The sequence below is a fragment of the Nomascus leucogenys genome, chromosome X, assembly GCF_006542625.1.
Source record: "Nomascus leucogenys isolate Asia chromosome X, Asia_NLE_v1, whole genome shotgun sequence".
In the NCBI taxonomy this organism is placed as follows: Eukaryota; Metazoa; Chordata; class Mammalia; order Primates; family Hylobatidae; genus Nomascus; species Nomascus leucogenys.
Window position 1 is genome coordinate 41,016,150 of NC_044406.1, and position 144,179 is coordinate 41,160,328.

Consider the following 144,179-nt stretch of genomic DNA (forward strand, 5'->3'; position numbering starts at 1 on the left):
ATTACTGGGTATATACCCAAAGGATTATAAATCATTCTACTGTAAAGACACATGTACACATATGTTTATTGTAGCACTATTGACAATAGCAAAGACTTGGAACGAACCCAAATGCCCATCAATGATAGACTGGATAAAGAAAATGTGGCACATATACACCATGGAATACTATGCAGCCATAAAAACGGATGAGTTCATGTCCTTTACAGGGACATGGATGAAGCTGGAAACCATCATTCTAGGTAAACTAACACAGGAACAGAAAACCAAACACCACATGTTCTCACTCATAAGTGAGAGTTGAACAATGAGAACACATGGACACAGGGAGGGGAATATCACACACTGGGGCCTGTCAGGGGGTAGGGGGCTAGGGGAGGGATAGCATTAGGAGAAATACCTAATGTAGATGATGGGTTGATGGGTGCATCAAACCACCATGACACGTGTATACCAATGTAACAAACCTGCACGTTCTGCACATGTGTTCCAGAACGTAAAGTATAAAAACAAAACCAAAATTCATATTGCTGGGCCCCACCCCCAGAGTTTCTGATTCAAAAGGTCGAGGATGGGTCCCCAGAATTTTCTTTCCTACAAGTTCTCAGGTGATGCTGATTCTGGTCTATAGAACAACTTTGAGAACCACTATTTGGGGGTTGGGGGGACACAGAAATTTGGAAGCAAAAAACTTGTGTTCAAGCCTTATGTGATTTATTTCACCTTCCTAAGCCTGAGTTTCTTCTTTTCTGAGGTGGAGTTAGTAAGGTTATGAGAATGAAATGGAATGGTGTATATGAAAGTTCTTTATGAACCGTAAATGTTGCATAAAAATATTAGTAGTTAGATGGCTTTACAAATGGTACTTGCTGCCACACCTCCACCACCACCACTAAATTTTCTTGTACTTTTGTTCCCTCTCTAGCCAAATTTGTCCCACCAAGTCTATCACGCAACTGGAAAAGAACTAAAGCCAGGAAGGCCCTGAGTAGTGTTTTTTTTTTTTTTTTTTTCCAACACACTGGGCATGGCCTTGATACTGACCTTGACTTGACTTCTGTTTTCCTTTGCCTGGCCTCCTCTCAAACTTGCTCCTGGTTCTTCCAGCCCTGGTCTACTCTCACAGCAAAGAATAGCTCCCAGTGCTAATATTAAGGGTAAAAAACTGTCAGATGGAATTTTTAAAAAATAGTAAGACAAAAGAATCCACTGCCAAGCAGCAAAATTATGTGGAAAAAAAGCATTTTGCTAGGTTGGTGGGCTCTAGGCTGATTTCCCTGAGGGAAAAATCTAGATCTTTGAAATAGTTAAGTGGAATCACAAGTATAATTGCAGATTCCTAATTTAAGAATATGTCAGACAGTTATATCAGACAGTTGCCTGGGTAAATGATATGTCCACGTAGAATGGTGACATTTTTCTTTAGAAACCTCTTTTTATGGCCGGTTGCGCTGGCTCACGCCTATAATCCCAGCACTTCGGGAGATCAAGGTGGGCGGATCACGAGGTCAGGAGATGGAGACCATCCTGGCCAACATGGTGAAACCCCATCTCTACTAAAATACAAAAAAAAAAAAAAAAATTAGCCAGGCGTGGTGGCGCGTGCCTGCAGTCCCAGCTACTCGGGAGGCTGAGGCGGGGGAATCTCTTGAACCCGGGAGGTGGAGGTTGCAGTGAGCCAAGATCGCACCACTGCACTCCAGTCTGGCAACAGAGCAAGTCTCCATCTCAAAAAGAGAAACCTCTTTGTATTTAAAAGGTAATACATTTGTAGTGTATAAAATCTAGAAATGATTTAAAAGTATGAAAAATAAAAATAACCCTTAATTCCACCACACAAAGATAAATACCCACTGGTACAATATTAGTACATTTACATCCAGCCTTTCAATATGTGCATGTCTGTATAAGAATATGTATATATATGCATATATAGTTCTTGAATTGGACTTGTAATATGTTCAGGTTTATATACAATTTTTAAATTTACCATTATATTGTGAGCCTTTTTCAGGATCATTAAGTAGTCTTCAAAAACATGGTTTGAAATGACAAACTATTATTCCTCCATGTAAATGCACAATATATTCTAACTCTTCCTAAATGTTGGACAGCTAGGATATTCCAAATTTTACCATTATGAATAACCCTGCAGTGGAAGACACTTCAAGTACATAAATAAATGTGTACATCTTTAATGGCTTTCTTAGGACAAAATCCTAGGAGTGGAAAAACTGGATCAAAGGATATGAAATTTCTTAAATATAATTCACATACCATAAAATTCACTATTTCAAGTGTGTAATTCAGTGGATTTTAGTGCATTCACAAGGTTGTGAAACCATTACCACTAATTGCAGTAAAAATACAGAGCATTTCACAAATTTGCGCATTATCCTTGTGCAGGAACCATGCTAATCTCTGTAGCATTGCAATTTTAGTATATGTCAGCCAACGCAAGCACAGTAGGAACATTTTAAATCTTCTGATAACATATGCCAAAATTCCCTTAAGCAAGTGTGTACCCATTTCCATTCCCACCCAACAATGTATATCTATTTCCCCACAACTTTGTCAGCACTTGTCTTTAAAAAGTATTGCCAATATCACTGAAAATGGCATTTCATTGTTTTGTCTCTATTACCAGCTCTTCTTCCTCTTCATTGAACTATAGCTCTGCAGAGATCTATCATCCCCCGTTTCCTTTGCATACATTCACCATGGGCAGTCACATCCACGGCAACAGCCTCGGCTGCCTCCTCTGGATAGTGACCGCATGTCCATACCGTGCCCCAACCTCTTTCTAGCACTGCAGTCCACACATCAAGCTGCTCGCTGGGCGCACCTACCTACAGAATTTGCTAGCATAACAAACTAATATCTGAAATCAAACTCATGTTTCCTGAAGCTGGTTCTTGCCTATGACTTTGCTATTTAGATTAGTGATATCAGCCTTCTAGGTGCTTCACAGTCATCTGTTCTCTCTGCTTATGTAATTAGTGGTCCAACGCTATTGATTCTGTCACATTCTTCCTTTCTGCTCCATCCCCACTGCCATTGCTCTGATTTTACCTTTTATTGTGTCTATTCCATTAGCTTACTCACTTTTCTGTGCTTCCAGTATCTATCCACAAAATTTATCCTACACATGGTTACCATAATAACTTTCCTATAATACTGCTCGTACCATATTGCTCTCCTACTCTGGAACTTCCAAGGGCTCTCTCTTGCTTATTGGATTATGTGAAGTAAAGGCTTTAACTTGACTCTTAAGGCCCACCATGCTCTTGCATCATTCTAATTTCACTTCCTCTGTGCCTTATAAAAACTGTGTTTTCTTTCTTCACGGTATTCCTGTGCTTCCCACTTCTGTTCATGCATATCTGGCATGGCCTCTCTCCCAGTCGTCTTCAGTGGTGATTGTATTGACTCTTCCAAAATCAGCTCAGAGGCTCTGTGATGCCATTCTTGATTCAAGCAGCAGTGCTCTCTCCTTCTTTGGACTCTCATTTTGTTAGCATTCCCTTTCTGATACTTCTGACATTCCATCCTTTTTAATGGTTTTCTAGGTATTTTTCATCCACCCTCTACCACACTAAATTCCTTGAGCACAGGGATTATTTCTTCTTCATTTTGGCATGTTGCCTAGTACCTCTCCAAACACCTTAAATGTAGATAGAGGAGCTCTGTAAATGCTTGGACAAAACAATAGTGAAGACTGCCAATTTTCTTTTTAGAGCCCCTAATGACTCAGTTTCGGGAATGAATACTGTGCTAAGAAGGTACAGATGCCAGGTGACTCAAGTGTCATAGCCCATTCTTTTTTCCTCATTCTCCATATTCAGTCCATCAACAAATACTGTCAGCCCTACCTCTTCAAAATACCTCTAATCAAATCTCTTGTTCTTGTCCCAACTGCTACTTTCCTAGAACAAACCACCATTATCTCTTACCTCTAATAGCCCCTTTAAATGGTTCTCTGGCTTCTACTGTTGACCCCTGCCCCCCACAAATCCATCAGCCAAGTCAAACCTTTATAAAACTTATATCATGTTAGTCCCCTGCTTAACAACCTCTAACAGCTTCCCATTTCACTGAGAATAAAATTCAAACTGTTTCAGCCTTTGGAAACTCCATGATCTGGCCTATGCACCTCCCCAGTATCATCTCCCACTGCAGTCCACCTTGCTCACTGTGCTCCAGCTCTGCTGGGTGTTGGCTCCTCCTGATTGTCAAGTTGTATCAAAGCAGAGTGACTGGGTGTTCTTGTTTCTATTGGGGTACTAACTGTTGTTGGCTATTGTCCTAGGGTTCCGTGTCTTTAGTAGTAGAGATGACTTGGGGAGTGGCCAGAAGTAGTTCTGAGGACTTTGAGACTTGACTCTGGGGAAAACCTTTATGGATTCTGTCAGACCTCTGAAAAGTGGTAGGTCGAACAGTGAGTTTGAACTGAAAGAGATAATGGGCTTCAAGGAGGAAGAAACGAAAACTGGTATTATTCCTACAGCCTCTTTCCCAAGGGATGCTATAAATGTTACTGATAGAAACCAGAGCTGGAGGACAAACATCCTCCACCTTCTTTATCGCTTTGGGTGTTGGTTTAGGAAACTGGGCATCATGGCAAAAACTTTAAGGCTATCTGTTGAGTCAGATGGTGCACTGTGAACTTGATGCCATTTTCCCTATGTGCTCCTCTGAAGTCTCCCTTAGCCCTCTGGTGTTGCACCCTTAACTTTTGTACATAGAAGGGAGAGGGGAAAAAACCTCTTTCATTATTCAGATTCTGGACTTGCTCCCCTTGCTCCTAGAAGCTTCGAAATATTCACTATCCACCTCTTTGCCTTTAGGATCATTGACAAGATCAGCCAGCTTTTTCCCTCTTCGTCAGTTAAACAAGTCTATGATTGGTATGTTTTATCACACTATATATAGAAAAACTAGAAATTTCTCTCCAGCCCATTCTGAAAGAGAATCCCGAGTACTACATTTCTAAAGTACTAAGCATTTTCCTACCCGCTGCTATGTGCAGAGCTTTCCCGAGTCATCTTTATGGTTACTTCCTGCCAACCTTCTTTGGAAAAAGAGGTGTCCCCCTGTGTCTTAAAGATTTCAGTGTGAAAATGGAGAAATGGAAGCAGAGGGTCAAATGTAATGCCCTAGCCAGATGATGTTATCACTCCCTATGCAGAAAGACAAAGAGCACCCCTGACACACACCACAGAATTTGGAGGGAGTCTTTATTTCCACTCGAACATTCCCTTCTTTTCTTATTCCCTACCCTGGGTTTCTTTTTAGCCAGGGATGGATTCTGAGGTGGAGGGTGGAGAGGGGGACCCAGCAGATTTACATGGAAGAACTTGAACTGGCTATTCAGAGGAGGTGGAGAGAGGAGGGGAGGCGGGGAGGCAGAGCTGGGTACCAAAAGCCCCTTCTCCAGAGAGTATTCATCTCTCAGATGACCCAGATTATAGCTTTCCCAGACTGATGAGAAAGCCATTGTCCTGAAAGTTCTCTTTCAAATTACACACACACACACACACACACACACACACACACACACACACAACTTCCCCCCTTGGTTAGGTCTATAATAAGGAAGGGTTTCCTGATTACCAGGCTGCAAGGACCCCAGCCAACAGTGGGTGGGGGTGGGCCTTCAGAGCTCTGTGTCCCTCCATGGTGACCAGGCAGCTTTTCCCCTCTTCTGTCAGATAAACAAGCCATGCATTGTTCTGTCCCCCGGCTTGTCTGTGGGCTTCCCTTCCTGCTGAGCCTGCCAGAATGAGCTTGGGCTTCTTCGTGTGGGGCAGGTGGAATGTGCTGTTTGGAGGGAGGCTGAAAGAGCCACAGAAAATAAACAGAGCTAATCAAGGATGTTATTTTGTGCTTCTATTTACACAAATACTTTAAAAAGAGGAAAGTACCCACACTCTGTTATGGTCCAGGCCTCAGGTTGAGCACAACCACAAGCAACAGGGGTCACATTTTCCTTTTTCCCCTAAGTTAGAGCAGAGCCATGGTTCTCTTTCTGCTCATCTTCTCCCAAGTATCTCTTCAGGGGTCTGCTGGGAGCCAGGCTCAAAGACAGATGGTGCTATCGGAAGATACTGGGGTGACAGCTGACTAGGGCAGCCGGAGACTGACTCCTTTCAGAATTGGTCCACCTCCACCCCTCACCTCTCACAAGAACCTTTATAAGCCCTCTCCTGGGAGCCAGCTTCTGGCTTTTCTGCTGCATGTGCCCACCCTTCTGTGCCCCCATGCCAAGTTCACGTCTCCTGAGTACTTGGAAAAGAAGCAGTCATCTTTACCGTCCCCTGAGCACAGGAGGTCATACTTGATCATGTTATCTGGAACTCAGCTCTGCTAAATGGGAGCATATGCCCTTTTCCCTCCACCACCTCTCCCAACCTCTTCCCCAAATCCCAAACTGGCTAAACCGCTCAAGTTTCTCTCCCATCTTCCCTCAATGAAGGATTTCTTGGGTATACACTGTCTGTGCCCACCTGCCTACTCCTCATCTGATGACATCCCAACTCTCATCTTTGCACCCTTTCTCCCTACCTCAGCCAGCCCCATGAACATGCTTGCACCTCTAGTCACAATTTCTTCAGCCTCACCTGGCCACTGGCAGGGTCACACTGATAACAAACCAGTTGCTCTTTATTTTGTTAGGAAGTGGGGATTGGCAAGCTTCTTCAGGCAAGGGTTTGCATGGGCTGGGCCACTGAGCAAAAGGAGAAAGACATTTGTCGACCAGAAGAGCAAGGGCGGCTGGACACCCAGGCCTGAGGAATGAAATGAAAAGAGATTTTAACCTGATGCATTTTTTGGACCGGATTATGTCCTGGTATATTGCCACTCAAAATGTGGTTATCACACCAGGAGCATCAGTATCACTCTGGAGCTTATTAAAAGTCAGAACCTGGGCCTCGCTGAATCAAAATCTGCATTTTAACAAGATCCCCAGGTAATTAGTATGCCCACTACAATTTGAGAGTGCTGTTCCAGAGTGTACTGGGTTTGGCGTTTGAGCCTTCTCTTATCTAGTCCTTTCTCTTTTATCTTCATTTGGATTGAAGACATCAGTTTTCTTATTGCTAATGGTACCTCGCTCATTATTATTTTGCATACGGGTAATATTAAAAACAGATAGCATTTATTGAGTGCCTGTCACATGCCAGGCATGTTTTATAGATGAGGAAACCAAGGTTCTGTGACATGCCCAAGGCCAAACAACTAGTAAATGGTAGAGCTGAGACTGTAAGCCAGATCCATATGCTCCTCAAAGCTCCCAAACTTTCCCTTATACAGTTGATAAAAGTCAACCCAGACTCTCCTGTGAGATACAGAGGGAAGAAAGGGGAAGGGGCCTCCAGGCATGATTTCCCCAGAGAGGAAAGGCCCTAGCATACTTCATGTCCTAAGGGAGTTTGCATAAGCCCTCTCAGGAGCCAGAAATTACTGGAATTGAGGCCAGAGGCCAAGGGAAACTGGAATAGGGAATTAGGAGTGTTAATGAAGGAAAACCCTGACTCTAATTCCCCAAGATAAATTAAATCCTGGTGCCTGAGCCTAGGCTTAGGGGGTACAACAAATCCACATAGGGCTGCTCTGGATTCTGGCTACTGTGCTAATCACTTAGGGCATCATTTGGAACTTCAGCCTAGGGCCTAGGACTACTACGTCATAGCATGCTGGAGCGGGAAGGGTCATTTGTGATGATTGAATTCAATGTTTTATTTTACAGGGAGGAAACAGAAGCCCAGAGAGTGGGAGTAAGTTGCCAGAGGTCAGAGTGAATTCATGGCAGATCCAGGGACACTGACCCCAAACACCACATTTCCAGCATTGCTAATGGGCACCTTTTCTGGAGTTGAAGTCTCTGGTGTAAAATTGGGTTTTCTTTGGATCTGCTCAAGTCCCCACAGGAAGTGCAGACCCCTGTAAATACATCTGAAAATGTTTGTGAGCCTTCGTATCTCACCAGGACCTTCACCTTGGAAAATCTCTCAGTCACTTGCCCCCAGCTGCATAAAATCAGCTGGAGTGCTACTCCTCTGGACCTGGAGGCTGCTGGTCCTGGCTTATCTGTACTTTTCTGGGGCCCAGAGGACCTGCAGAGATGGCTGGGTGGGGTCAACTCAGTCCAGGAAGCACAGGAATTCTTTTAAGTGTATGTGTCTGGGGTATTTTTCTCTCTCACTTACGTGTATTTTTAAAAATTCTTTTTAGACACCCGCTTTATCTTTCCCAAACATCATTTCCTTGCTCCTTTCCTGAGTTCTAGCAGTGGCTGGGGGCCCAGCTTCCTTATTGGCCTCTGAGCTGCCGAGGGGGTGGGCCGGGGCTCAGAGGAGGTTGGAGTAGGGAGCGGGGGGCTGTTTATGCTGCTGGAAGTGCCTTTCATCCTTCCCTTTGCCACCAGGGTGCTGGTTGGTTCCTGGAGCAGCGTCTTCACTCCTATCCAGCTCTTGACACTGGCTTTCGTTCCCTAAGGCTGTGGCCATATCTAGGTCCATCCAGGCTGATGGTCATACCTTGCCTTCAGTGCTACTCCTTCCTGTTCTTAGAACTGGAAATTGACTGTGCCTGAGCCCCTTGGATCACACTCAACATCTTGGGCTGATGGTCCCTCGCCCCAGAAGGTCTTAACTGGAGGGCAGATGGGTCCCAGCTAAGGGAGGACGCTGGCTGGAGGGTTTGTCAACGAGAGTCTGAGCTAGCCGGATACCCCGCTGTCTCCCAAGCCATCTCTCCACCCTGGGCAACTTCCATGGTAGGTACAGCCAGTAGCCATGGCTGCTGCCACTCTTCCCCCTCTTGCTTGCTTTCTTCAATATCTCTTTCTTTTTGCTTCCTAAGAAAAGCATTTTGGAGCAATGAAGGCTGGGATGTGGTGTGTGCTTATTGATAGTGCCTGAGCCAGCCTTAGGAGAAAGGCAAGCACTGGGGTCACTGCCTTCACATCTTGGCCTAGAGCTGCATGGTTGGTCGTAGGCATTTTCTTACTTTTCTGTTTGTTTCTCCTCCTCTCTCTCCCCACTGCCTATGGAGGGAATGGTTTCAGCTCTAGGACTAATGAGACCTCCCTTTGCTGACTGCTTCTTGAGGGAATTGCTATGGGAAACCTCAGGAATACAGGCTTTTTCAGACAGACTCTTCCTTGGAGAGGAGGGGCCGTGTGGTATCCTAGGAAAAAACTGGAGGATCTGAGTTTCATTCCCAATTCTGCTGGTTATTAGCTATGTGCTCTTGGCAAATCACTTAAGCTTTATGTATCTCTGGTTCTCCATTTGTAAAGTGGGGATAATAACTTTTACCAGCTAGACATAGTGGCTCATGCCTGTAATCCCAGCACTTTGGGAGGCTCAGGCAGGAAGATTGCTTGAGGCCAGGAGTTCAAGACCAGCCTGGCCAACATGGTGAAACCTCATCTCTACAGAAAATACAAAAAAATTAGCCGGGCATGGTAGCATGCACCTGTAGCCTGTAGTCCTAGCTACTCAGGAGGCTGAGATAGAAGGATAGCTTATGCCCAGGAGTTTGAGGTTGCAGTGAGCTATGAGTGTGCCATTGCACTCCAACCTGGGCAACAGAGCCAGAGAGGCCTTTTCTTAATAATAATAACAATAATAAAACTGTTTCACATAAGGTGAGAGCGATGATTAAATCAGTTAATGCATGTGAAATGCTTAGTGCCTGGCACATCTTAAATGTTCAAGAAGTGGTCCTTGCTGTGTGTTTTCTTTAAGTTTATACAGTATGTCAGGCACTATGCTGATTGATTTCACACATGGGACTGCATTTAATCCAAAACATAACTCATGAAAAACAGATGGTCATCTTCCCCATTTTGCAGATAAAAAATCTGCAACTCGCAGAAGTGACTTGCCCGTGGCCACACAACTACAATTTGAATGCAAGTGTGCACTGACTTCAAGTCTAGGGCTATTCCAAACTAATAATAGGCCAAATAGCAGACCATATAGGTAGTTTATTCTCCTGTCCCAAACTAGGGTTAGAAGGCTCTAGCTCTGGCTCCAGCTTCCTCTGTTTGGATTTTTATTCTTCCAGCCTTTAGTTTTCTCTGTGTCCTAAAAGCCCCCACTTCCCTCTTCTGTCTACTTTGGGATTGTTTCCTACTCCTGGAGAGACCCTAGAAAGAGTAAGGGGCCAGCCAGGTGTGGTGGCTCACGCCTGTAATCCCAGCACTTTGGGAGGCCGAAGCGGGTGGATCACCTGAGGTCAGGAGTTCGAGATGAACCTGGCCAACCTGGTGAAACCCCATCTCTACTAAAAATACAAAATTAGCCAGGCATGGTGGCACATGCCTGTAATCCTAGCTACTCAGGAGGCTGAGGCAGGAATTGCTTGAACCAGGGAGGCGGAGATTGCAGTCAGCCGAGATCGTGCCATTGCACTCCAGGCTTGGCGACAAGAATGAGACTCAGTCTCAAAAAAAAAAAAATAGTAAGAGTCTTTGTAAGGTATGTTTCACAGTGTGGCAAGGTAGTGGTATAGTAGAACCTCAACAGTGGACAGTACCCTAGGTGTGGGTACTCCTGAGCCATCAAAAGGTACAAGTCTGAGCTAATAACCATTATTATAGTACCTGCTACTTACTGACCACTTGCTGTGCATCAGGCTGTGTCCCAGATGCTTTGAGAATACTATCTCTAATCCCTACAGTCACCTAGCCAGATAGGAATTATTGTTTCCTTTCTCAGATAAGAAAACTAAAGTTCAGATGGGTTAAGCAACTTACAGATACACACATCTAAAGTGGCAGAGGGGATTTGAACCTACATCTGTCTCACTCATTTTTCACCCATTGCCTACTGGCTTGGTATAGTTGGTGAGATGAGACTGACACACATGAAATGATGATGGGCAATATCAAATATCATATTATTATGGACCCATTTGTGAGGGCTAGATTACCCTGAACAAGCTTCCTGGAGGAGATGGTACTTGAGCAGTACCTTGAAGAACAGGTAGGATTTAGGTTAACAAAAGGAGAGGGGGCATTCCAGGCAGAGGGAACAGTCATAGTCATAACTATGATTGGTCGAGGCCTTGCCAGGCCTGATTCAAAGCACTTGCATTGTCTCATTTGATCTTTCAACAATCCCATTTGGTACTATTATCCACGTTTTACCGCCATGAAAACTAGGGCTCTGAGAAGTGAAGTCACCTGTCTAAAGCAACAGAGCTAATGAGTGGTAGAGCTGGGATTCAAACAAAGGTGGTCTGACCCCAGAGCCTGTGTTAGATCGACAGGAATATCAACAGCAAAGGCACAGAATCAGGAAGGGACAGAGCTGGTTGCAGGGTGTGATTGGAGCAGAGACATGAGAGATTGAGCTGATGGGTAAAGATAGCTTATTGAAGACTTTGAAACTCTGATCTAGTTTACGTTTGATGTGGGACAGAGTAAGAAATAGGGAGCCAGTGAAGATTCTTGAATAGGAGAGTACCCCAATTCAGGTGGCGTTTAACATGATATGACCTAAAAGCGGCGACTGGAGGTAGAACAAGGGAGACAGGCTGACAGACTTCTGCAGTATTTGGGGCATAAAGTTTCAAGGCCTGGACTAGAACAGGAGCTGCTGGTGGTGGGTTCTGGGAGAAGAGCTGTGGTTCTGTCTAATGGCCATAGTGAAAATGGAGGGGGGGTAGGGAGAGAGAGAGAGAGAGAGAGCGAGCGAGCAAACCAGGGCCAGAGAAACATCATAAAAAAAAGAGTCAGTAGAACTCAGTGTGGGATTGGATGGTTAGGGAGAAGGTGACACCAAGGCTGACTGCCCTCACTTTAAACCCAGAACTCCAGAATCCTAAATATGGAAAAAGGCTTGAAATAGGAAGGATACCCTGTTCTCCACTATATCCTCAGTGCCTAAAAGCGCAGGACATAGTAGATACCCAAGGTACATAGTACTACTACTGGTAGATCCTTGACAAATAGTTGTTGACCGGATAACTACCTGGTAGCAGCAGCTGGAGAGATTTCCCGGCAGTGTGGCTTTGTGTGTAGGACTCCAGAGCACGCATAGCCCCCAAGGTCTCCTTGTGCCTTCAGCCCCCACTCTGGGCACTCTGAAATCAATAATAGCACAATGTGATTACAAAGCTAGGGGCTTCACCTGGCTTTCCTCCGCTTAAATCTTAGCCACTGTTGCTGACCTGTGGCTCTACTTCCTGGCCTTTGACAAACAGCTTCTCCTGCCCTTCCTCTTATACCTCCTGGTCTGTGTCTGGCCTATTACCACTCAATCCTTGTTTTCCCCAGTATCTTTTTAGGCCTTAGCCCTCTAGAGCCTTGTACTACTGAGCTCTTCTATGCTTCTGCTGGGGTGAGGGGCATTTCCAGCTAGGATGGAATCCTCCAGCTTGAGTGTGACCATGAATGCTCCTGGGAGGTAGAGAGCTGCTTTATCTCATGATATAGCCAGCTTGTTGAAGGCAGGGGCCCTTATCCTATTCAACCCTGTACTACCAGTGCCTAGTCTGGACCCTGGCACAGTAAATATGAATAAATTGATGAAAAGAATTTATCTATTTACTTCTGTGTCATCTACTTATTTATCGTGTTTCTTTTACTCTGCCATTCATCTCTTTCTCTATCATCCATTTCTCTCTACTATATATTTCTCTACAATCTTTCTCAGAGTTTTCTCTTTTTCTGTCATTTATTTTCCTTCTATCACCTCTCCTTCTTATCTCTATCATTTGCCTGGCACTTCCAGCATCTCTGTCTCTCCATTCTCTCTCTACTCTCCCTCCTTCTGTCATTCTCCCTCCCATCAATCACCTTTTTATCTCCTGGCATTATCCATGCCCCACATGTACTCTTCACCACACTACTCTTCCCCACTTGCAAGGGTGGCAACCGCTCATGCAAAGTATGCCAGGAGACAGGGATGGGTCCTGTATGTGGCAGTCAGTGCAAAAGTTGTGGCTGCATTCAGGGCCGTGGCCTCAGGCCTATTTCCCTTTATATACCCCTGACCTGCTGAGCAGCCAGTCTTCTCTGTCAGCCTAACATGGTGCATTCACCACTTTGTTCTATCTTCCCTCACAGGAGTTGGGGCTTCCTGCCACCACTTTGCCTACCAACTCAGGTGTCTCACCTCTGTAACCATCTTATCTTTCACTCTGTCAATACCTATCCCATGCTTTGTTTGAACCAGCTCTGTCTCTCCTATTAGTCTGTAAGCTCTCGAAAGCAAAGACTGTATTGGATTCATCTCTGTAATCCCAGAGTTACACGTAGAGGACACACAGTAAACATACAACAAATGCTTATTCAATGAATGGCTAAAAATTGGAGAATTGACAGCCCAGTGTTGACCTGTTCAAACTTTTCAATCACTTGCCCATTCCTTTCTCAGAGAAAAATGGGAAGATTGACCAGATCGATTTTCTTTCTCAAAGAGAAGTGAGGATGTGCTCACTGTTCATTGGGCAGCAGCACTCATTTATTCCACAAATATTTATTGAACATCTACTATGTGTCCGGCACTGTGATATGTGCTCAGGATACTCTTGTGAACAAAGCAGCCCTATGAAGCTGACATTCCATATCTCCAGAATGAAGGAGACTTGAGAACGAGGAGCTCAGGAGGGCCACTAAGATTCCCACACCAGTTCCTTGCAAGATGTTCTACTTTACTGAAGGAAAAGAGGGGGTGGGGCGGAAGCTGCCTGGGAAGTGATTTCAGCTCTGGTTCCTTAAGCCCACTTCCTGTCCCTTTCTTGCTGTAGGAGGAACGCCCCTGTCAGTAGGCCGCACTCATGGCATGTGGCCAAGCTGCTGGAGGGATGCCCTGAAGCAGCCACCACCATGCATTTCCCTTCTGAAGCCTTCAGCTTGTCCTGGCATTCCGGCTGCAATACAAGGTGAGTCTAGAGCCCTCCCCTCAAGACAGGCTGGAGGGTAGACAACTTGGACACTCCTCCTCCTCTGCTCTAGTCCCTGTTGGATGTTAGAGCCTCAAGTACTATAAGGTAAAGGAAAGTGGGAGTCCAGAGTACCTGAGTTCAAGTCCTAGTCTCTTGCTAACTCTCTGTGATTTTGGGCTAGTCCCTTTCCTTCTGGACAATGTTTCCTTGAAATACTTCATTGGGCTTACAAGACACCACACTGTCCTGCTTTTCATCCTATTTCACTAGCTGTTCATTCTCCGTATCTCTTTTCCTAATTCCTTTCATTCTCCTGTCTCTTAATGTAGGAGGACCCCAGGGCTCAGTTCTGGCCTGCCTTTCTATCAATGGCAACTCACTGGTGCCCTTATCCGGTCTTTATTACCTCTGTCACATAGCCAAAGCCTTCAAAATAGGGACCTTCCTGAATAACCATTGTTGAAACAATTGCCCAAGAGGCAGACAACGTTTTGTTCAGGCTGAGAGCCAGCAAAGGTGCTGCCCTTCACTGCCTTTTCCCTTCCACAAGAGCTTCCCTCCAAGAAGGGATTTCTGTTGCAGGTTCAGAGAAACTAAGGGTTGAGTTTACCCCAATTCGGTGACTTTATTTGGAAACCAAGGGCTCAGGGCAGAGGCAGTTTTGTTCTGGAAGAATATGCAGAAACATACTTTGACATTCTTGAGCTTGGCTCCTGTTTGAGTGAGGATTTGTTTTTGTTTTTGTTCTTTTCAGCAGGAATAGTGGTGGAGTGGGTAGCAGGTTCCCTTGCCAACAAGAAATTGATGGATTCTTTGCCCAGAGAACAAGTGAGCTGACTGACTAAGGGGCAAGGCAGGGAGCAAGAATGAGCAGAAGCTGACCTGAGGGCCTCATGGGCTGCTGCCACAGTTCAACTCTGGCTTTCTAGACTATGGCCTTTCTGAGAGCAGCCTGCAACCTCTGGGGTTCTAGTCAAAGGGAGTTACTGGCATGACTTGGCTCAGTTTGGCTTTGTGTGTGGGAAATGGTACTTAAAACTGAAGATTGCATCTGATCCTAGCCCTTCCCTTGGTCTTCCAGGTTTAGCTTTGCTGTGGGAGTTGGGGGAGGCGTGTGTGGGCAGAGACCCCTATACTATCAATACTAGTATTAGAGAGGATCCTGATGACAAAAACTAATAATCAAGATAGTAGCAGCTGCCATGTATTGAACCCTTGCTAGGTACCTGGGCTGTGGTAAGGACTTTACATTTACTATCTGCTTTCATCTACACATCAACCCTCTGATGTAGCTATTACTATTATTCCTATTTAAAAGACCATATGGCAGTAGCGCTAAGACACTGGACTCAGGCCTGATTCAAATTCCAGCTGTGCTTCTTTAGCAGCTTAGTGAGTTTGTCAGTTTACTTTACCTCTCTAAGCTTAAGATTCTTCCATTGTAAAGTGTAGATAATAATCTGTCCCATAAAGATGGGAACAATAGACACTGGGGAATACAAAAGCGGGGAGAAAGGAGGTGGGACAAGGGTTGAAAAACTACCTGTTGGGTACTCTGCTCACTTCCCAGGTGATGAGTTCAATTGTACTCCACACCTCAGCATCATGTGTTACACCTTTGTAACAAACCTGTACGTGTACCTCCGGAATCTAAAATAAAGGTTGGAAAAGAAAAAAAAAAAAGATCTGTCCTTTTCAGCTTGAAATGAAACCTTGTAAAGTGACCGGCACATTGTACGTCCTCAGTAAATAGTCAGGATTGCTATTATCAAGAAAAGAATAGGGGAACGCCTGAATTACAGCCCTGTCTGTGCCAGTAGTTAGAGCTGGGTGTTCTTGAGTAAATCGCCACCTCAAAATCACTTCCCTTTGCTGGGCTTGCTTTACACCAGCGGTTCTCAAAAGTGTGATTGCTAGATGAGCAAGCAGTCCCAGCAGCACCAGCAGCACTTGGGAAGTTGTTGGAAGTATAAATTCTCAGGATTCACCGAGACCTAAAACTCTAGGATGAGGACGAGTGACCCATGTTTTAACAAGCCCTCCATGTGATTCTGATGCACATGCTCAAGTTTGAGAATCACTGACTTATTTACGAAATGGTCTGGCTACAATTGAATCAGCCCTTTAGGGCCCTTCTCTAATGCTGATATTCTGTGATTGTCTCTTTTGGCAGGGAGCCACATGCTGACTTCCTAGGGACAGGGACAGCCTAGAAGCAATTTCAGACTTGCTAATGTCAGGGAAATAGAGGATAACCCCCATAGAGTTCTCCCACTTTTAGTCTTTGGGGTGTTTCCCCATCTTTTTTCCATATATCATCTTGTGTCCCATTTTACTCAGCCCCTGAGGCACCCCAGTGTCCATCTTCTTCCCTGTTTCCCTTTCTTTCCTTTTTTTTTTTTTTTTTTGCCTACCCTCCTCTCATTTGTGGCATGGGTACCTCTGGGCTGGCCTGCCCTCTCCTATAGTAGGGCTGGCCATGACTTCGCTAACTAACCAGTATGCCCTGTGTCTTACAGTGACGTGTGTGTGCAGTGGTGTCCACTCTCCCGGCATTGCAGCACCGAGAAAAGCAGCTCCATTGGCAGCATGGAGAGCCTGGAGCAACCAGGCCAAGCCACCTATGAGAGCCATCTGTTGCCTATTGACCAGAACATGTACCCTAACCAGCGTGACTCAGCCTACAGCTCCTTCTCGGCCAGCTCAAATGCTTCTGACTGTGCCCTTTCCCTCAGGCCAGAGGAGCCAGCCTCTACAGACTGCATCATGCAAGGCCCAGGGCCAACTAAGGCCCCCAGTGGCCGGCCTAATGTGGCTGAGACCTCAGGAGGTAGTCGGCGCACCAGTGGGGGCCACCTGACCCCCAGCTCTCAGATGTCTTCCCGTCCACAGGAGGGATACCAGTCAGGGCCTGCCAAAGCAGTCAGGGGCCCACCACAACCTCCAGTGAGGCGGGACAGCCTTCAGGCCTCCAGAGCCCAACTCCTCAATGGAGAGCAGCGCAGGGCATCTGAGCCTGTGGTCGCCTTGCCACAGAAGGAGAAACTGAGCTTAGAAACTGTGCTACCCACAAGAAACCCTAATAGGTTCTGTTGCCTCAGTGGGCATGACCAAGTGACAAGTGAGGGCCATCAGAACTGTGAGTTCAGTCAGCCTCCTGAATCCAGCCAACAGGGCTCTGAGCATCTACTGATGCAGACCCCAACCAAAGCTGTTGGATCCCCAAAAGCCTGTGACAAAGCTTCCAGCATGAATTCCAACCCACTCAATGAGGCTTCTGCAGAGCTAGTGAAGGCTTCTTTTGGCAGACCTCCATATCTCATAGGACCCACAGGGCATCGCCATAGTGCCCCTGAACAGCTGCTGGCATCCCACCTGCAGCATATGCACCTTGATACCAGGGGCAGCAAAGGGATGGAGCTCCCACCCGGACAGGATGGGCACCAGTGGACTCTGTCCCCTTTGCACAGCAGCCACAAAGGGAAGAAAAGTCCATGCCCCCCTACAGGAGGAACCCATGACCAGTCCAGCAAAGAAAGAAAGACCAGACAAGTGGATGACAGGTCTTTAGTTTTGGGACACCAGAGCCAAAGCAGTCCCCCACATGGAGAGGCTGATGGACACCCCTCAGAAAAAGATTTCCTGGACCTAAACAGAACAAGCAGAGCAGGTAGTGAATTGGCCAACCAGCAACCCTCTGCCTCTGGCTCCCTTGTTCAACAAGCCAGGGACTGTTCTTCAACCACTAAAGTAGCTGGTGGCACAGAGGCAGGTGAAGAAGGGGACAGTGAGCCCAAGGAGTGCAGCCGGATGGCTGGAAGGCGAAGTGGAGGGACCCGGGGCCGCTCGATCCAAAACCGGCGGAAGAGTGAGCGTTTTGCTACCAATCTGCGTAACGAAATTCAGAGGAGGAAGGCCCAGCTCCAGAAAAGCAAGGGTCCCTTGTCACAGCTGTGTGACACTAAGGAGCCAGTGGAAGAGACCCAGGAGCCCCCAGAAAGTCCTCCACTCACTGCCTCTAACACATGTCTTCTATCTTCATGTAAAAAACCTCCCAGCACCAGAGACAAGCTCTTCAACAAAAGCATGATGCTCAGAGCTAGGTCTTCCGAGTGCCTCAGCCAAGCCCCTGAGAGCCATGAATCTAGGACAGGCTTAGAGGGACGAATAAGCCCTGGCCAGAGGCCTGGCCAGTCCTCTTTGGGGCTGAACACCTGGTGGAAAGCACCTGACCCATCCTCCTCAGACCCTGAGAAAGCACATGCTCACTGTGGAGTCCATGGAGGTCATTGGAGATGGTCTCCAGAGCATAATTCACAGCCACTTGTGGCAGTAGGCATGGAAGGCCCTTCCAACCCAGGTGACAACAAGGAATTGAAGGCTTCTACTGCTCAAGCTGGGGAGGATGCCATCCTCTTGCCTTTTGCAGACAGAAGAAAGTTCTTTGAAGAGAGTAGCAAATCCTTGTCTACATCTCATTTGCCAGGTTTAACCACTCATAGCAACAAGACTTTTACCCAGAGACCAAAACCTATAGACCAAAACTTCCAGCCAATGAGCTCCAGCTATAGGGAATTGAGGCGCCATCCCATGGACCAATCATATCATTCCGCAGACCAACCATATCATGCCACAGACCAATCATATCATTCCATGTCACCCCTTCAGTCAGAAACTCCCACTTACTCAGAATGTTTTGCAAGCAAAGGTCTAGAAAATTCCGTGTGTTGTAAGCCACTACACTGTGGTGATTTTGATTACCACAGGACCTGCTCTTACTCCTGCAGTGTTCAAGGAGCTCTAGTCCATGATCCTCGCGTTTATTGTTCTGGGGAAATCTGCCCTGCCTTGCTAAAGAGAAATATGATGCCAAATTGCTACAACTGCCGGTGCCACCACCACCAATGCATTCGGTGTTCAGTTTGCTATCATAATCCTCAGCACAGTACCCTCGAGGACAGCAGCTTGGCACCTGGCAACACTTGGAAACCCAGGAAGCTGACAGTGCAGGTAAGGACTTGGTTCTTGGGTGGGTAACCTTCATTATTGTCTTTGAGAGGAGATAGCTAGGTAAATCATTTAAAAATATAACAATTATAATTCCTTGAAACTCTACAGCACTGGCTCCAGTAGTTGTTAGCTTAGTAACCTTGAACAAGATACTCAGCCACCAAAATTGCAGTTGTCTCACCTTTAGAGTTAGATAAAAGTAACTTTTGCTTCATAAAATGGACACAACTGAGATTTATATCCTGACTATAAAATTGATATCTGAGTGACCCAAAGCAAGTCATTCAACCACACAAATTTGAAGTATGTAATTCTAAAGGGAAAAAATAATTTTTCCATCATAAAATAGCCAGTATTAAGAAGAGTCTCACTACCTCATCTCTAAAATGGAGGAATATCATGGCTGCCTCATGGATCACTTGTGAGAATCAAATGAGATTGTGTCTATGGAGTTCTAGGCCCAGGGCATTTTACAAAATATCACTTATTGCCTCCCATTTTCTACTTCAGAAGTATTTAGAGATGCAAAATTTGCAAATATCCCCAGGCTTTGCTTTCAGAGATCTGACTTGTTGGGTTTTTAAAAAGACAAATCCTTTCCCCTTTCTCCATCCTGTCTCTGTTGGAGACCCAGGTCTAAACTGGCTGCTCTTATATCCCGGTTATGACCTATTACCATAACACAAGCCACCACCATCCCCCAGGCTACTTCTGGGAGGACTCCCTAGGTCCTTGCCTACTCACTGCCAAATTACTTCCCCATGGCATCCCTGATGCCATCTTTTGGCCGGTGCATTCAAACCAGAAGTTAATTCCTGTGTTCAGCTGTTGCATACACAGACACTTTTGAAATGACTTAGTATCTGAATTTGCTCAATATATATCCTTGGTAAAAAGGAACTTCAAGAGTGAAAGAAGCCTTACACAAAATACTATGAACTCTACAGTTCCTTTTATATGAAATTCTAAAACAGCTATTCTATGGGAAAAAAAATTCGGAACACTGCTTGCCAATGGGAGGTGGCCCAGAGATTGACTGGAAAAGGGCACGAGGGAACTTGTGAGGTGGTGACAATGTTCTATATCTTGGTAAGAGTTGGAGTTAAACATATGTACCTGTCAGAACTCAACAAATGTATAGCAAGGCTCCTAGACAGCCAATGCACTTAGTATTTGTGCATTTCAGTGGAAGTAAATTTTGCCTAAAAATGTTGTAAACAAATATTAAACTTTATTTAATATGTATGCTGAAGTGTTTTTGAAGTATACTGCTGTATTCAACTTATGTTTTCAGCATACAAATCTTGTACATATTTTGTTATATTTGTCCCTGAGATTTTATGAAAGTGCCAAATCCTAGCCACTCAACCACCAGGGATATTTATCCCTAAGATTTTATGTTTTTAGATGCTATTATAAAGAGTATTATTTTCTTAATGTCAAGTTGAAATTCTTGATTACTAGTCTATAGAAATATAATTGAATTTTGTGTATTGACACTGTATCCTGCAACGTTGCCAAACTCACTTATTAGTTCTAATAGCTTTTTGGTGGATTATAAAACATTTTCTACATACACAGTCATGCCATCTGCAAATAGAATTTTGTATCTTCCTTTCTCCTGTATATGCCCTTTTCTGGGAGAGAGAAGAGCCTTATTGCACTGTCTCACCTTCAATACAATGCTTGGAGGAAATGGTAAGAGTGGACATTGTAGCTTTTTTCTTAATCTTTCACTATAAAGTTTGATGTTAGCTGTAGGATTTTTTTTGTAGGTGCCCTTTAATTGAGGAAAATCTCTTTTATTCTTAGTTTACTGAGAGTTTTCATCAGAAGTGGATGTTGTATTTTTTTTCACATGCTTTTTCTTTATCTATTAAGATGATCATATAGTTTTTCTCTTTTAATATACTGATATGGTGAATGACATTGATTGATTTTTAAAATAAATAGAAGCCTAGCATTGCCAGGATAAATCCCACTTGGTCATGATGTATTATCCTTTTATATGTTACTAGATTTGCTAATATTTTGTTAAGGATTTTGCCCTTATGTTTATCAGGGATTTTAGTCTATAGTTTTATTATAACATCTTTTTCTGTTTTTTATTTGTTTGTTTGTTTGTATCAAGGTAATGCTAGCCTTCAAAAATGAGTTGGGATGTATTCCCTTCTCTTTTATTTTCAGGAAGAGTTTGTATAAAATGTCTTCCTTAAATGTTTGCTTGAATTCATCATGGAAGCCATCTGGGCCTGGAGGTTTTTTGGTAGAAATCTTTTTAACTACAAATTCAATTTCTTTAATAGATTTGGGGACATTTAGGTCATCTATTTCTTCTTGAGTAAGCTTTAGTAGTTTGTGTCTTTCAAGAAATTTGTCCATTTCATTTACATTTTAAAATTTGTGGGGATATAGTTGTTTTCAACTTACTTTAAAATGCACCAAGAATTTAAGATGGATTGGTAGATGGATAGAGGAGTAAATAGAGACATGATAAGGCAAATATATCAAAATGTTATTTGTAGAATCTAGGTGCTGGGTATATGGGTGATCACTGTGAACTTCTTTCAACATTTTTGTATGTTTGAATATATTCATAATGTTGAAAAAAAGAGGAGAGGAAATACAAAATAATGGTTTTAAGGGCACCGAAGCTGGAACCAGACTGCCTGGTTTTGAATTTCTTCCCCCGAACTTACAATGCCTAACCTTTCCCATCTGAAAACATGGGGGTAGTAACAACACCTACTTCATAAGTTGGTTGTGGGGATTAAGTGATGTAACACATTTAAGACTCAGAGCAGTGACTGCCAGATTGTAATCATCTTATAAGTGAGTTATCATCTCTTAAAGGGATATTTTGGCTTAGCTTGAGAGACTTTTGCTGGAAGAAGGACTCACAGATAGACAGTAGACAAAGGGGGCTGAGATTGGGGGTGAGTGGGGCGGGGGAAGTGAGGAGATGACGGCTGCAGTGGTGTCAGCCCAGGACCAGCAACTCTATAAGAGAAGGAGGTACGATTTGCAGGTTGCAGCAATTGGCAGCAGTAATGCATGCGGCTGAGGCTGTGCCTATACCATGCCTCTATTTTTTGTACTCTGAGGGAGGGATACCTTGGGTTCCTAATGCTTGTTAGACCAGCCAAGCAGGTCTGCTTAGATACTAGGCATTCAGACACATGGATGGCTGCCTAGGAGACACCACATGCCCATTTCTGCCCGTCATCTGAACCTTCCACTCCTACTCCACCCCCCTCAAGAAATGGGAAAAACTTGCAGCATGGGTTAAGATGCCATAGCTCTGATGACTAAGGTACTTGTGGTGGTAGCTATCTGAGGAAGGGCTGACATCCTGCTCCTAATGCCCCTGGATGAGGTTGGTGAGCTAATTGGCTCCTGTTCAGTGCTGTGAAGACTGAAATCAGCATGCACTCACATCCTTCATACCAGCTTGTTTTGCATTCATTGTCAAATTATTTCACATACCAATTGTATGGGATAAGTTATAATAGGATCTCCCATTTTACAGCTGAGGAAGCTGAGAAAGCCAAGGCTCAGAGAGGTCACACATCTAGCAAGTGGCAGAGCCAGAATTTGAATAACATGACAGTAACGAGCATCTCAGTGTCTACTGGGCACCAGGTACTATTCTAGGTGCTTTACATGTATCAAGTCATTGAGTTCTCAAGTAATATTATTATCGTGATTATACTATTATATAGTTGGGGAAACTGAGATAAAGAGAAGTTGAATGGCTTGCCTGAGGCCGCAAGTGAAAGGCAGGTGTGCGATTTGAATCCATGCTATCAAGCTCCGGAGGCCAAGCTCCTGACTGTGCTACACTGCCTCTCCATAAGCTGATTGCAAAGCCCAGGCCCTCTCTAGTGTGGCTGGATGCCCTCTAGCAGTATCACTTCCACTGGGGCAGCAAGTTGCCATCACAATCTCCATTTGCAGCAAGCCGTGAGGATAACTGCCTCTTTGGTTCAAAGGGTGCAAGCAATGTACCAGGAACCTATGTGGCTTAGCGAAAAAAAGTAGAGTGACACTGTGGACCTGGGAAGGTGGTTGGGAGTTGGTATAGGACTTTGGTTTGGCCACTGCTATTTACTGAGCACGTCCACAGGGCTAGACAGGGCATGGACAGGAAATCCTGGCCCCCACTGTGGTTGAACAAGTAATGATGTCTTTGCAGGCAGGAACATCTCACAAGGGCATTGAGGCAGAGTCTAAAGTACAAGTGATTAGAGCTGTTCTGACATGCCAGATATAGGCAGGGACTGCTCTGGTCCTTTAAAAGCTGAAGCCAAGAAATAAACCTCAACTTTTCCATTGCTGCTAACATCCAGAGCCTCTTATGTGCCAAGCAATGTGCTAGGAGTTCTCTCTGCATATCTTATTTATCATCACTACTGGTCGCCCAGATAGGAAACTGAGGTGAGGTTCAAGGAGGTAATATGAATAACCTCAAATAACACCACTATTAAGTGTCTTAGCCAGTGTGACTGCACCAAGGATCTATGTTTATTCTGCTTCACCAGGCGTCTTACTTCCAGTAGGGAGACCTACTGGGGCAAAGGTAATAAAACTTTGAATGGGACTAATAATAGTAGCATTGGAGAAAGAGGGAATTTGGAAGATCAGTGAAATTTAGGAAAAACTCTGCATTCCCATTGAACTAAACTCTGAGTCTCTAGGTACGGAGTATTTGATACAAAGAGAGAATCTGAAAGGCTAATTTGCATTCAGTTTGGAGCTAAAATAGGAAGGCAGGGACAGTTTTACAAATGGCACATATGGCTTAGCCTAGAAAAAAAAAAAAGAGTTGCTTGGACATGGCCCTTAAGGAAAAAATGCCCAGGGCAGAGAGTCTGCTCCTGTAATGTAGGGACTGTGGCAACCTGCACTCATATTCCCCAGAGATGGGCCCACCTCAGCCCCTGCCAGCAGTTGTGGGCAGAGAAGGAGGAGCCACTGCAGTTGGAGGCGTGCTGGGCATACCTGCTGTCCCTCTGCCTCACCTGGGGAGAGGGTTGCTGCAGCCGGAGCTTCTGCCCTCAAAGCCCCTCTCAAGGATGAGGGCTTCCAAGAAGATGCCTTCTCTGTTGGAAGAGGCAGGAGGAATGAGCAGGTTCACCCAGCAGAACAAACAAAAAGACCTCCATGTCTCCTTGCAGGCAAGAGCCAGGGCAAACAGCAAACATACTAAACTGGTTTTTAATGTGGTTTGGGAAGGGAGTGGAGAAAGAGGGAAACAGCATTTCTAGACCATGGTGTCCAGGTCCCTAAGTGCTCCCTTAGTCTCTGCATGCCTGCAGCAGTTTAGCAAGCCTCCCGACAGAAAGGCAGCCCTCCAGGTACACATTTCTCAGCCTGCGTAGCAGAGTAGAAGGAACAAGCTGGGGGGCTGGGCCAGACACCGGCTCCTGACCTCTTCACATTTTTGAGGCCATCTAGATACCTGGCTGCTCAAAGCTTTCTAACTTATCAGGACTTTTCTTTACAGGAATTTCCTGGGGACAAATGGAATCCAATAACAGGAAACAGGAAGACCAGCCAGTCAGGGAGGTAAGTGAGCGCTCAGGGAGTTGGGGTGGGTTGGTGCCTCTGGAGCTTCTATAGAAATTGCTAAGGTCTTTGGTTTGCTTAGTTTCCTTTGAGGAAACTGGCCTGGTATCTAGACTAAGGGCTTGATGCCATAGATATAATTCAGCCTGTCCCCCTGCCCCGCACACTCCTAGATAGCTGGGTACAGACCAAATTGATTGCTAGGACATTTTGGAATACGCAAGTTTCCTCTCTTAGACTGAGACCCTTGAGAGAGGACACCATACCTTGGTCATAGCTTTATTCTCTGTACCTAGCACAGTGCCCGACACAGAGAAGTTGCTCAGGAGGTATTTGTCATTTGCTTGCCAAATGAAGAAATGGAACCTCCTCCACCATTAATGGGTGAAATGACACAAAAGTAATAATGCTAGCTAACATTTCTTGAACACAGTGCTCTATTCTAGACCCCATTCAAATCATTTTACAAGTATGTATTTATCACTATGACCTTATGGGGTTGGTAATATTAGTCTCTCCATTTGACAGAGAGAAGAAATTGAGACACACAGAGATACATTCATTTGCCTAAAGTCCCACAGCTAATCAGTTGACTAGACCCAGGCGGTCTAGCTTCAGGGACACTATACTACGTTACAGTGTTTCTCTGAAATGGTTCTTTTACTGATTAGTCAGTGAAATAAGAGGACTTTATTGAAAACCTAGTATAGGTCCTGCCTTTTTCTGGGCAAGGTGAGAAATACGAGCAAAAGAACAGCAGGAAGCACAGTGCCTGCCCACAGCTTGAGCAGGGAAGACTAACCCACACAAAGCTAAATGGCAATAATAATAAATTACCACTTGCCAAACCACCTATGTGCTGCAAGCCAAATTACACATATTATCTTATGCTTTATCTTCCCAACAACTCTGTCAGGTAGGTATGATTATAACCGGGGCGGTGGGTCTCAGAACTTGAGTGCACAATTGAAACACAGATAAATAGTTGGACCCGACCCTGCATCCTGAGAGTGATTCAGTAAGTGGGGAGTGGAGCTCAAAACCTGCAGTTCTAACAGGCTCAAACAGCATCTGGGTGATGCTGATGCAGCTGGTCCTGGGATCCAGTTTGAGAATTGCTAACTCAGATAAAGGATCACAGTCAGAGAGCCTAAGGAATCTACTCAAGGTCTCATAGCTAGTAAAGGGATACGCTAGGAATTAAGCCCAGCTTTTACTTTCTCACACAAGTTGACAGAAGATGAAACCCTGTCAAATACAGGGCTTAAGAAGCACCTGGCACCTGGTAAGGGGGCAGCACATGGTAACTATTACTGTACACTATTTAAGTTCATGGAAGGATAAAAACAACTGAGGGTTGGTAGCTGTAAGAGGAAAGGCCCATAGAGGAGACTAAGCAGGGTGTGTTGGAGGAATAATCCCCACTGGTTAAGTTCTGGCCTTGGAGTCGGTTCTGCCTGGGTTCAAAGCCAGATTCTTCTACTCACTAGCCATGTGGCCTTGGCAAGTGCCTACCTGCCTGCCTCTCTCCCTCTCTCTCTTTCCCTTCCCCCCTTATTTATAAAATGGGATAAGAGTATCTATCTCAAATGTTTGTTGTTGTGAGGACTAAATGAATTAATAAATGTAAAGCATTTAGAGCAAAACCTAACACCATAAACTCTCAGGAAATGTTATCTGTAATGAGGAGGAAGAAGAACAGCAGCAGCAGAGAAGAAAGGTGAGTAGTGAAGCACTGGACCAACCTAGGCAGGCCTTGACCAGCCTAGGTAGACCAGCCTAGGTAAACCTAGATAGGATCATGAGAGCAATGAAAGGTTACCATCAGGTAAGTGATATGATAAATGTGGCCCTTTAGGCAACTTTGCAGTGTTTGCAGCCTAAGTGGGTTGAAGAGGGACCAATTAGGAGAAGTGATCTGGCCATGACAGAATGTGGCCCTGGATTGGGGAGGCAGAGGTGCGATAGAAATGGAGCAGAAGGAATAGATAAATAGGTGTGATATTTGGGGGAGGGGAGTTTGTTTATTGTGAAAACAATATTACAGGAAATTAAAAACAGAAGAAAAAATAACCTTATTGTCACCATCTTAACACCTGGGTTGTTTTCATTTCCCTGTCAGCTTTATCTATAGGTATAGAGATTTTTCTAAGCATGATTATAATAACCATGTAGATGTAATTTTGTGTGCCCTGCTTCTTTTTCCTCTCTAAGCATTACTTGGTAAACAACTTTTCATGTTGCTATGCAGGCTTCCTCAAGTCATAATTTTTAGTGGCCGTATAATATTTCACCAGCTTAATGTGCTCTAATTTGCTTAATCATTCCCAAAGTGTTGGGTAAATAGGTTGTTTCCAATTTCTTGCTACTATAAAGTAATGCAGCAGAAATAGTTTGAGTCGCTATAGCTTTTTTTCTTATTTTGAATTATCTCATTAAAAACAATTATGTGGAGTTGGGTTTACTAGTGCAAAGAATATGAACATTCTTATGGTTCTTCATAGATCTTACCAAACTGTTTTCCCCACGAGATGTTTTACATGCCATTAGCAATATACGAGAATACCAGTTTTCCAAAATTATGTCACCATTGAAAATTTTCTTTTTCTAATGCCATACAGTTTAATGGGACCTATTACAGTTTTAATTTGCTTACTTTGATCATTCTAGTTTGAATATTTTGTGTGTCTAATTAATATATTAATATCTGTATTGCTTCTCATGTGAATTATCTCTTCAGATTATTTGCTCACAAATATGTGACACCTTTTGAGGGCAAAGTAGAGAAAACTTGGTGACTAGAACTTGAAGAGAAAACAGGAAATATATCTTAGCCAAGCATGAGATAGTACACACATGTAGTCCTAACGGCTCAGGAGGCTGAGGTGGGAGGATCACTTGAGCCCAGGTGTTCGAGGTGGCAGTGAGCTGTGATCACATGACTGCATTCCATCCTGGGTGACAGAGCGAGACCTGTCTCAAAACAAACAACAAACAAAAAAAGATAAAAAGATAAAACACAACTCTGAGCCCCAGTGACTTGGAGAACGTTATTGGCATAGATGGGGCAGTTGAGAAGGGGAGCTGGAGCTGGTTTGGTGAAGATGCTGCTAAGTTTGAATTGGGATATGTTGTATTTGAAGTTAGTGGAAGATACAAGTTTTGTTTAACTTTTTGAGGAACTGCCCGTTTTCTAAAGCAACTGCGCAGTTTTACATTCCCACCAGCAAAAGAGAGTTCCAGTTTCTTTTGGCTAATTTTACTACAATGATTAATTGTTACCGTGTGGTTTTTAAAATGTTTAAAAAGGGGCCCGGCGCGGTGGCTCACACCTGTAATCTCAACACTTTGGGAGGCCGAAGCTGGCAGATCCCTTGAGGTCAGGAGTTCGAGACCAGCTTGGCCAACATGGTGAAATCCTGTCTCTGCTAAAAATATAAAAATTAGCCAGGCATGGTGGCAGGCGCCTGTAATCCCAGCTCCTCAGGAGGCTGAGGCAGGAGAATCGCTTGAATCTGGGAGGCGGATGTTGCAGTGAGCCAAGATTGTGCTACTGCACTCCAGCCTGGGCGACAGAATGAAACTCTGTCTCAAAAGAAAAAAAAAATGTTTAAAAAGGAAGATGTTTAAAAATAATAAATTAGCTGGGAAAAGGAAAGAGAGAAATAGCATGATAGAGGGAGCAATTGGGTTTAATTTAGTAGTTCTCAAAATGTGGCCCCAGGCCCAGCAACCTCAGTATCACTCTGAGAACTTGTTAGAAATGCACATTCTCAGACCATACTCAGACCTACTGATTCAGAAAGTGAGGATGTGGCCCAGCGATCTCTGTTTTAACAAGCCCTCCAGGCAATTCTGACGCAAGCTAAGTTTCAGAACCACCAGTTCAAATGAAACTTCAGTCAGGATCTAGAAAACTGAATTAAGTTTAAAACAGAAAGGAAAGCTCAATAGAAAAGGAAGTATTGACACTGAAGATGGAAGAGGCAGGTCCCAATTAAAGGTCTCAGGAAACATGAGAAGGACTAGGAAATGTCCAGGGCATAGATGACATCTGTGAGGAGAAATCCTGATAGAGTTTCCCCTCACACCTTCCCCCACCACCACACACACAAATTTTAACATTTACTATGTTATTTCTGTCACAACTGGAATCATGAGTGTAGGTGGAAAAATCAAATGTATATTCTTAAGCCACTCTCTTTGCCTGGAAGCCTGCAATGAATTGATAATTTCAGGTAGTTATACTCTTAGTTGTCTTCCTCCACTGTTATTTGGTTTTCCATGAAGAGAATGTAAAAATTTTAATATTAGCAGGAGGGATAAAAATGGTGAGTAGATCTACTGGGAGAAAAAGCTACATTACTGTGATATATTTAAAAGCCAAAATAAGTTATTTTCTGGATTATCTCTCTTGGTTTTCTGTACCTATGATTGCCTGCTGTGACCCTTTCCATTTTTTTCACTTTGCACAGAACTTTAGAATGTGTAGGGTGTTTTTATATGCATGACCACAGTTAATCCTCACAACAACACTGAGGTTAAACCTTATTTTTCCCATTTTACTGATGAGGAAGCCAAGACTCAGAAAAGGTATTATACCATTAACAGCAGCAACAACAGGTATAATAGCTAACATTTATTGAGTGTTTATTCTGTGTCAGACACTGTTGTAAGCATTTCACATGAAGTATTTTATTATTTATAATAACCCCATGAGAGCATTACTTGTTTATTGACCCAGTTTTGCAGATGAGGAAATCGACTCACAAAGAGATTAAAGTCACTTGCCCAAGGTCAAACAGGCATCTGACTTCAGAGCCCATTACTACTGGGATTATACAGCAAGTAAGTGACCAAACTAGAGCTCTACTTAGGATTTTCCATTCTCAGCCTAGGGTTCTCTTCCTTCCCTTTGTTACACCACATCATGAGCAGAGTGTGAAATACCCAGTACAGAGTTCCTATTTACTGATTGAGTGAAAGAATATGGGTAATTCAGAGTTGAATCTGATTTCATTAGGAAGAGTACACTTTTCAGGAAGCCTTTACTACCTAAGAAGAATGCAGCCTTCAGAGGCTCGGAAGGATTTGTCACAGGTGTAACTAAGTGAATTTAAATACTTAGGTATTAATTTAATGCCAGGCACACAAAACTTATTCAAGGAAAATTATAAAACTCTAATGGGAGAAATAATATGAATAAATGCATAGTATATACTTTAATTTAGGAAGACTAAATATAGTAACGATTACAATTCTCCCTAAATTTAATGTGTAGACATAATGTACTCCAATTAGAGTCACCATGGGATACTTTATAGAACTTGTCAAATTTATACTAAAATTTATCTGGAAGAATAAGTAAGTGGGCAGAAATACCAAAGAGTGCATTTATTTTAAAAGTTAATGATGGTAGACTTACCCTATCAGATTTTAAAGCCTATCATAAAGCAACAATTATCAAAACCATATGATAGTGGGTTAAAAAAAGTCAAACAGTGATATTAAAAAAGAGCTTCTAGAAACAGACTCAAGCTATTTTAAGAATATAGAACACATTGGAAGCAACCCTGAACTGGGGAAAGCAATTACTATTTCTTTAAAAAATGTTGGGAATTTTAGATATCAATATGGAGAATAATTAACTTAGATTCATATCACATACTGTACAGAAAGTGGACCAGTAGAATCGCATATTTATTCCAGCTGTGGATGGAAGATAAATTTATGTCTGTTAAATGGAGGATATCATCAGAGACAAGATCGATGGATTCAAATATATAAAAGTTTGTGTGGGGGAAGCCTTTGTACAACAAAATGTAATAAAAAGCTAAGCAACAGAATGAGGAAAATGTCTGGGATCAGCATCACTGACAACAGTTGCCTGTCCAAAAAATATATATAAAAAATGGGTAGAAGGTCAGCTTTCAGATTTAGCTTCATAAGTGGGCAAGGAAAATGAACAGGCAATTTACACATGAGGCAATAAAGGGAGTAAAATCATTGCATGGAAAAGTACCACCTCTCTAGCAATTAAAGAAGTACAAATAGAAGCAACTTCAAGGCATCATAATCTGCTTATTAAACTATCAACAATTTAAAAAGTCAATAAATAGCAATTGTAAGATGCTACCTTGGCAAGGCTGTGAGGAAACGTGCTTCTGGAAACAATATAAATTGGTTTAGTCTTCCTAGAGGGCAATCTAGAAAAATGTGACAAGAGTATGTGTTTCTGGGTTTAGTCTTCCTAGAGGACAATCTAGAAATATGTGTTCATATTATTTGGCCTAGAATACCCCCAAGGAAATAACCTAAAAGGGAAAAAAATTATTTAAAGATGTTCATAGTAGTGCTTATTATAATCATGGAAAGAGTTTACCAATCTAATATATCATTATCTTGGAACAAAATAGAATAGCCACTAACAGTGACAGGTATACAAATGTTGGGTCTTTCCCAGAAATGAGTGGTTGTAATATTAACAAAAAAATAATAAATATGAAACCACATGTTGAATCTAATCTGATAGTAGCCATGCACAAAGAAAATTCAGAAAGGAATCTGGCAAAATGTAAATAGTTGGATATGAATGTACATGGTGTTCTTTAGGTACATGTCAAGTTGTTGGAATTTATAATTAAAAAGAAAATCTGAAGAAGAGGTGGCCCATGTTGGTTTGATATAGACCTGAGAAGTTAAAGATCAAGGGCTTTGTAAAAAATCCCTGTACCAATGACAGACAATGTTACTTACCAGACATGCTTACTCTCACTGCTAGCTAGAATTGGGTTTGCTAGAATTCTGCATCCACTAGCACTTTTGCTTACTTAAATCCACAAGAACTTTGACATCACCAGACCTCTACGAATCTCCAAATTTGTCACCACCACTACAACATAGTACCCCCTCGCACACACCCCCACCAATAAAAATTTTATTATCTGCCTCAGAACCATCCCTCTCTTAAGGCTTTTCCATTTCCCTTCATTTCTATCACTAGCACTAGTTTGCATTTCAGTGCTATTATTCACAAACAAGCACATTTTCTCTCTACCACAGTGACTGCATATGTATGTATTACTTGACAACAAATATAGATTGGGGTCATTGGAAAGAAGGAGCTAAGCTTCACCCAGGACAGCCCCAATAAAACAAGGACTTCTCTGATTTCTTCACAGGACACTTTGCATCAGCCTCCTGAGGACTAGAGAAGGTTCAGGGCAAGCACTGCCACTTGCATTTGTTGTTGCCAAGCTAATTGTTCATTACTTGAATTTCTGTGGACCCAGGGGGCAAGCAGGGGTGGCAGCAACAAGCTCTCTGGGTCCTTCTCCCCTCCCTGTGTATCCTCCTTGCATCTCACTTCCTGGATCTTGCAAATATTTCCTTCGGCAATAACCTGGGAGTGTCTGTTTCTCTTGGAGCAGTCTTACTTGGCTGCTGCGGGAAGGGAAAGGCGAGAGGGGTTGGGCCTGTGTGCTGTTGCTACTGAGATTCTGGAATGCCAAGCTATTGTGGTGAGCTTAAAAATAAAGTTTCCAAACAAGAAACTTCAAAAGGGCCGAGGAAGAGGTAGGAGGAGATTTTTCAGTCTCTGCAAATATTGGTTTTCATTTTCAATTCCTATTAGGCCAAAAAAAAAATATTTTAACAAAAAGAGAAAATCTGTTCTTCAGAAGAAAAGGCAACCCATGGAAGAGGAAAAGAGATGAACAACCCTGGTCTTGGCAGGCAATTTGCTTTTGTTTTTGAGATGTAGTCTCCTTGCTGATGTCAACAAAGCCCTTTCTCATAGTTTGCTTTCATGCTTCCTCCCCTTTCCTCGGTGAGGCGCTAAAGCCTTCATGGACGCCCGAGGATGAATGTAGCACAAGTACCTTTTGCTCTACCCCAGGAGTCCTTGCTTCCCTGAGATTATCTCTCAGAGACAGACGAGGCAGGTCTGGACACTGTGCTTTTTACTCGCTGGGAAAATGATTTATCCTTTTTAAGCCTCAGGAGTCTCATCTGCACACTGACAATAATGGTTGTTGTGAAGATTAATGGAAATACACACGTGAAAGTGCCTAACACGGGGCCCGACATTTGGCAACCAGAGTAGTCGATTGGGTGTGGTGGCTCACGCCTGTAATCCCAGCACTTTGGGAGGCCAAGGTGGATAGATCACTTGAGGTCAGGAGTTCGAGACCAACCTGGCCAACATGGCAAAAACCAGTTTCTACTAAAAATACAAAAATTAGCTAGGCATGGTGGCACATGGGGAGGCTGAGGCATGAGAATCACTTGAACCTGGGAGGCAGAGGTTGCAGTCAGCCAAGATTGCGCCACTGCACTCTAGACTGGGCAAGACAATGTCTCAAAAAAAAAAAAGAAAGAAAGAAAGAAGGAAAACAAGAGTAGTCCCTTTTCTTTAATGAAGCTCCTTGCCCTCCACCCCAAGGAAAGAATCCTTACTTGGTCTCAAAGCAGAGTTGCAAATTTCTGTACATTTAGGAGGCCTGATTCCCTTGAAAATAGGACTTCTAGAGGCCAACCAATATCCTTGGCTTGAGGCTGACACCCTTCAATGGAAGCCTCCCTTTCACCATCACCATTTTGCTTCAATTGTTAAAGCCAGGAAGACAGGAGAAATATTGGTTTTGCTCCCCTTTGATCTGGTCATCTTGCACAGTGTAATATTCAGCAAGGATTTGTTGAAGGAATGACTAGTACACACGTTGGCCCAGATGATCCCATTAAGGGTAACCCTTCCCCTTCTGGAGTTGGTCTCCTTCTGCCTGGTTGATATAAGTGACTCTGCAAGTCTCAGGCTACCCCAACACAGGGCAGGTGAGTGGGAGGGCAGTGGTTTTAAAATGAGGGCTGACGCAGAGAATAGCAATTCCCAAGTTGCCTTGTGCCCAGTACCTCCAGATAGGGTCACAGTTCCATGACTTGGGGCACCAGATGTCCCTAGAAGGGCATGTTCTTTTCTTCCAACTGTTTCTGGAGTTTATTACCAGGGTGGGGCGGGGGGGGGGTATTTTTTTAAGGCTAACACACGTAGTTAGTACTTAAACAAGACACATTTGAATATCCAGTCCTTTTGATTGTCACACTGCTCTTAACCCTAAACTTGCCTTTTATTATATCTCCCTTTTTAGTAGATAAGAAAAGTGAGTGAATGAGTCCAGGCTTAAACTCCTTAGTAAACTAGGGCCTCCTGGCTAGTCAGCTATGTGGTTGGGCTGGGACTTGAGGTCTCCTGGTTTCTTGGCTATTGAGCAGGGTTGAACATTAATCAGGGAGTGCAGTCCAATTCTCTTGATGGGAACAAGGAGCAAGGCTGAAGCATACAATTGTGAAGGCAATTTTCCATGTTCCTAGCATCCTTTCTAGGTCCTTTTTACGTAGCTCATCCTTATGACTGCTTATTTGTAAGATAGGTATTTTGTTGAAAGTGAGGTAAGTGAAATACCTTGCTCAAGGTCACACAGCTTTTGAGTTATAGAGCCAGATTTTTAAATTTTATTGGAATTCAGACCCAAGTCTTTCTAACACTGTGTTCTTTCTGCTTTGCTCTGTTGCCTGTCCTGTGCCCTGGTTAGGGAAGAAGAAAATGTGGTAAATTTGATTGTTATCCTGGAGCAGGGTTGTTTTCATCACAGCTGCAATACAGTGGCCCAATTGTTGCCTTTGAGGATATTGCTGCATTTCATAAAATCTAGATTGAAGATGAAGTTCGGGAGAGAGGCAGGGACAGGAGATAGAAATGGGCAACCAAGTGTGTGTAGTGAGGGGTGGGGGACAGAATGTATAGTTTGGAAACCAACCTAATTGGAACAAATAACTGCCCCCAAACCATAGCACTCCCAACCCTTTTACTCTGAACCTTTGTTTCCATGATATGGTCCCTGAACCACCTGTGTTAGAATCCTTTAGGTGAATTGCTTAAAATGCTGATTCCTGGATCCCACCACAGAGGTATGAAATCCCAATTTCTAGTGTTGGGGCCTATGAATTTTCATTTTAAACAACTTCCTGGGTAATTCTAATGAGGAGCCACTTTGATTATGAGCTGTTTTCCCAGACTAGTGGTTTCCAATGAAAGTTGGATCATGTACCCTTCTCAGAAAGAATTTTTTAAGCATGTACCCTCAACATATGTTGGCAATATATTTATTAATTTCTTATATGTGCTAATGTCCTCATATTTGTGCTTTGAAGTGCAAGAAATAGAAAAAAATAAATATAAATGAAGTTCTGTGAAGACAACTACCCTAGACTAAAAAATAAATGACCAGTCAAAAAAAAAGGGTAGGTGGTTGAAATCCAGTTTCAGGGAGAAAGAAAAAAGAATGGTAAAAGCCCAGTAGAGTGGAAAGTTGACCTTATTTTTCTACAAACCCAGAACTCCTCCAGAATGAAGAAAAAGAGAACTGACCATAAAGGTTTCAAGGTAAATATCAGTAACCCGTTAATCGTTATCTTTGGATACCAAAAGCTGAAGAAATGATTGGACAAGGCTGGAGGGCATTGTCCAGGCACCCAGTTGAAGTGGGAAGCAGCATTTTATGAAAGCACCTACATGAGACAAGCACCTCATCTTTTGAGATGTGTAGCTAAAGACAGCATTGACAAGGCACCAGCTTTGACCAAAGCAGCAAAGCTCCATGCAGCTCATGAAGTCTGGTGCTCTTTGAGCACTGTAGGGTAAATCAGCCCAGTAATAGAATTAGGAAGCTTGATAAGGTTGAGCAAAACAAATAATTTCCATTAGCTTGCGCTACCCCAAAGAAATACGCAATTTAGGTAAAAACAACAGACTTGCTATGCAAACACAGCCTCGAGATAAATCCCAGCCCCCTCCTCCTCCCCCCACCACACACAAACCCCAGTCAGATTCTGGAGCAATTGGACAGCTGCTGACTGCTTTACCTGCTACTCATTGTTCCCATTGCCTGGCAACCTGGGCTGCGAGGTTACAGTAAAAGAGATCTAACTTTTCTTCTTTTCCATAGTCACACAAACCTGCATTTATTTCACACTGAAGAAATAACGTACTGAGCACCCACTGTGTGTCGGGCACTGTGCTGGATACTGGTGATATAGTGGTGAACTTGACATGGGCCTTCACCCTCAATATGGTTATGTGGAAGGGGCAGACAACTAAGCAGTAGTGTGCTAGGAAAATTAATGGGTGCTGTTAGAGGACAGTCTGGGCACCTATCCCATGCTTTGGGGGAATCAGGGAAGGCTTCCTCAAGGAAATGATATCGCAGTGGAAATCTGAAAGTAAGTCAGATAAAGAGGGGGAAAGAGAAGATAAAGAGCAAAAAGAGCATGTAAAGGCAAAAAGAAGTGTGGGAGGTGTAGGAAAGGCAGAATTTTAAGGAACCTAACAAATCCTAGTAAGGGTCTGTATTTTATGAATAATGTAGGCTTCAAGCAGAAAAATGTATAACAAAATCAGATTTATGCTTTTTCTGTTTACTAATTTTTAATTGAAAAATAATAAATGCATTTAGTGTATACACACACACACACACACACACAATAAGAGAATCTCACCCCAAACCATCAGTACAACTCTTCACAAGAGACATTACTGGCAATTTGTTGTGTATCCTTCCAGAAAAATAATGTGTGCATGTATATACATTCTTTTTTACAAAAATGGGAACATATTGCATATCTTTTCTGTTCTACATCCTGCTTTTTTATTTTAGTGATTATTCTATGTTACACATAGATCTATTGCATCACCTTTAACAGCTACATAGTGTTCCATATATAGATATTCCCTGTTTTATTTAGTCCCTATTGAAGGACATTTAGATGGTTTCCAGTCTTTGGTGATTACATACAAATCTACAGTGAATATCCTTATGGATATCTCTTTGTGTTCATATTGGAATGTGTCTGTAGGATAAATCCCTAGAAGCTGAACTACTGAGTCAAAGGATATGCACATTTTACCTTCTTTGCCTTCCAAATTGCCCTCCCTAGGAGTTATGCTAATTTCAACTCCCACCAACAGTGTATAAGATCACCTGTTTCCTCATACCCTCATTAATTCTTTAACTTTTTTTATTTAAAAAGTTCCATTATTGTTTGGATTTGCATTTTTTAAATCTTAAGTGAGGTTGAGCACCTTTTGGTAAATTGATAAGTCATTTGTGTTTTTCTGTGAACTATACCTTTTTCTCCCTATGGAGTTGTTGGTCCCTTTTATTGATTGGTAAGCATACTTCACATATTAAGGATATTTACTCTTAGTTGTATATGTTACAAATATTTTTCCCAGTATATCTTCACCTTTAGACTTTATGGTGTTTTTGCTGGACATAATTTTTTAAGTTTTAGGAAGTCAAATTTATAAACTTTCCCTTATTACTTTTATGTTTTGTGTCTTACTTAAAAAGAACTTATCTTGCCAAGATTATTTTATATTTTTTTAAATGTTTTCTTCTAGTACCTTTATGGTATTTTTTTTGACAATTGAGTCTTGATAGATCTAAACTTTATTTCGTTGTAAAAAGTGATATGATGATTCAGCTTTATTTTTGTTTCAATGGCTATCCAGTTGTTCTAAAACTATATATTGAATAATTCATCCTTCCCCCACTATTTGAAATGCTTCATCACAAACTAACTTCCCCTATGCATTTGAGTTGACTTCAGTGTTCTAGTGTTCTCTGTTTTATTCCATGGATCTGCCTTTGTATTTGTGAGACTGCCTTATTTACTGCTAACTTTAGAAATTATTTCAATAATTGGTAGGGCTGGTCTTCCCTCTTTCATCTCTCTACTTTTTCCATACTGTTCATAATAATTCTTACGATTTTAATTTTCCCATATGAAATTTACAATAATGTTCCAAAATGCAATCTGTTGACAATTTTATTGAGTTTCTATTAAGTTTATAGATTCACTTAGAGTTGACATCTTAACAATGTTGAGTCATCATTGCTAGGAAATTGTGAGTCCTTTCATTTATGTGCATCTAGTTTTATGTTTCTCAATAGAGCTTTAAAGTTTTTGCATATAGATCCTGCATATATCTTGTTAGGTTTATTTCTAGGCATCTTATCTTTATAATTGCTGCAGTAAATGTGATCTTTCCCTCCATTATATATTCTTTTTTTTTTTTTTTTTTTTTTTTTGAGACGGAGTCTCGCTCTTTCGCCCAGGCTGGAGTGCAGTGGCGCAGTCTCGGCTCACTGCAAGCTCCGCCTCCTGGGTTCGCGACATTCTCCTGCCTCAGCCTCCGGAGTAGCTGGGACTACAGGCGCCCGCCACCGCGCCCGGCTAATTTTTTGTATTTTTAGTAGAGACAGGGTTTCACTGTGGTCTCGATCTCCTGACCTCAGGATCCACCCGCCTCGGCCTCCCAAAGTGCTGGGATTACAGGCGTGAGCCACCACACCTGGCCCTATATATTCTAACTAATTGTTGCATCTATATAGAAAAGATGATTTCTATATATGAATTTTATACCCTGACACCTTACTGAATTTTCCTGTTGTTGGTATTACTTTTAAGTTGTTTATGATGAGGCTGCACACAGTGGCACCTGCCTGTAATCTTAGCACTTTGCGAGGCTGAAGTGGGTAGATTGCTCAAGGCCAGGAGTTTGAGACCAGCCTGGGCAACATGGCAAAACCCTGTCTCTACTAAAAACACAAAAATTAGCCGGGTATGGTGGTGCATGCCTATAGTCCTAGCTACTTGGGAGGCTGAGACACGAGTATCGCTTGAACCTGGGAGGCAGAGGTTGCAGTGAGCGGAGATCATGCACTCCAGCCTAGGTGACGGAGCTGGACTCTGTCTCAAAAAAAAAGTTTCTGATGAATTTTCCAGATAAATAATTGTATCATCTATACATAATGAGAAGATATCCCCTTCTTCCAATGTTTACATCTTTATTTTGTTAAATTGCACTATTGCTTTCAGAACGATATTAAATATTAGTGGGGAAAGTGGGCACCTTTGCCTTGTTCTTGTTTTTAATGGGTGTACCTCTAGTGTTTTGCCATTAAGCACAATATTGGCTTTTGACTTTAAAACAAAAGTCTGATGATAATGATGGTGTTATGGAAATAGACATCTTTTTCTGTTAGGTTTTTTTTAAATCTGGAAGTGATGTTGAATTGTTATCAAATACATTTTAGCATTAGGGAAATTGTTATGTGCCTTTTATCCTTTGATTTATTAATGTTGTCAATTATATCAGTAGATTTTCTATTACTGAACCAGTCTTACATTTCTAGGATGAACCCCACTTGATCATGGTGTATAATATTTCTTAACATCCTCTTAGATTCTGTTTCTTAATATTTTATTTAAGATCTTTGCATCTGTATTCTCAGATGAGATTGGTCTCTAGTTTGCTTTTTCTGTTCTGTTTGCTGGGTTTTAGTATCAACGTAATGCAGGAATCTTTTCTTCTCTCTCTATTCTCTAGATTTCCAGATTCTAGAAAATGTAAATAACATTGGTTTGATTTTTTTCCTTGAAGGTTGGTAGAATTAACACAAGACTATGTGATTGTGCTATTTTTGGTCAAATTTATACTTTTTTTTCCTATGGTAACTGGTGGGTTTATATATTCTCGTTCTTCTACAATCAGTTTTGGTTAATATTTGTTTTCATAGAAAAATACTTTAAGTTTTCAAATTTGTTTTATGGGGTAGAGCAAAGTATTCTCTTATCCTTTTCATTTACTCTGTAACTGTGGTTATTTCTCAATTTCTAATTTTGTGCATTTGGGTGTTTTTTAATTAGGTTAGCAAGTGGTTAATCTGTTTCATTGTTTTTTATTTTCTTTTCAGGAATTGGTTTTGGCTTTAATTATTTTATCACTTATTCCCTAGTATATTAATTTCTGCCATTAGTTTTATTATCTTTCTGCTTTGTTTTAGGTTTATTTTTATGATTCTTCTTTTGTTGAATGCTTAATTCATTTATTTTAATTCATTCTTACATACTAATATAAGTATTTAAGGCTACAAGTTTTTCTTTTTCTTTTTCTTGAGACAGAGTCTCACCCTGTCAACCTGGCTGGAGCGCTGGAGTGCATTGGCGTGCTCTCAGTTCACTGCAGCCTCCGCCTCCTAGGTTCAAGCAATTCCCCTGCCTCAGCCTCCCGAGTAGCTGGGATTACAAGCGCACGCCACTACATCTGGCTAATTTTTCTATTCTTAGTGGAGACAGGGTTTTACCATGTTGGACAGCCTCGTCTGGAACTCCTGGCCTCAAGTGATCCACCCGCCTTGGCCTCCCAAAGTGCTGGGATTACAGGAGTGAGCTGCCACGCCCAGCTTTAGTCAACCATATCCTCTAGCTTCTGATATTTCCATTGTCGTCATTTTCTAGGTATTCAACAATTTCAAATTAGATTTTCTCTTTGACTAAAGTGGAAGAATTTTTTTCCTGTTTATTTTCTACATGCTAAAGATTTTTATTTTCATTTTGTTATTAATTTCTAGTGTTACCGTATTGTCATTAGAAAATATGGTCTGGGGAGGCCGAGGTGGGCAGATCATGAGGTCAGGAGATCGAGACCATCCTGGCTAACACGGTGAAACCCCGTCTCTACTAAAAATACAAAAAAAATTAGCCGGGCGCGGTAGCGGGCGCCTGTAGTCCCAGCTACTCCGGAGGCTGAGGCAGGAGAATGGTGTGAACCTGGGAGGCGGAGCTTGCAGTGAGCCAAGATAGCACCACTGCACTTCAGCCTGGGCGACAGAGTGAGACTCCGTCTCAAAAAAAAAAAAGAAAATATGGTCTGTACTACTAGTGTTACCGTATTGTCATTAGAAAATATGGTCTGTACTACTTCCATTTTCTGGCTCAGTATATAGCCAATTAAAAATATACTCAATGGGCCCTTGATTAAAAAAATGTAGTCTGTTTCAGTATATGAAGAAATTTAGATTTTCTCATTATCTTAGTTTTTGACTGTCATGATCTGTCATCAGCCGAAACAGTCTTGTATTTTGTTTCTACTTTTTTTCTACCTTTGCTTTTGCTATAGATTTTGCTTTAAGAATTTTTATGCTATGTTTTTTGGTGCATAAAAGATCAGAGGAGGTAGATCATCATGTGTTCTGGTTGTTAACATTATAGTGCCCTTCTTTGTCTTATTTATTGCATTTTGCCTTTGATTCAACTTATGTATGAAATGAGTATCATAATTTATTTTTTCTTTAATTTTGACCTTAATTCCTTTGTTAAACATACTTATTGAACACCTACTGTGTGCCAGGCACTAGAAACCTATGAATGAGACAGACAGGATCCTGCCCTCATGGAGCTTACATTTTAGTTAGAGATTGGAACAGAAAATAATCAAGTAAAAATAGATATGTGATATGATATCAGGTGGGGATGAAGATGAATACTCAAAGAATGAAGTAGAGTAAGGATAATTAAATATAAGTTGTCTATTTTTGATAAAGTAGTCAGGAAAGGCTTCTCTGCCTGATACACGTTTGTCATTTTTTTACTTTCCACTTGTCCATCACCTTGTGTGTGTGTGTGTGTGTGTGAGAGAGAGAGAGAGAGAGAGAGAATATGCCAGGTGGAACAGTTTGCACAAAAGGGATTGTTATAATCTTAATGATCTATAAGTGTGCAAAGGCCCAAATGAGAAGATAGTGGGTATGTCTGGATATGAATTTCTGATCCACATGAGTGGTGAGCTGACCAGAAGGGGGGCGGGATAAGAGGAGAATTAAGGACATTTTGTCTTCCATTCTGTATGAGTTTGGCTATTTTTATGTGTATTATTATTTTTTAAAGAATTATTTCCAATCTTCATCATGGTTATTGAATGGATATTCTGTATGATGATTTAATTGAACCCCTGGAATTTCCTGTCACTGGGCAGGACTTAGCATGATGCTGATTGCTCACAGGCTACAGCAGGAAACCAGATCTTGTGGTTTAGAGGGCTTAACTCTTTATACTCTGAGGCTAAAGAGATGTCTTTTAACTTTAGTAAGTCTTTATTATACAGAAGTTTGAATTTTTATGTATATTCAAATAAACCTGGAGTTATTTGGAGATTTTCTTCTATTGCTTATGAGAATCTTATTTCACCTCACAATGATAGTCTTTTTAATTTTCTGATAGGTTTTTCTTATGTAATATATGTGCATAATATATACACATATATATACACATATATATAATATATTAAAATTATACACACACACACACACATATCCATGACTCTTGATCTGGAATTTATTTTGGTATATAATACATGATGTAGCTCCAAAAAGCACTGCTTTGCAGTTATCTCAAAAAGATTTATTAAATAATATTTCTTTATCTCCTTTTGGGGGGAAGATTATGTATATGACATTTTTATAGGTAGTCTGCTTTGTTTCTGAACTTTCTATTCTGTTTTGTTGATCAATAACACAGTTTTAATTATAATTATTTTATAATATACTTTATCCCTTACCTACCCCCTTCCCCATTTCTTCTGTAGCAGAATACTCTTTAATATTATATCCTGCTTTTATTACAAGTTAATTTTCTAAAAATTCTGTAGTTAAATGTAGTTTAAAAATTCCTATTGAGAATTCTGACTGGAATTGCATTAGGGTATATTTATTTTTTTTGAGACAACGTCTTACTCTGTCACACCAGCTGGAGTACAGTGGTACAGTGATGGCTGATGGCTCTCTGTAGCCTCGACCTCCCAGTCTCAAGCTGTCTTCCCATCTCAGCCTCCCATGTAGCCGGGACTAAAGGCACACACCATTAAAAGGCACAGCTAATTAAAAAAAAAATTTAGAGACAGGGTCTTGCCATGTTGCCCAGGCTAGTCTTGAACTCCTGGACACAAGTGATCCACCCACCTCAGCCTCTCAAAGTACTGGGATTACAGGCATAAGCCACCGTGTCTGGCCAGAAGGAGATATTTTACATCCAAAATAGCAGATAACTATGAATGACCTGTGTGGTGTTTTTTGTTACAAATATACAAACATAGAAAGTATATATATCTAATTCATAATACAGGTTGCATCTAGAGAGGCAATAGGGGAATGGAAGTGGAGAGTTATGTGAAGGGTATTATTTCTTAAGAAAAAGTAATAAAACATAAATGGCAAAGTACTCAAACTTACTAAGTCTGGGTAATAGGTAGGAACATGGGTATTATGGCAATCAATCTCTGTACATTTCTAAATATTTGAAATTTTTATAATGAAAAACAAACAAAAACAACAGGTGAGGCAGGATAACCAGGCTTGTAAGCCCCAGAAAACAGCACATGCAATCTGGCTCCTATAAACAGACTGGGGTAGTACGTGTATATCCAGACTTTGGAGCTAAACTCTTCAAGTTCCAATCCTAGCTCTACCACGTACTAGCTTTATGACCCCAGGCAAGTTACTTAAATGCTCTATGCCTCAGTTTCCCCAACTGTAAAATCAGTGCAATAGTAATAGCTACCTCCTGGGGTTATTGTGAGGATTAGATAAGTGAAGACATGGAAACCACTTAAACAGTGCCTAGTATTTAGTATATGCTCAGTAAGTGTTAGCTATCATTATTATTATATTAGTATTACTATTATTACATTTACTACACATACTACATTGTTTTGTGGACATTTTAAATTTTATATAAATGTTGTCATCCAAAATATGGGCCTATCTGCAACTTGCTTGTTTTTCTCAGTATTCATCTGATGTTTTGCAGGGAAATGGCTCATTCCAAGACTAGCTTTTCATGGGCAACCCCTTTCCATCCTTGCCTTGAGAACCCAGCACTGGACTTGTCAAGCTACCGAGCAATTTCTTCTCTTGACCTCCTTGGAGACTTCAAACATGCTTTGAAAAAATCAGAGGAAACTTCAGTTTATGAGGAGGGGAGCTCCCTTGCCTCCATGCCCCACCCACTGCGCAGCCGTGCCTTCTCAGAGAGTCACATCAGCTTGGAGCCCCAAAGCACCCGGGCCTGGGGGCAACATAGGAGGGAGCTCTTTAGCAAAGGTGATGAGACCCAGTCAGATCTTCTCGGAGCCAGGAAGAAGGCCTTTCCTCCTCCTCGCCCTCCTCCTCCCAACTGGGAGAAGTACAGGCTCTTTCGCGCAGCCCAGCAGCAGAAGCAGCAACAGCAGCAGCAGAAGCAACAGGAGGAGGAGGAGGAAGAAGAAGAAGAGGAAGAGGAGGAGGAGGAGGGAGAGGAGGAGGAAGAGGAGCTGCCACCCCAGTATTTCAGTTCAGAAACCTCTGGTTCCTGTGCTCTCAATCCTGAGGAGGTCCTGGAGCAGCCACAACCCCTCAGCCTTGGCCACCTGGAGGGCTCAAGACAGGGTTCACAAAGTGTCCCAGCAGAGCAAGAATCCTTTGCACTCCATTCCAGTGATTTCTTGCCTCCAATAAGGGGTCACTTGGGATCTCAACCTGAGCAGGCTCAGCCCCCTTGCTACTATGGCATTGGTGGGCTTTGGAGGACATCAGAACAGGAAGCCACTGAATCCGCCAAGTAAGTACATATGGAAGATACTAGGTCTCTGAAGAGGCAGGCAGCACAAGTTTGAATTTTACCTCCACCATTTACTAACTGGATGACCTCAGGCTGGCCAATTAAACTGCTCCCAGCCTCAGTTTTCTTACCTGGAAAATGGGTAAAATGATACTTGCTTCACATGATTGTTATGAATATTAAGATAATCTACATAAAGGATATAGCTCCATGCTTAGCACATAGTAGATGCTCAGTAAATATCATGTTCTTATCCCTAAATATCTTTATTAAAGTATTGTACTTTTCCTTAGTGTGTCTTCACGGTGTCCATCAACTTCTGGCCCCTGATCCCAAAGACATTGAACACTTGTTGCCTATACTAGGTCTTTCCCAGAAACCTGGCTCAGGCACTTTTCCTGCCTTCTCTTCTGCTTGCCCTCCAGAATTAGAGGCCAGCTCACAACCTGGCCTGCCTCTGCTCTAGGACAAGTAGCCTGGGCTTCTAAACTCGTCCCCCCACAACCACCAGCATCAAAGGTATTCCTGGGGCTGGGTGCTTCATGCCTTGATAATTCCTTACAATAGTTAAGGACATTCTTTTTCTCTTCCACTTTCTCCCCCTCCTTGTTTACCTGCCTCTTTGCATTCACGTGGGTGTGTAATAGGTGGTAGTTGACAGGGTGAGCTGCCTGGGCAGGGAGGCCAAAGCAAGAGTGTGTTCTGGCAGCAGGACTGCCAGTGTTTGTTCACTCCACTGAGCCAGTTGTCATCTGCATGCCCTATAGTGCATGGTTGGGTTTTTTTTTTATTTCTTTTGCTCCAAAGCAAAAGCCCCGGGACCATCATTGCTATTATTGCTCAGTGCTCTGGCTGTCAGCGGCTCCGCCTGCTCTCCTATGGAGAGCTCAGCCCACTCTCTGCTGGGGCTGAGGTTCGGGAGGCAGGTGGCTTATAAGTGCTTTCTTTAACTCTCTTTATAGCAGGAATTTGCCTGAGACTTGTTGCGGTTAGAAGTATCCTGTTATCAAGTCTTTTATTGACAGAAAAATGTGTGACTTGTCTATCTGGAGCTAGTTGATCAGTTTTCCAGCCCAAGATGCCATAAGCACAGCATTTACAGGGCCTGGCTCCCAGGCACTGTTAAGAATCCTTCATTAGATCCCATGTGGCTGCTTCTCAAGCTGTTCTACCTGGGGAGCATTCTCATTGTAATTAGAAAACATTTTGTGAAAAATACCTGTGATTGTTATCTATCATAGCAGGGAAAAGGGAAAATGACCTCCCAATAGTAGGCACTTAACAAATATTTAAGAAGAAAGGACAAATAAATGAATGGATGAACATTTGTTAAGTATTTCTTATATACCAGACATTGCCAGACATTATGTATCTATTTCATTTAATCCTCCCAATAGCCCTATTAGCCATTATTATCCCCATTTGACAGATGAGGAAACTAACTAATTCCAAGTTACACAGCAAAGATTCAAAGCCAGAGCTGTCTGACTCCAAAGCCCATGCTTATTTTGCCTTCCTAGGCAGCCCCTCCCAGAGAGATCTTGTTGTTTCCATAGGCCAGGAGTCACAGGTCCTCTTCTCTCCTGTAGGGCAAGGTGTACCAGAGGCAGCAGTTACAGGCCCTGGTTCTTCCTTCTTTATGTAGCTCCCTTTGCCTTGGCACCTTGGCCAGACAGAAAGAAATCACTATTGCTAGAGATCTTGTAACTTGCTCCAGAGATTTATTTTTAATGACTATGGGATGTAAGGGAAAACATTTGTTTGCACACAGCTCTGCTTGTGGCTACAAAATCAATTAGATGCTCCTTTGAGTGATGGAGATTTAAGGAACAGCATCATTCCCAAAATAGCTAATTTTTTTGATTGCTTACTATGTGCCCTGCATTGTTCTAAGCACTTTGGGTAACGATTGATTTAATCATCAAAATAAACTTATGAAATAGTTACCATTCATCTTCTTCATTTCTTAGATGAAAAAAGCGAGGCCCAGGGAGATAAAGTAACTTTATCACAAGATCTCAGGTAGCTCACTATGCTTGCTATATCATCCCATGATCTCTGGGCTCTTGAAGAAGATTCTATTCCCAAACCTAGGAGAGGACAGTGTCCTAGCCAGAAGGAAGCAGCTTTAAGATTTTGTAAGGGACATATAGATGCATAATATTTTGAATCTAAAATGCAAACAAAGATATCCTAATTTCAGCCAAGTTAAACTCTAGTACCTTTATAACCTACATACTGTTCTGTTAAAAAATGCTGGGATACACACAGAAGCCAATTAGTGGAATAATTAAGTATTATTTAAGTCTAATAACTCTGATTCAGGTATAGGTATAGCTTGCTTTATGGACTCTATGCATTTCCTCTCAGTGCTCTGTGAAAGGAATCTGATTTTTGCTTTGATGTTTACTACATAGATCACCTATAATCGCTTCCCTATTAATGGAGGTGATAAGGAAAGGATCCCTAGAACATAGTGCCTAATATGATGTACTATAATATGATGCAGGGATGTGTATGCTGGGGAACTGAGTCTCCAATTAGCACATCCTTTTTTTCCTTTATAACACCTTCTGACACAGAACTTTCACACATACCCTAAATATTTTTCTTGTAGATAGGAATTCCCTAAGTTCAGACCTTCATATTCCCTCCAGAATATTCTCCATTATCTGCTAACATAGATATACTCCAGCCAGAAAATTCCTTACATGTAGGCTTTTATATGATCTCAAGTTGTCCCTTTGGCAGTATAGCATAGCGGCTTGAAGCACAGATTCTAGAGTCAGGTTGTCCAGGTGCAAATCGCAGGTCTGTCATTTAATGTCTGGTGACCTTGGGGAAGTCACTGTACCTCTTGTTGCCTCATGTTCCTTATCTGTATAATGGTTTTCATGAGCATTCAATTACATATTTATATACCTATGTGTGTGGGTATCTATCTTAGGATGGTTTCTGGGGCATGGTAAGTATGGTGTGCATGTTAGCTAGTATTGCTCTTTTACCAGTGTTACAAGCTTGAAACTTACATATAAATGAATTTCCCTAGGATAGAGAATATTGGCATGCCCAACTTTCTTTTGTGTGATGAATTAGGAGACAGCATAGCATGAATCAGTAAATAGCTGTGGAGCCTTTTAACCATTATTTTTGACCTTTATCTAAGAACTGCAAATAGCTGCAAAAATGACTAATGAGTTTCTCCTATTTTCCCTTTCAAACAGCTAGAGGTTAGCAAAGGGGTAGTGACACAGACAGGTGGAGGATGGGAGTGGCTAGCAGGCAATGAGAATATAGTGAGGGTGGGCTACCCCCTAGCATAAACCACGGGCAAAATTATTTGCCCCTCCATCGCTGAGACCTGACATTGTAGCATTTCTCTCTACTTCCTTCCTCACACCAGACCGGAAGCTTTGATGGCAGAAGAGGCCAAACCCAAGCCAGCATGGAACCAGAACTACTTTTTTTCCTGAGGAGAAGTTCTATTTCATGGGCTGGGGCTCTGAGAAGCAATGCCTCAGCCCCACAGGCTTTGGTGAACCCAAGACAACAGGGTCTGTTGCTATACTTGTCAAGCCCCTGGGTGCCACTGGTTCCATTTTTTTCCCCATTTCATTCTACAACCATGGAGGAGGCAGGAGCCATTGGGAATATGCCAGAAGTGGAGAGATGCTATCCCTTTTCAGGCTGAAGTCCTGCCCTACAGCAGGCAATGTCTGAAGAGTTCATGAGAGATGTGGTGGGCGGTGACAAGTCCCTGGCAAGGTGCTAACCACAGCCTCTAACATGGCGACCACTGTTGAGGTCGTGGGTGACCTCTTTGCTGTGGGAGATCTGCAGCAGAGGGTCCATTTCAAGTAGGAGTGGCATTGGAAAAGAAAAAAATGATGAGAGTGTCCAGGAAAGCCACAGGGTGCCTTTGTAAGCAAGAAGACTAGATAGAGCCAGGATGGGTGGAGATCCAGGGGTAGGTCTCAGGGAGGCCAACAGGCTTGGAGAACCAATAGCTAAGGTCTCAGATACTTCTCTACCACCTAGCCCCTACTTTGGGATCTACATACTGGGGTCATGCACCAAAGGGATGATGATCAGAAGGCCTGCCAGGTTTTCTGGATTTTAATTGAGTGTTAATGACCAAACCAAATTATCTCGAAAGAAGTCTCCCTAGCCAATGAAGTCAGGGGCATGGGAATAGCCTTCTAAGTTCTTAAAACTTGCCTTTACTTAACTCGTTTGCCTTCATGTGGCCTGTTTACATTTGAACAGTGCCTTCTCCATTTTTTTCACTCCTTGGTGAAGCAGGGTTCCATTTTTCAGATGGAGAAATTAAGAAACAGAAATGTCAGCAGCCTCTCAACAGAGGTGCTCAAATGGTCATTCTTTGTTTCCACAGACAAGAGTTTCAGCACTTTTCGCCTCCTCCAGGGGCCCCAGGAATCCCTACCTCTTACTCAGCTTATTACAATATTTCTGTGGCCAAGGCAGAGCTGCTGAACAAACTGAAAGACCAACCTGAGATGGCAGAGATTGGCCTAGGAGAGGAGGAAGTTGACCATGAACTGGCTCAAAAAAAGGTAAAGTTTTTTGATGTGCCCTAGAGATTTTCAGAATTTAGCTTGAATGTGTCTGGAGGATGACCAGCCTTCTACACTCTCTAGAACATCTCGCATTCCCATATTTTCAGTATGGAAATCATACAGCCTCTCTGGGTTTCTCACAGATCCAAGTCCTGTCTATTTTTGATCCAGTCAGTAATAATAATAACAATCATAATCATCATTATTGTCTCTGTGATCCTTACAACAACCCAACAAGGGCTGGGCACGGTGGCTCACGCCTGTAATCCCAGCACTTTGGGAGGCCAAGGCGGGTGGATCACCTGAGGTCAGGAGTTCGAGAACAGCCTGGCCAACATGGTGAAACCCCGTCTCTACTAAAAATACAAAAATTAGCCAGGCGTGGTGGCAGGCATCTGTAATCCCAGCTGCTCGGGAGACTGAGACAGGAGAATCGCTTGAACCCGGGAGGCAGAGGTTGCAGTGAGCCGAGATCGCACCACTGCACTCCAGCCTGGGCAACAAAGAGTGAAACTCCGTCTCAAAAAACAAAAGAACTGCCCAACAAGGCAGATATTACTATCCCTTTTTTACTAGTTGAAGGGACTAATTTGCCCAGGGGTTACAGACTAAATGGTAGATCCAGCACTTGAAGTCAAGACTGTCTGAATTTCTACTGTACAGTACATGCTGTCTCTCTGAATTAAGCCAGCCTTGTAAGTAACTCACTACCCAGGGCACATCAGAGTTTCTGCCAGTGGGCTCTTCTAACCAATGGCAGTGCCATTGATTTTTATTCTTTGTGCAACTTTGTGGGAGACAGAAGAGACTAAGTAAAATAAGGACAAATTATAGGCTGGCAAACTTTAGTATTTATTTGCAAGGATAGTCAATTATGTCTTAAAAGTACAAAATAGTTAAGTGGAGATGATGATGTTGTTGCTGTTCCAAAGCTTTCCTTTCTTTGTCTAAGTACCACTAGTCTGGTTTTCTAATCGAATTCTTGGAATCACTTTCCCCTCCCTGCACTTACCTATTGTATTTCATAAGCAAATAGGGTTGTCATGGCAACCTCAAAGGCTCAATTTACCTCTTTGTGGACATCTGAACTCAATGTAAATTGTTCTGCCCATATTTCTTTCAGGACATGACCCGTAGGAAGGTACAGGGCCATTTGCAAAAGTCCTTCCTCCAATTTCCTATCTGAAGCAAAATGTCAGGGAAAGAATTGGAAGCATGGTGGTGTTGAAGTTTTATTGATGCAGATGTCTGCTTCCTTGGATTCCATGTTCCCTGAGCAGGGGTACTCCTAGCTTACTCAGGGCCTGGCCTCTGCAGGGGCAAACCTAGAAGTCTGACCAGGAAAAGAGAGAGATGATCAGAAATGGCAGAGCACAGAACAACAGAAAGTGAACTAAAGTGATTGTGGGTGGGCTATGACAGTTTTTGTCTCTGAGGAAGAAAGGTGAGGAATGTCACCAATTTGCGATGTCCCAGATAAAACAACTCAGCTCTGGCTGGATCTGTGATGACTCCACAACTCTATCCATCACACTTCCCCAGGACTGAGGTTCAGGTTGCAGAGCACAAGTTCCAAGAAGTAAAGGGCTCTCTCCACTTTTATCCTTCCATCTATCCCTGGAGCTTGGGAACTGGGGTGGGAAGGTGATTTTCCAAGTGGGTCATTTTCCAGATGGCCCCCAGCCATCCTTTGTCCCCAGCATTGACTTTTATTTGGGAGAGCAGATGGTGGGAATATAACTGGCAGCCTCTTCATCTAATTGTGTTGCCTTATTCATGTCACTGATCCCCAGTTCCCAGTGGGTTTTGGAATTTTCCCCAAATGCAAACCTATTATACTTCAGACTGAGATCATGGTGATCTCCTGACTTTTGAAGAGTTCTAAAATATGACAACAGGTCTTGGTACCTGGAGGAGGCTTTCTTAGTCTTGGTCACTTTGGACATCTCTAATTAAACTACTAGAGGGGAATACATTCCAGAAAACTAGAAGCCTATGGTCCTAGTGCTTGGGCTAGAATAAGATTAAAACATACATTGAAGCATACTCCTATGTACAAGATACTATTCTAAACATGTAACGTGTGATAACTTATTTAATTCTCATAACAACTCTATGAGGTAGGTCCTATTGTTATCCTATTTTTTAGATGTGGAAATTGACGTGCAGAGAGGTTGAGTAATTTGCTCAAGGTCGTATATAATCCCACTACTTTTCCAGCAGAGCAGGAGTTCAAACTCTGGTAGTCTGGCACTGGAGCCTCTGTGCTCTTAACCACAAAGCAATACTGGCTACAGAGGCTATGGGCAGCCTGGGGCAGGGCCATTCTTGTCGTAACCTTGCAGCTAGACAAGTATTTATTAGTTTGTAGAACTAATTTAATAATAATAATAACATTAGTAAGCATGCATCGAGCATTTAAGTGCCAGTCATAATACTAAGTCTTTTACTTATGTGGTTTCATGTACCCATCAGAAAATCTCTGGAGTTGGGGAGGTGTCCACTTTACAGATGAGGAAACAGAAGTGGGATTAGGTATCTATCCTAAGGCCATAGAGTTTGGAGGTGGAATTGGAATCCAGATGTCTCTGACTCTAAAACTCCACTGTACTTCCCTGTGACTGTACTCACCTATAGGGAAGACAAATCAGAAGACAGACAGCACTTCCCTTAAGAAACTTACAATCAATAGCAGGTGAGAGATCAGACACACACAAGGAATGGAAAGTGAGGAACTTCAAGTTACACTATAGGGTTCTAATTCTAAAATACTTAAAAGCTCGGACAAAAAAGATCACTGAGAGAAGACTTACAGAGGAGGGCTTCCTGTGGGGGAGGGGAGGGGCAGAGCCGTCCCCTGAAGAAGTTTAGGAATAACCAAAATGAAGAAAGAGATAAAGAGTAGATGGAACTGCATAAGCTACTCAGGAACACAAGAATGAGTGTTGTGAACACAGAGGAGAGTGAGCTAATTCTGAAAGGCTCTGAGGAGGGACATTAGAATGGCAAGGTGGGGCCAGACTGAGTAACAAATAATAGCAGCCTAGCTTTTGTGCAGCACTTACTATGGGCCAAACACTTTGCATGCGTAATCTCATTGACTCCTTATTATGACTCAGTGCAGTGGGTAAAGCAATTATCCCCATTCTACAGATAAAGAAAGTGAAGCTCAATAATGTCAAGTCACCCAAGGTCCCACAGCTACGAAGTGGCAAAGCTATAAGTCAAACCCAGTCGTTATGACTCCAGAACTCACAGTCTTATCCAAAAGGCCTCAAAAGCCAAGCTAAGGAAGCAAAGATCTAGCATAGTGCCATGAACTTGAGAGGTACTTAAATGGATTGAAGGAGAATGAATGAAGTGATAGGCAAATACCTTAGTGCAAATGCTTTTCCAACCTAGGCTCTCAAAAGGACTGTAGCTCCTATTTATTAAATAGTCCCAGGAAGGGAGTGGGTGCAGAGGCTCACACCTGTGATCCCAGCATTTTGGGAGGCTGAGGGGGGCTGATCACTTGAGGTCAGCCTGGCCAACATCATGAAACCCCATCTCTACTAAAAGTACACACACACACACACACACACAAAATTAGCCTGGCATCCGTGACATGCACCTGTAACCTCAGCTACTTAGGAGGCCGAGTCCCAAGAATCACTTGAACCTGGGAGGCAGAGGTTGCAGTGAGCTGAGATCGTGCCACTGCACTCCAGCCTGGGCAACAGAGTGAGACTCCATCTCAAAAAAAAAAAAAAAAGTGCCAGCAAGTATTTATTAAGTTGCATCTGGTAAATGAAGCTTAGTGCATGGATACCACTTACCCAATGCCAAAAAGTTTGGTGATGACATGGATATCCCTACCAGATGGATAGAAGGTGCTTGCCCAAAAGACTGGAGTTGCTCATGACTTGCCCAAGTTTCCTTTGTTTCCAGTGACTAGGATAGAGCCCACCATCTGTTCCCTGGATTCCAAAACAGAGGTTACAGGCACAAATCAGTTTCTGTTGATCCCCATTCTCATCCTTTGTCTTCTCCTGTTTAATTCCCCTAGATACAGCTTATCGAAAGCATCAGCAGAAAACTTTCTGTCTTGCGGGAGGCCCAGCGAGGGCTGCTAGAGGACATCGATGCCAATTCTGCCCTTGGGGAGAAGGTGGAGGCCAACTTAAAAGCCGTCTGCAAATCCAATGAATTTGAAAAGTACCACTTGTTTGTTGGGGACCTGGACAAAGTGGTCAATCTGTTGCTGTCACTCTCTGGACGACTGGCCCGGGTGGAGAATGCTCTCAACAGCATCGATTCAGAGGCCAACCAGGAGAAGGTAGAGTTGGGGTCTCTGGGGTGCGGGTAGAGGGAAATGCCATTTGTTTCTTCTCAGGGCTCCCTCTTTCAAGTTGGGCTACCATGGGAAACAGTAGAGCATGGGGTTAAAAGCATGTGAGCACTGAGGATGGGCACGGTGGCTCATGTCTGTAATCCCAGTACTTTGGGAGGCCAAAGCGGGCAGATTGCTTCAGTCCAGGAGTTTGAGACCAACCTGGGCAACTTAGTGAATCCCCATCCCTACTAAAAATACAAAAATCAGCCTGGCATGTTGGCGCATGCTTATAATCCCAGCTACTCCAGAGGCTGAGGTGGAAGGTTTGCTTGAGCCTGGGAGGCAGAGACTGCCGTGAGCAAAGATTGTGCCACTGCACTCCAGCCTGGGTGACAGAGCAAGACCCTGTCTCAAAAAAATAATAATAATAAAATTAAAAAATAAGAGTGTGAACACTGGCTTTTAAGTGCCCTGAAATTCTTGCCCTACCATTTATTAGCTGTGTGACTGTGGACAACTCACATAACGTCACTCTGCCTCAATCTCTTCATCTGTAAAATGAGGTGAGCATACTACCTGCCTTATGGGATTATTGTGAGAATTAAATTAGTTTATGTTAATTACATAAAACAGGGCCTGGGACAGGGTAAACACTGAATCAATGCTAGCTCCAGTAGTAGTAGTAGCAGCAGCAGTTTTGCCTCACTCTAGAGTTGGAGGGGGAGGTCTCATCAAGTAGTTGAGATTGGAAAGCTGTCAGTTTCACAGGTTGGGTCACTATGCATATACTCCTGAACCAAAATTGCATCACCTTTCCCTATACAGGTGGCTTTGGATATACTTTTGAATCCACAACAAGAGGCACATATCTACATACATATACATACATACACGGACACATAGACTCACACATACCCACTCACACAGACACACACATCATACAGAAAGCACCTCCACAGTGACAGTTGTTCACCAGATGAAAGGGACACAGGCTGGCTTTGTCAGAGCCTTCCTCCACCCCAAGCCCAGTGGTGGTCCCTACACTGAAGACAGCATTAAACAGATGGAAAGAGGTGATTTCACATCCCCTATCCAGAATTGTTCTCATGTTTACCCTCCCGCTGCAGGAAACAAAGGCTTTTGCATGGAGGTGGACTTCAGGGCAGAAAATCTAGGACTGACTAATTAGCAGAATGTATAGCTGCTTTGTGGCAGCATCTCTGGTGGAGTACTGCTAGGCAGCACTGTTGGACAGATGCCTGGTAATTGGGAGAGCCCTTACTTGGTCCTCTGCTTCCCCAGTTGGTGCTGATAGAGAAGAAGCAGCAGCTGACGGGGCAGTTGGCAGATGCCAAGGAGCTGAAGGAGCACGTGGACCGCCGGGAGAAGTTGGTGTTTGGCATGGTCTCCCGCTATCTGCTTCAGGACCAGCTCCAAGATTACCAGCACTTTGTCAAGATGAAATCTGCTCTCATCATTGAACAGCGAGAGCTGGAGGAGAAGATCAAGCTCGGGGAAGAGCAGCTCAAATGTCTCAGGGAGAGTCTACTCCTGGGGCCCAGCAATTTCTAATTCTACCAGCACTCTGCCACAGCATCCCTGCGCAGCCATGTGGGAAGTGCTTTCAGTCTTCTTTGTTAGCAGTTTCTCAGCAAGTAGATAGCAATTAGCAGTTTGTTCCAGCCCTCTACCCTGGATGTCTCTCACTACCCCTTCCCTAGCAGTGGTCCTAACCAGCTAGGAGACCCTGGGGAAGCCACAAGCTTCTACCCAAGGGAGCTGCAGCAAGGTATGATCTTAGAACCACAGTCTCCTTCCCACAGTTGCCAAGGGCAAGTACTTGCTGCACAGAGAACCAAGGAAGTGCCTTCATTCTGCTTTGTACTAGGACACCAAAGACATCAAGTACTCATCACCCACCCATATCATCAACAGCCTCTAAAGGCTCAGAGGGAAGCTGCCCTGCAGCTCTACTCTGCCCCAGGGCTTGTGGCCCAGCCATTTCTCACAGTGAGCTGGCTGCCTTGAGGGCATTCACCTGGCACCAGTTTCAGGGCCTCACCCAAGCTTTGCAGGGGAAAGCACAGAGGGAGGAATTACACTGAAAAAATGCAAGCAAAAGTTGAGTACCCCCAGGTGCCCCTTAGGAAGGAACCAGGTTTAAATAGGCTCTACCCTTACCTTTCCCAGCAGCAAGTTCAGGGGAAGAGGCCTACTCTTAGCCCTGGCTAGTGTGACCCTCTTCCTGTCCTAAGACTTTGGTCCTACCACCTCTTGTTTCATCTTTCCTTTATATTGCTGGGGGTTACTGCAGGTGCCTACCCCAGGGCTTCACCATATGGGCCATTAATAGCTCTACTAAAACTGACTTCTAGATGTAGGTTTCATTATTGGGGGAGGGGGTTCTTATTGTTATATTTTAAATAGCCTTTTGATTTTATTTATTTTTATGTTTTGATTATTTTTTTCTTTTTTAACTAATAAGGCGAGAAGAGGGAAGTTGGAGAGGGAAAAGTTAGCCCAGAAGGAAAGCATTTTCTGCAGATCAGCCTGAATCCACCGTGGCTAGGTAAGCAAGTGCCAAGGCGTTGAATTGTTCCCACTGTAGCTACCGACGTCTAGGAAGGAGTTTTCCCCTTGAACTCAGAGCCTCCCTACTGTGGCCTGGCCTTGTACTTCCCTTAAAGTCTAAGTGAGTTGAGTTTAGCATTCCCCAGCAGGGTTCAAGTTTTTCTTACTGATTTCTTTTTGAAACCAAAGAAATCTCCTGAAACGGAGAAAGGTTCAGCCATTTCTCTACCATCTCCAAGCTATGGGATCAGTAGAGGTGAGCTCAGAAGGAACTCGTCTAACCATTGCCTTCTCAGCCTGTGGCCTGGCTCAAGGGAACCAAAACTCAAGGTAGCTGGGAGCTCCAGCCAGAGCCAGCTCCCCAGAGCAATTGATGACCCAGCCAGGATCTTAGGCATACAAACAACTAAAACTGCTGCTGTTGCCAAGGCCCTGACACCAGTAGCAAGTATCTATGCTGGAAAAGCAGCCCTCAGGTGGACGATAGCAAGAAGGGGGTTATGGCCAAATGCTGCCCTGTTATCCAGCTTAGCTCCCTGTTCCTCACTAACTGGGGCCAGTCCTTGGTATCACACAGCCCAGCAAGGCCTGGCATCTCTTCTAGTTACTGCTGAGTTCCTCAGGGTCCTTGAAGGTCAACTGTAGCAGCAGGGATGTCTCATTCAACCAAAGAATTTGCCAGGGAACTTTTGCTGCTGTTACAAATACTTGTCACTAGCTTCCATTTCCTCTTCATTGTATTTGAAAACAATGGGAGAATCTTGGCCAGCAGGGTGTCCTGTGGTGGGGGGTGGGGTAAGCCTTTCTGTGGAGCCCTGGGTTTGCTCTTAGTACTGCTGCCAGAAACACTGTTAGAATGGCAACCCTGCCATTCCCCCCTCCAGTGGAAGATTCTGCTTTATTCAGGAAGGCTGGTGGCTTGCAGGGGCTAGGCTTACACAAGCCAGCCAAGATTGAGAAGGTAGGGGAGTGCTTTCAATGGAGGCCATAGTTGTCATCTTTTCTTCTGAGCAGGCTCTAGCACAAACAATGAGCAAATTGAGATGTCCTGTATTGGGAGGATGAGGCTGATATGTTTCATCATTCTCAGATTTGTGGGCTAGAACACCTTTTTGGGAATATGGGCCTAGGGAAAAGAATGGTCACTTACCTGGACACTATGGCCACAGTCTGAGTTTTTCTAGTCAGTATGTGATTGGTTGTACCTTAAGTTTATGACACCAAAAATACTATTAACTCTGTTATTTTTGTTCTTAATCCCATCTCAAATTAGTTTCTAGAGTTGGAATCAGAATACAAGGATGCTCATTTTCACATGGAGGGAAATTTGCCAAAGCACTTAAAAAATAACCCCAAAAGTATACCTAGCAGTGAAGCTTGGTAGATAAAAGTGAACTGCTAAACAGACACTGGCATGCCACACTCCTGCCAGGGCAGCCTCATTGTGTGTGATAGTGCTGCAAAGCTGCCAGTATTACTTGAGATGCAGTCTCTCTCCCCTGTTCTCAGTTCCTGGGCTCAGCCCTCCTCCAAGGCCTGCCAGTGAGTAGCAGTTTGGAAGGCAGGCCAAGGGAGATCCCCAAAGACAGTGATCAGTCTTGACTTCTGCTCTCTCCCTTCAAATACTTATACAGGCCCCCATGGGTAATAGGCAAGCATGATGGCTGATGGATAGAGAAGTCAGTGCATGAGTTACTATCACATGTCCCCCCAACCCCTCCTGCCACCTCCCGGGGCTCTGGATAATTGAATCTCCCTGAGTCCCACAGCTGGAGACTCAACCAGGATATAGCTGTAAATGCCCAAGTAGAATCTGACAGAATAAGACAGAGACGCTGAAAATAAAGCCGTAGAAAGGAAGAAATTGGAAGCAAAGAAAAGGAAAGGTGAAAAGATAAAAAGCCTCTTTCAAGGTTAGGTTCAGGTTCTGTTTTCCATTTAACCTCATGTGTCAAAAAGCTGCCCAGGCACACCAGAGCCACATCCTGAACCCAACCCTCCCTGACAGTGCTGCTCTGCCAGTAGCAAGCCCCAGATGGAGGAAGCTGGGCCCATTTCTGGCCACTTCCACCCATTTGGAGCTTGGTGACTCCCACTGTCTTTGCCAGAGGAGTCGTCTATGCCAATAATATTTCTGCAACAGCATATTATATTTGAAGATTAGTAGATCTTTTTGGGGGGGCAGGGGACAGTTTCTATAGATGAAGAACCAGTGTTGGTTGTACAGCTGTTGGGGGTCATCTATCCCACGTGAAACTATTCTTTTTCCAAATCTTGTTGTTTCTCCATTTGTGTCCTCCACCACTCCCTTCTTGGCTGACATAGATATGCCTGCCAGATTGTCATCAAGGGTCATATTTCAATAAAAGGTGCTAAGGACAAAAAAAAAATCTCATGTGTTTTAACTCAGGTGATGGAAGTCTAAAGATTCTGCTGAAAAGTACTGGAAAGGAATTTTGTCACTTATCCATAGTCCTTCACAGATAAACATATGACCAGACCCTTACCCACATCCCTAAACCCTTACCCTGGCCTCTGAGGGATGGTATTGATGCTATACCATTCATCATCCCCAGTTAAATAGCAGGATCTGCCATAGCCTTTTTAGGGGAACAGCTTTTAGACATCTATTTCAAGACCATCCTGAGTAGAGGGTACAGAGTTTAAGCCTGGTATTTTTCTACTCAGAAGGACCTCAGGATCACAGTCCTGCCCTTTAACTCACTGATATATTTCTTCCTCTCTGGTTACTCAGTGGCAACATCACATCCAGTCTAACCCCATGTTTAGAATGCAGAAAAAGTCAACAATAGGTATAATCTCAGGTATAGACCTAAGCAGTATACAGAGTCTAGTTCTGGAGTCTAGCCTGATCGAAGGTAAGCCATTCTTTCTAGACTTCTTCCAATCTTGAATTCTGTCTAGTATTTTCATCTTACTTCTAGCTGATAGTCCACTCTCACACCTTCACGCTCAGCTCCCTGGAAAGCAAGGGCCTTGCTGATCTGCTCTCCAAGGCAACCTCAAAGATTAGACTCAAATGTATTCCAGGCAGCAACTCTGACATTGAAAAGCTTTCTCTTTTCGTGATCCATATTCTGTTCACATTCCAACTATCCTCCTTCTACTCAAGATATCCATTGTGGTAGAGTAGAAAGAGTCCAGCTTTGGCATTAGAATGAACTGTGTTCAAATCCTGGTTCTGCCACTTATTCAGTGAACCTGGGCTACTAGCTCAACTTCTGAGGTCATTTTCTTATCTGTAAAATGGGAACAGTATTATCTTGCTTGCAGAGTTATTGTAACTTGAAAATAATAAATAAAAGCCACTAACAGCAAGAGGGAGCCAAGATGGCCAAATAGGAACAGCTCCGGTCTACAGTTCCCAGCGTGAGTGACGCAGAAGACAGGTGATTTCTGCATTTCCATCCGAGGTACCGTGTTCATCTCACTAGGGAGTGCCAGACAGTGGGCGCAGGACAGTGGGTGCAGTGCACCGTGCGTGAGCCGAAGCAGGGCAAAGCATTGCCTCACTCAGGAAGCGCAAGGGATCAGGGAGTTGCCTCTCCTAGGCAAAGAAAAGGGTGACAGACGGCACCTGGAAAATCAGGTCACTCCCACCCTAATACTGCGCTTTTCCGACGGGCTTAAAAAATGGCACACCAGGAGACTCTATCCCGCACCTGGCTTGGAGGGTCCTACGCCCATGGAGTCTCGCTGATTGCCAGCACAGCAGTCTGAGATCAAACTGCAAGGCAGCAGCGAGGCTGGGAGAGGGGCGCCCGCCATTGCCCAGGCTTGCTTAGGTAAACAAAGCAGCTGGGAAGCTCAAACTGGGTGGAGCCCACCACAGCTCAAAGAGGCCTGCCTGCCTCTGTAGGCTCCACCTCTGGGAGCAGGGCACAGACAAACAAAAAGACAGCAGTAACCTCTGCAGACTTAAATGTCCCTGTCTGACAGCTTTGAAGAGAGTAGTGGTTCTCCCAGCATGCAGCTGGAGATCTGAGAATGGGCAGACTGCCTCCTCAAGTGGGTCCCTGACCCCTGACCCCCGAGCAGCCTAACTGGGAGGCACCCCCAAGTAGGGGCAGACTGACACCTCACACGGCTGGGTACTCCTCTGAGACAAAACTTCCAGAGGAACGATCAGGCAGCAGCATTCGCGGTTCACGAAAATCTGCTGTTCTGCAGCCTCCGCTGCTGATACCCAGGCAAACAGGGTCTGGAGTGGACCTCTAGCAAACTCCAACAGACCTGCAGCTGAGGGTCCTGTCTACTAGAAAGAAAACTAACAAACAGAAAGGACATCCACACCAAAAACCCATCTGTACATCACCATCATCAAAGACCAAAAGTAGATAAAACCACAAAGATGGGGAAAAAACAGAGCAGAAAAACTGGAAATTCTAAAAAGCAGAGCGCCTCTCCTCCTCCAAAGGAACGCAGTTCCTCACCAGCAACAGAACAAAGCTGGACGGAGAATGACTTTGATGAGTTGAGAGAAGAAGGCTTTGGACGATCAAACTACTCTGAGCTACAGGAGGAAATTCAAACCAAAGGCAAAGAAGTTAAAAACTTTGAAAAAAATTTAGATGAATGTATAACTAGAATAACCAATACAGAGAAGTGCTTAAAGGAGCTGATGGAGCTGAAAGCCAAGGCTCGAGAACTACGTGAAGAATGCAGAAGCCTCAGGAGCCGATGCGATCAACTGGAAGAAAGGGTATCAGTGATGGAAGATAAAATGAATGAAATGAAGCGAGAAGGGAAGTTTAGAGAAAAAAGAATAAAAAGAAACAAACAGAGCCTCCAAGAAATGTGGGACTATGTGAAAAGACCAAATCTACGTCTGATTGGTGTACCTGAAGGTGACGGGGAGAATGGAACCAAGTTGGAAAACACTCTGCAGGATATTATCCAGGAGAACTTCCCCAATCTAGCAAGGCAGGCCAACATTCAGATTCAGGAAATACAGAGGATGCCACAAAGATACTCCTCAAGAAGAGCAACTCCAAGACACATAATTGTCAGGTTCACCAAAGTTGAAATTAAGGAAAAAATGTTAAAAGCAGCCAGAGAGAAAGGTCGGATTACCCACAAAGGGAAGCCCATCAGACTAACAGCTGATCTCTTGGCAGAAACTCTACAAGCCAGAAGAGAGTGGGGGCCCATATTCAACATTCTTAAAGAAAAGAATTTTCAACCCAGAATTTCATATCCAGCCAAACTAAGCTTCATAAGTGAAGGAGAAATAAAATACTTTACAGACAAGCAAATGTTGAAAGATTTTGTCACGACCAGGCCTGCCCTAAAAGAGCTCTGGAAGGAAGCACGAAACATGGAAAGGAACAACCGGTACCAGCCACTGCAAAAACATGCCAAATTGTAAAGACCATCGAGGCTAGGAAGAAACTGCATCAACTAACGAGCAAAAAACCCAGCTAACATCATAATGACAGGATCAAATTCACACATAAGAATATTAACCTTAAATGTAAATGGGCTAAATGCTCCAATTAAAATGCACAGAGTGGCAAATTGGATAAAGAGTCAAGACCCATCAGTGTGCTGTATTCAGGAAACCCATCTCACGTGCAGAGACACACATAGGCTCAAAATAAAAGGATGGAGGAAGATCTACCAAGCAAATGGAAAACAAAAAAAGGCAGGGGTTGCAATCCTAGTCTCTGATAAAACAGACTTTAAACCAACAAAGATCAAAAGAGACAAAGAAGGCCATTACATAATGGTAAAGGGATCAATTCAACAAGAAGAGCTAACTATCCTAAATATACATGCACCCAACACAGGAGCACCCAGATTCATAAAGCAAGTCCTGAGTGACCTACAAAGAGACTTAGACTTGCACACAATAATAATGGGAGACTTTAACACCCCACTGTCAACATTAGACAGATCAACGAGAAAGAAAGTTAACAAGGATACCCAGGAATTGAACTCAGCTCTGCACCAAGCGGATCTAATAGACATCTACAGAACTCTCCACCCCAAATCAACAGAATACACATTTTTTTCAGCACCACACCACACCTATTCCAAAATTGACCACATAGTTGGAAGTAAAGCACTCCTCAGCAAATGTAAAAGAACAGAAATTATAACAAACTGTCTCTCAGACCACAGTGCAATCAAACTAGAACTCAGGATTAAGAAACTCACTCAAAACCGCTCAACTACATGGAAACTGAACAACCTGCTCCTGAATGACTACTGGGTACATAACGAAATGAAGGCAGAATTAAAGATGTTCTTTGAACCAACGAGAACAAAGACACAACATACCAGAATCTCTGGGACACATTCAAAGCAGCGTGTAGAGGGAAATTTATAGCACTAAATGCCCACAGGAGAAAGCAGCAAAGATCTAAAATTGACACCCTAACATCACAATTAAAAGAACTACAAAAGCAAGAGCAAACACATTCAAAAGCTAGCAGAAGGCAAGAAATAACTAAAATCAGAGCAGAACTGAAGGAAATAGAGACACAAAAAACCCTTCAAAAATTTAATGAATCCAGGAGCTGGTTTTTTGAAAAGATCAACAAAATTGATAGACCGCTAGTAAGACTAATAAAGAAGAAAAGAGAGAAGAATCAAATAGACGCAATAAAAAATGATAAAGGGGATATCACCACCGATCCCACAGAAATACAAACTACCATCAGAGAATACTACAAACACCTCTACGCAAATAAACTAGAAAATCTAGAAGAAATGGATAAATTCCTCAACACATACACCCTCCCAAGACTAAACCGGGAAGAAGTTGAATCTCGGAATAGACCAATAACAGGCTCTGAAATTGTGGCAATAATCAATAGCTTACCAACCAAAAAGAGTCCAGGACCAGATGGATTCACAGCCGAATTCTATCAGAGGTACAAGGAGGAACTGGTACCATTCCTTCTGAAACTATTCCAATCAATAGAAAAAGAGGGAATCCTCCCTAACTCATTTTATGAGGCCAGCATCATTCTGATACCAAAGCCTGGCAGAGACACAAGCAAAAGAGAGAATTTCAGACCAATATCCTTGATGAACATTGATGCAAAAATCCTCAATTAAATACTGGCAAACCAAATCCAGCAGCACATCAAAAAGCTTATACACCATGATCAAGTGGGCTTCATCGCTGGGATGCAAGGCTGGTTCAAGATACGCAAATCAATAAATGTAATCCAGCAGATAAACAGAACCAAAGACAAAAACCACATGATTATCTCAATAGATGCAGAAAAGGCCTTTGACAAAATTCAACACGCTTCATGCTAAAAACTCTCAATAAATTAGGTGTTGATGGGATGTATCTCAAAATAATAAGAGCTATCTATGACAAACCCACAGCCAATATCATACTGAATGGGCAAAAACTGGAAGCATTCCCTTTGAAAACTGGCACAAGACAGGGATGCCCTCTCTCACCACTCCTATTTAACATAGTGTTGGAAGTTCTGGCCAGGGCAATCAGGCAGGAGAAGTAAATAAAGGGTATCCAATTAGGAAAAGAGGAAGTCAAATTGTCCCTGTTTGCAGATGATATGATTGCATATCTAGAAAACCCCATTGTCTCAGCCCAAAATCTCCTTAAGCTGATCAGCAACTTCAGCAGTCTCAGGATACAAAATCAATGTACAAAAATCACAAGCATTCTTATACACCAATAACAGACAAACAGAGAGCCAAATCAGGAGTGAACTCCCATTCACAATCGCTTCAAAGAGAATAAAATACCTAGGAATCCAACTTACAAGGGATGTGAAGGACCTCTTCAAGGAGAACTACAAACCACTGCTCAATGAAATAAAAGAGGATACAAACAAATGCAAGAACATTCCATGCTCATGGGCCGGAAGAATCAATATCGTGAAAATGGCCATACTGCCCAAGGTAATTTATAGATTCAATGCCATCCCCATCAAGCTACCAATGACTTTCTTCACAGAATTGGAAAAAACTACTTTAAAGTTCATATGGAACCAAAAAAGAGCCCGCATCGCCAAGTCAATCCTAAGCCAAAAGAACAAAGCTGGAGGCATCACCCTACCTGACTTCAAACTATACTACAAGGCTACAGTAACCAAAACAGCATGGTACTGGTGCCACAATAGAGACATAGATCAATGGAACAGAACAGAGCCCTCAGAAACGATGCCGCATATCTACAACTATCTGATCTTTGACAAACCTGACCAAAACAAGCAATGGGGAAAGGATTCCTTATTTAATAAATGGTGCTGGGAAAACTGGCTAGCCATATGTAGAAAGCTGAAACTGGATCCCTTCCTCACACCTTATACAAAAATTAATTCAAGATGGATTAAAGACTTACATGTTAGACCTAAAACCATAAAAACCCTAGAAGAAAACCTAGGCAATACCATTCAGGACATAGGCATGGGCAAGGTCTTCATATCTAAAACACCAAAAGCAATGGCAACAAAAGCTAAAATTGACAAATGGGATCTAATTAAACTAAAGAGCTTCTGCACACCAAAAGAAACTACCATCAGAGTGAACAGGCAACGTACAAAATGGGAGAAAATTTTTGCAGCCTACTCATCTGACAAAGGGCTAATATCCAGAATCTACAATGAACTCAAACAAATTTACAAGAAAAAAACAACCCCATCAAAAAGTGGGCAAAGGACATGAACAGACACTTCTCGAAAGAAGACATTTATGCAGCCAAAAAACACATGAAAAAATGCTCATCATCACTGGCCATCAGAGAAATGCAAATCAAAACCACAATGAGATACCATTTCACACCAGTTAGAATGGCGATCATTAAAAAGTCAGGAAACAACAGGTGCTGGAGAGGATGTGGAGAAATAGGAACACTTTTACACTGTTGGTGGGACTGGAAACTAGTTCAACCATTGTGGAAGTCAGTGTGGCGATTCCTCAGGGGTCTAGAACTAGAAATACCATTTGACCCAGCCATCCCGTTGCTGGGTATATACCAAAAGGACTATAAATCATGCTGCTGTAAAGACACATGCACACATATGTTTATTGCGGTACTATTCACAATAGCAAAGACTTGGAACCAACCCAAATGTCCAACAACGATAGACTGGATTAAGAAAATGTGGCACATATACACCATGGAATACTATGCAGCCATAAAAAAGGATGAGTTCGTGTCCTTTGTAGGGACATGGATGAAACTGGAAACCATCATTCTCAGTAAACTATCTCAAGGACAAAAAACCAAACACTGCATGTTCTCACTCATAGGTGGGAATTGAACAATGAGAACACATGGACACAGGAAGGGGAACATCACACTCTGGGGACTGTTGTGGGGTGGGGGGAGGGGGGAGGGATAGCATTAAGAGATATACCTAATGCTAAATGACGAGTTAATGGATGCAGCACACCAACATGGCACATGTATACATATGTAACACACCTGCACATTGTGCACATGTACCCTAAAGCTTAAAGTATAATAATAAAATTTTAAAAAGCCACTAACAATCCAAGAAGTTATTAGGCAGAATCCCAGGCCCACCCCAAACCCAGTGATAGCAGTCTGAATTTTAACTAGATTTCCAGGAGATTCATGAACATATTAGAGCATGGGAAGTACTGACTTGTTGAAAACATATTCAGTACATGGTAACAATTATTATAGTCCTGATCTACTCAATTCATTTTTTCTTTATCCCAGGTATATTCTTGTTCTTCTCGTGTTGCTCACAACCACCTGCCTGGATGAATTTAGGAAAGTTACAGGATACAAGGTTAAAACACAAGATCAAATGAACAATCCTAAAATGTTATTAAGAAAACAGTTCTGGCCAGGCATGGTGGCTGACACCTGAAATCCCAGCACTTTGGGAGGCCGAATCAGGTGGATCACGAGGTCAGGAGATCGAGACCATCCTGGCTAACACGGTGAAACCCTATCTCTACTAAAAATACAAAAAATTAGCCAGGTGTGGTGGCACGCACCTGTAGTCCCAGCTACTCGGGTGGCTGAGACAGGAGAATTGCTTGAACCTGGGAGGCAGAGATTGCAGTGAGCTGAGACTGCACCACTGCACTCCAGCCTGGGCAACAGAGTGAGACTGTCTCAAAAAGAAAGAAAGAAAGAAAACAGTTCCATTTACAATAGCATCAAAAAGAAAAAAAGTACTTAGGAATAATTTAACAAAAGAAGTGCAAAACTTTTATACTGAAAACTATGAAACATTGTTGAAAGAGATTAGAGAAGATCAAAATAAATGGAAAGACACTCCATGTTCATGGATTGGAAGACTTAGTATTGTTAAGATGAAATGTGCCCCAAATTGATCTACAGGTTCAATCCAATGCTTATCAGAATTCCAGTGGCTTCCTTGCGTAAGTTGACAAGCTGATTCTAAAATTCATATTGAATTACAAGGGATCCAGAACAGTCAAAACAATCTTTAAAAAGAACAGTTGGAGGGCTCATACATCCCAACTTCAAAACTTACTGCAAAACTACAGTAATCAAGACAGTGTGGTACAGACACAAGGGTAGATGTATAAATAAATGGAATTAAATTGAGGGTCCAGAAATAAATCCTCATGTATATGGCTAGTTAATTTCAACAAGGGTCCCAAGAGAAATTGAGGAGAGAATAGTTTTTTAACAAATGGTGCTGAGATAACTGGGTATCTACGTGGGAAAAAATGAAGTTTTCCTTAAATCACATGCAAGAATCAACTCAAAATGGATCATAGAATGTAAGAGTCAAAATTATAAAATTCTTAGAAGAAAACATTGTAGTAAGTCTTCCTAATGTTAAGACGATTTGCACAAGTGATACAAGAAATAGAAATAAATTGGGGTAAATAAAAATTAAAAACTTTTGTGCTAAAAATATACCATATCAAAAGAGTGAAAAGACAAGCAACATAATGGGAGAAAATATTTGCTTATCAGATACTTCAAAATATAAAAAGGACTCTTAAAACTCAATGATAAAAATAACCAATTAAAAATGGGTTAATAGATTGTAATAGACATTTCTTCAAAGAAAATATGTGTTTTAGTATGCTTGGGTTGCTGTAACATACTACCATAGACTGATTGGCTTAAATAACAAACATTTATTTCTCACAGTCCTGGAGACTGGGAAATCTGAGATCAAGATGCCAGCAGATTCAATGCCTTGTGAGGGCCCACTTTATGGTTTGCAGATGGCTACCTTGTGGCTGTGTCCTCAGCAAAGACAGAAAGGGATCTGGTCTTGGCCAGGCGCGGTGGCTCATGCCTGTAATCCCAGCACTTTGGGAGGCCGAGGCAGGCGGATCACGAGGTCAGGAGATCGCGACCATTCTGGCTAACACGGTGAAACCCCATCTCTACTAAAAAAAAATACAAAAAAAATGGCTGGGCGTGGTGGTGGGTGCCTGTAGTCCCAGCTACTCGGGAGGCTGAGGCAGGAGAATGGCATGAACCCAGGAGGCGGAGCTTGCAGTGAGCAGAGATCGAGCCACTGCACTCCAGCCTGGGTGACTGAGAGAGACTCTGTCTCAAAAAAAAAAAAAAAAAAAAAAGAAAGGGATCTGATCTCTTCCCCTTCTTATAAGGGCATTATAATTTCATTATGAATGCCTACTCTTGTGACTTCATCTAAACCAATTTACCTCTCAAAGGCCCCACCTCCATATACCATCACATTGGGGATTAGGGCTTCAGCATATGAGTTTGGAGAGGACACAAACATTCAGCTTATAGCAATATGCAACTGGCTAGCAAGCACAGGGAAAGATGCTCAAGCACTACTATTCAATTAGGGAAATGCAAATCAAGACCACAATGAGATACCACTTCATACCCACTAGAATAGCTATATCAAAAAGCCAAACAATAACAAGTGTTGGTGAGGAAATAAAGAAATTGGAACACTCATACATTGCTGATGGGGGTGTAAATTGATGCAACCTCATTGAAAAACAGCTTGGCAGTTTCTCCAAATGTTAAACATAGAATTTCCACATGACTTAGCAATTCCATTCCTAGGTATATGCCCAAGAGAATTGGAAACAGGTGTTCAAACAAAAGTATGAACATGAATGTTTAAAGTGGCATTACTCATAATAGCCAAAAAGTGGAAATGACCCAAATGTCCATCCACTGAGGAATGGATAAAGAAACTCTGATATATGCATACAGTAGGGTATTATTTAGCCATAAAAATGGATAAAGTACTGATACATGTAACATTGATGAACCTTGAAAATATGCTAAGTGAAAGGAGCCAATCACAAAAGACCACGTATTGTATGATTTAATTTATATGAAATGTCCCAAACAGGCAAATTTATAAAGGTAGAAAGCAGATTAGTGGTTGTCAAGGCTAGGGGCTCAGGGGCAATAGGCATGGGGTTTCTTTTGGGGATGATGAAAATATTATAAAATTAGATTGTCACCATGGTTATCCAACTCTGTGAATGTACTGGAAACCATTGAAGTATACATTTTAATGGGTGTGCTAAATGGTATATGAATTATTTCTCAATAAGTGTGTTTTTTTAAAAAAGCTATTGATTATTTCCATCAGTCTGATTCCTCTTGACAAAAATCTGAGTTGATGGTGAGCATGTACTTCATTCCTGACTCCAAAGGGTACAATATTTACACCATTTGAATTTGGGAGTGACTTTACTATTACAACCTTCCCCTTGAAGACCTGGAAGACCCAGCAACATAAGGAGAAAGAGTAGTCTCAGCCTTGTACTAAGACTTCAGCGAAAATAAGAGAGATGGGAGGGACTACTATTGAGAAGGAGGGGCAATCTTTCTAGGCAAATATTGTGGTAGAATGGATAAGAGCTTTGGCTCATTGGGCAAATAAACCAAGTTTTAAATCCTGATTCTACCAACTTACTATGTCACCTTAATAAGTTACTTGACTCCTCTCAACCTTAATACCTTCATCTACAGAAGGGGGCTAATAAAAGCCCCAACTCAAAGTGTTACTATGATGATTAAATGAGATAATTCACATGAAGCACTTAAAATAATGTCTACCATGTAGTAAGTATTTGATAAATGTTAGCTGCTAGATTTATTTTTACTGAGGTGAGATTGAAGTAGAACAATATAAGGAAAAGTAAAGTATCTTCAGCTTTGGAGTCAGACAGCTCTGTTAATGTGACCTTGGAAGTCACTTTATTTATTGAGCCTTAGCAAATAATGAGGATAGTAATCCTTCTCTTATGGAGGCAGTTCCAAGCCTGGGCACTGGAACCCACACCACATAGATTTTCATACTGGCTCCACCGCTTACACATTGTGTAACCTTGAGCATGTTTAACTTCCCTGTACCTGGATGTCCTCTTTTGTCAAATGGTGGAAACAAAAATACATCCTTGTGTTGTGAGAAATTATTGAGTTAATCCATGCAAAGTACTTAGGACAATAAGTACCCAATGAATTTTAACTTTTATTATAAAGCTAAAGTAGGAATCAAATGAGGTCTCTGGTAGAGCTGTTCATATGGTAGGTTCTCCGTAGATGATGGTTCCTTTCCTTACCTACTCTGCTGTGTGCACCAGGTCAAGATATTTTTGGACCTGCAGATAAAATGTTTCAGCCTTAGGAGTTCCCCACTGTAAGTAAAATTTTCTGGCAAGCTCAATACTACCATGTGATGAGAACAATGTAGTCTGTTAGCTGCCTGCAAGATGACTGTCTATACTCCCAAGAAAACATCCCATTCAGAGCAATAGAGAAAGAACTGTTTTGCATGTGGACCACTTAAGGTCCAATTGGAGGCTGGTTTGGGGAAAACATCCACTCCTCCTCAAACCTATCTTTAGACTTAAAGTCAACTTAAATGTTATTGAGTTTCCCACCCTGGGTTAAGCACTTTCACGTATCTTTGCTTACACTATTTTTCTATCTAAACATACATTTTTAAAGCAGAAATCCTCATTTAATCTTTAAAACAGGTCTGTGATTTTTAAACACTATTTAATCAAAATTCAGAATTGTGGTAGCATTTTTGCTGTTTGTAAGTTAAACAAAATAGATTGTAAGTGTGCAATGCCATTCATTCATTCAACTAATATGCCAATAATTTATTTTGTGCTCCAGGGATTCAGAAGTGGACAAGATAGACAAAGTCCCCACTCTCTGGGGGCTTTTGTCCTAATGAAAGAGATAGATAAGTATAAATATACAATTACATAATACTTTATATACAGAAATACACACACAATCACTTTTTACCCTGGTATGGCAATGCGAAACATTCTTCCTTGATTTCTTCAGCTATGTGCAATAGGCTAAACTCATGAATCTCTTTGCTACTGCAGTAACTAAAATATTTTTTGCATTTTCACCAGAGAATAATGTTTCAGTGAACATAAGAGTGCAGATATCTCTTCGAGATACTGATTTCATTTCCTTTGGGTATTTACCCAGAAGAAGAATCTCTGCATCATATGGTCATCGTATTCTTAATATTTTGAGGAATATACACTATTTTCCAAAATGGGGTACTAATTTACATTCCCACCAACAATGTACCAGGGTTTCCTTTTCTCCATACCCTCATCAACATTTGTTCTCCCTTGTCTTTTTGATAAAAGCCTGCTACTTATGACAAAATGGATGAACCCGGAGGGTATTATGCTAAGTGAAATAAACCAGACACAGAAAGAAAAATACTGCATAATCTCATATGTGGAAGCTAAAAAAGTCAAACACACAGGGGGATGGAGGTGGAAGAAATGAGGATGTTGGTCAAAGCATACAAAGTTGTAGTTACATAAGATGTATAAATCTAGAGCTCTCATGTACAGCATAAGTTCTATAGTTAATAATGCTGTATGGTATACTGGAAATTTTCTAAGAGTAGATTTCAGGTGCTCTTACTGCAAAAGAGGGTAATTATGTGAGGAAATGCATATTTAATTTGCATGACTGTAGCAATCATTCCACTATGTATATGGATGTCAAAATATTTGTACACCTTAAATATATACAATAAAAGATTTTCACCAAAGATATTTTCTCCATAGGATTTGTGATTAGATTTTTAAAAAGTTGTCTAGCAAAAGGATGACAATCACTGAAGAGGTAGGATTTGAAAGTAGTTTAGACAGAAAGGTTGAATTCCACTCTTGATAGAGAAAATCAATTCATGTCACATGGAAATCTTGCCCATTCTGTGCAACATTCAAACATGGCCAAAGACTAAGGGGTTCTGGCAAAAGCTCCTCTCCTCCTGAGCAGTGTAAACATTAACAGACCACATTCTGTTTGTAAACTGCTTAAGTTTCTTCAATATGACCGTTCATTCTGGAGTTGCTTACTGCCATTAACAGAGTAAAATAACATGGCTTTGAATTCCCGCTTTCCTCCCAGCTACTTATTTTCTATCTGAAAAGGATAATTAATGGAACTCACCTCCCTGGGTGTTGAGTTGATTCTATTTTCTGCAAAGGAAAAAATCTGGGAAAAGGCCATGAGTAAAAAATCTCTCCAGCTTGAAAATGCATTAGATTAAATGTGAATAAGTCAAAGTGCTGAAAAAATAACAATTTGTTCCCTGATTTCTCCTCAGTTTTAAATTTGATAAAGATGAAAAAGCAGACCAAACTCAGCAGATGCAATAAATGATAACTTATAATTGAGAGAAAACTCTTATTTGGGCTAAACTTAAACAGCTACTGTTTAGAAGTCTCATAAATGACTATATATTTAAGCACCTTTTACAAATATGGAACCTTTACTTTTCTTTTAGAAAAGTGGGCAGTGGTAAGAGTGAGGAGAGGCAGATAGAAAAGACTAATGAGATTGTGGATAAATTAGATAATACTATGCATTTAGAACATAATTTTGGACACTTTCTCACAGGCTGGTAGATATTTTGTTCTATCACATAAGCCTGCCATAAAACTCAGACCGTTACTAAAACCTTTTATAAAAAAAAAAAAATCCAGTTTTGACAAAAGATAACCCAAACCAAGTCTGTTATTGAAGCAATCTCTGAGTGAGAAAAACCATGTGTCTTTGGGAGCTTGCTGGAATGGCACGCAAAACCCTTAGACCTGGACGCAGCTCTGCCCTTCTCACTCTGTGACTTCGTGCTCTTTTATCAGTTCTGTGAAGAGGATATTTTGGTGGCTATTAAACTGAAGAACAAACACCCTGCCTAGCTGCATAACACCATGCTCCAAACTTCGCCTCCAAATTGCACACTGGCCCAGCTCCCTCTAATTGGCCTGGCTGCCCAGAGGATGAAGTCCTGATTCTTGCATATAAGGCCCTTCATGTTCTGTCTCCTGTGTGCTTCTCCAGCTATGACCCCTAACACCTTCCCACACTTATCCTTGGCTCTAGCTGGTTCTGCAAACATGTCATGCAGTCTCATCCCTCTATGCACTCAAAAAGCCTGGTCCCTCTGCCTGAAAATCCACCACCCCACTCCCTGAGTTCCCTATTTAGCCAATTCCAGCGTGTCCTTTGGTGTCAACTCAGATTTCACATCCTTCAGAAACATCCTGTTGATATACTAATAACAGTGTGTGGTATTCGGATATGATAATTGTTTATACTTTCTGTCTCTCCCTTTAGGCGGTGGGCTTCTTGAAGGCAGAAACTAATTTATACCACTAACACTTAGCACAGTGCCCCAAGCTCATAATAAACACTTCAGAAATACAGGGTAGTAACAATTCACGAAGGCTTTGCTGTGGGCTTCATATTTCTGATGATATCTTACACTGGCTTATCCTCCTCAATACAATCATTAAATGTTGGACTTTCTTAAAACTCGGTCCTAGGCCCCTCTTCTCTTCTTGCTGTATGCTCTTGCCCAACCCTCTCTCTTTCTTAATCATACATACCCATGGTTAGTTAATCTCCCATATAAAGCTGGCTCCCAAATTTGTATCTCCAGTTCATATTTTTTCATAGCTCCAAAACTTTATATCTGGTTGGCTCAATGACAACCCAAAACCCAAATATTAATGATGTATCCAAAATTAAACATTTGGTTTTCCCCTCCCGAACCTGGTTCCCTCTAATGTTCTTTATACCTCAGTAATTAATACTCCTCTCCAACCAACTAGGAAAGCTAGAAGTCTTAGAGTAATCCCAGACATCCTCCTCTTTCTCACCCCTTCCATATAGAATTGATCACCAAGTCCTATCAATTCTGTCTCCTAAATATGTCTCAAATCTATTCACTTATTTTTCCACAACTATTATCCTCGGAACTACATCATTAGCCTAACTATTCTTCTTATGCCATTTCTTGCTTTCTGTAGACTGTTGTTCACGCTGTAGCCAGGGCGATCTTGCCAAAACCCAAATATGATTATATCACCCCTTCTCCTGTTTAGGTCATTTTAATAGGTTTCAAAGCCCTTTCCATTGCCTATGAGGCTCTGCATGCCCATCTATGCCTAATGATGTACCAACATCAGCTTCAACCTCATTATCTGGGCAAACCTGCTTTTCAGATTCATTTATAGCTTTGGCTTTGGTATTTAAAGACTGAATAGCCAAATATCTTCTTCAGCATTGAATTACTTAGCTTTTGCTGCAGCAGCCAATGACCCTCAGTTTTCAGCGGTTTGCAACAACAAACATTTTCTTTTCATCTCACATGAAGGCTAATGGCTAGCTACCACTTTGCTGACCTTGGCTGGGTTCAGGTAGCATCATGAATCTTCTGATTCAGGGACTGAAGATGAAACAACTGCAACTCTCTTCGGCACATGTTTCTCCTTTTGGAAGTCAAAAGCTCAAGAGAGACAGAGCCAAACCATGAAAGGATATTTAAATGGCTGCTCTGATGTAGGGTATATCATGACCATTGTATTAGTTTTCTATTACAGCATTACCACAAACTCGGCAGCTTAAAACAACACATATTTATTACCTCACAGTTTCTGTGGGTCAGAAGTCTGGGCATGACTTAACTGTGTCCTCTACTTAACAGTTTCACAAAGCTGCAGTCAAGGTGTTAGCCAGGCTGCAATCTCATCTGAAGGCTTGACTGTGGAAGAATCTGCTTCCAAGCTCACTCATATTGTTGGCAGATACATTTTCTTGTGGCCATAGAGCTGAGGTCACTGCTTTCTGACTATCAGCTGAAGACTGTCTTCAGATCCTAAAGGCCACCCTCACCTCCTAGTGGCTGCCTGCAGTTCCTAGATGCTGCTCAGAGTTCCTAGAAGCCTTGCCACAGTTCCTTATAATATGGCAACATGGCTGCTTACTTCATCAAGCTCGTAAGGAGAGTCTCTAAAGTGAATCTGATAGTAAGACTAGATCATATAGAATGTAATATAATCACAAATTAGACATTTTATCACCTTTGCCATATTCTGTCATTTAGAAGCATGTCACAGGTCCCATCACACTCAAGGGGAGAGGATTGTACCAGGGCATGAATACTAGGAGGTGAGGAACATGGAGGCCATCCTAGAGTCTGCACATCACATCTACTTACATTCTATTGACTAAAGCAAGTCACTGACTAGCCATTCCTAAGGACAATTGGACACTAAGGTATACTCTACCTATAGAGTGGGGACAAAATGAATAATTTTTAACAAATAATACAATCTACCAAAATCATTATTTCTGACATTCTTAAACTTGTGCATGATCAAGGATCAGGTGATCACCTAGGCTACTGCATAATAATGACAGTAATATGAATAATGGAAGTCATTTGGAGTAATTAATATTGTAATATTCACTTTAAAACATAGTTAAGCATTCTAGATAAAACTAGAGAAAAAATCTCTCATGTTCTATATATTTTAATTCTATCAATCTGTTGAAAAATAAATGTGTATCTATTCTTGCAAGAATAAAATACAATAATGCTGATTGTAAGAACTGTTAAATTTGTCTCCATAAAACTTAACTCCCAAATAGTTAAATACGGAAGTAGATTGGTAGTTAATATAAATTATGAGAGCATACACTCACTAAATAACCTTCGGGAGAATATTATATCAATTTTGAGACAGTCTTTTAAAATTTTAAATAATAGAGATTCAAGTATATTATAATTTTAAACTATAGACTTGGTTGAGGTGTTAGCATTCACAATAGTAACCAAAATAACCTTTACGTACATATTAAATTTTAGTTAATCATTTCATGATTCCTTTAGGAAAAAATCTTATTTGGGAATTTTTCACATCTTCTGAGGATGACTTAAAACCAGTGTCAATCCAAATTTTTCAAGGAAGAAAAATCTCCAAAATGGAGGTTCAGAGAATCTTTCCAAAGGAAGTAACAATTCAGTTAAAACCTGAAAAAGTTAGCTAGGCAAAAGTGAAGTGAAGAAGGAGAGGGAACAATCCAGGTAGAGGGAGTTTCATATGAGAGACCAAGAATGCTGAATACAAGTCAAAGGGGTTGAAGTGCTGAGGAGGTATATTCCTTTACTATGCTGCCACAACTAAATGGCTTAAAATGACTCACATTTACTATCTCATAGTTTTTCATGTCAAGGCACAGCTTAGCTGGGTCCTCTGTAAGACTGCAATCAAGGTCTTGGTCAGGGCTGGGCTCTCATTTAGAGGCTTGACAGGGGAAGGGTCCACTTCCAAGCTCACTCTAGTTCTCAGCAGTTCCTTTCCTTGTGGCTTTAAGACTTATGGCAGGCTGCTTTTTCCAAACCAGCAATGGAGAGAGAAAGACTCTAAAATCAGCTAGCAAGATGGAGTCATATATTGTAATCACAGGAGTGACATCCCATCACCGTTGCCATATTCTATTGTTTAGAATCAAGCCACACTTCCCACTTACACTCCAGGGGAGGGGATTATACAGGGGTGTGAACACCAGGAGGTGGGGATCATAAAGACCACCTGAAAAATTGTCCCCCACAGAGAGGCAAAGTGGCATAAGATATATGGTAGAGGTTCACTTAATCTGCAGTTTAGCCAAATGATGCTTGGCTAGGTGTAGGGGTTCAGTCAGGATGGTGGGAGAAATTGTAAAATTATAGGAAATAAACACAAACCCTCTTGGAAGGCCTGGGGTTTTGCATGGTTTCAGTAGTGTTTGGCTGAAGGCAGCTGAATTCTCTTAAAAGCTTAAGGTGTAGATACATAGGAATGTAGAGGAGTTTATCTAAATAACTTGTTTACTCATGTGATCCTAAAACTAACCTTTGATCACTCAAGGGCAGGATGGCTCTCTCAGGGAGAAGGCTACCAGGTTAATTACCCTCTAATGGTGTTGACCCAAAGCCTTTGTCATTTAGTGTGTGCTAAATAAATGCCAGTAGGGCCAGCAAGTCAGGGCCGCAGCTGCAACTCTTTACACCACCCTCCTTGATGTGTATAAGTGGCCCAGACCCTCAGCCAGACTGACAGGGAAAATATCTGTGTCAGTATATGTTATTCATGCATCGTTAAGTCAAGGTCTGCAGGAAAAACCCCCACAGCTAGGTATCAAAATCAAGATTAAGCAAAAACTAAGCCCAAATCCAAAAATCCTCATTATATATTGAAATTCTAGTATACAGGCATAAATTTGAAAATATGTCAAAATATTAATCATAGCAAATGTATTATTAAAATGTTAGTAGACAATTTTTAAAAGTTTATTATTACAATCTGGGCACAAAATTCCCGAGTACTATCACACTGCCTACCACACTGTTGATCTTTCCTTCATAGCATTTTTACATCCACAACTCTATATTTACTTGTATGAATAGCTGATTAATATTTGAATCCTGTGCTAGACTGTAATCTCCAAGAGAGCAGGAGCCTGTGTCCAGTTTTGCTCATAGTAGTACTTTTGGTGGAATAGGGTTTTTTGGCTCCCATATTCCCTTCGATCCTACCCATCCTCACCCAGGAGACTTTAGCATCATTAAATTGCATTAAAGTTATTCTATCAATGGTATTCAGGAAATGACAAGAGAAGGGTTTGGAACAAGAGCGTTAACTTTAAATTTGTTTAATAATTGTGAAAATTTGGAAACAACCTAAATGTCCAACAGTAAGAGAATTGGGTGTTTTTTTGTTTGTTTGTTTGTTTGTTTGAGGCGGGGTCTTACTCTGTGGCCCAGACTGGAGTACAGTGGCATAATCATAGCTCACTGCAGCTTCAAACTCCTGAGCTCAAGCGATCCTCCTGCCTCGGCTTCCCAATGTGTTAGGATTACAGGCATGAGGCACTGTTCCCGGCACTGGAATTGTTACATATACCATGGTACATTCAATCTATGCAGGGAGAATGGATGCTACTTCTTTCTTTATTTAGTGGTTACCTTGTCCAGGATAAAGAAAACAAGTGAGGCTGTTGCCCAAGCAGTACCACATGCATTTCCTAATAATAAGGTAGCAAAAAATTAATTCAAACATGTTTGTGTTCAAACTCTAATTCTACCAATCTTGGCTGACCAAATGGAGGTCTACCTATCCTGCAAAAGATTTGTCTAAAGCAGTGGTTCTCAAAGTGTGGTCCTTGAAGCAACAATGGCAGCATCATCTGGGAACGTTAGAAATACAAGTTTTTAAGTCCCAATTCAGACCTACTAAGTCAGCAAATATGGGATTGGGGCCTAGCATTCTGTTTTAACAAGCCCTCTAGCTGATTCTGATGTACACTCAAGTCGGTGACCCAAGACCCTTGGTTATTTTTGCCTCTGACCACAAGGTGGCAACCTTTGTCTAAAGTCCTATGAGTTGTCCAATGGTTACGGTAGGTGTAATCTTGTCTAGCCACTAAACTGTCCAGAGGCAGTAAGTAGTGATGTGATATGGGGATGTGAGGGAGAAGTGAGAAACGGGAGAGGAAGAAAAGAGATGAAAGGAAGAATGGGGACTGGAGGAGGCTTTATCTCTGCTTTGAGCACAGCAAGTAAACTACAGTGAGGAGGTGGGACAATGTTAGGAGCGCTGGTTGTTTATCATCCAACAATTCAGCTCATTCTGGGTATAAAACAATGTGAAGTAATGTTGGGGAGTTTGTGTGCAGCCAATTTTATCTATGCTTTTTATCCTTGTAATCCCTAGACACCACCCAAAGGCAAGCACCTCCTCACACTATCACCTATCCTCTTCCTACTCTCATAATACACATGAATTCCTTCCCCAGTTATCTTCCATCACAGAATCCCCTCTTTTTAAACCTTTCCACAATTCTCCCGGGTGCCCTGTTGCACAGTGAAATAAGCTCAGCCTATGAAAATATACAGAAATGTTGTCCCTCTTATTTGAACATTTCCTGCACATCTGTAATTGAGACCTGGCACTCCACTGAAGATTCTACTTCCCATACAGCCCTCTCTGATTAAAATTGTTAATTTTCTCATTCCCCATAAATTATAGGGTTTTACCAAGAGGATAGAGGGGAGGAAAATCCAAAGACAGAAGTCTTAAAGGAGGATAAACTTTTCTCAGCTCTGGTAATGGTATCCATGCAGACATGTCACCCAACACCTTAACTTCTCAGTTCTGTTGAATGCCTCAATTCTACTTCGCTTCAACCACTGTCACCCAGGACACACAGTGGATGTTTTCAACATTTAGAGGAAATCCACACTGTAAGTCATTTTTGAATCATTTATCTTTTTCTTCTTTCCTATTTTCTACAAAATAGGATGAATTTTCTTCTTCTAGTTCACAAGCTATAACTGCCATTTTGGTTCTTATTTTAGTTGCCCTTAACTAACAAACACCCACGTTAATTTAACCATATTAGTTTCTTAAATTTATCAGTATCTACATTTTTTCTCTTAACATTACAAGTACTTGAAAATGTTCTCATGTTCTTTGAGTCCCACCACACCTTCCCATCACTTTGATAATGTTTAAAAATATCTGTTCTGAGTTACTATGGATATACACTTTTTCTTCTTTTCTGCTCAGTATTTAATTATCAAGTCAGCAATAAACTATACTACCAGTGTATACTATACTCCCCATGTCTCTTGCAGCATCTCCTGTATTTTTGTTCCTTTCTAATTTAAGACCTCCTCCAAAATTCTCTTCAATGAGGGTCTTTGTGTGACAAACCTTCTGAGATAATGCATGCCACAGAATATATTTATTATTATGCTACATTTAAATTAAAAAATGGGCTGGGCACAGGGGCTCATGCCTGTAATTCCAGCACTTTGGGAGGCCGAGGTGGGTGGATCACTTGAGGTCAGGGGTTCAATACTAGCTTGGCCAACATGGTGAAACTGTGTCTCTACTAAAAATACAAAAATTAGCCCAGCACGGTGGCTCACTCCTGTAATCCCAGCATTTTGGGAGGCTGAGGCGAGCAGATCATGAGGTCAGGAGCCGGAGACCACCCTGGCTAACACGGTGAAACCCTGTCTCTACTAAAAATACAAAAAATTAGCTGGGCGTGGTGGCACGCACCTGTAGTCCCAGCTACTCGAGAGGCTGAGGCAGGAGAATCGCTTGAACGTGGGAGGTGGAGGTGGCAATGAGTCAAGATCACGCCACTGTACTCTAGCCTGTGCAACAGAGTGAGACTCCGTCTCAAAAAATTTATAAAAATAAATTAATTAAAAAATGGCTGAATATAAAATTATAGGTTCAAAGTCATTTTAAACATTATGGGTCCAGTCCTTTAAAATATTGTCTTCTTGTATTCAATGTTGCTAAAAGTCTGTTGTCAATTTAATTCCTTTCTTTGTAGAGGACTTGATTTTTCTCTCTGGAAACTTTGAGAAGTTTATGCTTAAATTCGGTGATTGTGTGTGTGCGTGTATGTGTGCATGCACTTTACCTTCTCTGTATTAGTCTATGTCAGCCTCATTGTGTTTGAAAAGTGAGGAAAGGAGAGCCCCAGGTAGCTCAGAACATGTTAATAATTCCCATTTGCTGCCACTCTATAAGCAACTGATATGATCAAGGCTTCATCTTAAAACTTGTTTGAAAGAAGCAGTGCTGGGAAGTATCAGTGTCCTAGGCTGTAATTCATCAACTTTGGGGATTTGAAAAGGGTGGAGGAGTGAATGAACAATGGAGCAGGGGAGTCCCTATCTGTTTTCAACAGCCTCCCACTCAACCAAGCAGGGCTTTTTTGCTGCCCTGATATACTCTGATACACCCTCCATACACTGGTAACTATGGTTGGAGATATTTCTGCCGATTTCTGTAGTGAGGGGTAGATAATGTAGGTAGGCAATTGGAGGAGAGACAAGAACAAAATTTTTTAAGCTTTCCTTAAATTTATCCTCTCACTGCTGCCTCCAACTACCCTCTATTTCAGGCTGCAAAAGAAAACCACCCAGCTATGCAGACTGAAGCCACTACAAAGAGATGGCTTGTTTTCTCATCTGGACCCTCAACATCACTCAGCCATCATTTTACTAGTCAGTTCCCTCTCCCATTCTTTCAGTGCCTATTAAAATCTCCACTTGTATTCTTTAAACCTCTCCAATTCCTCTTACTTTCAGCAGTTGGCTGTTTCTTTTGCACAACTTCAGAGGCACCCTCTCATATGCGAATAACAGTTCTAAAATAAAACATAGAATAGTGAGAATTACAAATCTAGTGTTATGCTAGACTGTAGCCCTGCAAGGGCTTTGAGTCTTACTTCAAAGGAAAATGAAGACAACAAAATGACAAAAAAGAAAATTATAGGCTAATCTCTATGTCCAGTGAAAATATTTCTTAGGAAATAAGTGGAAATCAAGACGTTCTCAGACAAAGGAAAACTAAGAGAAACTGTCACCAATATACCTTTGCTATGGCTAAAGTAAGTTCTTGAAGCATAAAAAAAATGATGAAAGAACGAATCTGGGAACATCAGGAAAGAAGAAAGAACAATGGAAGAGTTAAAATATGGGTAAATGCAATAGACTTTCCTTCTCCACTTAAGTTTTCTAAATTACATTTGATAGTTTAAATAAAAATTGTAATATTGTCTGATGGTGTTCTTAATGTATACAGAGGAAATATTTGAGAAAATTATATTATAAAGGGGGAAGAATAGAAATTTAAGAGGATATGAGATTTCTGTACCTCACTCAAACTGTTAAAATGTCTGTAGACATTGATAAGTTATGTATGTATAATGTAATGCCTACAACAACCACTAAAAAATTTATATGAAAAAATAACACTCAAGAACACTACAGATGAATCAAAACCGATTTTTAAAAAATATTGAAGTGATCCAATGGAAAAATAAAACAGAGAAATTAAAAGCAGAGGGAACAAACAGAACACACACACACACACAGAACACACACACAGAACACACACACACACACACACACAGTGGAAGACTTAAATCCAGACATATATAGTTACATTAAAATGTAAATGGTCTAGGGACTTTGATCCAGACAAGAGGACATAAACTCCTCTCTTTCTGTTTCTCTTTGCTAAATATAACTATAACATAACACAAGAAGCAGCCATAGGAGGACTCTGAATGGTGGGAAGAGGAAGATGGACTGGCTAGGGACCCCAGTACTGGAAGGACAACATAGCAGTTGTGCGTCTTACCACCCCTCACCCAGCAACAGAAGGCATTTAGGCCTGGCATCTCCTGACCCTGACATACCAGATAAAGGCTACTCAGGTAGGCTCATGCCTTCTCCAGATCAGTTGGGAGTCCTGCTAATTACTCCAGTTGGGCCCAGTGGCACTGGTGATCAAGTAAGAGCTCCAGTAATGATAAGTGACCAGAGAAAGTGCATTTCATTCTTATGGGCCAGAGAGTTTCTTTTCTCACCTAGAGACAGACACCCAATGGCCCCAGTGGCACAAGCAGGGTGACGCCACCACAACAAGTGGTCCTGCCTGGAAAGCATTTTTTTGTACTCTATGGATTGGAAACTCTATTTGCCCACCTAAAGACACTGGAAGGCCTAGCGGCACTGAAAGGAGGTGATTCCCCCACAAAAAGTGACCAAATACAGGAATACAAGGCAGTGTTTTTCTTCTTATATAAAATGTCCAGGAAAAGACAATGAAAGTAGGTTTCCTGGGATTGAGGGTTCATGGAACTGGGGGTAGGGGAAAATGTTCTAAAACTGGATTTGATGGTTTCATAACTATACATTTACTAGAAATTATTTAAATAGGTGAATTTTATGGAATGTAAATTATACCTCCATCAAACTGTTTTTTAAAATGACTCACAGCTGACTAGGAATAGAAGGAACCTCCTTAATCTAATAAAGTATATCTACAACTAACATCATACTTAATATGCAAGATTGAATACTTTTTCTTTAAGACTATGGAAAAGACAAGCATCTGTATTCTCACCACTCCTACTTAATATCATACTGGAAATCTTACCTGGTGCAATAACACTAGAAAAAGAAAAGGCATACAGAATATAAAAGAAGGAATAAAATTATATTTATACACAACAAAATTATCTCTGTGGAAAATTCCATGGAATCTACAAAAGAACTATTAAAACTAATAAATGAGTTTATCAAGGTCTCTGAATAAAAGGTCAATATACAAAAATTAATTGCATTTCTACATACTAGCAATGAACAATTAGAAATCGAAAGTTTTTTTAAAAAATACAATTTTCAATTGTACCAGAAAAAATGAAATACTTAGGTAGAAAACTAACAAGTGTTCAAGATACGTATACTAAAAGCTATGAAACATATATGAAAGATATGAAAAACTAAATAAATGAAAATATGGACCATGTTCATATATTGGAAGACTCAATATTGTTAAGATATTAATTATCCCAAAATTGATCTATAAATTCAATGCAAACTCAATTAAAATCCCAGCAGGATTTTTTATCTAGATGTTAACCAGGTGATTCTTAAATTCATATTGAAAGGCAAAGGAACTAGGATATCCAAAATAATTTTCAAAAAGAATAAAGTTGGAGGACTTGTAGTATCTTATTTCAAGACTTACTATTAACTATATCAACACAGTGTAGTATTTGGAGGGATTACTCTATTGGATGTTAAGGCTTATTATTCAGCTATAAAAAAATCAAGGTAATTATTGTATTGGCAGAAGGATAGACACATAGATCAAGTGAAAAAATAGAGACCAAGAAGTAGTTCAACACAAATAGAGTCAACTGATTTTTGACAAAAATTCAAAGAAAATTAGAAAAGGTAGTCTTTCAACAAATGGTGCTGGAATATTTGGACATCCATATATTTTTAAAATGAACCGAATTATTTTTACACAAAAATAAACTCAAAATGGCTCCTAAGACTAAATTTAAAATGTAAAATTTATAATATTTTGAGAAGAAAAAATAGAATACCTTTGTGACCTTAAGTTAGGCCAAGAGTTCTTACATACCACACCAAAAGCACATGTTATAAAAGAAAAAATTTGATAAATTGGGCCTCACCAAAATTAAAAACTTCTTCCCTGTGAAAGACAATATTAAGAGAATGAAAAGACAGGATATATAAAATATTTGCAAAACTCATTTGATAAAGGACTTGTATCCAAACATATAAAGAACTTTTAAAACTCATCAATAAGAAAACAAATGACTCAATTTAAAAATGGACAAAAGATCTTAACAGACAAGTCATCATAGAAGATACACAGATGACAAGCAAGCATAAGAAAAGATGCTTAACATCATACGTCATCAGGGAATTTCAAATTAAAACAACAATGAGATTATTTATACAAAAACTCAAAATTGTTCACTGCACACCTTTTAGAATGGCTAAAATCCAGAACACTGACAGCACCAAATGCTGGCAAGGATGTGGAACAACAGGAATTCTCATTCGTTGCTGCTGGGAATGCAAAATGATACAGCTACTTTGGAAGACAGTTTGGTAGTTTCTTACAATGATAAAAATAGTCTTGCCATATGATCCAGTAATCATGTTCCTAGGTACTAGCCAACTGACTTGAAAATTTATGTCCACACAAAAACCTAAATGCAAGTGTTTATAGCAGCTTTATTCCTACTTACAAAAAACTGGAAGCAACCAAGATGTCCTTCAAGGCGAATGGATAAACAAACTGTAGTGCATTTATACTATGGAACATTATTTAGCAATTAAAAGAATGAGATTCCATGCAATAACATGGATGAATCGTAAATGCATATGCTAAGTTTAAAAAGCCAGTCAGAGAAAACTATATACTACACAGCATTTATATGACATTCTGGAAAAGGGAAAACTGTAGAGACTGAAAACAGATGGGTGGTTTCCAGGGGTTTGGGGAGTAGAAAACGTTAATTAAGTGAATCACAAGGGATTTATGTACCACATGAATATATTATATATGGTACTGTACTGACGGATACATGACACTACCCATTTGACAAAATTCGTAGAACTTTACAACATAAAGAGTAAACAATGTATACAAATTTTAAAACTCAACTAGGAAGTTGGGGATCTTAGGATGGAATGTAGACTGTAACAAAATAATATAACTGTTTTACAAATATATGGCACAATTTAACCGAAGGGTTGGGGAAAAGGAAGTACTGACCTCAGTAACTTTGAATACGGCTGAAAACTGCAAAACTAAAGACCATGGGAACTATACATAAGCACTTTACCACAAGTTGTTTTTTTCACAGGGGCACAGGTTAACAATTCTGAAACCACTGTACATGTATACCAGGATTGAACAAATAAGTGGATGGTGGCAAACACGTTTCTCACTGTTGGAGTGAGATATCACAGATAAGCAAGAGAGAAAGGCTAGAATGAACCATGTAGTATTGCTAGTACTGTTGGAGACATCAGTATGAATTCATGTTTAGCTTAGCATAGAAACCGATATAGAAAGAATTGTGTGTACCCATGGTTAGTACACATACATGTATTTCCTAGCTCTGTGAGAGGGCCTAGAAACAATGACACCATAGTAGCAACAGGCACACCTAGAACCCAGATATTGGTTTTTAATATCATTTTCCAATAAAAGGAACCAAGGCTCCTTGGAGAAATGGCTGATTCTAGGACTGGGACAGGAAAGACATAAGACAAGCCTGGAGCATCTTGTAGTTCCAGAAAATAAGGAAGTGCTCAAAAAAGTCACAGTGATGGGGGCATGTTAAAGGGACATACATACCAGCTGAAAGAGTTTTAAATGACCAAAGCTGGAACGATTTGAGCAACAAAATAAAATAATATTGGTCTATAAACCAAAGTATAAAATAAATATCCATAAGTCTATAGTGATATAAATGACCAAATAAACAAATGGGGGAAGACATCTTTTATGCATAAGAATTCAAAATAATTTCTGCAGATACTCCATCCCTAAGGAGATGGAACATAACTCTCCACTTAAATATGGGCTGTGCATAGAGACTTCTTTCCAAAGAGTATGATATAAAAAGGAGGAAAAAATAATAACTTTATAGTAGAGAAAGCTGACGCTCACTCACTTTAGCCAAGTAATCAAGGTTAACATCAACTGTGAAAGATCGTGTTGACAGTATGTACTCCTGATATGATATTATGAGAATGGCACTTTACCTTTGTGGTCTTCTGTAGAAACCAGTAACTCTAGTGTAGTCATTAGAAAAATATTAGACAAATCAGCCGGGCATGGTGGCTCACGCCTGTAAATCCCAGCACTTTGGGAGGCTGAGGTGGGTAGATCACAAGGTCAGGAGATCGAGACCATCCTGGCTAACATGGTGAAACCCCATATCTACTAAAAATACAAAAAATTAGCCAGGCACAGTGGCGGGCGCCTGTAGTCCTAGCTACTCGGGAGGCTGAGGCAGGAGAATGGCACGAACCCAGGAGGCAGCGCTCGCAGTGAGCCGAGATCGCGCCACTGCACTCCAGCCTGGGGGACAGAGCAAGACTCCATCTCAAAAAAAAAAAAAAGATAACACTATACAACTATTAGAATGGCTAACTTTTTTTAAAAGCTGACAATACCAAGTGCTGACAAGGATGCAGAGCAACTGGAACTCTTATAAATTATTAGTGGGGATGAAAAATGGTACAGTAACTTTGAAAAACAATTTGCCAATTTCTTTTTTTTATTATTATACTTTAAGTTTTGGGATACATGTGCAGAAAGTGCAGGTTTGTTACATAGGTATACACGTGCCATGGTGGTTTGCTGCACCCATCAATCCATCATCTACATTAGGTATTTCTCCTAATGCTATTCCTCCCCCACCCCCCCACCCCCCAACAAGCCCTGGTGTGTGATGTTCCCCTCCCTGTGTCCATGTGTTCTCATTTTTCAACTCCCAGTTATGAGTGAGAACATGTGGTGTTTGGTTTTCTGTTCCTGTGTTAGTTTGCCTAGAATGATGGTTTCCAGCTTCATCCATGTCCCTGCAAAGGACATGAACTCATCCGTTTTTATGGCTGTATAGTATTCCATGGTGTATATGTGCCACATTTTCTTTATTCAGTCTAGATCCAAAATTTGTCCTCTTAACTTCCACCTGTTTTGCCTGCACACCATTGAGAGCTCTTTCTTGTTTATTCTTATACTGCTGGTGTTCCCTGGAGTTTATCTTCAACCTCCTCTGCTTTTCTCACTCTACAAGTTCTCCTTAGATAATCTCCTCTACTCTAATTATGTAAAAGACCATCTACATGCCAGTGACTCCCAAATCCATACCTACCACCCTGACCTCTCTGCTAAGTTCAAGAATATCATCATGGGCATGTGACCTGTCCAGTCTCACAAGGCCGCATGCCTAGAAGGAACTTGCACCTGGTTTAATGTGCTGCTGTAGCCGCCTTGAAATTTCTTTATAATTTTTGAAAAAGTGGCCAAAATGCCACCTGTACCCCAATAACTTATGGAAAAATAAAATAAATGTAAATATAAAAAATAAAAATAAATCTTTAATCCATCTTGAGTTAATTTTTATATATGGTGAAAGGTGGGGGTTCCAGTTTCATTCTTCTGCATATGACTAGCCAGTTTCAAATAAAATTTTTATTTACATGGCAGGGTGACATACTACTAATTTAATGTCCAAATACCTTGCTCTTTATTTTTTCAGTGAAATGGATTAATAAACAAAGGCACCAGGAGGTTTGGGGCAGGTCCTAGGTTGTAGCATATTTAACAAGTTCTTGGGTAATCGTGATACACAGTGAAGTTTCATATAAGCTCATCATGGAGATGGGGCTGAGTTGCCAAGATAGAGCAGCGGGGAGTTGGTAAGTTGTACAGCTTCCCTCAGGGGAAGAAACAAACTAGAACCACCAGTTTTCTAGTTCTGCTTCTGTTCATACAGAACACATTGGTGGTGACAGGCCTGGGATGGTGGTAGCTCTGTGAAGACTTGGTTATTAGGCAAGCCTGAAGTGCCCCAGTGAGAGTCCCCATTGCAGAACTCAGCATAGAGGGAGTTTAGCAGGGAATCGCAAAGTTCACCTTTGAATGAATGGACCACACCAGCTTAGAAGAGGAGCAATGAGATTTTTGTCGCCACAGCCTGATAACCAGGGCCCTTCCTCTTTTCTTCCCAGACTGCCTAAACTCCAAGATTTGGATATAATCAAAGGAAAATGAAAGAATCCCACAAAGCAATTGGTATTGGACTTCCAGCCAACTCTGCTGAGTGAGAGCTCATATAGGATTTATTTGTTTTCTAATTGAATCCACATAGATTTTATTGCACTTTAAAAAATGAATATACATGGCGGTTTATTTCTAATAATTGATAAATCTAATATATGGAATTAAAAGCCAACATTGTTATAGCTTTTAAATGCACTGATTCTGAAGCTGCACTAAGTCCTGCAATAAAACTTCAGGTTCCACACCTCAAAATTGCCCCGAAATGTAACTTTCAAAAATATGTATATACTAACAAAGCTTATGTTTTACAAATTTATGCCAACACTAGCATTTACCTAAAACAAAGCAAAGCCATAGTTCACAATAAAATACTATTTTCTCTATTTCATGAATCAGAGAATCGATTTTATTTTAATTAAGCATTTAAAATATAGATTAATTTTTAATTAAATTTTTATTTGAGACATAGATTTGTATGGAATTGCAATAAATAATACAGAGCATGGACCCTTCATTCAGTTTCCCCCAGTGGGAAATAGTACAATATCAGAGCCATGATATTGACATTGATACAATCCACTGATCTCATTCAGATTTCGCTGGTATTACTTGTACTCCTTTCTATGTATGTGTATGTATGTGTGTGTATTTAGCGCTATACAATTTAATACATATGTAAGTTTGTTTATCCTCCACAATAGTCAAGATATAGAACAGTTCCATCCCACAGGATCTCTCATTTTGCCCTTTTATAACCACATACATTTCCCTCTCCTGAAGCAAAACTCTAAATCCTGACAACCACTAAATTGTTCTCAGGTTCAATGATTTTGTCATTTCAACAATTTTATATAAATGGAATCATACAGTACATAACCTTTTGAAATTGGTTTCTTTCACTCAGCATAATTACTTGGGTGTGTTTTTTCCCATTAATGTATTTTTGAGTTTGCATTTGGTTCTTTTTTATATAATTTCTATTTCTTTGCTGAAATTTTCATTTTTTTAATTTATTTCTACCATGTTCATAATTGCCCATTGAGGCATTTTTATGCTGACTGCTTTAAAACTTTTGTCAGATAATTCCAACATATGATTCATCTCCATATTGGCAACATTTGGTTATCTTTTCTCGTTCAACTTATTTTCCTGGTTCTTGGTATGACAGGTGATTTTAAAACATATTCTACAAAATATCCACATTTTTGTTATTGAGTTAGGAAAGTCTGAGAGTCCTATGTCAATATTCTATTTTAGGAAGTCTCCTTGTTTAGGTTTAGCATGCAAGTCTTGGCCTACTCTTGTGTGCTGTGGTTCCAATGACAGTTAAATTTTCAGAGCTTTTACTGTGCTTTCATCTGCTTGGTTTACGTGGTGCCTTTGAGGCTTTCTCTGGTCCGTGCTGATTCGGCCTGTGGAGGCAGAAGGTGCTTCCCCAGGCTAGGTTATTATGATGCCTCTAGGTGGGAAAAGGGAGTCTCCAGGAAGAAGGGTTCCTGCAATTGGCCATATGTTGTGCAGGATCCACTCCCCCTACCCCAAGGGCAACCTGGCCTGTCTGTGTGGGGGAGGGTCTTCTCAGGCCCAAGGACACAAAGAAGCTTCCACTTGTTCTGAAGGGTCACTTGTTCTGAAGGGATTCCTCTTACAGGTGACCTTCGAACCACAAAGTACAGTAGGGAAGGGAGTCTCCAGGCCCACAGGAACAAAAAGGTTTATTATCAGAATTTATAGTTGTATCTAGTGGGGAGGAGCAACAAGAAAGGATTCTATGTATGTCATCTTACCTGAACTAGAAGACCGCTCTGTTCTCTTTTCTGCTGGTTAAGATGTCTTAGTATTGAACTAATTTCTTTCCCCTTCTAAATTGTATAGGGCATTTAAAAATATATTGTTTTTGTTTTACATTTAAGAAACTTATCATCTCTAATTTCTATAGCCAACTGGCTCATTCACCAATAACTTAACTGGAACAGTCACTGGTGTTTTATGCAATGTTATTACTTTAAAAAACCTGTTTCTTAAATTACGACATAACCAGAGAAAAAGTAAACAAATCTTAGACTTACACACCAGTGAATTACCACAAAATGAACATACTGATAGAGTATTCTATTTGATTTAAAAAGGAATCTGGAGATCTGTTTCATAACAATTTGAATCTAATTAACACTATTTAACTGTATACTTTAAAATGATTAAGATGGTAAATTTTGTGTGATGTTGTATTTTTTTACCACAATAAATAAAAAAAATAGAATATCAGGAGACAAAGAAGCTAAATTCTGGAAGACACCAATAATGCCTCCAGACTCTCAGGCTAGTAGAGGTCACTGGGGCAAATTTTCAGCATATAGGCCCTATGTCTTCAGCTATTTTTTCTCTCCCAGAGTCAGGAAAACAGTTCTTGATGTTTTTTCATCTATGAAGAAATAATAAAGAAACGTGGAATCCCTTGTACCTTAAGCATTGTGGAGCCAAAGCATAGCTGCTCTAGTTGAAGTTAAGATAGCATCAACAGCCCTGCCCTTTTCACTGGACTTTTCACTGCACAGTCTTCCTGTCATCAGGGCCCTTGTGCAAATTAAGTAAAATAAAATAGGCAAAAGGCCTGCTACATGGCAGATGTTTTTTAAAAGTTTATTGAATATAGAGATAAAATGAGAGAGTAATACAGATTGACTCATATTATAAGCACACACTGCTGACAAGAGATACGCTCTTTTTTTTTCTGCCAGGGAAGAACAGACAAGAAGTGGGACTTACTTTGTGTGCCAAGCACCATGAAAAATGATTTATAAATGAGATCTCATTTAACCTCCTACACTTAATGCTAAGAAAGGTATCTATTAATTTTCCACTTGACAGATGAGAAAACTGAAGCTAAGAAAGGTTAGGCAACTTACCCACTGACACACAGTAAAAAAAATAAAAATAAAAATAAGTGCTAAAACTAGGATTTGAATATTAACCCTCTAGCCCAGATAGAAAGTCAAGCCTGTCCAAAGAAAAGAATAAAGCTCAAACCCTTCTTCTTGGAGTGCAATAATCCAATTCAGGCAGATCTTTCTGGCCTTTTCTCTCCTCACTTCCCTGCCTTGTATGTTTTTGCTTTAGTAATTGAATACTCTCTTCTTCACCCCTCCCCCAAGCCAACAATTACATCTTTACACCCTGCTGCTTCTCACTTCTGTGCATTGTTCCTACTGATCTCATTTTGACATCATCTTTTCCTCCCTCTCCCTTTTACATGACCAGCCACCTTTTCTTGGAAATCTTCCTAAATCCCCACTGTTTCTGTCTCCATAACCTGCCCCCTCCATACATTCCCACTATATCCTGTGCTTATTTATATTGAATTGCCATTGTGTATTTTCTTTTCTGTGAGATCCTTGAAGGCAAGAACCATTTCTTATTCTTTACTCGTCTGTCTATTGTGTCTAACATAATGTCTGTCACATAATCATTATCCAGTAAATGTTTATTGAATGAATAAATGGTTGAATGAAAAAAATGAATGACTTCAGATAGTGTTTCTTCCTCTTCGGCCACTCATCTATCCCATTCTGAATTTTTGGAGCCATATTCTTATGTCAACTTATTATCATTTATTTCATATATTTCTTTAACTCAAGTCACTTTTCAATATTTTAAATCAATTTAGCATTGTTTAAGCAATGTTTGTGAAATCATAGGCTATATGTATTATAGATAGATGTGTATTTCTAATATACATCAAGATGAATACATAACTATTGACATTTAAAATGCTCACATGTTTATCTCCTAAATCACTTTGTGTACAGCCAGTGGTACGCATACCATGGTTAAAGAAATAATGGCCTAATGTCACTGCTGTTGCTGCATTAAGCCTAGATCTGGTGAACAGAGGGTTCTCAACCCTGGCTACACATTATAATTATCTGGGGAGGTTAAATTTTTTTTGCTAGACATTCTGATTTAATTGGTGCAGTGGGGCCAGAGCATTTATTTTTTTCGAGTTTGTCCAATGTATAGCTAAAGTTGAGAACTACTGAGTTCATTGGAGAATTAAATGAAAACATGTACAAAGCATTTGGTACACAATATATTCAAAAGAAATGTAAGCTGTTATTAATATTCTTATGATTTTATTAGGCTTCTTCATTGGTTACTGTTTCTAGTTTCCATTCCAGTAACCTATCCACATCCTGCCTTACTCTGGCAAGCCCACGCATCTCTGGCCCCAAAGACCTGGCCAGCTGTCTGAATCACATCTGCTGCTGATGGCTTTGAACATCATCCTTTGCCCTCCTAGTAGAACATCTGTGATGGACCTCTGCCACTGGAACAACATGTATTCTACACACTCTGGTTGAAGGCACCCATGGCCAGGTTTGTGGGTGATTGTGAATAAGCCCCCATGCCCTGCTTCTCTGTGGAACTTGAAATGCAGCGGGTGGCCATGGCAATCACACGTTGCCTCTCTCCCCCTCCCGCTTATCCAGGGACATCAGGTTACAAGAGAACAGGCTGTTCTTCTGTCTTAGTAATGGGGTGGAGGAAGGGGGAAAGGCCAGCTGTATGCATATGAGTTGCATATGAGCTGCATATGAACCTCAGGTGAATTTGTTGTTATGGAAGTTGTTTTGCTTTTTTTTTCATACCATCAGCAACTGAAGCTGATTTTGAGCCTAAGCAAGGCTGCTAATGTGGCTACTTGCTAATGATCACCCTAAAAGCAATAGTTAATGTTTATTAAACACTATGCACTGTGTTAAAGTGCTTATATATGGATGATCTTATTTAATCTCCAGAGCAACCCTTTGAGACAGGGTCTATTTTTATCATCTTTACTTTTCAGATACAAAAACTGGAGGCCCAGAGAGGTGAAGTGACCTGTCTCAAGGCAGCAGGGGGAGAAGCCCAAGAAATCTGGCTCCTGAGATTGTACTTTTCACCCGATCTCTAGATTTAGTCCTAGAGATACAAGAGCCCTGAAAGATCACCCAATCCAACTCCCTTATGCTATCAATAGGCGAAACTGAGAGCCAGCTAGGGAAAGGAATGTTTTTGTGGGCCATGAGCATTTTTTAAGAAAATTTGTTTAACAAAAAATTTTAAGCATCCACCAATGCCAGGCCCTGTGCTAGGTGCTGGGGATATCCAGTGCTTTTTTTAAAAGACAAAAATCCTTGCCCTCATGAAGTTTATATTGTAGAGGGAGAGAAAGACTATAAATAAATTAATGAAATAAATGTAGTGTATTAGATGTTGATGAGTACTATAAGAAAAATGAAATGAGGAAGAGGCATAAGGAGTATGGATAACTTTAATTTTAAATAGGGTAGTGAGGGAAGATCTCACTGAAAAGGGACATAATTTGAATTAAGACCTAAAGGAGGTAAGGGAGTAAATTATTTGAATGTTTTGGGGAAGATTTTTCCAGGCAGACATAACAGTGTGGCTGGAACAGAGTGAGCATGAGGAAAAGTCGTAGGATATGATGTTGTAGAGCTAACGAGGGAACAAACCATGCAGGCATTTTAAGGATTTTTTTTCATTTTGTTAAGTATTTATTGATCAGCCTTTTTGCAATAGACACAGTTATAATTACTCAGGATACTGTGTTGAGTACTTGCATTTAAACTCCCAGATCTCATTTTTTTAAACCTATATACATCAACAGTACATAGCCATCATGCCAAAAACAGTTGATACATTAAAAGGAGACATTCTCCAGACCAATGGAGACAATTCAACCAAATGTATGAGTGAACAAGGAGTCCTAGCTCTCAATTTGTTGTTAGCTATATGTGAAATAATGGATACACCATTTAGCCTACCAAGGCCTTAACATTTCACTAGATGCTCTTTATATTTATACTTATTTAAGATCTAACTAGCTGCTCTTTAAAGCTTATAACAAACAGAAATTTAACTAGATGATTTTTCAGGCTTATTTCAAGTAAAAAGAAACAAAGTTTTTCTTTTAATCTCTCAAATCAGTGGTTTTCAAAGTGTGGTCCCCTACCAGAAGCCTAGAAATTTGTTAAAATGCAAATTTTAGCCGGGCGCGGTGGCTCACGCTTGTAATCCCCGCACTTTGGGAGGCCGAGGCGGGCGGATCACGAGGTCAGGAGATCGAGACCATGGTGAAACCCCGTCTCTACTAAAAATACAAAAAAATTAGCCGGGCGTGGTGGCGGGCGCCTGTAGTCCCAGCTACTGGGAGAGGCTGAGGCAGGAGAATGGCGTGAACCCGGGAGGCGGAGCTTGCAGTGAGCCGAGATTGCGCCACTGCACTCCAGCCTGGGCGACAGAGCAAGACTCCGTCAAAAAAAAAAAAAAAATGCAAATTTTAGACCTCACCCTAGACATACTGAACCACATACCCTGGGGCAGGGAGTATAGCAATCTTTGTTTTAACAAGTTCTGATGGGTGCTAGAGTTTCCCAACCACTTCCTGGACATATATGATATATTTAATAGTAAATATATGTATGGATAACTTTTCTTTTTTATTTTTCCATAAGTTATTGGGGTACACGGGGTATTTGGTTACATGAGTAAGTTCTTTTTTTTTTTTTTTTTTTTTTTTTTGAGCTGGAGTCTCGCTCTGTCACCCAGGCTGGAGTGCAAGTGGTGCGATCTCGGCTCACTGCAACCTCCAACTCTCTGGTTCAAGCGATTCTCCTGCCTTAGCCTCCCAAGTGTAGCTGGGATTACAGGTGCCCACAACCATGCCCAGCTACTTTTTTAAAAATATTTTTAGTAGAGAGAGGGTTTCACCAAGCTGGCCAGGCTGCTCTTGAACTCCTGAGCTCAGGTGATCTGGCCTCCTCGACCTCCCAAAGTGCTGGGATTACAGGCGTGAGCCACTGCGCCTGGCCGAGTAAATTCTTTAGTGGGATTTGTGAGATTTTGGTGTACCCATTACCCATGTATACGCTGCACCATATTTGTAGTCTTTCATCCTTCACCCCCTTCCCACTCTTCCCCCCAAGTCCTCAAAGTCCACTGTATCTTTTTTTTTTTTTTTTTTTTGAGACGGAGCTCACTCTGTCGCCCAGGCTGGAGTGCAGTGGCACAATCTCGGCTCACTGCAAGCTCCGCCTCCCGGGTTCACGCCATTCTCCTGCCTCAGCCTCTCCGAGTAGCTGGGACTACAGGCACCCGCCACCACGCCCGGCTAATTTTTTGTATTTTTAGTAGAGACGGGGTTTCACCGTGGTCTCGATCTCCTGACCTCGTGATCCGCCCGCCTCGGCCTCCCAAAGTGCTGGGATTACAAGCATGAGCCACCACGCCCGGCCCATTCTTATGCCTTTGTGTCGTCATAGCTTAGTTCCCACATATCAGTAAGAACATACAAGTTTAGTATTACATTCCTGAGTTACATTACATCACTTAGAATAATAGTCTTCAATCTCATCCAGGTCACTGCAAATGCTGTTAATTCATTCCTTTTTATGGCTGCATAGCATTCCATCATATATATATATATATACATATATATATATATACATACATATATATATATACATATATATATATATGTATATATATATATCACAGTTTCTTTATCCACTCGTTGATTGATGGGCATTTGGGTTGGTTCCACGATTCTGCAGTTGTGAATTGTGCTGCTATAAACATGCATGTGCAAGTATCTTTTTCAAATAATGACTTCTTTTCCTCTGGATAGATACCCAGCAGTGGGATTGATGGATCAAATGGTAGAATGGTAGTTCCACTTTTAGTTCTTTAAGAAAACTCCACACTCTTTTCCATAGTGGCTGTACTAGCTTATATTCCCACCAGCAGTGTAGAAGTGTTCCCTGTTCACCCATCCACACCAACATCTACTGTCTTTTGATTTTTTCATTATGGCCATACTTGCAGGAGTAAGATGGTATCCCATTGTGGTTTTGATTTGCATTTCCCTGATAGTAATGTTGAGCATTTTTTCATATGTTTGTTCACCATTTGTATATCTTCTTTTGAGAGTTGTCTATTCATGTCCTTAGCCCACTTTTTGATGGGATTGTTTGTTTTTTTCTTACTGATTTGAGTTCATTGTAGATTCTGGATATTAGTCCTCTGTCTGATGTATAGATGGTAAAGATTTTCTCCCACTCTGTGGGTTGTCTGTTTACTCTGCTGACTGTTGCATTTGCCATGTAAAAGCTCTTTAGTTTAATTAGGTCCCAGCTATTTATCTTCATTTTTATTGCATTTGCTTTTGGGGTCTTGGTCCTGAAATCCTTGCCTAAGCCAATGTCTAGAAGGGCTTTTCTAATGTTATCTTCTAGAATTTTTATAGTTTCAGGTCTTAGGTTTAAGTTCTTAATCCATCTTGAGTTGATTTTTGTATAAAGTGAGAGATGAGGTTCCAGTTTCATTCTCTTACATGTGGCTAGCCAATTATCCCAGCACCATTTGTTGAAAAGGGTATCCTTTCCCCGCTTTATGTTTTTGTTTGCTTTGTCAAAGATCAGTTAGCTGTAAGTATTTGGGTTTATTTCTGGGTTCTCTATTCTGTTCCATTGGTCTATGTGCCTATTTTTATACCAGTACCATGCTGTTTTGGTGACTATGGCCTTATAGGATAGTTTGAAATCAGGTAGTGTGACGCCTCCAGATTTGTTCTTTTTGCTTAGTCTTGCTTTGTTTATGTGGGCTATTTTTTGGTTCCATATGAATTTTAGAATTTTTTTTTTCTAATTCTGTGAAGAATGATGGTGGTATTCTGATGGGATTGCATTGAGTTTGTAGATTGCTTTTGGCAATATGGTCATTTTCACAATATTGATTCTACCCATCCATGAGCATGGGATGTGTTTCCATTTGTTTGTGTCATCTATGATTTCTTTCAGCACTGTTTCGTAGTTTTCCTTGTAGAGGTCTTTTGACTCTTTTGTTAGACATATTCTGAAGTATTTTTTTTTTGGCAGCTATTTTATAAGGGGTTGAGTTCTTGATTTGACTCTCTGCTTGGTCGCTGCATAGAAGAGCTACTGATTTGTGTACATTAATCTTGTATCTGGAAACTTTCCTGATTTTTTTTTTATCAGTTCTAGGAGCTCTCTGGAGGAGTCCTTAGGGTTTTCAAGGTAAGTGATCATACTGTCAGCAAATAGTGACAGTTTGACTTCCTCTTTACCAATTTGGATGCCCTTTATTTCTTTCTCTTGTCTGATTGCTCTCGCTAGGACTTCCAGTACTATGTTGAAGAAGAGTGGTGAGAGTGGGCATCCTCGTCTTGTTCCAGTTCTCAGAGGGGATGCTTTCAGCTTTTCCCCATTCAGTATTACGTTGGCTGTGGGTTTGTCATAGATGGCTTTTATTACATTAAGGTATGTCCCTTGTATGCCAATGTTGCTAAGAGTTTTAATCATAAAGCGATGCTCGATTTTGTCTAATGCTTTTTCTGCATCTATTGAGATGATCATGGGATTTTTGTTTTTAATTCTGTTTATGTGGTGTATCACATTTATTGACTTGCATACGTTAAACCATCCCTGCATCCCTGGTATGAAACCCACTTGATCATGGTGGATTATATTTTTGATATGTTGTCAGATTCCGTTAGCTAGTATTTTGGTAAGGATTTTAGCATCTATGTTCATCAAGGATATTGGTCTGTAGTTTTCTTCTTTGGTTATGTCCTTTCCTGGTTTTGATATTTGGGTGATGCTGACTTCATAAAATGAATTGTGGGGGGTTCCTTCTTTCTCTATCCTGTGGAATAGGTGTCAAAAGGATTGATATCAATTCTTCTTTGAATGTCTGGTAGAATTCTGCTGTGAATCTGTCTGGTCCTGGAATTTTTTTATGTTGGTAATTTTTTAATTACCATTTCAATCTCACTGATTGTTATTGGTGTATTCAGGGTATCTAATTCTTCTGCTTTAAGTGAGGAGGGTTGTATTTTTCCAGGAACTTATCCCTCTCTTCTAGGTTTTCTAGTTTATGTGCATAAAGGTGTTCATACTAGCCTTGAATAATCGTTTGTATTTCAGTGGTGTCAGTTGTAATATCTCCTGTTTTGTTTCTTAGTGAGGTTATTTGGATTTTCTCTCTTCTTTTCTTGGTTAATTTTGCTAATGGTCTATCAATTTTATTTATCTTGTCAAAGAACCAGCTTTTGGTTTCACTTACCTTTTGTATATTTGTTGTTGTTGTTTCAATCTCCTTTAGTTCTGCTCTGATCTTGGTTATTTCCTTTCTTTTACTGGGTTTGGGTTTGGTTTGTTCTTGTTTCTATAGTTCCTTGAGATGTGACCTTAGATTGTCTGTTTGTACTCTTTCAGACTTTTTTTGATATAGGTGTTTAGGGCTATGACTTTCCTCTTAGCACTGCCTTTGCCTTATCCCAGAGGTTTTGATAAGTTGTGTCATTATTGTCATTCAGTTCAAAGAATTTTTAAATTTCCATCTTGATTTCATTTTTGACCCAATGCTCATTCAGGAGCAAGTTATTTAATTTTCATGTATTTGCATGGTTTTGAACGTTCTTTTTGGAGCTGATTTCCAGATTTATTCCACTGTGGTCTGACAGAGCGCTTGATATAATTTCAATTTTCGTAAATTTATTAAGTCTAATTTTATGGCCTATCATATGGTCTATCTTGGAGAAAGCTCCATGCACCGTTGAATAGAATGTGTATTCTGTGGTTGTTGGATGAAATGTTCTGTATACATCTGTTAAGTCCATTTGTTCCAAGGTATAGTTTGAATCTGTTGTTTGTTGATTTTCTGTCTTGATGACCTGTCTAGTGCTGTCAGTGGAGTATTGAAGTCTCCACTATTACTGTGTTGCTGTCAATCTCATTTCTTAGTTCTATTAGTAATTGTTTTATAAATTTGGGAGCTCCAGTGTTAGGTGCATATATGTTTAGGATTTTGATTTTCCTGTTGCACAAGTCCTTTTACTGTTATATACTGTCCCTCTTTGTCTCTTTTAACCACTGTTGCTTTAAAGTTTGTTTTGTCTGTTATAAGAATAGCTACCCCTGCTCGATTTTGGTGTCCATTTGCATGAAATACCTTTTTCCACCCCTTTACTTTAAGTTTATGTGAGTCCTTCTGTGTTAGGTGAGTCTCCTGAAGGCAGCAGATAGTTGGTTGGTGAGTTCTTATCCATTGTGCAGTTCTGTATCTCTTAAGTGGAACATTTAGGCCATTCACATTCAACGTTAGTATTGAAATGTGAGGTACCATTGCTTTAATTGTGCTCTCTGTTGCCTGTGTACTTTGGTTTTGTTTTCTGTTTTTGCCTTTTAACTTGTACTTTTGTTTTGTAGGTCCTGTGTGACTTATGCTTTAAGGAGGTTCTGTTTTGATGTTTTTCCAGGATTTGGTTCAAGATTTAGAACTCCTTGTAGCAGTTCTTGTAGTGGTAGTTTGGTAATGGCGAATTCTCTCAGCATTTGTTTGTCTGAAAACGACTGTTATCTTTCCTTCATATATGATGTTTACTTTCGCTGGATACAAAGTTCTTGGCTGATAATTGTTTTGTTTGAGGAGGCTGAAGATAGGGCCCTAATCCCTTCTAGCTTGTAGGGTTTATCCTGAGAAATCTGCTGTTAATCTGATAGGTTTTCCTTTATAGGTTACCTGGTGCTTCTGTCTCACAGATCTTAAGATTCTTTCCTTCGTCTTAACTTTGGATAACCTGTTGACAGTGTGCCTAGGTGAAGATCTTTTTGCAATGAATTTCCCAGGTGTTCTTTGTGCTTCTTGTATTTGGTTGTCTAGGTCTCTCACAAGGCTGGGGAAGTTTTCCTTGATTATTCCCCCAAATATGTTTTCCAGGCCTTTAGAATTCTCTTCTTCATCAGGTACAGCAATTATTCTTAGGTTTGGTCATTTAACATAATCCTAGACTTCTTGGAAGCTTTGTTCATATTTTCTTATTCTTTTTTTCTTTGTCTTTGTTGGATTGGGTTAATTTGAAGACCTTGTCTTCTTCGAGTTCTGAATTTCTTTCTTCTACTTGTTCAATTCTGTTGCTAAAACTTTCCAGAGCATTTCACATTTCTAAAAGTGTGTCCAAAGCTTCCTGAATTTTTTATTGTTTTTTCTTTAAGCTATCTATTTCCGTGAATATTTCTCCCTTCACTTCTTGTATCATTTTTTGGATTTCCTTGCATTGGGCTTTGCCTTTCTCTGGTCCCTCTCTGATTAGCTTAATAACTAACCTCTTGAATTCTTTTTCATATAAATCTGGAATTTCTTCTTGGTTTGAAACTATTGCTGGTGAACTAGTGTGATTTTCTGAGGGTGTTGAAGAGCCTTGTTTTGTCATATTACCAGGGTTGGTTTTCTGGTTCCTTCTCATTTGGATAGGCTCTGTCAGAGGGAAGGTCTAGGGCTGAAGGCTGTTTTTCAGATTCTTTTGTCTCATGGGGTGTTCCCTTGATGTAGTACTCATCCCCTATGGATGTGGCTTCCTGTGAGCCCAACTGCAGTGATTGTTGTCTCTCTTCTGGGTCTAGCCACCCAGCAAGTCTACCCAACTGGGGGTTGTCTGCACAGAGTCTTGTGACATGAACTGTCTATGGATCTCTCAGCCATGGATACCAGCGCCTGTTCTGGTGGAGGTGGCGGAGGGTGCAAGAGGGTGCAAGGGACTCTGTGGGGGTCCTTAGCTTTGGTGGTTTAATGCTCTATTTTTGTGCTGGTTGGCCTCCTGCCAGGAGGTGGCACTTTCCAGAAACTATCAGCTGTAGTAGTGTGGGTAGGGCTCTAGAACTCCAAAGATTATATGCCCTTTGTCTTCCACTACCAAGGAGGATAGGGAAGAACCATCAGGTGGGGGCAGGGCTAGGCATGCCTGAGCTCAGACTCTCCTTGGGTAGGTCTTGCTGCAGCTTCTGTGGGGGTTGGGGATGAGATTCCCAGGTCACTGGGGTTGTGTACCTAGGAGGATTATGGCTGCCTCTACTGAGTCATGAAGGTTGTCAGGGAAGTGGGGGAAAGCAGGCAGTCACAAGCCTCACCCAGCTCCCACGCAAACTGAAGGGCCAGTCTCACTCCCACTGTGCCTGCCCCCAACAGCCCCAAGTCTGTTTCCAGGCTGAGGGGGAGATGGGCTTGAAAATTTGCTCAAGGCTATCCTCCTCCCAGCTGCTAGAGAAAAGGGCTTTAGTTCTTCCCAAGCCTGTGAAGTCTGCACACCTGATTCGCTCCCTCCCCTGAGTTCTGGCCAAGAGGCTTCTCACCCTGTTCAAATCGTTACAAAGTTCAGCTAGAGAATTTCTTCTTCCTGTGGAGTTTTAACTCCTGCTCCTCTGGCCACCCTCCGGATGGATCCCTGTGGTGCCAGGCAGGAATGGGCTGCTTGGGGACCCAGCGAGCTCCCAGGGCCTTTCTACTGCTTCCTCTACACCTGTATGTCACTCGGCTCTCCAAGCTGACTCAGCTTCAGGTAAAGTCGGAAACTTTTCCCACAAACAGACATTCAGCTTCTCCAGTGGGGGTGTGTGTTTGGGAGAGGAGGGTGTCCCTTTCCCACTTCCCCTCTTGGGGCACTCACAGTATTTGGAGTGTCTCCGGTGTCCTGCAAGAGCAGTCTGCTTCCTTCAGAGGGTCTGTGGGTCCTCTCGGCATTGCTGGTTTGTTCTTGCAGTCGATCTGGAGGTAAAATTCACAGTGCAAGCCTCTGCATGCTGCTCTATCTTGAGCTGCAATCTAGTCCTGTCTCCCGTCTGCCATGATCCCCTGAATCCCGCATTGTAAGGATTTTAACTTTTACTCTGAACGAGATAGTCATTGAAGGATTTGGAGCAGAAAAGTGACATATCTGACTTCAGCATTGAAAGTATTCCTCTGGGCCAAGCGCGGTGGCTTATGCCTATAATCCTAGCACTTTCGGAGGCCAAGGCGGGTGGATCACAACGTCAAGAGATGGAGACCATCCTGGCCAACATGGTGAAACCCCGTCTCTACTAAAAATACAAAAATTAGCTGGGTGTGGTGGTGCGCGCCTGTAGTCCCAGCTACTCGGGAGCCCAAGGCAGGAGAATTGCTTGAACCCCAGAGGTGGAGGTTGCAGCAAGCAGAGATCGCGCCACTGCACTCCAGCCTGGTGACAGAGCAAGATTCTGCCTCAAAAAAAAAAAAAAAAGTATCCCTCTGGCTGCTGTGAGGAAAACAGACTAGACAGGCAAGGGTGGAAACAGGTGGATGAGTAAAGAGGCCAATGAGTGAGTGGTGGCTTAGAACAAAGTGGTAGTGGTGAAAAAGATTAAAGAATGGTCAAATTCTGAGTAAATTATGAAGGTAGACCTGGTCTTGAGGAAAGAGCAGTTATGGGGTGTGATAAAAAGAGAAGAATTGGCCGAGCACAGTGGCTCACGCTTGTAATCCCAGCACTTTGGGAGGCCGAGGCAGGTGGATCACGAGGTCAGGAGATCGAGACCATCCTGGCTAACATGGTGAAACCCTGTCTCTACTAAAAATACAAAAAATTAGCTGATCATGATGGCACGGGCCTGTAGTCCCAGCTACTTGGGAGGCTAAGGCAGAAGAATTGCTTGAACCCGGGAGGCGAAGGTTGCAGTGAGCTGAGATCACACCACCGCACTCCAGCCTGAACAACAGAGCAAGATTCTGTCTCAAAAAAAATAAATAAATAAAATCAAGAATGTCTGGTTCAGACTCCTCCATCACATTCTCTGTTTGGCTCAAGAATTGCTTTAATCAAGCAGCTGCTATTAATTCTTATCTTCTCCTGTTTCAGTCCAATTCTGAAGATATTTAGCAGGTGCTCTGGGAAGTCTACTGTCCTCTAGAGGATCATAGAAAAGAGCTGAAGCCAGCAGAATCATAGAGCCACTGTAGTAAAGGTGAGGCAGCTTGCCCTGCTGTGCCCTAAGCCAATCCGATCACCTGCCTCAGAACCACTGCAAGAAAAAAGAATATTCTGAAATTTGAGGCCATACGTGCCCATTTGCCTGCTGTGTAAGCAGCAATTATGGCCCGAGCAGGAAAGAGTGTGACTCCCCTGGCCCCTCCTGCAGACAGTCAGCAGAGACCCACTTTACAGCCTATAGATAATACCCCAAGTGGGGAATCCACTCTACCCGCTTTGCAGGTCACCTTTAAGAAGTGTCTCAGATCTCTAGGCAGATGTTTGTAACCTAGAAGAGAGAAAGCTCTGGTTTTCTACTTTGGGTGATAGCTGTATGTTAAAACATTTGCAGACATGTGAAAAGTAGTTGGTTTTGCTCCTCCCGACTCCCTGTTTTTTGGGTCCTGTCTACTAGGATTTACAGTTTGAAAATTCTTGAGAATACCAGCTAATTCTAGTCATGCTTTCAATTGCATCCTTCTAACAACTACATTTCCAGGAAGATATCAGGCAGGTTAAAAGTTTCTTAGCAAATCCAAAAAATGAAAAGGGAGAGGCATAACACTTCATCAGAGAGCAGAGTGTACTAGGAAATGGGGAAAAGCCTGTCACCCTTGAGTCTATTCTGAATCTAATATAACACATCCCATCCATGTACACATAGCTTCCCCAAATTCTCTGGACTGGTGTAAATAACGGGACTGGGCAATGCAGACATCTCCCAATTCTAGCAATGGCATATAGACCAATAGCAGGAAAAGTAGTTGAGATATAATCTCACTCCTTTTTAGCTATTCCCACCCCAATGGTGGCACACTACCCCCTAAGAATGGTGGCCACATATGTGGGACAGCTTTCCTAACTCAAGCCTGTCTATGGTCATACTTGCCACTGGAAGATACCAGCAACCCAAAGCTATAGAGGGTCAGTAGTCTAAGCCACAAGCCACCAGGAGAGGAAGTGACCCAAAAAGTAAATATATTTTTCACTAGGAATTCCATTTAGATGGGCCTTTAAGGGATCACTGACTAGTAACACTAAAATGGTTCTTCTGAAGTCTATGCTGAGAACTCTATAAGTCATAAAGTAATAATAGTCATAGCTCCCATTTATGGTGATCTACCCTGTGCTGGACACTTTGCATGCTTTTAATTTAATAATTACAACAACCTTTCAAAATCGGCATTGACATACCCAGTTGAAATATGAGGAAATGAAGGCTACTACTGACTTTGCCCATGTCCCATAACTAATCAATGGCAGATTCAGGATTCACAGTTGGGCCTGCTGTGCTTGTTCTACAACACTTGATGCAAATCTCTAGAATTCAAGACTCTTCGAAGCTGCCTCCCTTCTTACCTATCAAACTGTCTCGACTCATGGCTTCACAGTCTGTGTGATCTAATTGGACCTCCATCACCACACACCCTCAAGAAAACACCTTGCACACTCCAGAATGTAAATGGGATAGTAGTTAAGACTGTAGGCTGTGGAGCCAGACTGTCTAGGTTCATAATGCCTCTTCTACCATTTACCTATGGTGTGGGCTGTTTCTTCTGTGAAATTGGGGTAATGGTACCTATCGCAAAGGGTTGTTTTGAGGATTAAATGAGATAGTGCATATAAAGCTCTTAGAATGGTGTTTGGCACATAGTAAGACATCTTTAAGTGTTAAGTATTATTTTTCCTACCTCCTTTCCCATTTCCGTTTTTCTGTTATGCTTTATTTAGAAAACAGTTCCCATCCTTTTCTTTCCATCCAGGTACTTCCTAGCTAGCCTTCAAGGCCTAGCTCAAACCTCCCTCAAGATTTTTCTGATCACAACTCTGCAGTACTTACTGTTGATATATTACCCACTTATTTTGGGTTAACTGTCCCTAGCCTAAGCCTGGAACCTAGGAGGTGCTCATTAAATGCTTGTGGAGATGCACAAATTTATAAATAAAAGAGTCTTGTTGCTAGCTGTTTTTTATATGTGAAGATTCCTCCCAACCACCCACCCTGCGACACACACACCCAATTAGGCAATGCAAGCATTCCTGTCCTTTTTTATAACTTCGCTTAACAAGACTTAGATTTCAGGGTGGGATTTTTTTGTCCAGGCAACTTGTTCATTTCTCACTCTCTGGCTGGTCTCCAGGAGACAGATGAACACTAATTTGCCAGCACTTTGCCTTCCTGACTGGGTACCTTAGCTTTATAGTGGGAAAAGCATAACTTTCCTCCTTTTTACTGGTCTAAGGACCACTGAGGGATTCAAATTTGAGGTTTTGAAGCTCCTCTTCCTAGTCCAATTCCTAGGCCCTCTTCTCATCCCATTCTGTATTCTACCTGGGTGATAGCATTAATTCACACAGTTTTAATTACTGCCTCCATATTAATGGTTCCCATAAACTGCTGTGCTGTAAATGTTTAACCACTGGCTCTCTGTCATCAACTGATGGACATTTGGGTTGTTTACACCGTTTACACCTTTGGTTATTATAAATAATGGTGCTTCAACATCTACATCCTCTTAGAATACAATTTCCTCATCTCTCCTTGGTAATTTCAAATGTCAGCTCAGATATCTGCACCTCCAAAAGTCTTCTTAGGCCTATGCAGAAACTATGGAAGTTTCTACAGTCTCCTTTTCCCCTACTTGATACTTATACTGTGATCAAGTGTTTCCCCTACTATACCACAAGTAACTCCGGGGTAGAGACTATATTTATTAATCTCTGTATCCCCAGCCCTAGCACAGTACATATCTTCCAAGAAATATTCAGTAAATATTTGTTGAATGAATGAATCAGCTCACTCTCTATGCTCATCCCCCATCTCCGTATACTTATATCAGCGACCTTGTTCTGTCATTTACCTTAACCTCTCCTCAAACCCCACATACACCATTCATTGTCTCTTTCCATTGGTGCTTTTCCTCAGCCTATTGACACTCTCTTTCAATCATTTCGTTCATTGCCACCCTTCTTAAGTGGGTGTTTGGAGCCCCTATAGGCATTCTCTCTCCACCCACTCCTTTCAGAACTCTATAACGCTACTAGAACTCTATAGAAATTGCTCTTTTTAAAGCTTTTCTGCTGCCAAATTCAAGGGGCCTTTCTCAGAAGCCTGTCCCCCTTTTGTCTATCCTGAATCTAATATAATACATCCCCTCCCTGTACACACACCTTCCCCAAATTCTCTTCTTTTTATTCTTCCATAATAGGATTCTAGCCTGGTGATCCTTCTGCCTCTCAGGCCATGTCTTCTTTGTTTTCTTCGCTACAGTCTCTTTGGCCTCTCCTCACATTGGTGACGCTTCTCCAAATTCAATATTGTCCAACTGCATTTTAATCAATACTCGCCAGAAAATTTTCCCTCTCTTTATTTCCTTTCCCCACCCTCCTCTCACTTTGTTCCTCTAATTCCAGATGTCCAGTAAACAGTACCATATAGGTTATTCACTTCCTCTTCATCCCCTGAACATTTCACCATGAAATTTGTGAGCTCCCGCTCTCAGTGAGCATTCCAGCCCAACTTTCTTTCCTCTTTCAGTGGAATTAAAAATGTTGTGTCATCTTTGACTTCCCTATTGCCTTTATTCCCAAGGACCAATTAAACTCTATAATCCAAACACTTTTATCTCTTTCCTCTCCACCTCTTTCTCTCCAGCCCCACCATAACCATCCTCTTCTTTATTCTTGAAACTTTATACTTGACCTTGTGCAACAGCCTTCCAGCTGTTCTCCCTGCCTCCATCCCTCTCTGTTCTGTCACCAATTCCAACTACCTAATGAATATTACTCAAGGAAAAACTGTAAGCATGTTCACCAAAAGACATGTACAAGAATGTTCATAGCAGCAATATTTTTAAAACCTCTAAAGTTGATACAATCTAAATGTCTATCAACAGTAAAATAGATACATATATTATGATATAGCCATACAATGTAATACTATACTGCTTATGAAAATGAAGGAACTACACCTGCATGCAACAAATGATGGAACCTAAAAGTAAAATGTTGATCAAAAGCTCCAGGACATAAAATAGCACATATTATATAATTCCATTTATATAAGGTTCAGTAACAGACAAAAATAATATATGGTTATGAGAGTGGGCACACTGGCTCACACCTGTAATCCCAACACTTTGGGAGGCTGAGGCAGGAGGATCGCTTGAGTGCAAGAGTTCAAGAACAGCCTGGGCAACATAGTGAGATCCTGTTTATACAAAAAATAAAAAATTAGCCAGGCATGGTGGCCCACAGCTGTAGTCCCAGCTACTCAGGTGACTGAAGCAGGAGGATTGCTTGTGCCCAGGAGGTCGAACCTGCAGCGAGCTGTGATAACACCACTGTATACAGCCTGGGCTACAGAGTGAGATTCTGTCTCGAAAAAGAAACAAGAATATATGGTGATCAAAATAGGATATTTGTTATCCTTGATCAGTAATAGTGCCTGGAAAGAGACACAGGAAGACTTTGGGCAGGGAAGAATGGAAGATAAGTTCTTTTTTTGATACATGGGTGTGTTCCATTTGTGATAATTTATTGGCTTGATTGCCCATGTGCTTTTCTGCATGCACATTAAAATTAAAATCTGTGTCACTCCCTTTCTGAGCTAAGTATAATAGAATGAGCACAAGCCTCTGGCATCTGACAGACCTGAGTTAGAATCTCAATTCTTCCAGATAATTGTTTATGACCTTAAACAAGTCATTTCATAAGTCTGTTTCCTCATCTGTAAAATGTGAATAATAACATCTATTTTTCTTGGTATTTGTAAGGATTACATTGAGAAAATGCACTTGTAGTTTATAGCATAGGTTCTGGCATAAAAAGTAGTAGGCACTTAGTCAATGCTAATTGCTACAGTTGATGTTGGGGGTGGGAGGCAGGGGAGGGAAGCATCCCATAATCCTGTGATTAGGTGTCAGCCTTAGTTGGCCTGTTCCTCTAGGCTGTGACCTTTACAGGGCTTATGAGCTTTTCTTCTTTCTTAGGTGAGACTGGAAGAATAGAAGGGGTTGGAGTTATCTAATTGTCCTTGCCCATATTGGATAAGGCTCTGGTGAAGTAGTTTCCCTTAAGGGAAGCCTTTTGTTATGGAGAACATAACATTCTGGGTCTACTTCAAAGCTGTTACTTAAAATGGGTTGAATTATGTCTCTCATGTCCAAACGGATGTTGAAGTCCTAACCCCCAGTGCCCTTGATGTGACTTTACTTTGAGATAGAGTCTACACAGAAGTAATCAAGTGAGGTCATTAGGTTGGGCCCTAATCCAATAAGACTGGTGTCCTTATAAATTTGGACAGAGAGACATGCACAGAGGGAACGTGGTATAAAGATGTAGGGAGAATGATATGATTTCTCCAAAGAAGATATGCAAATGGCCAGTAAACACATAAAAAGATGCTCAGCATCATTAGTCATTAGGGAAATGCAAAGCAGAATCGCAATAAGATACCACCTCACATGCACTAGGTGTCCATAATCAAAAGTACAAAAAATACATTGCTGGTGGAAATGTGAAAGCGTTCAGCCACTTTGAGAAACAGTTTGACAGTTCCTCAAAATGTTAGACGAGGAATACTATATGACCCAGCAAACCTACTCTAAATATTTACCTAAGAGAACTGAAAGCTTAAGTCCACACAAAAACATGTACATTAATGTTCATAGCAGCATTATTTATAATAGCCAAAAAGCAGAAACAACCCAAATGTCCAACAACTGGTGAATGGAAAAAAATGTTTATGCCTACAATGGAATAATATTTTGCAATAAACAGGAATGAACTGCTACTGGTACTGGTACAACATGAATACACCTTAAAAACATTGTTACATGAAAGAACTAGTCACAAAATACCACATATTTTATGATTCCATTCATAGGAAATATCCCAAATAGTCAAGTCTGCAGAAACCGGAAGTAGATTAATGGTTGCCTAGAGCTGGGGAGAGGAAGAGGACGTTGGCAGATAAGGAGTGACTACTAATGCATATGGAAATTTGTACATATATATAAAGCCACTACAGATTCACAGGAAGTTGCAAACATAGTACCAAGAGGTCTCATGTATCATTCATTCTGTTTTCCCTAATGTTCACATGTTATATAATTATGGTGCAATATCAAAACCAAGACGTTAACATTGCTACAAACTGTGTGCATAGTTCTATGTCATTTAATCATGTGCAGATTCCTGTAAACACCTCAATCAAGATATAAAACTGTTCCATCACTTCAAAGATCTCTCTCATGTTACCCCTTTATGATTATACCTACTTCTTCTATACCCCAAATCCTCATTCCCTGGCAACCACTAATCTGTTTCTCATCTCTATAGTTTTGTTATTTCAAGAGTGGTATATAAATGGAATCATACAGTCTGTTATCTTTTAAGAGTGTCTCTTTTTTGACTCAGTGAAATGCCCTTGAGATGCATCCAAGTTGTCCCATGTATCAGTGGTTAATTACTTTTTATTACTGTATAGTATTCCATGTTATTGATGTACCACAGTTTGTTTCACCATTCACCCATTGGCCATTTGAATGATTTCCAATTTTCTTTGGTTATTACAAATAAAGGTGGCATGAACAATTGTGTACAGGTGTTTGCATGGAAATAAGTTTTTGTTTCTTTGGGATAAATTATGCTCAGAAATGAAAGTTATGGGTCATATGATAACTCTATGTTTAGTATTTTTTTAAATACCATCCTCAGCAAACACAGGAATAGAAAACCAAATACCACATGTTCTCACTTATAAGTGGGAGCTAAATGAGGACAACTTACGAACACGAAGGAAACAACAGACTGGGGTCTACTTGAGGGTAGAGGGTGGGAGGAGGGAGAGGAGCAGAAAAGGTAACTATTGGGTACTTGGCTTAATTCCTGGGTGATGAAATAATCTGTACAACAAAACCCTGTGACATGAGTTTACTATGTAACAAACCTTCACAAGTACCCCTAAACCTAAAATAAAAGTTAAAAAAACAAACAAACAAAGTGTTTGTTGGGAGAAGGATATTGAAGTCTCCAATTATAATTGTGGATTTATCTAATTCCCCTTTCAGTTCTATCAGTTCTTGCTTCATATATCTTGGAGCTCTGTTGTTTTTGCATATGCATTTAGGATTTCAGTGCCTCCTTGGTGGAATGATCCTTTTATCATTATGTAATGTCTCTGTCCCTCATTATTTTCTGTGCTCTGAAGTCTACTCTATCTAAAATTAATTTAGCCACTCCTGCTTATTTGATTAATATTTGCGTAGTATATCTTTTTCCATCCTTTTACTTTTCACATATATACATCATTATGAAGTGATTTTCTTGAAGTTGGTATGTAATTGAGCCTATTTTAATCTATTTTGTTGATCTCTGTCTTTTAATTGTTGTATAGAGGTGACTTACATTTGCTTTAATTATTGATATATTTGGGGCTTATGACTGCCATTTTATTTTGTATTTTTTGTTGTTCTCTGTTTTTCATTTTTCTGTTTTTTGTTTCCTTCCCTCCTATGGGTTAACATTTTTCAGAATTCTATTTCTATTTAAATATTACATTTTTGGACATATATCTTTGTATACATTTTTTGGGGTTGTACCATCTATTATATTTTATTTTATTTTATTTTTTTATAAATGTATTAATTTTAATCATTAATGAAATAAAACATGAGATTATAGATAAAAATCTCTTCTAACTTTCACATTTCCTTAGGCAGCTTTGACTTGGTTGCCAAAAATATCTTTTTTTATTTTTTTTTTTTATTTTTTTATTTTATTATTATACTTTAGGTTTTAGGGTACATGTGCACAATGTGCAGGTTTGTTACGTATGTATCCATGTGCCATGTTGATTTCCTGCACCCATTAACTCGTCATTTAGCATTAGGTATATCTCCTAATGCTGTTCCTCCCCCCTCCCCCAACCCCACAACAGTCCCCGGAGTGTGATGTTCCCCTTCCTGTGTCCATGAGTTCTCATTGTTCAATTCCCACCTATGAGTGAGAACATGCGGTGTTTGGTTTTTTGTCCTTGCGATAGTTTACTGAGAATGATGGTTTCCAGTTTCATCCATGTCCCTACAAAGGACATGAACTCATCATTTTTTATGGCTGCATAGTATTCCATGGTGTATATGTGCCACATTTTCTTAATCCAGTCTATCGTTGTTGGACATTTGGGTTGGTTCCAACTCTTTGCTATTGTGAATAGTGCCGCAATAAACATATGTGTGCATGTGTCTTTATAGCAGCATGATTTATAGTCCTTTGGGTATATACCCAGTAATGGGATGGCTGGGTCAAATGGTATTTCTAGTTCCAGATCCCTGAGGAATCGCCACACTGACTTCCACAATGGTTGAACTAGTTTACAGTCCCACCAACAGTGTAAAAGTGTTCCTATTTCTCCACATCCTCTCCAGCACCTGTTGTTTCCTGATTTCTCAATGATGGCCATTCTAACTGGTGTGAGATGGTATCTCACTGTGGTTTTGATTTGCATTTCTCTGATGGCCAGTGATGATGAGCATTTCTTCATGTGTTTTTTGGCTGCATAAATGTCTTCTTTTGAGAAGTGTCTGTTCATGTCCTTTGCCCACTTTTTGATGGGGTTGTTTGTTTTTTTCTTGTAAATTTGTTTGAGTTCATTGTAGATTCTGGATATTAGCCCTTTGTCAGATGAGTAGGTTGCAAAAATTTTCTCCCAGTCTGTAGGTTGCCTGTTCACTCTGATGGTAGTTTCTTTTGCTGTGCAGAAGCTCTTTAGTTTAATTAGATCCCATTTGTCAATTTTGGCTTTTGTTGCCATTGCTTTTGGTGTTTTAGACATGAAGTCCTTGCCCACACCAATGTCCTGAATGGTATTGCCTAAGTTTTCTTGCAGGATTTTAGTGGTTTTAGGTCTAACATTTAAGTCTTTAATCCATCTTGAATTAATTTTTGTATAAGGTGTAAGGAAGGGATCCAGTTTCAGCTTTCTACATATGGCTAGCCAGTTTTCCCAGCACCATTTATTAAATAGGGAATCCTTTTCCCATTGCTTGTTTTTGTCAGGTTTGTCAAAGATCAGATAGTTGTAGATACGCAGCATTATTTCTGAGGGCTCTGTTCTGTTCCATTGATGTGTGTCTCTGTTTTGGTACCAGCACCATGCTGTTTTGGTTACTGTAGCCTTGTAGTATAGTTTGAAGTCAGGTAGCATGATGCCTCCAGCTTTGTTCTTGTGGCTTAGGATTGACTTGGCGATGTGGGCTCTTTTTTGGTTCCATATGAACTTTAAAGTAGTTTTTTCCAATTCTGTGAAGAAAGTCATTGGTAGCTTGATGGGGATGGCATTGAATCTATAAATTACCTTGGGCAGTATGGCCATTTTCACTATATTGATTCTCCCAACCCAAGAGCATGGAATGTTCTTCCATTTGTTTGTACCCTCTTTTATTTCATTGAGCAGTGGTTTGTATTTCTCCTTGAAGAGGTCCTTCACATCCCTTGTAAGTTGGATTCCTAGGTATTTTATTCTCTTTGAAGCAATTGTGAATGGGAGTTCACTCATGATTTGGCTCTCTGTTTGTCTGTGATTGGTGTACAAGAATGCTTGTGATTTTTGTACATTGATTTTTTATCCTGAGACTTTGCTGAAGTTGCTTATCAGCTTAAGGAGATTTTGGGCTGAGACAATTGGGTTTTCTAGATATACAATCATGTCATCTGCAAACAGGGACAATTTGACTTCCTCTTTTCCTAATTGAATACCCTTTATTTCCTTCTCTTGCCTAATTGCCCTGGCCAGAACTTCCAACACTAGTTTGAATAGGAGTGGTGAGAGGGCATCCCTGTCTTGTGCCAGTTTTCAAAGGGAATGCTTCCAGTTTTTGCCCATTCAGTATGATATTGGCTGTGGGTTTGTCATAGATAGCTCTTATTATTTTGAGATACATCCCATCAATACCTAATTTATTGAGAGTTTTTAGCATGAAGGGCTGTTGAATTTTGTCACAGGCCTTTTCTGCATCTATTGAGATAATCATGTGGTTTTTGTCTTTGATTCTGTTTATATGCTGGATTACATTTATTGATTTGCATATCTTGAACCAGCCTTGCATCCCAGGGATGAAGCCCACTTGATCATGGTGGATAAGCTTTTTGATGTGCTACTGGATTCGGTTTGCCAGTATTTTATTGAGGATTCTTGCATCAATGTTCATCAAGGATATTGGTCTAAAATTCTCTTTTTTGGTTGTGTCTCTGCCGGGCTTTGGTATCAGGATGATGCTGGCCTCATAAAAAGTGTTAGGGAGGATTCCCTCTTTTTCTGTTGATTAGAATAGTTTCAGAAGGAATGGTACCAGTTCCTCCTTGTACCTCTGGTAGAATTCAGCTGTGAATCCATCAGGTCCTGGACTTTTTTTGGTTGGTAAGCTATTGATTATTGCCACAATTTCAGAGCCTGTTATTGGTCTATTCAGAGATTCAACTTCTTCCTGGTTTAGTCTTGGGAGGGTGTATTTGTCCAGGAATTTATCCATTTCTTCTAGATTTTCTAGTTTATTTGCGTAGAGGTGTTTGTAGTATTCTCTGATGGTAGATTGTATTTCTGTGGGATCGGTGGTGATATCCCCTTTATCATTTTTATCTATTTGATTCTTCTCTCTTTTCTTCTTTATTAGTCTTGCTAGCGGTCTATCAATTTTGTTGATCTTTTCAAAAAACCAGCTCCTGGATTCATTACTTTTTTGAAGGGTTTTTTGTGTCTCTATTTCCTTTAGTTCTGCTCTGATTTTAGTTATTTCTAGCCTTCTGCTAGCTTTTGAATGTGTTTGCTCTTGCTTCTCTAGTTCTTTTAATTGTGATGTTAGGGTGGCAATTTTGGATCTTTCCTGCTTTCTCTTGTGGGCATTTAGTGCTATAAATTTCGCTCTACACACTGCTTTGAACGTGTCCCAGAGATTCTGGTATGTTGTGTCTTTGTTCTCGTTGGTTTCAAAGAACATCTTTATTTCTGCCTTCATTTCATTATGTACCCAGTAGTCATTCAGGAGCAGATTGTTCAGTTTCCATGTAGTTGAGCGGTTTTCAGTGAGTTTCTTAATCCTGAGTTCTAGTTTGATTGCACTGTGCTCTGAGAGACAGTTTGTTATAATTTCTGTTCTTTTACATTTGCTGCGGAGAGCTTTACTTCCAACTATGTGGTCAATTTTGGAATAGGTGTGGTGCTGAAAAAAATGTATATTCTGTTGATTTGGGGTGGAGAGTTCTGTAGATGTCTATTAGGTCCACTTTGTGCAGAGCTGAGTTCAATTCCTGGATATCCTTGTTAACTTTCTGTCTTGTTGATCTGTCTAATGTTGACAGTGGGGTGTGAAAATCTCCCATTATTATTGTGTGGGAGTTTAAGTCCCTTTGTAGGTCACTCAGGACTTGCTTTATGAATCTGGGTGCTCCTGTATTGGGTGCATATATATTTAGGATAGTTAGCTCTTCTTGTTGAATTGATCCCTTTACCATTATGTAATGGCCTTCTTTGTCTCTTTTGATCTTTGTTGGTTTAAAGTCTATTTTATCAGAGACTAGGATTGCAACCCCTGCCTTTTTTTGTTTTCCATTTGCTTGATAGATCTTCCTCCATCCCTTTATTTTGAGTCTATGTGTGTCTCTGCACGTGAGATGGGTTTCCTGAATACAGCACACTGATGGGTCTTGACTCCTTATCCAATTTGCCAGTCTGTGTCTTTTAATTGGAGCATTTAGTCCATTTACATTTAAGGTTAATATTCTTATGTGTGAATTTGATCCTGTCATTATGATGTTAGTTGGTTATTTCACTTGTTAGTTGATGCAGTTTCTTCCCAGCCTCGATGGTCTTTCCAATTTGGCATGTTTTTGCAGTGGCTGGTACTGGTTGTTCCTTTCCATGTTTAGTGCTTCCTTCAGGAGCTCTTTTAGGGCAGGCCTGGTGGTGACAAAATCTCTCAGCATTTGCTTGTCTGTAAAGTATTTTATTTCTCTTTTACTTATGAAGCTTAGTTTGACTGGATATGAAATTCTGGGTTGAAAATTCTTTTCTTCAAGAATGTTGAATATTGGCCCCCTGCTCTTCTGGCTTGTAGAGTTTCTGCCGAGAGATCAGCTGTTAGTCTGATGGGCTTCCCTTTGTGGGTAACCCGACCTTTCTCTCTGGCTGCCCTTAACATTTTTTCCTTCATTTCAACTTTGTTGAATCTGACAAATATGTGTCTTGGAGTTGCTCTTCTCGAGGAGTATCTTTGTGGCATTCTCTGTATTTCCTGAATCTGAATGTTGGCCTGCCTTGCTAGATTGGGGAAGTTCTCCTGGATAATATCTTGCAGAGTGTTTTCCAACTTGGTTCCATTCTCCCCGTCACTTTCAGGTACACCAATCAGACGTAGATTTGGTCTTTTCACATAGTCCCATATTTCTTGGAGGCTTTGTTTGTTTCTTTTCATTCTTTTTTCTCTAAACTTCCCTTCTCGCTTCATTTCATTCATTTCATCTTCCATCACTCATACCCTTTCTTCCAGTTGATCACCATGGCTACTGAGGCTTCTTCATTCTTCACGTAGTTCTCGAAACTTGGCCTTCAGCTCCATCAGCTCCTTCAAGCACTTCTCTTCATTGGTTACTCTAGTTATACATTTGTCTAATTTTTTTCAAAGTTTTTAACTTCTTTGCCATTGGTTTGAATTTCCTCCTGTAGCTTGGAGTAGTTTGATCATCTGAAGACTTCTTCTCTCAACTCATCAAAGTCATTCTCCATCCAGCTTTGTTCTATTGCTGGTGAGGAGCTGCATTCCTTTGGAGGAGGAGAGGCACTCTGCTTTTTAGAGTTTCCAGTTTTTCTGCTCTGTTTTCTCCCCATCTTTGTAGTTTTTTCTACTTTTGGTCTTTGATGATGGTGATGTACAGATGGGTTTTTGGTGTGGGTGTCCTTTCTGTTGGTTAGTTTTCCTTCCAACAGACAGGACCCTCAGCTGCAGGTCTGTTGGAGTTTGCTAGAGGTCCACTCCAGACCCTGTTTGGCTGGTTGTCAGCAGCGGTGGCTGCAGAACAGTGGATTTTCATGAACCGCAAATTCAGCTGTCTGATCATTCCCCTGGAAGTTTTGTCTCAGAGGAGTACCCGGCCGAGTGAGGTGTCAGTCTGTCCCTACTAGGGGTTGCCTCCCAGTTAGGCTGCTCGGGGGTCAGGGACCCACTTTGGAGGCAGCTGCCCATTCTCAGATCTCCAGCTGCATGCTGGGAGAACCACTACTCTCTTCAAAGCTGTCAGACAGGGACATTTAAGTCTGCAGAGGTTCCTACTGACTTTTTGTTTGTCTGTGCCCTGCTCCCAGAGGTGGAGCCTACAAAGGCAGGCAGGCCTCCTTGAGCTGTGGTGGGCTCCACCCAGTTCGAGTTTCCTGGCTGCTTTGTTTACCTAAGGAAGCCTGGGCAATGGTGGGCACCCCTCCCCCAGCCTCGCTGCCGCCTTGTAGTTTGATGTCAGACTGCTGTGCTAGCAATCAGCGAGACTCTGTGGGTGTAGGACCCTCCGAGCAAGGTGCGGGACACAATCTCCTGGTGTGCTGTTTTGAAGCCCATTGGAAAAGCGCAGTATTAGGGTGGCAGTGACCCGATTTTCCAGGTGTTGTCTGTCACCCCTTTCTTTGACCAGGAAAGGGAACTCTCTGACCCCTTGTGCTTCCCGAGTGAGGCAATGCCTCACCCTGCTTTGGCTCGTGCGCGGTGTGCTGCATCCACTGTCCTGCACCCACTGTTTGGCAGTCCCTAGTGAGATGAACCTGGTACCTCAGATGGAAATGCAGAAATCACCCATCTTCTGCATCGCTCGCGCTGGGAGCTGTAGACCGGAGCTGTTCCTATTCGGCCATCTTGGCTCCAACCCCCTAACTCATCATTTTTTATGGCTGCATAGTATTCCATGGTGTATATGTGCCACATTTTCTTTTTCTTTATTTTTGTGTGTGTGTTCTTTTTTATTTTATTTTATTTTATTATTATACTTTAAGTTTTAGGGTACATGTGCACAATGTGCAGGTTTGTTACCTATGTATACATGTGCCATGTTGGTGCTGACACACTGTTTTTTCCCACCTATTTTTTCTCTGTTATTCAGATTTGGTCATTTCTATTATTCTGTATTCAAGTTCTTTCCTCTATCATCTCCATTCTGCTGTTGAGTTCATTGTTGATATTTTGAAGTTAACTATTGTGTTTTTTACTTCTAAATTTTCCATTTGGCTCTTTTTATATATTTGCTTGCTGAGATTTTTCTATTTCTTTGCTGAGAATTTCTATTTTTTGTAATTTTTTAAAGTGTGGTTATGATTGCTCATTGAAGCATTTTTATGATAATTGCTTTAAACTCTTTGTCAGATAATTCTAACATCTGTCAACGTGTTAGCATCTGCTGATTGGTTTTTATCATTCAAGTTGAAATCTTCTTGGTTTTTTTGCATGTCAGTGATTTTCAGTTGAAACTTGGACATTTGAGGTATTATGAAAGTCTACATCTTATTTTAATCTTGTGTTTTCGAAGGCCTCCTCTGACACCACTCTGCAGGTGAAGGATGGTGCCACCTTATTACTTCCAGGAGTCTGGGACTCCTTGTTACTTCTGGGTGGAGGTGAGAATTTAATGAGATGGTGTTACTCCTTGGATTTCAAGGTCCCTAACTGTTTTATCTTTTTTTTTTCTGCACCTTTTTTTTTTTTGCATGTGAGTGATTTTCAATTGAAACTTGGACACTTGGGGTATTATGAAAGTCTACATCTTATTTAAATCTCATGTTTTAGAAGGCCTCCTCTGACACCACTCTATAGGTGAAAGATGGTGCCACCTTATTACTTCCAGGTGGGTGTAGAAATTCAGGTTTCCACTCAGCGTCTGTTGATATCTGGCAGGAAGGGACTCCTTGTTACTTCTGGGTGGAGGTGGGAATTTAGTGAGATGTTGTTATTCCTTGGGTTTCAAGGTCCCTAACTGTTTTACCTTTTTTTTCTGCACCTTTTAGATACTTCAAAATTTCTGTCCCATATAATGTTCAGGGTTTTTAATCTGTACTTAATTGGAAGAATATTAAAATATATGTGTATTCCATCTTTCTGAAGCATACATTCAGGCATTATCTTTTGGGGTGATTAAAATGTTTTAAATATACATTTTAGTGACAATTGTACAACTCTCCGCATATATTTAACACCATTGAATTACATACATTCAATGGGTTATTTTAAAATATGTGAATTATATCTCTATAAAACAGTTAAAAGTCAAAAAAACAAAACAAAAACAAAAGGAAGTGAGGGTTGGGTGCAGTGGCTTACACCTGCAATCCCAGCATTTTGGGAGGCCTAGGCGGGTGGATCACTTGAGGTCAGGAGTTTAAGACCAGCCTGACCAACATGGCAAAAACCTGTCTCTACTAAAAATACAAAAATTAGCTGGGCATGGCGGCGCATACCTGTAATCCCAGCTACTTGAGAAGCTGAGGCAGGAGAATCACTTGAACCCGGGAGGTAGAGGTTGCAGTGAGCCAAGATCGCACCACTGCACTCCAGCCTGGGTGACAAAGTGAGACTCTGTATCGAAAAAAAATAAAACTTAAAAAATAATAATAATAAATGAGAGGGTTGCTCAGTAGCTAGAAGAGTACATGAGGTGGCTTATTTTTTGGGGGGTAAATGTCAAGGGGGAGACTGCCTCTATTTCTGCCTCTCTATGCTCTAATTGTCAAATGAGTAACTCCAATGTCACCATCTCTATGTCTCCTTATCCATGAAATTTTTCTCCATGACAAACTAACTTTGTTGAGGGACTACCTCAACATTATCACAGGCACTATGATAGTCATTATTATATTCAGTTATCCCAGTGATACTGTATGGTAAATAGTGTTATTTCCATTTTAAATTTGAGGAAAGTATGGTTCTATAAGGTTACACCACTTGTCCAAAGTCAAACAAATGAGAAGTGAGGAAGCTGAGATTTCTACTTTATCATCTTATCTCCTTTAGAGTGTTCTTCACTTTCTGCCTTGCATTACAGATACTTGTCTATTTGACCATTATCTGTACTAAGTTGCAAGCTTCTTGAATGAAGGAATAATGTCTTATTCACATTTGGATGTTTTGCAGTGCCTAACATGTAAGTGTTGTGGTCAATACTGAAACGTTCGCTGAATGAAAGAATGGCTATAATAAAGTCCCATTGAATGAAAAATATTCTTCAGCTAGTGCTATTATCTTCCTCTGCTAGGTAAACAGGAAACCTGAGAGGCCCCAAATGAGTCAGGCATGGAATAAGTGCCATTATTCAGTGCTATATGAGTCCTTTGTTGGATATGTTATTTTCAAATATATTTTCCCAGTCTATAGCTCGTCTTTAACAGTGTCTCTCACAGAGTGAAAGTTTTTATTTTGATGCAATCCAATTTATCTACCTTTTTTTTCCTTTGCTGATATCACTCTTGGTATCATGTCTAGGAACTTTTCATCTAATCTCAGATCACCAAGATTCTCCCCTGTGATTCGTCTTTAAAATTTTATGGTGGATCTATGACCTGAGTTAATTTTTATATAAAGTTTAAGTAAACATCCGTTTATTTGTCTATGAATGTCTAATTCTTCTAGTGCCATTTGTCGAAGACTATACTTTCTCCATTAAACTGCTTTTGCCCCTTTGTCAAAAATCAATGACCATATTTCTGTGGGTGTATCTATGGACTTCCTATTTCTATTCCTGTTGTTATCTTTCTGTTGCTTTCGCTTCCACAGTACCTTGATTACCATAGTATTATAGTAATTCTCTATTCTGTTCCATTGGTCAGTTTATCTATTCAATTCACCAGTACCATGCTGTCTTAATTATTGTAGCTTTATAGTAAGCCTTAAAGTCGGGTAGTGTCAGTCCTCCAACTTTTTTGTTCTTCAGTATTGTGTTAGCTATCTTGAATCTTTTGCCCTTCCATATAAATGTTAGAATCACTTTGTCAGTAACCATTGCTAAATTCTAGCAAGTTACTTTCCAAACTTTTATAGTTGGGAAAAATTGACATCATAACAATATTGAGTATTCCTATCCATGAGTATGTACTATCTCTTCATGAATTTATGTCTTCTTGGATTTCTTGAATCAGTTTTGTAGTTTTCCTCATATAGATCCTGTAGGAATTTCGTTAGCTTTATTCCTAAGTATTTCATTTTTTGGTGCTAGTGTAAATGGTTATGTTTCTATTTCAAATTCTAATTGTTCATTGCTATTATATAGGAAAGAAATAGACTTTTGTATATTAACCTTATATCCTGTGGCTTTCCTATAATTGCTTATTAGTTCCAAGAGTTTTTGTCTATTCTTTTGGATTGTCTACATAGGCAATTATGTTATCTACAAAGACAGTTTTATTTTCTCCTTCCCAATCTGTATACATTTTATTTCCTTTTCTTGTCTTATTGCATTAGCTAGGACTTCTAGTATGATGGTGAATAGGAGTGGTGAGAGGAGCATCCTTGCCTTGTTCCCAGTCTTAGGGAGTAATCAGCCAGTTTCTCACCTTTAAGTTAATGTTAGCTGGAGGTTTTTTTGTAGATATTTAAAAAGTTGAGGGAGTTCCTCTCTTTTCCTAGCTTGCTGAGGGTTTTTATTATGAATCTGTGTTAGATTTCATCAAATGCTTTTTTCTGCATCAATGGATACGGTCAGATGATTTTTACTTTTTAGCCTACTGATGTGGTAGATTATATTAATTAAATTTTGAATGTTTAATCAGCCATGTATACTTGGAATAAATTTGATTTAGTCATGGTACACAATTCTTTTTATACGTTGTTGGATTTGATTTGCTAATATTTTGTTAAGGATTTTGGTATCTATGTTCATAAGGATGTCGGTCTGCAGTTTTTTTCTTATAATATCTTTATGTGGTTTTGGTATTAAAATAATGCTGACCTCATAAGGTGAGTTAAGAAATGTTTTCTTCTGTTTATATTTTCTGAAAGAGATTATAAAGAGTTGGTATAATTTCTTCCTTGAATGTTTGGTAGAATTCATCAGTAAAACCACCTGGGCCTACTACTTTCTGTTTGGGGAGGTTATGAATTATTGACTTAATTCCTGTAATGGATATAGACCTATTCAGATTATCTATTTCTCTTTGTGTGAGTTTTGGTAGTTTTTTTTTTCAAGCATTGGTCCATTTTATCTAGGTTATCATATTTGTGGGCATAGAATTGATCCTAATATTCTTTTATTATCCTCTCTAACACCCATGGGCTCTCTTTGATTTCTGATATTAGTATTTTATGTCCTCTGTATTTGCTTTTCATGGTTAGCCTGGCTAGTGATATATCAATTTTGTTGACTTTTTCAAAGAACCAGCCTTTGATTTTGTTAATTTCCTCTATTGATTTCCTGTTTTCAATTTCATTGATTACTGATCTAATTTTTATTTTATTCTGCTTGCTTCAGACTTATATTATTTTTCTTTCTCTAGTTTCCTAAAGTGGAAACAAAGATTATTGATTTTATATTTTTTCTTCTATAATCTGTGCACTCAATGCTATAGATTTCCCTCTAAACGCTGATTTTATTGCATCCCACAAATTTTGATAATTTGTATTTTCGTTTTCATTTAGTTTAAAATATTTTAAGGTTTCTCTTAGGACTTCTTTTGACTTGCATATGATTTAGAAGTGTGTTGCTTAATCTCCAATTTTTTAAAAATTTTTCAGCTATTTTTCTATCACTTATTTCTAGTTTAAGATTCCATTGTAATCTTTAAGTGTATTTTGTATTATTCATAGTCCTTTAAATTTGTTAAAGTATATTTTATGGCTCAGAATGTGGTCTCTCCTGGTGTTGTTCCATGTCAACTTGAGAATAATATGTATTCTGCCCTTGTTGGATGAAGTATTCTATGAATGTCAATTAAATTTAGTTGATTGATAGTGCTGTTGAGTTCACCTATATCCTTACTGATTTTCTGCCAACTGTATCTGTCAATTACAGATTGAGGGGTGGTGAAGTCTCCAACTATAATAATGAATTCATCTGTTTCTCCTTGTAGGTCTATTAGTTTTTGTCTCTCATATTTTGATGCTCTGTCTTTATATGCATATGCATTCAGGATTGTTACATCCTCTTAGAGAATATGCCTCTTTATCATTATATAATACTTTTCTTTATCCTTGATAAATTTCCTTGCTCTGAAGTCTGCTTTGTGAAACTAATATAGCTAACCCAGCTTCCTTTTGATTATAGTTAGCATGGCGTATCTTTATCTTACCCCTTTACTTTTAATCTATTTATTTATATTTAAAGGTTTCATTTAGACAACATGTAGTTGGGTCTTGTTTTTTAATCTACTCTGACAGCCTCTGACTTTTAATTGATGCAGTTATAGCATATACATTTAAGGTGATTACAATATAGTTAGATTAATATGTAGCATGTCTGTAACTTACTTTTGTTGCACTTGTTTGTTCATTTTTATCTTCCCTTCTTTTTCTGACTTCTCTGATTTTAATCGTACATATTTTATAATTTCATTTTCTCTCCTTTCTTAGCATATTATACTTCTTTTATTAATACTTTATTAATTTCCTTAGAGTGTACAGTATGCATTTACCATTTAGTATAATTTAAGATTACTATAAGTCCACTTTGAAATAATAGCATACTTCACAGGTAATGCAGATGTTTTATAACAGTAATTCCAAATTACCCCTCATCACTCATAACACTGTTGTCATTTATCTCACTTATTGATAAACTACAATCACCAAATACATTGTTATTATTATTTCAACATGTTATCTCTTAGATCAACTAGGGATAAGAAAAATAAAAGATTTTATTTTACCTTCATTTATTCCTTCTCTAACATTCTTCCTTTATGTAAATCTGAGTTTCTGATCTATATCACTTTCCTTCTCTGTGAGGAACTATTAACATTTCTTGCAAAACAGGTCTACTAGTGAAAAAGCCCTAAAATTTTAATTGCTTTTTGAAAGTATTTCTCCTTTCACTCTTGAAGGCTGCAGAACTCTAGGTTGGCGGGTTTTTTTTTCTTTTCAAAATTTTAATATTATACTTCACTCTCTTTTTGCTTGCATGGTTTCTGAAAGGAAGAATGATATAATTCTTATACTTGCTCCTCGGTAGGTAAGGTTTTTTATTTTGCTCTGGCTTCTTTCACAACTTTTCTTTTCCTCTGGCTTCTTTCACAGTTTTCTCTTTGTCTTTGATTTTGTGAAGTTTGAATATGATATGCCTACATGTAGATGTTTTGGTATTTATCCAGCTTGTTGGGGCTCCAAGCTTCCTGAATCTGTGCTTTGGTGTTTGTCACTAATTTTAGGAAATTCTCAGCTATTACTATTTTAAATATTTCTTCTATTCTTCTCTCTTCTGATATTCCCATTACACTTATGTTTTACCTTTTCTAGTTGTTCCCAGTCGTCCTTTTTATTCTTTCTTTTGCGGTTTTGTAAGCTTCTATTGGCATACCTTCAAGCTCACTGATTTTTCCTTTACCGTGTCCAGTCTACTAATGAGCCCATCAATGGCATTCTTCATTTCTGTTACAGTGTTTTTTTCTTTCTAGAATTTGTTTTCAATTCTTTCTTGAAATTTCCTTCTCACTGTTTACATTACCCATGTGGTTTTGCACGTTGTCCACTTTTTCCATTAGCGCCCACAGCATTTTATTCACAGGTATTTTGAATTCCCAGTCCAGTAATTCCAAAATCTCTGCCATATCTGAGTCTCATTCTGATGCATTTTTGTGTATGTGCCCTTTAGTGCTTCTGGTAATTTTTTGTTGAAAACCGGTATTATGTATCAAGCAATAGGAACAGAGATAAGTATGCCTTTAGGGTGAGGTTTTGTGTTTATCTGGCTAGGAACTAAGCTCTGTTTAATGTTTTTTGTAGATATAGGTGAACTTCAATTTCCTCTAGTGTCCTTATTTTTATCTTCTCTGATATCTTTGGGTTTGCCTAGCAACTGCTTCCTAAATAGAGTCTGCAAGTTTTTTTCAGCTACAATACACTATAATTATAAAGGAACCCTGTTAATGTGGTTAGATGTGGAGGAAAGTGAAGCCTCCTATAATCTTATTATTAGGTATTATCTTTTAGTGAACCTGTGTTTTTTAACCAATATGATAATCTTTCTTTTTTGATTGAATTGTTTAATCCATAAAAATTGAATATTATTATTGATAAATTGGATTTACATCTGTCATTTTGCTTTTCGTTTTCTATATATCTCATGTCTTTTCTGTTCCTCTGTTTCCTTTTTAATGCTTTGTTTTGTGCTAAGTGAATATGCCTCGTGTAACAGTTTAATTCCTTTAATTATTTTTTCACTATATTTTTTGAGTTATATTCTTAGTGATTTCTCTAGGGCTTACCATATATACCTTAACTTATCAGAATCTAATTCATATTTATACTAGCTGAATTCTAGTATGATATAAAAATATTATTCCTATACAGCTCTATCTGCCCCTGTTCTGTGCTATTATTGTTATATATAGATAGATAGATAATATCTATATATATTTTAAAACCAACAATGCAGTGTTTTAATTATTACATTATATAAATTTATATATTTGAAAGAAGCTGAGAGAAGAAAGGACAAGTATTTTTTAAACAGTTTAGTAGCCTTCTTTATTAGCTATTTGGGTGCTTTTTGTTTCTTCTTTTGTATTCATTTACCATATGGTGTAATTTTCTTACTCCAAATCAGCTTTTTTCCTACCTGCAAGCTTTGTCCTTTTATTATCAAACTGATTACATTCTATATAAGTCAAAATACAATGACGTGCATACATCTTTTATGTGATTGACTTTTAAATTGGCTATACTGTTATTTATAGTTACCTGCACAATTACCTTTATCAGTGCTTATTTTTTCTTGTGGATTTGAATTTCTATCTGGTATCACTTGTTTTCAGCCTGAAGAACTTTCTTCAATATTTCTTATAAATCCAGTATTCTAACAACAAATTCTCTCTGGTTTTGTTGATCTGAAAATGTCTGTTTCCCCTTCATTTCTGAAAGGTAGATATTCTGGCTACAAGATTCTTGGGGTTGGGGGCAGTGGCTCACACCTGTAATCCCAGCACTTTGGGAGGCTGAGGCGGGTGGATCATGAGGTCAAAAGATCGAGACCATCCTGGCCAACATGGTGAAACCCCGTCTCTACTAAAAATACAAAAATTAGCTGGGTGTGGTGGCATACACCTATAGTCCCAGTTACTTGAGAGGCTAAGGCAGGAGAATCGCTTGAACCCAGGAGGCAGAGATTGCAGTGAGCTGAGATCATGCCACTGCACTCCAGCCTGGCTATAGAGCAAGACTCGATCTCAAAAAAAAAAAAAAAAAAAAATCTTGGTTGACAGCTTTTTGTGGTTTTGTTTTGTTTTGTTTCTCAGTACTTTGAAGATGTCACACCACTGCTTTCTGGACTCCATTGTCACTGATATGAAGTCATCTATGTCTTCTTTGTACATAATGAGTCATTTATTCCTCACTAATTTTAAATTTTTCTCTTTGTCTTTGACTACAACATTTTAACTATAGTGTGTCCACGTGTGTCTCTCTTTGCATTTATCTTTGTTGGAGTTCACTGAGCTTCTTGCATGTGTAGATTAATATTTTTCATCAAAGTTAAGAAATTTTCAACCATTATTTCTTTAAATACTTTTCTGTTCCTTTCTCTCTCTCTCTCTCCTCTCCTGGTTCTCCTATTATGTATATGTTGGTGTGCTTAATTATGTCCCACATGGTTTATCTCCACCTCTGTTTATTGTTCTTCATCCTTTTTTTCTCTGTTCATATTGCATAATCTTTATTAATCTGTCTTCAAGCTCATTGATTCTTTCTTGTTTCAACTCAAATCGATTGTTGAATCCATCTAGTGAATTTTTCATTTTGGTTATTGTACTTTTCAACTCTGGAAATTCTATTTGGTTCTTTTGTATACTTTCTTCCTCTTTATTGATTTCCATTTCATGAGATATTTTCATCATACCTTCTTTTAATTTTTTAAGCAAGGTTTTGATTTGTTCTTTGAAGATATTTATAATAGCTGCTTTGAAGTCTTTGTCTATTTTGTCAATATGTGGATCCCCTCAAATGCAGTTTCTATTGCCTTTTTTCTGTATATGGTTCATACTTTCCTGTTTCATTGCATGTCTCATAATTTTTGTTAAATGGATATTTTAGACAATTTATTGAAACCAGTCTAGACCCCCTCTCAGGATTTTTTTCTGATTGCTTAATTGCGTCTTCATGACTCAACTGGACTGCTTCAATGAAGTGTATTTCCCCTTAATTCAGAACTTCTGTTGCTCCTCAAAGGGTACAGCCTTTGGCATACACACCGTTTTCCTGACTGCCAGGCTTGACTGTGGTTTAGCCTGGCTCTGTTTGACAGTCTTTTTACCCGATGTTATTCTTAAGCTTCTGGCTGATCTGATTCTAATCGTATTATGACCAACTATTAGCCTCTATTAATTACTAGCTGATTTCTCTATTGTTTTCAACAATGCTCTGCAGCATAAGTTGCTCCACAGTCTCACCCAATTGTAGTTGGGTTCCTTGGTGTTAGGCTTGCTCAGACATGCCTCTGGGAAGAAACTTCACATCACGAATCAGAAGAAGGCGTGTGGAGATGGGGGATGGGGAACTCGTTGTTCACTGTATATTCACTCAGATCCTTCCTCTGGAGCAGATAATGTGTGTTTGTGTGTGCGCATGTGCACTAGTGCCACCTCCAGCTGCTGGCACTGCTTAGTATAGGTCTTCTGCAACTCAGAGCTGGAGAGGATGTGATCTCAACTTTCACTGGCAGCTGATTCTACCAGGAATAGGTCTTCCACCCTGGAAATCTTGGCAAGATTGGAGCTACCACTTGACTGTGAACACAATGAAGCTGCTTTCCCATAACACAGAGATGTGCGGGGAAAGTGGACTACTCTTTTCACCAGCTACCCTGTCTGAATTCTCCCTACAGAGTGGGAACTGGGGATGGAAAACAGGCTGCTCCAGGCTGCTTCCACAACTCTATATAGGCTTTACATAGAACAGAACTGTGGAAAATGGGATATGATGATGTTTGCCAACTGCCGAATGCACACAAGATAGTTCTTCCACCCCAGGAGTCAGGGAAGATGAGAATTGCCACTTGGCAACCAAGCTTGCTGAAACAGTTTTTCTGCATGACATAACTGCTGGGGATGGCTACAGTTCCTAGCCCATATGCCATGGCCTCCCTCTGTTCTCAGCAAGTTTCTGTACATTTTAAAATATAAATGTTTCCCAACTTTTTGTAAGCCCTTTGATCAATCTCCAGAGACTTTGTTAATTTTGAACAGCTTACTAGATCTTTTTGGGGGGATTTTCTTGAGCTTGCTTAGCTCTTCTGGAAGTTGGAAATACTCTCTTTCCTTTTATAGTCACTTTTATAGAATAAGTTGTTTACACATAGTTTCTCACTTCCTCTTTTCATTCCCTCCTCAAACTATTGCAGTCTGGCTTCTGCCCTCACTTTTCCCCACAGATAAATTTCCTCATGACCTGCTGCCTGTCAAATCAATGTGGGCTTTGCAGTCCTGATTTCATCTGAAACTCTTAGAAGAGTTTGACATTGTGGACCAATCCCCTTTTGAAACTCTCTCCCATCTTGATTTTTGTGATGCCATTATCTCCTGAGTCTCCTCCTACTTCTCAAACTATGCTTTGATATTCTGTCTTTCAGAATCTTCTTTTTCTACCTGCTCCTTCAATGTTGAGTTTTCTCAGATTTCTGTCTTTATTGTGCCTACTCTATAAACTTTCCCTGGGTGATCAAATTTACCCTTTTGGTTTCAAGTACTGCTGATATTAAAGTGCCTCCCAAATTTACATCTATATTACCTTGCTTGGAACTTGATACTTGTGCATCCAAAATCCTGTTGAAAATCTTCACACAGCTGTTTATTGACTCTTCAAATTCAACATCTGCAAAACTGGCCTTAGCATCTACCTTCCTCCAAACCTGCCCCTTCTTCTATATTATCAGTCTCAATGAACTACACCAGTGTCCACCTAGTCCCCCAAGACAAAAGCCTATAAATCAGCCTTAATTGCAATCCCTTATTTTCCTTAAATCCAATAAAGTCACTAAGTCCTGTTGATTTTATCCTGCGAAGATCTCTGTAATTCATCCTTGTGTCTCTAGTCTTACTCTCTCTGCCTTAATTCAGCAATCATCTTGTCTGGCCTTGACATAATGGTCTTCATGTTCTAGTCTAAACACATCACCTCCCCATTCTTTACACAACAGCCAGAATGATGTATCTGTAACACACAAATGATGTCACTGTCTTTGAAACAACAACAACAACAACACCCTATGACAGGTCCTTATCACCAACAGAATAGTGTTCAAATTTCTTATGTTCTATAAAGCTCTTCATGACCTGGTCCCTGACCACTTATCTGGCTGCATTTCTTACCGGTTCCTGTCCTTCTCTATCCCTTCCCATCATGCATTCAAAGCTACCCAATATACTTTTAATAAATATCTTTTCAGCTTCAGATTAAGTTTCTGTTGCTTATAATAACAATTACAACCAATGCCCAATCTCTTTGTATTAGTCAGCAAATGAACCAGGCTTTTGATTGTTTCCAAGTATTTTCATAAGTTTTTTAAAAAGTTAGAGTATTTCACTTACATCTCTTGACTGCTTGGCAATATCTACAAGTTCTTCAAGACTCATTACCAATACTAACCTTTCCTTGAGGCCATGATGATGTCCCTATACTAAACTAGGCATGCGGATTTCAAGTGTAGTTAGTGTTTGTCTCCATATCCATGAGGCCTAGCACAGTGCCTAGCATATCACAGGTATTCTGTAAATGTTTAGTAAACAAATGAGTGATAGTTACCACTTACTGAGTTTCCATTATGTGCAGGGTGATCTAGTATTGCTTTCTTTTTCTTACATCTGTTAAGGCAATCCTGTCAATACTACTACATGATTTCTATTATTATCTCTATACTATGGTTTGGATATGGTTTGTCTCCTCAAAAACTCATGTTGAAATTTAATTGCCATTGTGATGGTATTGGGGGATGGGACCTTTCAGAGATGATTAGGCCATGAGGGTACTGCCTTCATAAATAGATTAATGCCACTATCGTGGTAGCGGATTTGTTACAAAAGGATGAGTACAACCCCCTTTTGCCTCTCTCTCTCTCACCCCCTTTTCCTCTTCCACCTTCCATCATGGGATGAGGCAGCGAGAAGGTCCTCGTAAGATGCCAGCTCCTTGATCTTGGACTTCCCAGCCTCCAGAACTGTGAGGAAATTAATTTCTGTTCATTATAAATTCCCTAGTCTCAAGTATTATGTTATAGTAGTACAAAATGGACAAAGATACCCTATTGTATGCACAAGGAAACTAAGGCACAAAGAAGCAAAATCCCTTGCCCAAGATCATATGGCTGGTTAGTGGAAGAGTTCATATTGGAACTCAGCTCTTCAGGACCCTGAAGCTTGCACAGTATAAACTGTTGAAATGAACTTCAGTTGAGAGTACAGGGAATAACACAACAAGGTTCAGAATTGGAAACAAAAGACATATATGGGGAACTGTAAATATTCTACCTGGTTTGTGGGCTTGCAGAAGCTGCCATAACAGGAAGACATCTGAATGCAGATGGTGTGAAATGCCAAACAGAAAAGCATGAACTTTATTTAGTAGACATGTATTGGAGTGACACGATGAATGTATCCTTTTGAGAATATTAATCAAGTGCTACTGTGCAAGATGGATTCGAGGGGAAGAGACTGAAGGACAGGAATCAAGTCAAGGCCCTTGATGCTGATCAGCAATCTTTTTTTTTTCTCAAACCTCACTTTCTCCTTCCTCTTAGCAGGTTCAAAGTTTTTAATGCTTTCCTTCAACCCTTTAACCACCCCCATTGCTTGAATTTTTATCAGCTAAACTTTTTTGAGAAATTTAGAGGACTTCGGTTGGAATATCTTTCCATTCTTGGCTTTCTACTGCCAAATTTATCTCTAGCTTACCCCCATCCTGTTCTCATTGGTAGTAATAACTACCATTTTTAGCATTTACTCTTTCATGTAATCCTTACAACTACATTGTGAGAAAGGTTTAGTTATCCTCAATTTGTAACTGAGAAAATGGATATTCGGAGTGATTAAGTGCTTGTCAGGCTTACCCAGATAGCAAATGGCAGAGCTGAGATTTGAATCTAGGCCTATTTGATTTCAAGAACACCCTCATCACTACTGTAGTCTGAGAATGAGCGAGGACTGCACCACTCTCCTCTTGAGTTCCATTTTATCTTCGCCTTCTATCTCCAGCAACTATCCCGTCTTTCTCGTGTAAAGTCAACTTATCTGTTCCCGTGGACTTTTTCCTCTCAGTAAATATATACCCTAAACTCTCATCTGCTAAAGAACAATATTAAATTAATAAGAGTCAACTTCACCCATGTTGTTCCTCGTAAACATCATCCTGTTACTCTTTATTCCAAATGTCTGTAAATATTTGCCTATTCTGTCTCTACTTCCTCACTTCCCCCACTGAAATCTGGTTTCAGTCTCAATACTACCTGATACCACTTTTGCTAGAGTCACAAAATTGGCCAATCCTATTTCAGCCCTAATATTACCTGGTCTCTCTGTTTCCAGTACTCTCCTTCATGTCACTCTTCCACTCTGTCCTGTCTTCTCAGCTTCCATACCACTACATTACTTCAGATTCCCATCACCTCTTTTCTGGGTAAATCTCCTCTCTCTACTCTTGCCATCTCCAATCCATTCTCTACATTGTCTGTAAGAGTAAACTTTCTAAAATGTAAATGTAACCATGTTACTGTCTGCATTAGTCCATTCTCTCATTGCTATAAAGAAATACCTAAGACTGAATAATTTATAAAGAAAAAAAGTTTAATTAGCTTATGGTTCTGCAGAGTGTACAGGAAGTATAGCAGCTTCTGCTTCTGGGGGGGCCTCAGGATGCTTCCAATCATGATGGAAGGCAAAGGGGGAGCGAGGCATCTCACATGGCTAATGCAAGAGGAAAAGAGAGAGAGGGGAGGTGCTACATACTGTTAAACAACCAGATCTCACAAGAACTCACTCACTATTTCAACACAGCACCAAGGGAGATGGTGCTAAACAATGCATAAGTAACCACCCCCATGATCCAATCACCTCCCCCAAAGCCCCGCCTCCAACATTGGGTATTACAATTGACATGAAATTTGGGCGGGGAGTGGGGACGCAGATCCAAACTATGTTACTATCCTACTTAAAATCCTTCAATTCAAATACAGAACTACATAGTAGGTAGTATATAGCTCTTATAGAATTATGGCCTTTGTTTAGGCCACATCTTCCCCCTCCTTTTCCTGTACACTCTTAAGTTCTAGCCATATTGAGTGCCTTGCTTTCTCATATCCTCATGCCTTTACAAGTGTTCTTCCTCTGTTTTATACATTTCTTATCCTTGGCCATTGGTTGAACTTCTCTTCTTTCATGACTTAGTTCATTTATTCTGCCACTCCTGCAACTTCTCCACCCCAACTCTTCCCCATGTTCTAATCCCCCAGTTGCTTACCCTCTATTTTAATAAAATGCCTCTAGTAACACTAATAGATTCCAATAACAGAATCATTATATGCTCCAATGAGACTGTCAGTTCCTCAAAGATGGAAACCTGATCATGAAATTGTTTTCTTAGTGTCTGGCACATAATAAGTACTCAATGAATGTTTGTTGAACTTAAAGAATGAATGAATGATGCTGTCCATTTTTTCTGTATATAAAATAAGAGAGCCACAACCTATGGTAGCAGCCATAAGGATAGACATTCAGATTTCCTTTCAGTCACCCATTCATTCAATAAATATTCAACCTAGCAGTGGACTATTATTGACAGTAAGTAACATGGTTAGATTTACATTTTAGAAAGTTCTTTCTTACAGACAGTGTGGAGAATGGATTGGAGCTGACAAGAGTGGAGAAAGGAGATTTACCCAGAAAAGAGATGGTAGGGATATGAAGTAATGTAGTGGTATGGAAGCTGAGAATACAAGACAGAAAATAGAAGACAGAATAGGCCTTGGAAAATGTGTGTAGAGAAGAGGAGATGAGCAAAGTGGCAAAGATGATTGGGGATAACTGGGTACATGATGATATCAATGGCAGAGAATTGAAAGCTAATAGGATTGAATCTCAAATGCTGAAATGGGACTGGTTATAGTAAATGTAAACATGAGACATTCAGGTGGCAATTTGGGCTCATTGGAAGTGGTATGAAATGGTATGAAAACCAAATTGCAATTTTCAGTATAGCAAGAACCTGAAAATAGCCTTCTCTTAAAGAAACTAGATGTCACAATAGGACTTTGATTGAAATTTCCCTGCATCACTTTCTTTATCTCCAACAGATTTGAGGAAGATAGTTACTAAGAGCTTCCTATTTACAAGCCAGGACTGATTATTATAGTTGCATGTGTGTGAGTGAAAGAGTGATGAGGACAGACATTCAGATTTCCTTTCAGTCACCCATTCACTCAACAAATATTCAGCAAGCACCTATTCTCTATTATGCTCTGTGCTATGTGCTTATCTGAACAATATACACTAATTCCCTGCTTTCATATGGCTGATGGAATTGTGAACAAAACACCATAAAACAAATAATTACATGAATGCATAAAAAATCATAAGCTAGAAATTATGAAAACTATGATAAACCAAGGTGAAAATAATGGGGGGAATCTAGTTAAAATGGGAACAGAGTGTACAGTCAAGACTTTTTTGAGGAAGTGATATTTAAGCTGAGACCCTGATTTTCATCACACTTTTCAATGGTCATTTACTTAGAAATAGAACAAAAACCAGACATAAGGAGTCATTCAGCATTGGGGAGCTCAGTTGTGTATTAAACTGATCCCCTCAACCTGACTGCCTTACATATACACACCACCACCACCATCCGCATTTCACAAATCTGCCCCATTGTGGCTACAGAGGGACAAGGTGGCTGGGGCAGGGGGATTGAAAGGGCTCTGTGATGAGATCATGCCAGTGCACTCCAGCCTGGGCAACAAGAGCGAAACTCAGAAAAGAAAAGAAAAGAAAAGAAACTCAAAGAAAAGAAAAGAAAAGAAACTCAAAGAAAAGAAAAGAAAAAAAGAAAAGGGAAAAGGGAAGAGAAAAAAGAGAAGAGAAGGAAAGAGGGAAGGAAAGAGGGAAGGAAAGAAGGGAAGGAAAGAGGGAAGGAAAGAAGGGAAGGAAAGAGGGAAGGAAAGAAGGGAAGGAAAGAGCTCTGTGGAAGCTAGTCTACAATATAACGCCCCACTGTGAACCATACTTGTCAGTGTTCACACCTTCCCACATTGACTTTGGCCTACCCTTGTGATTAACTTTCACCAATAGAATTTGGCAGAAATGATGCTTTGTAACTTCTGAAGTTGAGTCTTAAAATATCTGAAATTTCTGCTTTCACCACTTAGTACACACCTTCTTGAACACAGCTGTGTTGCTGTGAGGAAACCCAAGCAGCTATGTGAAGAGGCCCACATGAAGGAAAACCAAGCCCTTAGACAACAGTCCCAGCTGAGCAATCAGCCAACAGCCAGCACCAACTTATTAGCCATGTGAATGAGATCATTTTGGACCGTCCAGTTATCCCAGCATCACAACTGACAGCATATGAAACAAAACTGCCAAGTCAACACACAGAAGCATGAGAAATAATAATCTATTGTTCTAAGCCACTAAGTTTTGCAGCAGTAACTGAAACAGGTCCTTGCACACAGGAAGGACCGAAAGTAAGATAATGTGTTAAGCTAAAGTAACTTGTATTATCTTCTTTGTGCTTTTGGTTTTGTTTATTTCATATTTTCCAATCTTTTTTCTCTTATAATGATAAGCAACTACCTTTATAATTAGAAAAATAAACGTTTTTAGAATTAAAAAAATAGGAGCATTTCTAGGGTGTTTTAGATATATAGTCTTGGTCAGAGGCTTGGGTGGTTAGCCTGATAGATAATTGTCCACATAATCCCTTTGCTGGCTCTCTGTTGACTGCACTAATGAGAACTGCATGCTTTTTATGGAACCAGTGCAGTATTGGTAAAGTATCCTTCTGACTCATATGAGTTCATACTGCTGTTAGAGGCTGAATAAAAGGCACCCCAAACTATATGGAAATTTGGATATAATACAGGGAATTAGGGAGCAAAATTTGATAATATTATTAAAACATAGTTACTAAAAGAGGCTGGAAGATATGGAGTCATGGGCAGAGAATAGCTGGATATTTCTGGGAACAGTTGAAACCATGCTATTAGGAGAAATCTGGTGCAGAGACAATTAAGTATCTTTTTTTTAGACAAGAGTCTCACTCTGTCACCCAGGCTGGAGTGCAGAGCCTCAACCTCCCATTCCCAAGCTATCTTCTCACCTCAGCCTCTCAAGTAGCCAGGACTGCTGGGACTGTAGGTGTGTGCCACCATGCCCGGATAATTTTGTTTTCTGTAGAGACAAGGTCTCCCTATGTTGCCCAGGCTGAATTAAGTATCTTAACACAACTCTGGCTCTTCTCAGTTCTCATCTTGCTTTCACTGAATTTCTTTGCTTGGCAAGAGGCATACAGGTAAACTTCAGCTTTCCAAATAAGCGAATCAAAATAATAGCTGCCCCACTGATATTATCTATCAGACAAGAATCCCTTCTTCTCTTGGTGAGAAGACATCCTAGTTGGCACCCAGCAGTTTTATGGCAGCAAAACAATGAAAAAGAGGAGTTGGACACAAAAATGCATTTTCTTGTCACTTGCCACAAAAGCAATAAGGGTTAGAAATTGCTACTTCAGCCTAAAAAAGGAAAGAAAAAGAGCTTTCTTCAGATTTACTCCTTTGGCAAAAGAGAGGCATGTTTTGAAATTTTCCTCCTCTGTTATTCCATTCAATTAGCAAGTGGCAATCCTTTTTCATTCAATCTGTTGATTAAATGTGCATCAACTTATTCGAATTCACCCAACCAGCAACTTTGGTGATAGTCTCCTCCTAAGTGTGTATAAATGTAATATAAACAGACATCCATAACTTGATTATAAATACTTCTGTTTGAACAGTACATTTATTGCTCACCTCTGAATTATAAATAAACAAAATCAAAGCTACGTTCAACATTAAAAATAAGACTAAGGTCATTATGAAATAGCAGAATGAGAGAAGAAGAAATACTTTAACAATTTCAGGACAGACCGTCAGCCCCAAATTTGTAGTTTTGGAAAAAGTTTTGCTAAAATCTGGTTGCTAAAAAGACACAGTCAAAGAAATACACAAATGGATAATATAATTGGTAGGTTCTCATTTCATACCTTGATAGTGTAGATATTGATCTGTGCATGAGTTAATGGTGCAAGAAAATAGACTCTGGATGGCAAAAAGTACTTTGCTCTACTTATTCAATCAACTGTAGTTTGAAAACAGTCTACTTGTCACTTTATAATAGATTACAAAAATGAAATTAATATCTAAATGTGTTCTTGTTCAGGCAAATATCTGTCTATGAAGATCAAGATCTGTGGAAGTATGATGGGACATTGTCTTAGTGACACCTAGAAAGGCTAGTAGGGAGGTGACTGAGAGATGAGTGCTCTTAGAGAAGATGTGGTTTCTTAAATCAATGATGACGGCTTTAAACATGACCAATACGGGTATAGTGGCTTCAGTTGTTGGATACTTGTAAAGATCCTTTGTTCTAGATGATTCTGTAGACAACATCTGCAGAAGCTACAATATTCAGAATTGGATAGAAAAGGCCTTGAGTCACCAGAAGAAATGTAAGAAAAGGGTCTGGGTTTAAATGAAAAATACTATTCATTCATTGATTTATTGAAAACATAATTATTTAATTCCTACTCTATGTCATGCCCTATTATAGGTGCTAGGGATATAGCAGTGAGCAAAATCAAGTGTCTGCTCTCACAGAACCTACATTTTATTAACTAAATTGGAAACGGCAGTAAACAAAATGTTAAAATGGTTATGAAAGAGGGATCCATTTGTGAGTGATGCCTATAATTTCACTTGTACAAGCTCTGTCTGACTCCTGAGCAACTGATTTAAATTACCTTACGGGCATCTCTAGATCAACATCAGAAACCTGCTCCCACCCCCAAGATTCCCCCTGTCTGCTTTAGCTCCCACTTAAACATCCTTCATCTCTCTGAGACTGACCTTTAGGAGTCAGGATGAATTAAGAAGTTAATGTTAACTCCACCTTGTAGAATAGGCCCCTCAGTTTGTGCTATAGTCTCTAGCCCCAAAGGAAGGCCCTGAGTATCCCAATCATTGGCTGTAGGCCATGCCAGGTAAGAGAAGCTAGTCAGTATGAAGGCAAGCCAGAAAGTAGGGGCATGGAACTAAATTTTCACTCTAGTCATTTATATTTAGCTACTTGCTCCTAAGAAGCAACTTGCTGTGGGACTGTAAAACCAAGGGTAAATGATACTGCCCATGAGTAGTCAGAGAGAGAGAGAGACAGAAACACAGATAAGGACCATGGGCAGATAGAAAGAATCTGAGCCAGAATACAAATAATTGTGTTTTCCAGATTAAAGAAATTTTATAACCCTTTGGATAAAAAAACTACATGCATTTGCTGCCTTTGTTGTGAGCCATGAAAAAAATCCAAACTGAAAAAATAAAGCAACCCTAAGCATAGCTGGTACACATACAATGTAGTGTAAAAACACACCTGGACAAGGATAACTTTTTAAAAAGTTTTGAAGAGAAGTTAAACATACTAAAGAATTAGCATCTTCAGGCTGTAATTGCCTTGAAACTTTCCAGAAGTCCTCTTCAGAATTTCCGTGAAATTCTCAATCTACCTTTTGAATTTAACCTGATTTTTCTCAAGCACTGGCTTTTCAAATACATAAAAGAACTTCTTGTTCAGTTTTGTTTTCTCGTCTACATTTAAGAATATTACTTTCTACTCTTCTGCATCGCAAATGTCCCCAAACTTTAGCTACATTATAGAGTAAATTGGTTTTATTGACTAGCCTTGGAAACTAACAACCATTTATAAAATATTTTACATGAAAAAATGAATTCTGTGCTTCAGACACCTGAAATACAAATGAATTTTGCAGCTCAGACCATTTGTAAATTAGCTATGACCTGTTTGTGACTGATGAATGTCAGATGATGTTGCAGCCAATAAATGCCATTATAATTTAGATGGAAAGAGCCCTCCATTTAAAGAATCTGGGAGGAGTTTTACAGATGAGATAAGAAAGCATCCTGGGCAAGTGAAACAGCAGGAGCTAGGGCATTAAAACAGGAATTTCCTAGGAAGTATTTAGGAGACATTGCTGGAATGAATGACTTAGATGGAAAATGTTGAATGGAGTCAGATTATAGAGATGTCTGAGGGTCTAGAACTTCACAGCAAGACACAGATGTACACAAGGAACCTGAATTTATATGATCTCCCATGTTAATACTCTCAATCAACTTGAGCACAGAGCAATGCACAGCCATACACACACACACACACACACACACATATATACACATATATATTTTTGCATATGTGTGTATGGAACGCATTTCCTTCCACTTCAAATTATGGTCTATCCTTTCATTGTACCTAATCTCAGTGAATGATACCACTATCTACCAATCTATACCAGGTAAAAAAAAAACCTGGTTGATTTTCCTTGACACCTTCCTCCCCTTCATTCCCACATACAAGCCATCAGCAAATCTTGTGAGTTCTACACCACAAACATATCCACTTCTCTCCAGCCATGCTAGCCTCTACTGCTACCTCCATAGTCCAGTCCACCAACATCTCTCACCTGGGCTACTGCAAGATCCTTCCAAATGCATATTTGCCACTTTCTGTCAATCCATTCCACTCCACAGTCAGAGTGACCTTTACAGAAAGCCAATCCGATGTGTTACATGCACTATTTAAACTCCTCAGTGGTTTCCCATTGCTTTTAGAAAACCAAACCTCTTTTTTTTATTATACTTTAAGTTTTAGGGTACATGTGCACAATGTGCAGGTTTCTTACATATGTATGCATGTGCCATGTTGGTGTGCTGCATCCATTAACTTGTCATTTACATTAGGTATATCTCCTAATGCTATCCCTCCCCCCTCTCCCTACTCCACAACAGGTCCGGGTGTGTGATGTTCCCCCTCCTGTGTCCGAGTGTTCTCATTGTTCAATTCCCACCTGTGAGTGAGAACATGCGGTGTTTAAACCAAACCTCTTAACATGGCCTTTCACAGTTTGTCTCCTGCTGTATCTCCAATCACACCTCAAAGCATACACCATCTACTCTCTACACTCAGCCATGCTAGCCTTCTTTCAGTCCTTCCTCCTTCCCATGCCAAAAGGACTTTGAATACCCTGCTCCCTCAGCCTGGAATGTTTTTCTTATTCTCCAGGCTTCACCGACTTAACTCCTTTTCATTCTTCAGATTTCTACTACCTAGCAATTCCTCCTGAGAAATCTTCCTTGATCTGCCAGTCTAAATTAGGCCCTCATAGTATTCTCTTACGGCACGTGGAAGTTTTCCTTTCTAGCACTTTTCAAAGTTGGACTTTTAGATCTGCCTGTGTGATTAGTTGATATCTCTCTGATACGGTTTGGATTTGTGTCCACCCCCCATCAAATCTCATGTTCAATTGTAATCTTCAGTGTTGGAGGTGGGACCTGACGGGAGGTGATTGGATCATAGGGGCGGAGTTCTCATCAATGGCTTAGCACCATCCCCCCTTGGTACTGTATAGTGAGTGAGTTCTCAAGAGATTTGGTTGAGGTAGCACCTCCCTACCTCTCTCTTCCTCCTGCTCCAGCCATATAAGACTTGCCTGCTTCCCTTTCACCTTCTGCCATGATTGTAAGTTTCCTGAGAAGCCAAGCAGGTGCCAGCATCATGCTTCCTGTACAGCCTGCAGAGCCATGAGGCAATTAAATCTCTTTTATTTATAAATTACCCAGTCTCAGGTATTTCTTTATAGCAGTGTGAGAACAGACTAATACACTGTCTTTCTTATTAGACTATTAGCTCCAGGGGAGCAAGGACTGGAATTGTTTTGCTTTCTATCATATTCCTGGTGCTTAGCACAATGAACAGGTGCTCAATAGAAATATGAATCCAATCTCCTTGCTGCTTTGTGCTTCCAGCCATACTAACCTCCGTGCTGCTCCACTAACCTGCTCTTTGAACACTCCTGTGCAGGGGCTTTGGCACTTGCTCTTCATTCTGCCTAGAAAACTCTCCCACCAGCTTACCCCTTCACATCATTCAGGTTTCTGCTCTAATGTCTTTTCTTTGAGCAGATGTTTGCAGCATGCACACTTGCACAAAGTGCTGCTATGTGGTAGTGGTGGTGAGGATTATTAACACAGCCCCAATGGAATATGAGCTTCATAAGAACAAGGACGATGATCTCTTTTGTTCACTGCTCTGTCCTCAAGGCCTAGAACAGCGCCTGGAAAATGATTGCTACTCAACAAATATTTGTATGTTCTAGGATAATAAGAAAGACTACTGAAAAATGAAGATCATTGGAGAATTTGTGGGTAGATATCTGAAGCAATTTGTATGAGGAGTAAATTTTGGGAGATTTACAACTTATTGGAGATTCTTTTTTTCTGGCTTTATTGGGATATAATTGACAAATAAAAATCGTATATATTGAAGGTGTACAATATGTTTTGACATACATATATATTGTGAAATGATTGCCACAATCCAGCTAATTAACATATCCATCACCTTATATAGGTATCAACGTTTCTTTTGAACTTAGATTATATTAATGGTGAACACATCTTGAGGTTTCTCAGAGAGTCTCTCAAGTTTGGGTGTGAAGGATGTCTCAGCTTATATTATCTTCCTCCCAGAATTACCTAACATTGACTTTAAAGTTGTTCTCATATGGATTAGTTTGATCTTCTCAACTACTATAAACTCCTCAAGGTAAGGGAGTATGTTGTTCTCTTGTCTCCAGAAGAGATTCAGTGGTTTCCAAAATGCATGGATTGAGCCACATTTAGGTAAATGCTTCTGAAGTTACATATTTACTTTTCAAGACCAGTGCTTCCTGTCCTTTTTCTTTTCTTCTCCCAGAAATACTGGAAGTCATGGGGAGAGGGGAATGGAGCTGCAATGATTGCTTCAGAAATAATCCCTGAGTGTTCCTACATGAATAAGAATATTGTTTTTCCCACAGATGGGCAAATCAGAATATTAAAGAAATAGAACAGAGATGTACTTCTTAATCTAGTTAAAGAACGATGGCTTCTGCCCTATGAATCTTAATGGTAGTGGACTTTATAACCAAAATTATATGCTGGAAACAAATGATGGAACCAATTCACAACTTTATGGCAAGGTTTATAATTCACATAACAGAGAGAAGGGCCTCTAGAATTCATCTAATCAGTGTCACAGTGTCACACTCAGTGTCACACAGAACCTGAGTGTGGTTCAAACCTCACAGACCACACACAAAGTGGACTAAAAGTAATTTTTCAGCTTTTCTGAGGTGACTAGCTAACAAACCTAAAGTTTTGTTTGTTTGTTCACTCTTCCATGGACTGTATTCCCTTTCAAGCTTCTTAAACAAAATACAATAATAACTATAGAATTCAGTTAGCCAGACTTTGAGGTTCTTGGATGGAAATGAACCTTAAACTACCCCAGCTATTATTCCAAATTATTCCAACAAAAGGAGTAGATGGCAATGAGGCAGTGGATTTATTTTCCTTTATTCTTGTAAAGATAAGGCATCAGCTAAGCATTGCCATACTGCCTTTATAGAACTGACAGATAGTTACAATAGGGAAAGAACCAAACACTACGATATACACCCTTCAAAGCCTTCAACTTACCAGGCTCATTTACAATGGCTCCAACGTGTGGGTATGGAAGAGGTGTCAGGCAGGGACCTGCTTTGGTATTGTGAATTGATTTTTTTGCACCTTCCAATCTCCTTTAAAGATGACTCCCTCCCACATGCTAGTCTCTTATAAGTCTGTTCAGACATGTGAGGCACATACTAAAATGCTCCCAGCTATGTGGACAAGGGAATGTCAGACATGTAGTCAGGGAAGGAAAATGAATTACAAAACCAGAACAATCATATAAAATAAGAAACCAGCTTTGCCATCATTCAGGTTAATTTTATTGTATATTCTTTTTTTTTTTTTTTTTGAGATGGAGTCTTGCTCTGTCGCCCAGGCTGGAGTGCAGTGGCACAATCTCGGCTCACTGCAAGCTCCGCCTCCTGGGTTCATGCCATTCTCCTGCCTCAGCCTCCCGAGTAGCTGGGACTACAGGCACCCGCCACCATGCCCGGCTAATTTTTTGTATTTTTAGTAGAGACGGGGTTTCACCGTGATCTCGATCTCCTGACCTCGTGATCCGCCCGCCTCGGCCTCCCAAAGTGCTGGGATTACAAGCGTGAGCCACTGCGCCCGGCCTTGTATATTCTTTTGTTTTTTTAAAGTTAAGGTATGCCCAAAGCCCAGCCCCTCCGTCGTTAACTACCTTGTGTTATGGTTAAGTTAACAGTATCTGGAACCAGGCTACTCTATTCAAATTTCAGTTTTACCACATGAACCTTAAAAAATGAATTCACTCTCTGTTTCTCAATTTCCTCCTCAGTAAAATGGGGATAATAGTACATACTTCCTAGGGTTTCTGTGATTTAAAAAATATTTATAAATGACTTAAAACAGTATCCAACTCATAGAACCTTGATGTTCAATAAACCATAACTATTATTCATTTAGCTAAGGGGCAGGGTAGTCAGTTATATCAGACAAAACAAAGTATTCCTAAACTTAAGAGCAAACATCCATGGTTTTTAAGCTTCTCTATTTCAATATATTGCCATGTTGCTTCCTTTCCCCTTGGTTTCCAAATTTTAAAAAAACCTGCTTGGGTCCAAATCATGCCGATCATTTACTATCTGTGTGACATTCATTAAGTTACTTACCCTCTCTGTCTCCATTCCTTCACTTATAAAAAACATAAAATAATAGCACCTTCATGATAAGGTCATTATGAGGATTAAAAAGATTCATTCACATAATATCCTTAAAACAGTGCCTTCTGTAATAGAAAGACTGGATGGGACTTTAATCTTTCCAACAAGACCAGCTCCAAGTACTTTTATTATCAGCCTCATTTTGTAGATAAGGAAACTGAGGCTCAGCAAGGCTAAGTGACTTATTCATGGCTAGAATATTAGTCCATTCTTACACTGCTATAAAGAAATATCTGAGCCTGGGTAATTTATACAAAAAAGAGGTTTAATTGGCTCACAGTTCCACAGGCTGTACAGGAAGCATGATGCTGGCCATCTGCTCGGCTTTTGAGGAAGCCTCAGGAAACTTATAATCATGGTAGAAGGGGAAGGTGGAGTGAGCACTTCACATGGCCAGAGCAGGAGGAAGAGAGGAAGAGGGAGGAGGTGCTACACACTTTTAAACAACCAGATCTCATGAGACCTCTGTCATGAGAAGAGCTCTAGGAGGATGGTGCTAAACCATTAGAAACCGCACCCATGATCAAATCACCTCCCGCCAGGCCCCACTTCCAGCATTGGGGATTACATTTCAACATGAGATTTGGGTGGGGACACAGATCCAAACCATATGAGCTAGTAAATGAAGGAAGGACACAAGGTTCTAATCCAGGCCATGTGATCCCCAGGACCATACACTTTCCCACTTCACTCCACTGACTGGCGTCAGGCTTCTCTTCACAAATTTCTCTCAGCTCCCCAGTTTGATTCTGAGCTAATTGAGGGGAACAACTGTGTCTTATTTATCTCTATAGTTCCAGTGTACCTAGTAGCATAGTGTTTGGCAAGGAATAGGTATCATAAATATCTATTTAATAAGAATCAGCCTCCAACTTAATTCACAATTTCACCTTGGAAATCAAACAGAAACAAACATGAATCATGTTTATGGATGAAATTAGGCAAAGTAGTGTGGCTTGATCATCAATTTCATTAGTCATCAGTGGCAGGGTGATGTGTGCATATTCTGGAACCTGAGATAAGCTTCTTTTTGTCTTTCTGTCTTTCTTTCATCATTCATTCACTCAACAAACTATAATAGTGGTAGAAGTATGCATAGCATGTTGTGGGAGCATATAGAAAATAATTGAATGGGTAAGGTGTGGTGGGTAGGGGGTGTGTTGAGGAAGGTTTCTCAGAGAAGGTGTCATAGTCCCATTTAGCAGCCACTGCAGAACCATTTCAATAAGTGGATGCATAACAAATGGCAGTAATAATACCATTACCTAAATAAATAATGGAAATAGAATACAGTTGGCAGAGATCACTTGATTTTGTAATTCTTAGTGAAAGCATGTTAGAGAAAGGATCTTTAGGCCTAAGGGCATGGGATTTGCCAGAGCTGAAAGTATAGATACTTAGTAAGTAGTAATAGACAGGGGAATTAAAAAAGAATTTATTTATTCTTTATCCCCAGACATTGCATGCTTGCTAAGTGCTAGATGTTTTCTGTGTGTTATTTCATTTAATTCCCAAAGTAATCATGTGAGTATTTCCTTCCATCTTATGGTAATAATATTAAAGACAGGAAGTTGAAGTGACTTACAAATGGTGAAGATAATTTCGACTTTAGTTTCAGTGCTTTTCCATGAATACAAGTAGCAAATCCTTACATAGAGATTATTATGTGTCAAGCATGTTTCTTTGGGTATTACATTTATTAAGTTATTTAATCTTCTTAACACCTCCAGTGAGGTAGAGTCTACAATTATATCATTTTACAGATAATGAAACTGAGACACAAGAAAATTGAGTAATTAGCCCTAAATCACACCACAAAGAAAATGATGGAGCCAGAATTCAGACACGAGTCATCTGTCTCTTAAATCATGTACACTAGGCTGCATCCGGTATGTTAGGCCCAGTTAGCTAGGAGACTGCCTTCCTACTTCTACCTGGCCATTAACACAAACTGTTCCTGCAATGGTGACTGGCTGGGGTTGCTGGGATAGAGAGTAGGAAATGAGATCTGGGGCCAGCAGAAGAAATCAGCATTTCTTACTGCCTCTTTTCTTTCCCCGATTTATTTCAAGGTGAGAGAGGTAGATGTGTGGCAGCGTAGGGGTATAGAAGCCACAAACTATTTCCTCATCCCTGTCTCTGAGTATAACAAGAGTACTGCCAATCTTTTTGGAGATATCCCATTACTAACTCCCAATCCTATCCTAGAGAAATGCACAATTATCCGTGCTAGAGCCTTAAATTTCTCTTCAATTTGCCCTATTTACCACCTAGGATGAGTATCATGCCAAAGAGGGAAGCCAGAGAGAGTTAACTAGTGATAGGGGTGTCCCTTTTAAGGATCATGGTTAGGTATCTGTCTTTAACACTATTATTAATATTCTCAGGATATAATTATGATTTTCAGGAGCCCACAGTCAAGCTGCAGCAGCACACAGGGATAATCGCACAAAAGGAGGCCTCTCCTATCTCCATTGCCAGAATGGAAAGAATTGGCAAACTGGTAGCCATCTCCAGCTTTCCTGGGTGGGTGTGGTTTAAGGATGCTCTCAATGTGGTGGGGACAGAAAAGGGTTAGAATCACAGGAAGGGGAACATCACACTCTGGGGGCTGTTGTGGGGTGGGGGGAGCGGGGAGGGACAGCATTAGGAGATATACCTAATGCTAAATGACGAGTTAATGGGTGCAGCACACCAACATGGCACATGGATACATATGTAACAAACCTGCACATTGCGCACATGTACCCTAACACTTAAAGTATAATAATAATAAAATTTAAAAAAAAAGAATAGGGATGTTGAGCCTCAGAGAGGAACAGTCTCAGACTGGGAAACCGGGAGTCTGACTAGGCTAACCACCATCAGCAAGGACTCCTGGGTAGAGAAGTTTGAACTTGTTTAGATCACTGCTTTATCTTTGTTAAGAAGTAAAGCACAGGCTAGGGGAGGAGAGGCATGGAACTTTCTATTTCTGGGCTGCAGGGACCCAACTTAAGGAGTGAAAGAATATTCTGGAGGCCCCGTGAGAATTATCTATCCTTCCAGCAACAGACCTTTGATTTGTCCTAATATGAGTTGTCAAAATCAATATCTCCTCTTATCCTACCCCTTTACTACTCAACTTACCTTTCATTTCTGTTGCCTTGTTTTTTTGACAAACTAGCTGGCTATCTGTCGTCAACATTTGTAATGTCATTTTAGTGAATGTGTTTCAGTAACACTTGTTGGTTGGTTTTCACGGACAGACAAATAGAGCAGACAGGAGCCTTTATCATGGCTCT

At 40.5% G+C, this 144,179-nt stretch overlaps 1 protein-coding gene and 1 pseudogene across 1 annotated transcript; one reads left to right on the plus strand and one right to left on the minus strand.

Moving 5' to 3' along the window:
• Positions 1 to 2,361: 2,361 nt before the first annotated feature.
• On the minus strand, positions 2,362 to 2,462 carry LOC115833403 (annotated as a pseudogene).
• A 5,941-nt stretch (positions 2,463 to 8,403) lies between these two features.
• On the plus strand, positions 8,404 to 57,824 carry SHROOM4 (shroom family member 4). Its single transcript, XM_030807438.1, has 8 exons — positions 8,404 to 8,779; positions 13,768 to 13,902; positions 16,425 to 18,915; positions 24,422 to 24,483; positions 43,189 to 43,977; positions 48,371 to 48,551; positions 52,603 to 52,872; positions 54,172 to 57,824. The coding sequence occupies exons 2-8, from the start codon at positions 13,847 to 13,849 to the stop codon at positions 54,439 to 54,441; spliced, it is 4,119 nt and encodes a 1,372-aa protein (XP_030663298.1). The 5' UTR covers positions 8,404 to 8,779; positions 13,768 to 13,846; the 3' UTR covers positions 54,442 to 57,824.
• The last annotated feature ends 86,355 nt before the right edge of the window (positions 57,825 to 144,179 follow it).

What these genes read in the sequence shown, in the direction of transcription:
- SHROOM4 (XM_030807438.1), top strand. Translation starts at nt 13,847, where the DNA reads ATGCATTTCCCTTCTGAAGCCTTCAGCTTGTCCTGGCATTCCGGCTGC. An exon ending in GAAGCCACTGAATCCGCCAA is followed by an intron (nt 43,978 to 48,370) that starts GTAAGTACATAT and finishes TTGTTTCCACAG; the next exon opens with ACAAGAGTTTCAGCACTTTT. An exon ending in ATGAACTGGCTCAAAAAAAG is followed by an intron (nt 48,552 to 52,602) that starts GTAAAGTTTTTT and finishes TAATTCCCCTAG; the next exon opens with ATACAGCTTATCGAAAGCAT.